This window comes from Puma concolor, chromosome B2, assembly GCF_028749965.1.
Source record: "Puma concolor isolate L17-30 chromosome B2, mPumCon1.1.hap2, whole genome shotgun sequence".
Taxonomy (NCBI): Eukaryota; Metazoa; Chordata; class Mammalia; order Carnivora; family Felidae; genus Puma; species Puma concolor.
In genome coordinates this window covers 11,383,172-11,525,773 of record NC_141671.1, presented here as the reverse complement: position 1 = coordinate 11,525,773, position 142,602 = coordinate 11,383,172, and the positions used below count along the sequence as shown (strand labels likewise).

The window sequence follows — 142,602 nt, the reverse complement described above, 5'->3', positions numbered from 1 at the left end:
GACAGTGCTTTAGCAAATTTAGTAAATTCATAGAAAGTATTTCTTGAATGTTTATTTATTTATTTTGAGAGAGAGAGAGCAGGGGAGGGGCAGAGAGAGAGAGGGTGAGAGAGAATTCCAAACAGGCTCTGCACTGTCAGCACAGAGCCTGACTCAAGGCTCCAACTCACGAGCAGTAAAACCATGACCTGAGCCAAACTCAAGAGTCAGAGGCTTAACTGACCGAGCCACCTAGGTGCCCCCATATAAAATATTTCTTACTGATGTACCAGAAAATAAAAGGTGCCGACTTTAAGATTTATACTTTAGTGTCCTCCAGGGGTGATAGAACCTTGTGGAAATTAACTCCAAAATGTAATGGAGTTGGCCCCTTGTATCATCAGTTTCACGGTTAGTCCAGATACATCCATCAGTGGTTTGAAAATGGAAATGAATTGCAGGGAGTCGTACATCTGGGGAGAAAGGTCATTTGGCTGAAGCCTATTTTGGAACACTTTGCTCATCAGAGGGCAAAAATGGCTAAAGAAATTGGAACCAGAAGTCCCTCTGATTCTACCACGTGTCACCACACAGCTCACAGCCCTGCTAATGTTGATTTCACATACTAATAGCAGCTCTTCTCGCCTGTTAAGCAGTGGGGCCAAACTGCCCTCATGATTGGCAGAAAAATGTACCCCGAAAACGTATGCTAACCTGAACTTTCCTGGTGCTAATGCAAACTTTGATATGACTGAAAACACTAGGTGCTGAATCAGAACCCACCTAAATTTTACTCTATCAAATCTAAGTGCAGTCTTTTAACTCTGCAAATGACAATACTTTCGTTATGAAACCTGAGACCTCTGCTTTACCTCAGTGTACCTGTATCCTTATTTTTCCTTTGTTCTCAGCTCACAGAGAGTGAACTGCTTGCTCCTGGGTTCTGCTCACAGCTAGAGCTAGTCAGTCACGTGGTCATACTGAACCGCACAGGCTGGGAAACATGGAGGGTCCATGGAATATTTGGTGAGTACCCTTCTTTCTCCCTCTACCATGTAGTTTTGCTTCTCATGTTTTGGGATCTCCAAAATGGAACTTCACTTGAATGCCACTACAATTTACTTTGCAGAAGGGCTTGCAATTTACGTGATACATTCCCTGTTTTGCAAAATCAGGGTCTCTGAAGTGATTTCCGGGAATACTGATTCCATAGTGATGAGTCAGCTCAATTCAAACATGCTAATAGTAGTTTTCTCTAATTAAAAGTGATTAAATATCTTTTTAAAAAATGTTTTTTATCATTTTTGAAAAAGACGGCACAAGCAGGGGAGGGGCAGAGAGAGGGAGACAGAGGATCCCAAGCCGGCTCTGTGCTAATAGCACAGAACCCGATGCAGGGCTCAAACTCATGAACCACGAGCTCATGACCTGAGCTGAAGTCGGACGCTTAACCGACTGAGCCACCCAGGTGTCCCAAAAGTGATGAAATATCTGCATACTTGTTTGTATTTTTGAATTCTACTATGAATGTCATGTTACTTGTACGATTGGTGGGCCTAGTGGGGAGTGACAACAGCTACAAAAGAGGCACATGGCAGGAGGGAGAAATGAAAGAGAACATTGGGCCTCAGTGTTTGGAAGGTGTGGTCTTTGATAGGCCACGCCTCTGCCACCCACACTTGGCTTTGGAAGTTCCTCCCCCACTTAACAGTGAAGGTCTACATGGCACTCCACGTCGGAGCAGAGAGCTCCTGGCACGGTGGGCAGGTGGCTAAAGAATTATATCCTCCAACTTCTAAAACTAATGAGCACATTCATTTTTCTCTAACAAATAAGTCTAAGGGAAACACTGAACTTGACTTCCTTCACTCAGGAGTCCTCCTAGGACCCAATCAGAACTCTTGCTCTTGTCGTGTAGAGGCCTCTCTCCACAGCACTTCAGAGAGGTCACCACCATGTGGATCGTGGGGCCCTCGGAATCAACAGGACCCATTTGCATTAGAGGCTGGAGGTCTGAAACTCAGGAGGGTGGCAATGTTTCCCCCCAAAGAACTTGACCTAGTGCTGATACAAGTTGATGTGAACGGTAGATGTGAGCCCACCAAGGGACGGCTGGGCTTTGTTAGTTCTCTAGAGCAGTGGGACCCAACCCTGGCTGCACAGAGAGTCACCTGAGGGAGATTTAGAGGAAACACTTGTTCTTGCCCAACCCCAAAAACAACAGGCTTTGGTGATGGAATCATGGTGTGACTTCATCTCTGTTAGTCTCTGCTTCTTTACTAGTAAAGTCTCCCTAACAATACCTGCCCTGTCTACCTCAGAGACACGGGGCGGGTCATGTAAATGAACAGCTTTGTGAAGCAATTTTCAAGTATTATGAAAATGTTAGTTATGTTTCAGTTTTTTAATCATGCTCCCTTGCAACCAAAGACTCCTTTTTATAACAAAGACCATGAAATATTTGGTGACCATGAAATACAGTGAAGCTACTTGGCCCCTTTGGGGCAGAGTCTCATGACTGTGGACTTATTAGGGCCTACTTAGGCAATGATAAAGAGACTGGCCTCATAGTTATGGTCTCATAGGTAATTTGGAATTACCGTGCTGTTTTCTTGGGCCAGCACGCACACAAACCTGGGCGCTATTTGAGAAAGAAACAGTTTGAAATCCCAGTAGATACAGTGAAACAATAAAATACAAGCTGAGTTTATTTATTTATTTATTTATTTTAAAAAAATTTTTTTTACGTTTATTTATTTTTGAGACAGAGAGAGAGCATGAACAGGGGAGGGTCAGAGAGAGAGGGGGACACAGAATCCGAAACAGGCTCCAGGCTCTGAGCTGTCAGCACAGAGCCCGATGCGGGGCTCGAACTCACAGAGTGCGAGATCATGACCTGAGCCGAAGTCGGTCGCCCAACCGACTGAGCCACCCAGGTGCCCCAAGCTGAGTTTAAAAAATACAATCTGACTTAAAGAAAGTTGGGGTAAAAAGGCCTATTTGTAAAGAACATAGGAACTTTGCCAGGAAAAGACGTAGCACGGCACGTAGATGCATGTGTGTATGCATGTGTGTGTAGCCCCAACCCTTGACCTTCCCATCTTTTCCTACAAGAAGGGTGGAGATGGAATATGGAAGGTCCCATTTCCGTCCCAGATGTACCATTAATCACCCGTGTGACCTAAAGCAGCCCATTTTCAACTCCTTAGGCCTCCGGTGTTATTTGAGTCACTTTGAACTTTTTTCCCAGTCTTAAAACTCTATGGCTGGAAGCAGATTTCCTACAGTCATCCTGTAAGTGATTTTAGATTTTTGTTGTGGCTACCTTTAAGACATGGGTAGGCAAACCATTGACCAATTTGACCAGAGTCCTTTCTTAGGAAATCAGCCCCCTCTCATATCATTATTTCTGCGGGAAAATATGAGCTGTTCTCCAGCTACCGTAATGGATATACCATATGTTAAAATCTTCAGCCAGTCAGTCAACAAAAGTCAGTGGTTGGGCCGCCCATGCTGTGTGAGTGGTTCTTGGAAGTTAGATTCATTATTAGCCGCATTAACCCCGAGATGACTTCAACAGTGTCTCAAGCCCACCATGAGGTGAGGCGAAGAGGGGCATTTTTAGTTCCTTCACTCTGGGAGTTGATAGCATTGTTGGATATTGGAGAACCAGCACAGTGGGGTTGTCTCTGCTCCTCATGATCTGACAAGAGATGTGAATCAGGCAACTCCATACCTCAAAGTCCCGTGTGCTTGATGAAATTGGAAATATGACTGAGAACACCAAGTTCTTCACCCAATCGTAACCAAGGCTACCGCAATGGCACCATAAGGCTTTGTGACTCTCTACAAGTTACTCGGCAAACTCACCCCAAGTTGTTGTAATTCTAGACCAACTTCCCCAAACTACCCAGCTACTAATAGCACTTCCCTTTTATGGTGAAAGGAATACAGGGTCTAGAAAAATCCTTTTGGAAAAACATATATTAATTTGACAAATATTTTTGAGTGTTTACAATGTGTCAGGCAGTGTTCTGGGCACGAGGGATACAGCTATGAACACAAACAACTTTGCTTCCTGGAGTTTATATTCTAGCTGTTAGAGGCTGACAAAAAAACATGCTGTTTAGATTCTTCTTCAGAACTTTAATTTTTGTTTTAAGTTTATTTATCTTTTGTAATCGCTACACCCAATATGAGGCTTGAACTCATGACCCCGCGATCAAGAATCACATGCTCAGGGCACCTGGGTGGCTCAGTCGGGTAAGTGTCCGACTTTGGCTCAGGTCATGATATCGAGATTTGCGAGTTAAAGCCCTGCATCTGGCTCCGAGCTGTCAACACAGAGCCCACTTCAGATCATCTTTCCCCCTCTCTCTCTCTCTGCCCCTCCCCTTTTGTGTTATCTCTCTTTCTCTCAAAAATAAGCATGAAAAGGGGCACCTAGGTGGCTCAGTCGGTTAAGCATCCAACTTCAACTCAGGTCATGATGTGACATCCGTGAGTCCGAGCCCTGCACCAGGCTCTGTGCTGACAGCTCAGAGCCTGGAGCCTGCTTCCGATTTGGGTCTCCCTCGCTCTCAGCTCCTCCTCCACTCACAGTCTATCTCTCAAAAATGAGTAAGTGTTAAAAAAATTTTTAAAAAGAAACATTAAAAAAAAGAGAGAGTCACATGTTCTTCCAATGGAGCCACCCAGGCACCCCTTCAGATCTTTTAAATATCCTCTTATCACGATCTTTCTTTAAAATGTGGCACCCCAAAATTGAGCATAAACTTCAAGTATTCTAAAATGGAAGCTGGCTTTCCAGAGTGTAATGAAAGTGCATTTAAAAATGTTTTTCTTAATGTTTATTCATTTTTGAGAGAGAGAAAGATATAGAACATGAGCGGAGGAGGGGCAGAGAGAGAGGGAAACACAGAATCTGAAGCAGGCTCCAGGCTCTGAGCTGTCAGCACAGGGCCCGACGCGGGGCTCAAACCCACAAACCACAAGATCATCTGAGCCAAATTGGACGCTTAACTGACTGAGCCACCCAGATACCCCTGAAAGTTTATTTTAAACATTTATATTTACCTTTTGTCAAAGGAGGAGGATCAGATCTACTTTATTTAACAGTTTTTGGCTCGATTTGTAACTCAAATATTTAGGCCTGTGGCCCATGGGGCTCCACTTGAACTATGGTCTCAGGACCCACCAGTGTCAGAGGTGGGGGTGCTGATGAGAGTGTGGCCCCCTCACAAATCATTCCCTAGTCTTGGCATCAATATTAGTAGGTTCAAGTTGTTTTTTCCAAACAAATCAACCACGCGGTATAATTTTTGTTAGGTGTTTTCTGTTGCAGAAAACGAACCCGCACACGTCAGCTTCTCTGGGTGCCTTTTCCCCCTCAACTGCTACCTGGATTCCTCACCCTTGTGTCTTTTCTCTCCTCCCCCACCCCCGCTGCCCCCAGCTGCTTCTCACTTGGGATTCCGGCTTGCTCAATGCTGCTCTGTGTTTGTCTCCCAAGGAGTACGTGCTTAGTATCCCCCAAGGCTTCCACCTGCCTGATTTGGTCCATACTTCTCAATTTACAACTTCAAGGACAAACTTCTAATCAGATCTTCTTGCCCCATTTTGGGAAAACTTGTTCATCCCAGGCCAGTTCACAGGCCAGTTTCCTGGTCCAGTCAATACACTTGGTGGGACATTGATAGATAGGCTGTGCTTTGTTGAGATGTGCAGCCTATCCAACCAGCTATTGTGGGAGAGGGTCATGCAGTGAACGCACAGTGGCCAAGGGCTGGCTCATCAGCAGGGCAGTGGGAGGGGGCACAGCAGACGCCAGGACAGTTCAGTGTGGTAGTTGTGGTGAGTCTCGGCAGCCTCCCTATCATATTTTCTTTTTTTTCATTATTATTTTTCTTAATGGTTTATTTTTGAGAGAGAGAGGGACAGAGCATGAGTGGGGGAGGGGCAGAGAGAGAGGGAGACACAGAATCCAAAGCAGGCTCCAGGCTCTGAGATGTCACCACAGAGCCTGACACGGGGCTCGAACTCACAGATCACGAGATCAGGACCTGAGCCAAAGTTAGACTCTTAACCAACTGAGTCACCCAGGTGCCCCCTGCCTATCATATTTTCTACATATTCTTTTTTTTTAAGTTTCTTTATTTTGAGAGAGATAGACACAGCACAAGATGGGGAGGGGCAGAGAGAGAGGGAGAAAGAGAATCCCAAGCAGGTTTTGCACGGTCAGTACAGAGCCCGACGTGGGGCTAGAACCCATGAACGATGAGATCATGACCTGAGCCGAAACCAAGAGTCAGATGCTTAACTGACTGAGCCCAGGTGCCCCCCCCCCTTTTTCCCCCCTACATATTCTTCGAGAAAAGAGTTCATGTCCCTTGTAACCATGCTTCACCACCATAGTGGCTCAGTATTAGTGGAGCACCGACCACCAGTATGCATTTCTTCTTCTCCCTGTGGCTGGTGGTGTAAGGATGATTAAATCTTCATTCACCAGGGGTTTTCCTCGCTTTTCTGAGATATACGGAGTACTGGTTCTTCCACAAAAGAGGCATCACTCACTAAGCGGGGTGCAGACCCCAGTGAGGAGCTGGGAAAGGGCTACGTAAGGCACTAGCAAATGGGTGATGGCTTAGGGTTCTGGGGTCCAGAGTGAGACCCGCTAGGGAGGAGGTTTATACATCTGAACTCAAGTTCTTAGAAAATGCCAAGGAAAAAGACTGAGAAAGCAAGTCCAGGCGGTTAAGTCAGAGCAAGGTCAAAAACAGGAGACAATTCAAGGATCAGGAACTGGGCAAAACTAGAACAGATGGAAGATGATGTCACAACCGCCGAGACCAGAGCCAAAGTGTCTGTGCTTGCTTTTAGGGACTCACCAGGTGGCACAGAGGGCGTGGGGCTGGCCTAAAGGCACACGGCGGAGGGGGACATTCAGGAAGAGACTGTTAGCTCCTACATTTACTCCTGGTCACATTCTTTTGTCTCCGGTCTCTGGAGGGTCATTCCAGTTCTCCTCCTTCACCTCTGAACCTTTTACTTCTTGCTGCAACCATATCTTCCTGCCGGTCTCAGAGGCTCCAATCTCTTTAATAGCCTGGAGTTGGGTGGGGCAATATGGCGAGCCTTTTAACCAGCTTGCTTTAAGGAATGCAGTCCTGAAGATGAATACAGCTGCTGCGTTGCAGGTCACGGAGGCTGTTCCCTTAGCAGGTGCAGCCTGGAGACCCAAGAACAGCAAGCTTTGTGTCTCCCCCAGGGAAACCCTGCTCCCCCATGATGCCACTCCTGGGAAGAGCGCCTTTGTCTTTAAGATTACTTGGTAATCGGGGCGCCTGTGTGGCTCAGTCGGTTGAGCGTCCGACTTCGGCTCAGGTCACGGTCTCGCGGTCCGTGAGTTTGAGCCCCGCGTCGGGCTCTGGGCTGACAGCTCAGAGCCTGGAGCCTGCTTCGGATTCTGCGTCTCCCTCTCTCTCTGCCCCTCCCCCGTTCATGCTCTGTCTCTCTCTGTCTCAAAAATAAATAAACGTTAAAAAAAAATTAAAAAAAAAAGATTACTTGGTAATCTACCAAGTAGAGGTATTACCAAGGTCATTCACTATCACCTTGTGGTGTGATTCGCTCCCACACCATCTCAAGCACTCACACCCCATACTTCCGGTAGCGTAATGGCAAGGTAACAAGTAATACCTTGACCACATACCTCCACACCTGCTGCACATCCTACACCTGTCCTACCAGTGCTGTCTAAACCAGACATAAGCACAGCTCTCTAGTCAAAGATGATGCCACCAATAATTCCAAATAGGAGAAAATCCCTTGAATTGTCTCCACTGACCCTGAAGTCATTAAAATGTCATTGTTCCTGGGGTGCCTGGATGGCTCAGTCGGTTGAGGGTCTAACTCTTGATTTCAGCTCAGGGCATGATCTCACAGTTTGTGGGTTCGAGCCTCACATTGGACTCTGTGCTGACAGGGCAGAGCTTGCTTGGAATTCTCGGTCTCCCTCTCTCTCTCTGCCTCTCTCCTTCTTCCTCTCTCTTTCTCTTTCAAAAATGGATAACTACACCTTAACAAAAATCATCGTTCCTGAGGAAAGCTTTTTAAAGGTCAATCCACGGTTGTCCCACTTGCAAATGATCAAGCCTGAACATTTATCTCTGCCTGAGACAGCTTTTCCTGCTACACAACTGAGGGTATCAGTGAGGTCACTGACCTAAAGATGACTTCCAAATGTGGGGGGAAGGGGTTATGAGAATCCCTGCTTGGAATGCACTTCCAAACGGTGGTCCAGTGTGCCTGAAATCTTAGTGTGGTGCATCAGAAGCAGTGAAAACACAATGGGCTTTTGTGGACTGGCACGGACCAGGCTCTCTCTTTTAGCTCCAACGGACAAATTGAACCTTCTGGAACAATTTAGGAGCTATCTCCGGTATCTACATTGTATCTATTAAAACTATAATAAGGGCACCTGGGTGGATCAGTCGTTTAAGCGTCCGACTCTTGATTTGGGGTCAGGTCATGACCTCAGAGTCCTGAGACCCAGCCCTGCACTGCGCTCCGTGCTGAATGTGGAGCCTGCTTAGGATTCTCTCTCTCTCTCTTTTTCTCTCTCTCTTCCCCTCTGTTCCTCCCCTACTCTCTCTCTCTCAAAAACAAAACAAAACCAACACTGTTTGTATAATAGAAACCTACTGTTGATAACATCAGCTATAACCTGAAGCAAATCCTGACCTTTCAGAACCAATACTTCCTCCCCGTGAAAAAATGTATTTTGCTGCTGCTTCTAAGATGCCACTGATTTGGTACTATTCCAGCAGCCCTAAACCCTGAAATGTTTATACTAGCTTAAAACACATGGCTTATAATGAACCGGCTGCCTCACCTGAAATTTCCTCCTGTGTGCTCAATCAATTGTGCCACGGAAGCAGGTGTTATCTTGGGCAAAGCTAATTCAAGAAGTATTTAAGCGTTGACCAGTGGCCTGAAGGCTGTTGGAGCCTCAAGGGAGCTGGTTCCTGAGTATACAGTGTGTGCAATGGGACAAATTTAAATGGCACAGATAAAATCTCTATCACAAAAGTGACCAGGTTACCACTGATTAGGAAAAGGAAGGCAAATTCATTTCTGCCACCAACGGGCTGTGGTGACTTATCTCTTCATTAACACAAACAGGTAGCAAGACTGCGCTTTAGCCTTCCAACCACTGGTATGAATGTAGAGTGTTCTGTGGTCCTTTAGAACTTATGCCCAGGGGTGCCTGTGTGGCTATCGGTAAGCATCTGACTTCAACTCAGGTCATGGATTTAAGAGTTCGAGCCCTGCATCGGGTTCTCTGCTGTCAGCACAGAGCCTGCTTCAGATCCCTCTGTCTCCCTCTCTCTCTGCCCTTCCCCCACTTACACTCTCTCTTTCAAAAAAACAAAAAACAAACAAACAAAAAAAAAACCCACAAAACTTAGGCCCACACAGGCTTTTCTCCACCAGCCAACTGGTATTTCCTGAGTGCCTGTGGTGGGGGAGACACAGATATTAACAGACATGCTTGCCTTTTAAACAGGCAATTCAACTGTTCTTCTTGCTCAAGTAACTCAGGATCTATAGTTATCCCATCTAACGTGCCATCAAAGAAGCTGCATGTTGAACGACACCAATGCACATCACACAGTCCTTTTTCTCTTGAACTCTCTAAAAAAAGTCTCCTTTCTCTGCACATCCAACCAAAAGAAATAGCTACCTGTAAATAGAGTACACATAGTGACAGTATACATTCACATATTCCCCCCCCCCCCATCTGTTATCTTATTTAGGAGCAAGGGATTTGGGAGTCAGAACTCAGTTCCCATTGTGACTATCACAGTAAGTAAATGTGACCTTGGGAAAGTCTTTAAACTCTCTGGGTCTCAGTTTTCTCATCTCTAAAATGGGATTAATAATAGACATTACCTCCCCAGGTAGAGCTGTAAGGATAAAATGAGCTAATATTTGCAAATTTCTTAGCACAGGGAGTACAAACTCGATAAATGGTAGATTTAACTTTTATTCTTTAATAATTACCTCAACCTTTATAAGTTTGCCAGGCAGTTATAATTATCCCTGCTGGATAGATGAGATTAACTTATCCAGGGTTCAGCAATTCATTAGCGGAAGTTCCAGGCCTTCAGATTTCAGGTCCCAGAGCGCCCCCCTCCCCCCCCATACCCTATTACCCCCAGTCAGCCTTGTAGACTTTTATAGAATGGGCTGCACTGTCCAGCACAAGAAGAGAGTTCTCCTTGGTGAAGGTCAGTGCCACAGGATGGGAAAGACCATGGGTGATCATGGGCTTCAGGATTGGAAACTCCTCAGGTTTTCCTAAGCATAGGACAGCCTGACTAGAAGTATCTGCAACAATCACATTCCCCTGGTGATCAAAGGTCACCGCAGAGGCAGTTATTCTCGAGGGGAAAAAGAGGCTCAGCCCAAAGGTATCCACCTGGCCCACGAGCTGCATGCTTGGGCTGAACACCTTCACCGTGGTGCCGCAGGCTCCGGTCCCCAGGCCGGGAGGGTGCTCTAGGACTGCAATGGCCCCGGTGAGCCACGACACGGCCACCCCTCTGGGATTGCTCAGATGAACTTGTAACTTCTCGGTCCTCCTGAGGACCCCTTCTGGAAAGTCGACTTCCAGCAGGTGCAGGGACCCTGCCTCCGCATCAGTTACCACGACCCCATTCTGAGGGGTGGTCTCCACACCCCAAGGTAAGGAGAACTGGCCTCCAATGACAAGCTTGACCTGGCCAAAAAAATCAAACACTTTGATGGAGCGGTCGCCGGCGTCGGTGACAACCACATGACAGTCGTTGGTGACGGTGACATCAAGTGGGTACCTAATGTCCTGAGCACCCTCCCCCTTCTCTCCAAACTGATGAGCACATCCTCCCCCGGAATCAAAGATCTTGACCCGCCTCCTGCCGTCGTGCGCCACCACGACCCGCCCGGTCTTGGGACACAGCGCCAGCCCCGTGGGGTTCACCAGGGTCCCCCAACCTCCGAAAACGTGGTGGCAGGTGAAGGCCCCGGGGGCGCTGGGGGCGGCGCGGTGGGCGGCGGGGGCTGGGCGGAGCGCCGAGCCCAGGAGCTCCAGGAGGTGAAGCACCGGCAGGCAGTCGCTGGTGTCGCAGCCCCGGCAGGCTCGGCGGCAGAAGGGGCACTCGAGGGCCAGCGTCCGCGGGTGCGCCAGCGCAGCCACGCAGGCCAGGCACACCACGTGGCCGCAGGGCAGGTTGCGCGGGCGCCGCTGCTGGCGGTGGCCGAACCTCTCAAAGCACACCTTGCACTCGAGCAGGCTGATCTCGGCCTCGCGCACGAGCTCCTGCAGCGCCGGCCCGCTCCCCGACGCCTCGGTCCCCATCGCGTTCCGGCTGCGCGGCCAGCGGGGACCGACGCTGCCGCGGCGCCGCGCTCGGTCACGGTCACGGGGCGGGGCGCTGGTCCTGACGTCGCCGGTCCAGCGCGCAGCCGCTGGGCCGCCGCCTGCTGTTCCCCCTGGTGGGCGCGCGCGGCACTGACTCGGGAGGGCCCTATCGTGGACGCTTAACAAGCTGTAACCACCGCGCGTGGGCCGACCTGTCGCCTTCACGACAGTCTTGGGTGGGTCATCCCCACTTTACGCACGAGGAAGCACACCTATTGAAGAGGCACGAGAGGGTTGCTCCCGATCACCCAGGCTGTAGGTGGCAGAGCAAGTGGAACATAGCCTTCCATCCCTGGCACCCTGCACTTTCCAATCCGCAGCGCGGGGCGCTGGATCCCGGGGCTGGCCAGGCATGACGCGTGGTCCCACAGCTCCGGGCGCTTGAGATCTGACTGGGAAACACGCATGAGGGCATTTAAACTTCAAGGGGGTGAGGCCGGTGTGCCTGTTTCTTCCATCACACCTGTAGTGAAGTAGATGCTTAGTGAACACTTGTAAAAGTGAATTCCTGTATGAACAAAGGAATGTTATAGGAAAATACAAGAAACCCGATCGGCGAGTTTCAGATCAGGGAACGATGGCTGGGAATGTCTTCCAGAGGAATATGAAATAAGAAAGCTGCTAATGAGGGGCGCCTGGGTGGTTCAGTTGGTAAGCAAGGGACTTTGATTTTGGTTCAGGTGGTGATCTGCCAGGTGGGTGAGTTCGAGCCCTGGGTAGGGTCTGCACTGACAGCGCAGCCTGCTTGGGATTCACTCTCTGCCCCCACCTTTGCTTGCCTGTGCGCGTGCGCTCTCGCTTTAAAAATAAGTCAGGGGCGCCTGGGTGGCTCAGTGGGTTAAGCGTCGGACTTAGACGCAAGTCATGATCTCACACTCTGTGAGTTTGAGCCCCGCGTCGGGCTCTGTGCTGACAGCTCAGAGCCTGGAGCCTGTTTCAGATTCTGTGTCTCCCTCTCTCTCTGTCCCTCCCCTGTTCACGCTCTGTCTCTGTCTCAAGAATAAATAAACATTAAAAAAATTTTTTTTTTTTAAAATAAGTAGGCAAGGGGCGCCTGGGTGGCGCAGTCGGTTAAGCGTCCGACTTCAGCCAGGTCACGATCTCGCGGTCCGGGAGTTCGAGCCCCGCGTCAGGCTCTGGGCTGATGGCTCAGAGCCTGGAGCCTGTTTCCGATTCTGTGTCTCCCTCTCTCTCTGCCCCTCCCCCGTTCATGCTCTGTCTCTCTCTGTCCCAAAAATAAATAAACGTTTGAAAAAAAAATTAAAAAAAAAATAAATAAAAATAAAATAAGTAGGCAAACTGAAAAAAAAGAAAGAAAAAGAAAATAGCTGTTAGTCATAATCATTAGAGAACCTGATCAACGCCTACCTTCTTTTAAGTGGTTTACATAGATTACCTTATTTAAACCACATGACAATCCCATAAGGGCATGTTTTCCAGCCCCCCTCCCCCCTTTTCTGCAATAGAGTTCATAAAGGCTAAGTATCTTGCCCAGGGACACATGGCTAGCTAATGTCTGGGCTGGGATTTGAAGCCAGTTTGCACAGCCCACGCTCTTAACTATCCCAGAAATTCTCAAACTTGATAAATTTGGCACATGGTAAACACCTGAGTCTCATCTGGAGGTTTCTTTCATTCAGAGTGTGGTCTGGGCAGCTGGATTTTTTTTTTTTTTTAATGCTCCAGGTGATTATAATGTACAGTCAAGTTTGAAAACCACTGCATTACAATCCCTTCACATCATCACCAGGTTCAATTCTTCCAACTTCAGTCAAAACTGAAAACAAAGACCATGTACCATATGTTTGAAATTTTTCAAACAGGAGATAACACCACCTCTCTCAGGAATCCATTGTGCTACTACAGGTCCTCATTTTTAGGAGTCCTCCTCCCCCCTCCCCCCCCCATGTCTTACATGGACATTGTCTTCGTAAGACCATATATCAGATCACTTCCCTTCACTTAAATCATCAGTTTTTTGCCATTTAGATCATTATTATGGTCATTCATCCTCTTATTTGCTAGACTTTTGCAAAAATGGGATTTTTATCCCCTGTTAAAACTCCTGAAGGGAGCTTTAATGTAACTGAAGTCATATCAAATAGAAATTATTTCCTGAAGTAATCTTTGAGTTAAGAAATACATTCAGGGGGTTCCTGGCTGGCTCACTCCGTACAGCATGTGACTCTACATTTCAGGGTGGTGAGTTGTAGCCCCATGTTGGGCATGGAGCCCACTAAAAAAGGGAAAAAGAAACAAAAAAAGGAAGAAATACACTCTGGACACCAAAAATGGAATATTTTTAGAACTAATATTGTCTAATAGAAATACAAGAGCCACATATATAATAGAATTATTAATTATTAATTAAAATTTCTAGGAACCACATTTTTAAAAAGTAAAAAGAAATGACTGAAAATTATTTAATACATATGTTGTTTAACCCCAAATACCATTTTGACATGAAATCACTATAAAAATTACTGAAATATTTTACAGCCATTATCTTCAGTACTACATAAAATCTAGTGTATATTTTACACTCACAGCACATCCTAATTCAGACTAACCCCAAGATGGGGGGCACCTGGGTGGCTCAGTCAGTTAAGCCTCTGACTGTGACTCAGGTCATGATCATACATTCGTGAATTTGAGCCCCACATCGGGCTCTCTGTTGTCAGCACAGAGCCCGCTTCGGATCCTCTGTCTCCCTCTCTCTTACAAAACAGAACAAAACATAAAACAAAGACAAAAACAGACAATGTCAAATGCTCAGGATCCACGTGTGACTGGCGGCTACTTCATGGAACAGTACAGATGTAGAGGAAGTCTATGCTGCAATAGATTGCCTTCCCAAGATGCTTTCCGGACTGATTTCATTGATCTGTGACTTTCTTCTAACTTGTCTCTACTCCAACGTTGTTTTAAGATGGACCCAAAGACCCCAACTCATTTCAAAGCTTCGACGGACCCTTCAGTAGTATTCTGCCAGACTGTGCGGGACTCTCAGGCTGCCTTATAATCCTACTTTCTTATCTTTTTATCCTTTGCTGCCCCTGCGGGGCAACCAGTCAAACTGCACCAAGAGGCCGAGGTGTTCGGTGAGGTAAACCAGAGAAAGCTTCAACACCATGTGACATATTTAAGAATGTGAACAGTAGTCGCTCTTCACTTGGTGGTTAGGCAGCGTGGCGGTTCTGGAAAACACCGGGGCGCACACACAGACCATCCATCCCAGCGACTCATACCGTCAAGTCTTTAATGGTAAATTTAAAGTATGGAAACCTAAGTTTGTGGCGTTTGATCGAGAGGGTTTTCTCAATGATACAAGGCTTCTGAACTAAGAATTGAGGCTCTCCCCATTCTAGCTGGGCATCCCTAGACATTGTTTTCTTCATTGTTCTCTGGCTCTCCATGGAAAGAATCACAAACTATTCCAGCATCCCTACCGACCTAACCCAGGCATCCTTCCCTCCCCACCTGTCCCTTTTCTGCTTCACCAAGTACATGGAGTCCAATTTTGCTTTTTGTACGGTCTCAGAGTTACTCTTTATCTTCATCCCCTCTTTCTTCTGCTCTTATCTCTGGAAAAGAAAAACTATAAGCTCCAGGAGGGCGGGAAGCACATCATTTTTTTTTTTTTTTTTTTTTTGGCTAGACTCTATTATCCCCCCATGTGCAGCATACAGCTGACACACAGGAGGAGCCCAACAAATGTTTTTTTCGGATGGATGATTGGATGAATACTTAAAAGGATACAACTTACAGGGATTCAACCCAGATGTTCTATTCGTTCATAATTCTCTAGTATTACAGGAAGTGTTGTTTAAAAGGTAGCATTTATCCAGGACCCAGGCTGAGCATTTTGCTTATCTCTAGAGGCAATGCTGATAGGTTTCTCAAATACCTTATCGGGTATATTCGTCGTACATACATACACAGGTTGATTAATGAAAGAAATGCCCTGAGTCCGGCTCTGACATTTTGAGCTTGCTCTGATGGATGTGGCCTCTCCTGTGGCTGAGTCTCCGTGGATTTCCTCTGTGCTTCTCTCTGACACTCCTCATTTACAAGGTCCTGGAATAGCCTGCCGGCACCTTCCTGCTTCCACCTAGAGCAAGCCTTGAGGGTTGTGGGGGCAAACGATTTGAAGAGAAGAACTTGTGGTCAGTAGGTGACCTACGTGCAAAGTACCACATGGCAGAGGAGGGGAAACAGAGACCCAGCTCTGTCCGGGTGGTTACTGCAGAGGCGGGGCTGAGGAACCTGAGGAGGGGGAGTTAGTGCCCAGGCATGTAGACTCCTGGACACTTCCACGCGGTTTTGAAGGAATCCCAGAATGACTCCAATGACACTGCTACATCCCAGAATGTACTGACAGTCATTCGAGAGACAGGAAGAGAGGAAAGCCCATTGAAAAGAAGCATCTCTGGGCACCTGAATGGCTCAGTCGGTTGAGTGTCTGACTTCAGCTCAGGTCATGATCCTGCGGTTCGTGGGTTCAAGCCCCGCATCGGGCTCTGTGCTGACAGCTCAGAGCCCGGAGCCTCCTTCAGATTCCGTGTCTCTCTCTTTCTCTGCCTCTCCCCTCTTCATGCTCTGTCTCTCTCTCTCTCTCTCTCTCTCAAAAATAAATAAATTTAAAAAAATTAAAAAATAAAAGAGGAGCAGACAATGGGACCTTTTAGCAAGGGCTCGTGAGCCCACAAGAGCGAAAACATGCTCCCTTTGCCAACCCTGAATCTCTTCTGCGCTGGTCAGGTTTGAGTTTCAGGCCAGCCTGTGATTCCTTGGACTCTATCCTGGGTTGTGGTGAAGGGCTCTGGCTTTGCCCTTCCCCAGGGCATCTTGTCTTCGAGCACCCACTCTGAGCACCTGTCTAATTTTGCAACTCATGTCCCATGTGCGTGGCTTCCCAGGGGTGAGGGATTTGGCAAAGAGGGGAAAGGGTTGGGTATCTTGAGCGGCTGCAGAGAAATGAGCTGGGGGATGTATGCTTGGAAATGAAAATCTGGAGATTTTAATTCTCAATTTGAAAATGTGTTTCTCAGGGTGAAAATGTGTTTCTCGTCTCCTCCCACCTGCTTTCCCTGAGCAGTGTCATCCTTGCTCTTGGTGTGAGTGGCCATTTCACAGCCCTAATGCAGCCTTACCACACTCTGTAGTATCATTCAATGTGCTGTCTCTTCACCTGGAGTCTATGATTCCTCAGAACAGGACTGCCTTCAATCATCAGTGGATTTCATCTCCTAGCACTTTCAAGAGTTTTCAAGGGTACTTACATTTGCTGACTAAATCTAATAATGGAAAAGATTACAAAACCATGGTACCACCATACGGGAGAACATTTATGTAGCTATGAAAACATCTTGTTTTTGAAGAATACTTAGTGACATGAGAAACGGCTGATGAAATACCAGAGAAGATAGTAAAGATACAAGAATGTCTCCTTAATCGATCTCAATTTGCAGGAACATACACATATATGTTTCGTACGTGACTAGTAGAGAAAACACATTACTGTCGTAGCACTCTCTCTAGAGATAGGATTTGGTTGTTCTGGTTTTTCTCTTTAGACTCTCTTATGCTTTCTGAGTTTGCAGTGTGAAAGTATTATTTTATTATTATTTCAATATAAATAAGTGTTAATATTTTATGGTGTATTTTATTTCTAAATACTTCCCTTGACTATTTTTCTGCTATCTCCTAGAGTTAACACCAGTATTGAAACAAGTTTCTGTTAATATTCAGTGGTTAAGGATCATGGGTTTTAAGATACGTATTTTCAATTCACGCATTAAAGCTACACCCAATAAACAAATCTGGGATTGATTATTTGCTGCAAACCAGCAGGATAACTGCCTTAAGGCACATATGGCATTCTATCCTGTTCCCATCAACTTAGCCACTCTGGTGAATTTGTAATGTAATGTTTGATAAGAAATAAATCACATTGGCTAAGAAGTGAGGGAAAGTCCAGAGGTGTAAGGATGAAAGACAATTAAAACAATTTTTTTAAGCGGTTGTTTTTTTAAAAAGACCTTTTTTTTTTTTAATTTTTTTTTTCAACATTTATTTATTTTTGGGACAGAGAGAGACAGAGCATGAACGGGGGAGGGGCAGAGAGAGAGGGAGACACAGAATCGGAAACAGGCTCCAGGCTCTGAGCCATCAGCCCAGAGCCTGACGCGGGGCTCGAACTCACGGACCGCAAGATTGTGACCTGGCTGAAGTCGGACGCTCAACCGACTGCGCCACCCAGGCGCCCCTAAAAAGACCTTTAAAAGGTGTGTGCCATATACATAATACATGTTTGCATAAACATACTTTTAAATTCTCCTTCTTATTAAAATAAGTGACAGGTATACACTACAATGGAGTAGGAGGAAAATTATTTGGATTACTTTTCTATGGGTCATTTTTTTTTTATTTGTCCCTTCATTCCTTTGTCCAGAAATCCCCCTTATGTGATAGTATCTCTCACAACATACATCTTTCAGGCAACCTTCTGTGGTCCCTGTACCATTAACCCTTTAGAGAACCAGATCTCCAGCTGGCCACAGGAGTGTAAAAGCTTTGGTTATATGCCTTTGTGTTTTTTTTTTCCACATCCACCCAAATGGACTATTACACACTTTTCTTGTTTCGGCCTGCCTGCCACTGAGAACATGGAGCATGTATACTCCTGCATTCATGCCTGCTACTTAGGCAGGGCAGGGCATTTCATAAATCACCGTTTTATAGAGGTTCAGGAAATCTATTATTTAAAACACAAAATTATGGGGCACCTGGGTGGCTCAGTCAGTTAAGTGTCCGACTTTGGCTCAGGTCATGATCTTGCGGTTGGTGAGTTTGAGCCCTGCATCCGGCTCTGTGCTGACAGCTCGGAGCCAGGAGCCTGCTTCCGATTCTGTGTCCCCCTCTCTCTCTGCCCTTCCCCTGCTTGCAATCTTTCTCTCATAAGAAAAATTTTTTAAATACAAAATTAAAGGCATTTTTAGAAAACTCTGAGAACAATTCAATAGCTCTAAAATAATCTATATGTAATTTATCTCCCATCTCGAGACTTTTTATTTATTTAAAAAAATATTTTATTTTTTTTTTTAAATTTTTTTTTTTCAACGTTTATTTATTTTTGGGACAGAGAGAGACAGAGCATGAACGGGGGAGGGGCAGAGAGAGAGGGAGACACAGAATCGGAAACAGGCTCCAGGCTCTGAGCCATCAGCCCAGAGCCCGACGTGGGGCTCGAACTCACGGACCGCAAGATCGTGACCTGGCTGAAGTCGGACGCTTAACCGACTGCGCCACCCAGGCGCCCCTAAAAAAATATTTTATTTTTGAAAGAGAGAGAGAGCGTGTGAGTAGGGGAGGGGCAGAGAGAGGAGAGACACAGAATCCGAAGCAGGCTCCAGGCTTCGAGCTGTCAGGGCAGAGCCCCACTCAGGGCTTGAACCCACGAACCATGAGATCACGATCTGAGCCAAAGTCAGACACTTAACCGACTGAGCCACCCAGGTGTCCCTTGAGACTTTTTAAAAAGTCAGTACAGGGGCGCCTGGGTGGCGCAGTCGGTTAAGCGTCCGACTTCAACCAGGTCACAATCTCACGGTCCGTGAGTTCGAGCCCCGCGTCGGGCTCTGGGCTGATGGCTCGGAGCCTGGAGCCTGTTTCCGATTCTGTGTCTCCCTCTCTCTCTGCCCCTCCCCCGTTCATGCTCTGTCTCTCTCTGTCCCAAAAATAAATAATAACGTTGAAAAAAAAAATTAAAAAAAAAAAAATAAAAAGTCAGTACAGAATATGTAAGAAAATCAACTACCTGAGGATATCTCAATTTTACTGTTTAAGATTCTTTGTGTGCGAGTTATAGAAATCAACCCTAGCCAGAGACAAGAGGTATCACAGGGACACAGGCATTCTCCGCCCGCGTGCAGCTGGGTTTCAGGACACCCAGAACACCTGGGGCCTCTCTCCAGCTCCCATCTCTGCTTCGCTTTTGCAGATCAGCAGTCTCTGGTTCTCATACCTGCATGATGGAATGTGGCCGCTCCACAGTTCTTGGGGTCACAGTTCACTTAGATACTCTAAGTATCTAACTTGCTTTTCTTGCCACAGTCCTAAAAATCCCCGAAGAGAACCGGACTGGCCCCATTCAGGTCAGTTGTCCATCCTTGGTTCATTCCACCAGCTACAGGGGTGGAGTCAGGTAGGCATGGCCTCTGGAAGCCCACACTCGGGACTGGGGCAGGTCTCAGAGAAGCAAGGACCACTGTGAGCCAGCAGACTCCAAATCAATAGCCTGATAAGTACTAGAATAAGACCAGTGCCCGAGAGCATCTAGGGTAGCAGTTGCTACATGGAGCAAAACATGTGGGGAGGTCAATTCTGAAGTCCAAGTAAGTTTTCAGTGTTCTGCCTATGACATATTTCAGGGGAGAGTATCTATAGATTTCATCAATACTGAAGGGGTTTATAAACTTCTGCATTAACACCCTTTAATCCTGCATATACACACGTACTGTCACACACAGAATCACACAATTTACTTTTTATAATATACACTACCCTATTAGCATGAGCTGACCACTCCAAATCATTTAGGTATTAGGTTGTATGGTCAGGGAGGAAAGTCTGACTTAACAAAGTGCGGTTGCATATGAAAAACTGAGAGGCTTTGAATCATAATGAACAGCCAGGAATCCAGCCCTAAAATACACTGTGTTCGTAAGAGTTATCACTTAAATAAGATTAAATTAAGAGAGACAAAAAACTGCCAAACTCAGAGAAAAATCTTCTTAAATTTATTTTCACAGTTTGAGAAAAATGTCCTTTTCCATGTAAGTTGGCTTATTTAATAAATTTTAAAATATGCTTAATTTTTTTTTATTAAAAAAAGTTTTTTTTTTTAACGTTTATTTTTGAGACAGAGAGAGACAGAGCGAGACAGAGCATGAATGGGGAAGGGTCAGAGAGAGAGGGAGACACAGAATCTGAAACAGGCTATAGGCTCTAAGCGGTAGCACAGAGCCCAATGCGGGGCTCGAACTCATGGACCGTGAGATCATGACCTGAGCCGAAGTCGGACGCTTAACCGACTGAGCCACCCAGGCGCCCCAAAATATGCTTAATTTTTTTTTAATGTTTATTTATTTTTGACAGAGAGAGAGAGCAGGAGTTGGGGAGGGGCAGAGAGAGAGCGAGACACAGAATCTGAAGGAGGCTCCAGGCTCCTAGCTGTCAACACAGAGCCCGACGCGGGGCTCGAACCCACAGACTACGAGATCATGACCTGAGCCAAGTCGGACATTCAACCGACAGCCATCCAGGCGCCCCATAAACTATGCTTCTTGATTCTGTTATATATATAAAATTGTAGAAGGAGAAAAAAAATGTGAAAAGGGCTGCTAGGATTGAGGATAATATGAGGGCTTCCAGTAAAGCTACATTTCATATAATTTCTTGGGCCACTATTTTTTACCTTGAACCCTATTAAAGTGTTACATGGCCTCAATGGTTCTAAATTTTCATAAAGAGGGTCAATTTTTAGAAAACTCTGGAAACAATTCAATTGCTCTAAAATAATCTATATATCCTTATTCTATTTAAGCTAACATGCATTGCATTTATTTTATTTAAAAATTACTTGTTATTTTTAATTTTTCGTTTATAGAATTATTTTTTAATTTTAATTATTTTTTTAAAGATTTTATTTTTAAGTAATCTCCATGCCCAACGTGGGGCTCAAATTTACAACCCCAAGATCAAGAGTCGTGTGCTCCACTGACTGGGCAGCAGGTACCCCTTTAAAACTTTTAACTTTTAAAATTATATAAGACATGCCGATTGTAAAAAATTCTTGTAATTTCTAAGCAAAACAGGTATATTCTTTCACCATCCCATCACACTCCTGTATAGCTACTTTACCAGCTTATTTATGACTTTTTTCTATAAAGTTATACATATTTCTGAGCAAAGCTCTGTTATGTGATTTGTGAACAACTTTTTCTCAAGAGTCATCCAGTATATTTTCGTGCCTTAGCATAACTATCAGTTGCCCAAAAACATGTTGATATTACTTGTTTTTACTGGTCTCATTTACTTTTCCGTAAGTAGATACAACTTTTCAACAATGTAGTCAATTCCCCAACTTTTATGTCGTTCTTCAAAAACATCAACCTTCTCAAGGCAATGAATGTTGCATGTTGAACCTGAAACAAGAAAGGGGAATGAGTTTCTAAGTTGATGAAGAATGCGATAGGGAATCTTCTAAAAACACATCAAATGATTTAAAAGAAGTACTGAAGATGTTTCTTTGCCTTTGAATGACAATGGGGAAATGCTAAGAGCAAACTCTGGACTCCGAATCACCATCACTACTTACAACTCCTAAGACCTAAATTAAACATACCATCTCTCTGAAAGAATTTAATGCCTTTAACATAACACGCCGCTTAGCTAAAAAGGCATATCACAGAGATCTGTCCCTTTTCTAGGATAAAATAGTCTTCAATAAAATGGTTTGACTTTGATTTTATACACTTCTAGACACTAATTTGGGGCGCCTGGGTGGCTCAGTGGGTGAAGCGTCTGACTCTTAATTTTGGCTCAGGTTATGATCACACAGTTGTGAGATGGAGCCCCACATCGGGCTCTGTGCTGACCACCCAGAGCCTGCTTGGGATTCTCTCTTTGCCTGTCGCTCTCTGCCCCTCCCTCTGCTCGCATGCTCTCACAAAATAAATAAATAAATATTTAAAAAATTGCTAGACACTCATAGTTACCAGGTCAAAACAGAGAATTGATTTTATTTAAAATATAAGTAACTTACCAAACAAGTTTTTAATTTCAGCATCTGGAACATAAAACGGTGGGCCTAGGTGAAAGAGAAACATGGTGAAGAATAATTTCCATAGATCTAATTCTAAAGAGAAATTCTCAGGGCCCGCTTCTCCGTCTGCTTCCAGTGACCTAGGTACACTCCTTCTATACACAACATAATTTCCCTTACATATTAACACCCAGTGCTCATCACTACGAGTGTACTCCTTACTCCCTATCTATCTGAGAGTGGGACTTACTCCCTACCACCAATTAAACCCATTCCCCCACCCACCCCCCATCCAACAACCCTCAGTTTGTTCTCTATAGTTAAGAGTCTGTTTCCTGGCTTGCCTCTCTCTTTTTTTTGCCCCATATGTTCATCTGTTTTGTTTCTTAAATTCATATGTAAGTGAAATCATATGGTATTTATCTTTCTCTTACTGACTTATTTCACTTAGCATAATACTCTCTGGCTCCATCCATGTTGATGCAAATGGCAAGATTTCATTCTTTTTCACGGCTGATTAATGCTCCGTGTGTGTGCGTATGCCACATCTTCTTTATCCGTTCATTAGTCAATGAACATTTGGGCTATTTCTGTAATTTGGCTGTTGTTGATAATGCTGCTATAAACAACACCGTGCACGTATCCCTTCGAATCTGTATTTTTGTATCCTTTGGGTAAATACCTAGTTGTGCAATTGCTGGATGACAGGGCTATTTTTAGTTTTTTAAGGAACTTCCATACTCTTTTCCAGAGTGGCTGCACCACTCTCATCAACAGTGCAAGAGGGTTCCCCTTCCTCTGCATCCTCGCTGACACCGGTTGTTTCTTTTTATTAATTTTAGCCATTTCTGACAGGTGTGAGGTGATATCGCATCGTGGTTTTGACTTGTATTTCTCTGATGAAGAGTGATGTTGAGCACCTTTTCATGTGTCTGTTGGCCATCTGGATGTCTTTGGCAAAGTGTCTATTCATGTCTTCTGCCCATTTCTTTATTGGATTATACGTATTTTGGGTGTTAAGTTGTATCAGTTCTTTATATATCTTGTATACTAACGTTTTATCCAGTAGGTCATTTGCAAATATTTTCTCCCATTCCATAAGCCGCTTTTGGTTTTGTTGATTGTTTCCTTCTCTGTGGTCCAGTTTCATTCTTTTGCATCCTGTCATCCAGTTTTTGGGACTTGGGAACTTTTAAATCGGAATGAAGCTGATGAACAAATTCCTTAGTGTTTCCTTCATCTTCTGAGTATTGATTTTCCTTGACTCCAACACTCACTCACATTGTACACATCCCTTCCACTTTGCTGCAGGCCATTTACTTGTAAGGAAATTGAGCTGCTGCCCCTTTCATGAGGTGTTGTGAGTCCCACTCTCAGATAGAGCCTGTGGTGTTCTGTCCCCAGAGGCCTGGCCTTAAGCCTCCTATTCAGGAATGGAATTTAAATCAGATTAGTAGCGCTGAGGTCTGTCTCCAATAATTTCTATTTCTATCTGATTGTTCCAGACTTAATTATGGACCCTAGGTCTCATTTTTTATATTATTATAATTTTTTTACATTTATTTATTTTTGCAAGACAGAGCACAAGTGGGGGAGGGGCAGAGAGAGAAGGAGACACAGAATCCGAAGCAGGCTCCAGGCTCTGAGCTGTCAGCACAGAGCCTGATGCGGGGCTTGAACTTACAAACCGTGAGATCATGACCTGAGCCAAAGTCGGATGCTTAACTGACTGAGCCACCCAGGCGCCCCCCAGGTCTCATTTTTTAAATGAGGTTTTAAGATCTGATTTACTCAAATAGAAAAAATACTAGCATATGTAAATATTTATAAAACGTCACACTTAAAACATCACTTTTCTAAGTTTAAAACAAAGATTGTTATTCAAGAGTGCAATAAATTATAAAATTTTAGAAATTAAAAAATATAGTTTAGAGATTTTTCTGCACACCTCCGACCCCCACCCCGTATCCTCATCCTGCCCATCTTCCTGTGAGGATGTGTCTGGGCCCCTAACCCATCCCTACCACCAGGGATGACCCACATATGCTCCACCCAAAGCAGGGCAACCAATCTCTCTTCCTTCTACTCCAGAGCTCATGAGATTTCTTTTATATTAGGGCCATCCATTCCTCCTCTGCTCTATAGTCTGAGCTGTGAATGGCAAACAAAATGGAATATGAGCGAGAAAACTTGTGGGAAGTGGAAAAAAACATTTACTGTTTCCATTAGCCCAAAGCAGACTTTTCTTCATGTATAAAAGGCAGTATTCTTCCTTTGCTCTAAATCAAGAGTATATAATGCTATCCATGTCATAGAATTAAATCAGGAAAAGAGGCAACATCTTTGAAAAAAAGAAAAACAAAAAACTTTACCTGGATGTTTAGTGGGATCATAAGAAAGAACAGCCAAGAGGTAGCGAAACCCTTTCCTCGTTAGGGACAGCATTATATCTGTATAGCTAAAAAGAACACAGCAGAGTAAGGTGTTACATTTCTCTTGGTTTTTTTTCAAGTTTATTTATTTATTTTGAGAGAGAGAGAGAGAGAATGAATCAGCAGGCAAGAGGCAGAGAGAGAGAGAGGGAGAGAGAATCCCAAGCAGGCTCTGAACTGTCAGCACAGAGCCCAATGCGGGGCTCGATCCCATGAACCGTGAGATCATGACCTGAGCCAAAATCCAGAGTCAGACACTCAACTGACTGAGCCACATTTCTCTACAAAGGCAAAGCCTGCAGGGGGGTGAGAGGCAGGCAGGGAAATCAGGTTCACTTTCACCTACATTACTGAGTTAAATTCTTGTAAGGACTATCTGCAGTCGATTCGCATTCTAAATGTCAGAAACCGGGTCTGCAAATTACGTCACCCACCTAAGCTGGGAAACAGTGAAGCTAGGAATCAAAAGGAGGCCGGCTTCCAGGGCTCACCTGATCAGAAGATGTCACATAGAAGTGAGCAGAGGCTCTTTCTGGCCTGATGGGGTACTCGGAGGCCTATCGACTTGGAACACATACTACGGAAGTGCTGTCAGCTCTGGGGCAGGGCCTCCCAGACCAGCTGGGTGTCAGTCACCTGAGCACTTGCTGAAAAAAAGGATGCTTGCACTCCATCCTTGGAGCCTGATCCGGTAGGGGTGGGGCTAGTGGGGGCCGAGAAGGCTGTAGGTTAACAATATTCCAGGTGACTGGGTCCTCTCCAGGGGCATATATGTAAGACTGTGTACAAGACAAGACAATCCCTTTCCTCTACTGAGTGGGAGAGGGAGAAGACTCACAAAGAGGCAAAAATTCAAGGGAGGGTGAAATCAGAGCCCTGCAGGTACAGCATGAATGATGGGTGCTATGGGCACAGTCCTTGCCATACGTGTCCCGCCCGGGGAGCAAGGGATGCCACTACCCAGCTGTGTCTGGTCGGTTCAGAAAGGGGGCCTGACTCGGACGGGCCCCATCGGCAGAGTGACCCCAGTACAGCATGCTGAGTTGGGCCATCACGTGACTGCACTGGGGACCGGAATCGAGACACCCAAAAAGCAGGTGCTGGTTAGCTGTCGTCATTGTACGGAAAGCTGGAGCTTTGGGGGGCTGTGCTGGGGTGCTGGTGCTGGGGGTTGTGGGAAGTCAGACATGTGGGAGCAGAAATGGAGGAAGCAGAGGAAGCTGAGGTCAGGTTAGGAGCACAGAGGAGACGGGCACAAGGAGGTAGAGACACTGTGAGGGACAGGCAGACAGAGACAGACAGACTGTGCAGCTCTAAGAGAGGCCCCCTAAATCTTGGTACAGCAGTTTCTACTGGGCTTGCATATACTGTAATCCCTGTGCACAGTTCTGGGAGTATCTGGGGAGGGGATCAGCATGGGGATTAGGAGCATGCACTTTGCCAGGTGTGTGAGCATGAAGCCCAGTTCCTGCACTTAGTGGCTAGGAAAGCTTGACAAGCTCTCAATCTCCCTATGCCTCAGTTTTGTCCTCAGTAAAATGGGGATAAGACTAGTAACTGACTCAGGGTTTTCTGAGTAGTCAGTGAGTTTATACACATGAAATACTTGGAACATTGCCTGGGGTGTGGGTAAGCACCCAGGTTAGCTTCCGTTATTCTCTTTAGTAGACTCCCCCAGTTAGGGCTGGCTTGAGTGGGTTGTATGTCCTTGTAAGGAAAGCATGGGACCAAAGCAAACTTTTTTCTTTTAAAATTTTTTAAGGTTTTTATTTATTTTTGAGACAGAGAGAGAGAGAGAGCAAACGAGCGAGCAGGGCAGAGAGAGGGAGACACAGAATCCAAAGCAGGCTCCAGGCTCCTAGCTGTCAGCACAGAGCCCGACGTGGGGCTCAAACTCACAAACTGAGATCATGACCTGAGCCCAAGTCAGACACTTAACTGAGCCACCCATGTGCCCCACTAATAGATCTTTACTTAACTTTCTGATTCTTGGTCTTAAGAAGGAAGAATTAACTTGTCATCCCCAAGAAGGGGATCAGTCAGACTGGTTTGGCAGGGTTTCTTAGGACTGACATACTTCATTCCGTTTGGAATGTGGACTCTCTCAGCTACTTTCAAGAAATTCAGAAAAATGAGAGAGAGGTACACCCCGCTGATTCATGTTAGGCAGGAGACCTGGGATCAGCCAACATCTCAGGACTTGCCTGTATGCGGTCAAAGCAGAAAGATGCCCAGTGTTAATGACAAGAATGAGATAAGGTATTAACATGTTAAGTACCAGGACCAAGATAAAGAAAAAGATCTTTCTATTGGCTTAAAGTAAGTTGTTATTCTGGTAAGAGAGGCCAACATGTTCTCAGGTGTACTTGGAGCTGTGATCTCTCTCTCTCTCTCTCTCTCTCTCTCTCTCTCTCTCTCACACACACACACACACACACACACACACACACACACACACACACACACACACACGGCTGGGCTCGGAGGAAAGACAGCGGGGGAATCAGGGAACCCAAGCTAGGACTGGATTCCCTACTCAAGACTTCTAGATGGGGATCTCACTACTCTTTATTAACCATGAAATAACAGTCCAGAGGCCACTTAGATGGTCTTTATATCTAGCACGGAGGAGGTGATAGTCGCTGGTAGGAAATGGTGTATTTTCTTTGCTCTGCATCTAGTTTGCTTTCATTTGTTTATCTTACAAGTATTTATTAAGCTCTGACTATGTGCTAAATATATACTCTGCCAGCCAGCGGGAAAACAACACAGTGTGCATCATCTGTGCCCTCATAGTGAGCTCTGTGACTCCCAGTTCGCTCCCCACGGCCTTATGGATTTTCACCACACAAACCAAAGCCCCGAGAAGGACTAACCTCAGAGACGATGAACATCCTCAGGGCACAGGAAACACCTACAAAGGCAGATGCTTAGCAGAATCGGGGTCAGTATACATATGTGGTGTATTATAAACAAAGAGGCTTCATGTGGTACTTGAAGTTGATAAAGCACACTGATGTCCCACAAGAAATGCAATGCAAACACTGGAATGTGATGCAGATGTTTGAGAGAAAGAGCAGAGCTAGGAATATAAAAACGGTGAGGGCAAATACCATGTATGATTTTTTCCGTGATTTCCCCATATATATTTATTTTTTTTTTATTTTTTTTTTAAAAAATTTTTTTTTTCAACGTTTATTTATTTTTGGGACAGAGAGAGACAGAGCATGAACGGGGGAGGGGCAGAGAGAGAGGGAGACACAGAATCGGAAACAGGCTCCAGGCTCTGAGCCATCAGCCCAGAGCCTGACGCGGGGCTCGAACTCACGGACCGCGAGATCGTGACCTGGCTGAAGTCGGACGCCTAACCGACTGCGCCACCCAGGCGCCCCTCCCCATATATATTTAGAACACAGTAGGAACTCTGCGCATTTGTTGAATAACTGAATGACAGTAAAAGAATTGATGTGATCAGTAAAGACCAAGGGTAAGAGATAGGCAGCCACAAGCAAACGCTAACGATGGTCCCTTAGGGAATGACAACTTTTAGGTACATGAGGAAGGGGAAGGTTCCAGAAAAGAGGTGAAGGAGAAGGAGTGGCAAAGAAAGAGAGAGGAGAACAGAAGTGAGAATTATCGCCTAATGGGGCGCCTGGGTGGCTCAATTGGTTCAGGCCATGATTTCGCAGTGCGTGAGTTCAAGCCCTGCATCGGGCTCTGTGCTGACAGCTCAGAGCCTCAAGCCTGCTTCAGATTCTGTGTTTCCCTCTCTCTCTGCCCCTCCCTCAGTCATGCTCTGTCTCTGTAAATAAACATTATCACTGAAGGAAAATATATATTAAGAAAATGTGGCATGGTGGGGGGCTGGCTGGCTCAGTCAGTGGAGCATGTGACTCTTGATCTCGAGATTGTGAGTTTGAACCCCATGATGGGTGTAGAGATTACTTGAAAATAAAATCTTTGCAGTTACGTACATGGAACTGGAGGGTATTATGCTAAGTGAAATTAGTCAGAGAAAGACAAATATCATATGACCTCACTCATATGAGGACTTTAAGAGACAAAACAGAGGCACATAAGGGAAGGGAAGCAAAAATAATATAAAAACAGGGAGGGGGACAAAACACAAGAGACTCATAAATATGGAGAACAAACTGAAGGTTACTGGAGGGGTTGTGGGAGGGGGAATGGGCTAAATGGGTAAGGGGCACTAAGGAATCTACTCCTGAAATCATTGTTGCACAATACGCTAACTAATTTGGATGTAAATTTAAAAAAAAATTAATAAAAAAATAAATAATTAAAAAAAAAATGTGGCATGGTCTACTTAAAGAAGATTAGGTTTGGCAATAAGCCTTACTCCTGAAACAATTTCTTTAAAATAAATTATTTTGGGGCGCCTGGGTGGCTCAGTCAGTTAAGCAGCTGACTTCGGCTCAGGTCATGATCTTGCGGTCAGTGAGTTCAAGCCCCGCGTCGGGCTCTGTGCTGACAGCTCAGAGCCTGGAGCCTGTTTCAGATTCTGTGTCTCCTTCTCTCTGACCCTCCCCCGTTCATGCTCTGTCTCTCTCTGTCTCAAAAATAAATAAACGTTAAAAAAAATTTTTTTTAATAAATTATTTTATTTCACTGATGTGCATGCAATCCTAGTCTGCCTCTAGGGGCACCTGGGGGGCTCAGTCGGTTGGGTGTTCGACTCTTGATTTCAGCTAGGGTTGTGATCTCGTGGCTCCTGGAACCCAGCCCTGGCACGGGGCTTCCTGTTGACAGAGCCTGCTTGGGATTCTCTCTCTCCTTCTCTCTCTGCCCCTCCTCTCTTTACGCTCTGTCTCTCTCAAAATAAATAAACTTAAAAAAAAAAAAAGAGTCTGCCTCTATAGGACTAAATAATTCAACATTTATATGCTATCTCCAAGTAAGCATGTGAATGATATTTGAATTGGAAAGTACATAGGAGAGGCCATTACATAGTGTGCTTTCTCATATTTTATTTTCTAATAAGACGAGGTGCGATAAGAATGGTCAATAACAAAATCTCTGACATAATAGCAGCTAATATTTAGCAGTTATGGAGAGCAGACAGGCACTTCCCACATATGTCTTTCCTTTTAATCCCACAAGCACCCTTGCAGATAGAATAACGTAGGGATCACGAGCGTGGGCTTTGACCAAACTCCCTCAGTCAGAATTTCAATTCTGTTGTGTTTTAGCTGCCCAACTTTGCCCAAGCAACTTAATCTCTTTGTTTTTTTAATTTTTTGTAATGTTTATTTTTTCCATTTTTGAGAGACAGAGAGGGAGAGAGAGCGAGCAAGCGAGCATGAGTGGGGGAGGGGCAGAGAGAGGGAGACACAGAATCCGAAGCAGGCTCCGGGCTCCGAGCTGTCAGCACAGAGCCTGATGTGGGGTTTGAACCCACAAACTGTGAGATCATGACCTGAGCTGAAGTCGGTTGCTTAACCGACGGAGCCACCCAGGCGCCCCAAGCAAGTTAATCTCTTTGACCATAATCTCATCTGTAAAATGGGAATAATGGTAGCATATACCCCACAGGGTTGTTTGGTAGATTCCAAGTGTTGATAGAACGTTTCCAGCAATGGCTGGCGCAGCAAGTGCCAGACAGCGGCCACCTGGTGATGTCAGTGGAGGCGGACGGGGTGGTGTCAGCAGGTGAGCTGCTGTTGTGCAGAGTAAACTGAAACCTGGTGAAGGTGAATCCTTTGATCAAGGCAACACAGCTCAGAAGGGACGGTGCCACAAGCCTTGTCCCAGGTCCGCATGGCCAAATCCTACCCTTTCACCCAAAGGGGGTTTTGGACGTAGGTCTTCTGATGCCGGACACAGTAAGCTATTTCAAAATAGTAAAAGTCTAATTTTCTGGAGCTCAGAAAAAGTACAGCGTATTAAATTAAGAAGGCCAAAAAGGAAACGCCAACATAATTAAAGAAACCAAATTACTAACCATTTACGATCGCCTGGGTTAACAGCAACTAATGCTCCTCTATCCCAGATCCTGTCGAATTTGCCAATGTTCACTCTGTCAGGAAGAAAAAGAAAGAATACAACAGCTTAAATAAGAAAAATCAAATCTTGAACAAGATGAACAGCGCCCCCCGTGGTGCATGCTGGTATTTCGCCGGCTGTTAAGGATCTCCTGTCTGCTTTTTCAGAGCCTCCAGGGACGTGTTGATGCGGGTATGGGGAGCTCCTTCCAGTCGTAGGGGCCGGTGGCAGGAGCCTCCCCCTTCCACTCTGACCTGGGAGCACGAAGGAGGCCCCGAGAACTATGTGTCACAACAAATATCCGGGACTTTCCGGAGATGGGATGTCACCACCTTCTGCACTTCGAAATTCCTTTCTGTTACAGACTAGGTGTGAAGCGGAGACATTGTCTTGCTCTCCCTTCCTTTTCCCCTACCTGCCTAGAGTTGTTAGACTGTTTTCCATGTTCTGGAAGCTATCCAGGGACAAAGATAATCAAGTGTGCAGACACGTAGGCTGTAGCAAAAAGAACGGCAGAGCACAGATTCAAATCAATGCTACCGCAAGTAAACGGGAGGAATACAAAGACCTTCCCCACTCAGTGCTGCCTGGCAAACACTCAAGTTACTAAAGGTGCAGAGGTGCTGGGGCGCCTGGGTGGCTCAGTGGGTTGAGCGTCTGACTTCGGCTCAGGTCATGATCTCACGGTTCACAAGTTCAAGCCCCGCATCAGGCTCTGTGCTGACAGCTCGGAGCCTGGAGTGTGTGCTTCAGATTCTGTGTCTCCCTCTCTCTCTGACCCTCCCCTGTTCATGCTCTCCCAAAAGTAAATAAACATTAAAAAAGAAATTTAGAAAAAAAAGTGCAGAGGTGGTATTCGGTCCTACCTGGGAAGATCAAAAAGGTTGCAACAGTACAGTGAAATGTTCCCTGAAGAACTCTGTAATGAAAGTCAAGGAAAAAAAAAATCGGTTTAGTTAGGAGATAACTGAATGGTGAAGGAAGACAAGAGGGGCAAAGTAAAAGTGGTAGGGAGAGAATATGTAGTTAAACAAGAATGTGGGGAGCCTGGGTGGCTCAGTCAGTTGGATGTCTGTCTGCCTTTGGCTTGGGAGCCTGGGTGGCTCAGTCAGTTGGATGTCTGTCTGCCTTTGGCTTGGGCCATGATCTCACGGTTCATGAGTATTAAGCCCTGTATCAGGCTCACTGCTGTCAGTATAGAGCCTGCTTCAGATCCGCTGTCCCCTTCTCTCTCTCTGCCCCTCCCCCACTCTCCCTCTCCCCCTTTCCCTCTGTCCCCCCCACCAAAGTAAATAAACATTAAAAAAAAACATGAAGAATGTGGGGCTCCTGGGGGGCTCCGTGAGTTAAGCATCCAACTCTTGATTTCAGCTCAGGTCATGATCTCAGGGTTTGTGGGATTGAGCCCCTCATTGGGCTCTGCACTTATAGCGCAAAGCCTGCTTGGGACTGTCTCCCCCCACCCTTCCCCTGCTTGTGCTCAAGCTCTCTCAATAAATAAATAAATAAACATTAAAAAAATAAACATGAGGGGCGCCTGGGTGGCTCAGTTGGTTAAGTGACCGACTTCAGCTCAGGTCATGATCTCATAGCTCATGAGTTCGAGCCCTGTGTTGGGCTCTGTGCCAACAGCTCAGAGCCTGGAACCTGCTTTGGATTCTGGGTCTCCCCCTCTCTCTGCCCCTCCCCAACTCACACTCTGTGTCTCTTTCTCTGTCTCTCTCTCAGAAATAAACATTAAAAAATAATAAACATGAAGAATGGAATTGTACTGCAAATAATTTTTTTAATGGTGCTTTTGTTTTTTTTAAAGACCGATATGGGTTCTTTTGGATCAACTCTAAGAGAAAAATCAGAGAGAAGTTAACCCTGAAGAATTAGTTACCTATTATACTTTTCAGAGCTTGTTCAATCTAAACAGTATTTACTTTAGCAGACCCCTGATATTTTGACACTGTTAAAGATAAGTAAACAGGCCAACCAACTACCAGGCAGGCAGATACAGAAAGGCCAGATTAAAAAAAAATTTTTTTAATGTTTATTTATTTTTGAGGGAGACAGAGGGAGAGACAGAGTATGAGCAGGGGAGGGGCAGAGAGAGAGAGAGAGAGAGAGGGAGACACAGAATCCAAAGCAGGCTCCAGGCTCCGAGCTGCCAGCACAGAGCCCAACGCGGGGCTCGAACTCGCGGCCTGTGAGATCACGACCTGAGCCGAAGTTGGACGCTTCACCGACTGAGCCACCCAGGTGCCCAGGTCAGGTATTTTTAACATCATTTCATGCAAAGTGCAGTTGTGTGGACTGACCTCTCCTTCCTCGCCCTTCACCCTCACCCCCACCCCCCAGGCTTCTCACATCCCTGGACAGCGGAGTCCATGTCACGTTACTCCCCCCTGGGCCACGCCCCCAGCCCGCTCCCCTGTAATGTTAGCAGAGACATCCAGACACCGTTTCAGAGGCTGCCTCTCATTGGCCTTTCCCCGGGGCTGTCAGGCAGCTCCCTGTTGTGTCTTCTGGGTTCTCACGTTCTCAGGCACACAACCAGAACAGTACAGGCCATCCTGTATTCAGGGTTTATACCCGCGCGGCTCTGCTCCACCAGCCTGTCCTCACTGCGGTCAGAGTCTGTGCCAAATTCACACCCGCTCTCTAGAACCCAGGATAGTTCTGTCCACAAGGTGCTCAGGCAATGAGCTGATGAATGAAAGAGAGCAAAACCAGGGGTCCACAGGCAACTGTCGGATTTTATTCTGAAATGACGCACCAACGGAGGCTTACAAATAGACAAGGGTCTCTAAAGACCAGTCTGGAAGCACCGTGGGGGGGCAACCCAGAGGGGTGGGAGTGTCAGCAGGGAGGACAGCCAGTGAGTCTCAACTTTGGGAAGCTTTGAATAGTACTGATCCCCAGCCCCACCCTTAGAGTTTCGGATTTAACTGAGCTGGGCTGAACCCTCAGATGGGGAATTTTGAAAGATCCACAGACCTTTGCAAATGTGCCCCCGGGGCTGAGAACCATTGCTTGCTCCAAGACTAGTCTCTGAACTGAGTAAACCCTGGGATTCTTAGATGATTTGAGAATGGGGGTGGGGGGCAGGGAGTGGGGAGGAAGCTGTAAAATGAAGTACTATCAAGCCTCCTACTAACCCACAATTAGTTTCAGATATTTAGAAAAGAGAGTACTTTGTGAGAGACTGAATGCACCAGTGGACAATGGCCAGACCATGTAGGACTAGAGAACTTGGACCCGTGACTTCTGTGGCCGCTAGCCTGGGAAACCAAAGCACAGCCTTTGCTGCGACGATGTGTCATTGGGTTCTAGGGGTGCCTGGGTGGCTCAGTCAGTTAAGTGTCTGACTCTTGATTTTGGCTCAGGTCGTGATCTCAGGGTCGTGGGATGGAGCCCTGTGTCAGGCTCTGTGCTGAAAGCATGGAGCCTGCTCGGGATTCTGTGTGTCTCTCTTTTTCTCCCTCAGCCCTTCCTTGCTTACATGTTTCTCTCTCTCTCTCTAAAAAAGTAAAACAGGGGTGCCTGGGTGCCTCAGTTGCTTAAGCGTCCGACTTCAGCTCAGGTCATGATCTTATGGTCCGTGGGTTCAAGCCCCGCATTGGGCTCTGTACTGACAGCTCAGAGCCTGGAGCCTGCTGCAGATTCTGTGTCTTCCTCTCTCTCTGCCCCTCCCCACTTGCACTCTGTCTCTCTCTCTCTCAAGAATAAACATTAAAAAATTAAAAAAACAAAAAACAAAAAAACAAAAAACAGCCTCACTCATTCCCATTTGGGTGGTGTTTTATTCCCACATTATTATCCCAAGCAGACAAAGCTGTCTACCTGGCTCACTGTGGTCAAAGGACGAAGACCACTCCCAAATCCGTCATTTCCAGCCCAAACGTCGCCCGGAGACATAGAGCCATTTGCCAGCTACACCTTCACCATCGCGCAGGCCTCTTAAACTCACTTTTTTAAACAAGTAATCTCTAACAACCGGGATATTAAGAGTCGAACATTCTACCAACTGAGCCAGGCAGGGGCCCCAAACTCATCATCCCGAGAGGAAAACTCATTTGCTCTGCCCTTTGAGCTTGTTTCTCGTTTATTCTCTGCCATCCATTCCAGTCATCTGGGCTGAAAGGGCAAACTCAGCTCCCCCCTGATTCCCACTCAGTTAATCTTAAATCCTGCCAGTGTAACATCCTAAACACTGCTTTGAGCTGCCTGTTCCTCTATACGCCCTGTGGCTTTCCCGGCGCCAGCCTTCAGGAGCTCTTCCCTGGCCCTCCGCACGCGGCCTCCCAGCTGGTCTCTCTGCCGGGAGGCCGCTTCCCTGACGCCACAAGGGTGGTTCGTCTCAAAAGAAAATCTGGCCGCATCAGGCTCCAACTTAAAACCCTTCCTGCACAGGATGAAGGACCAGCGTCACGGGGCATCTGAGAATGTGTGCTAGACTGCCTGACCGTCACCACGCTTCAGCGAGCCCTGCGAGGCTGGGTTAGGGGACTCTCCTGTCTGTTCCCTTTATACCCTGTGTCGTTACACTTAGCTCTGTGTGTGACAAACAGCTTCCTCTGTGTTTCTCTTCTCAGCTAACAGATTCTTTAGGGCAGGGAATATGTTTTGATCTCTTCAATGTCCTTTGCAGGGAGTGGCACAAGAAATTCTCAGGAATGCCTGTTTATAAATAAAACTAACAAACCCAAATCAAAATCATGATTATAGATAGGCTTTGACATCAGCTATTAAAAAAAAAATTTTTTTTTGTGTGTTGGTTTTCTTGAAAGAGAGAAACAGAGCACAAGTGGGGAGGGGCAGAGAGAGAGGGAGACAGAATGTGAAGCAGGCTCCAGGCTCTGAGCTGTCAGCACAGAGCCTGATGTGGGGCTTGAACTCAAACTGTGAGGTCACGACCTGAGCCAAAGTTGGTCACTTAACCAACTGAGCCACCGAGGCACCCCAACCTCAGCTCTTTAATACATTTGTGCACATCTAGCTATCACCTTTCAAGCCCTAGTTCTTTAAACGCTATAGTGTCCTGGTGAATCTGATAAAGTGGGGTCACATGACATCTGTACAGTAACTTAACTTTCTCTAAGAGAAACCTTTTCCTGGGGGTGGGGCGGTACGGAAATACTTATTTACCAAAAACAAAATATACCTTGAATACTTTGGCTCCAGGAATTTCCATGATGGGCTCTTCCGAGTAAGAAAGATTCTGCTCTGTAAAAAATTCCCGAATCCCAAGCTCACTGATTTCCACACCCACTACACAGTGTCCTCGGTCCGCAAACCTGCATGAAATCATGTTATTCACACTTAAAATTTTTATTTCGGATACATTACTAAATAAAAGAGCATACCCCAATAAACATTCAGTTCCCTTAATTTTAAGGGATTAGCATAAACTCAGGTTCACAGGGTTTCACAGAACTTGTAGGGAAGTGCATCTATGTATTCTCAAGCTTAGTGGTACCTGGAATTCTGAAAAATTGATTTACATGACCTTAGGAAAAAATTAAAAATTTGAAAACCTATACCTTAAAACATTGGTCTGTTACAAATGGATCTGATTAGAAGAGTTTCTCATTTAAAAGCATTCTGTGGATTAGAAATGCTTTTTAATTTCTCTAAATTAGCCCTGTCCATTAAAACTTTCTGTGATGACAGAGGGGTCTGTACCTGTATTGTCCAATCCACTGGCCACTAAGCACATTGGCTACTGGGCATTGGAGATGTGGCTAGTGTGATTTAAATTCAAATCGTCACACGTGGCTAGGAGCCATGGTACTGGGCACAGGGCTCTATGACGTTAGCGTCCATTTCTATAATCTTACAACTTCCATTTACTTACCATCAACACTATCCAGAAACGTATCGAATTGCCATATACAAATAACTAGTGTTTTCCTTCTAAGTTGTGTAATTACAGAATTCACAGCTGTGGGATCTTGACTCCGGGGGAAACAGCCCTAGTAGCACAAATATCTAGGCACAGTACTGATTCATGTCAAATTAAACAAACACATACAGTCAGTTCTGCTATAATGCAACATAGGCATCCCTAAAAATCACTGTGCAATGCAAAATTATGCAATAAAAATCGAAAGGCTTATGGGGAAAGTGGGGGTTGGGGCACAAATAAAAAAACTTTGTCACAGTGGAACATTATTCAGCCATTTGGCACAGAGCCTGCTTGGGATTCTCTCTCTGCCCTTCCCCTGCTCATGCTGTCTCTGCCTCTCTTAAAAATAAATAAATAAACTTAAAAAAAAAATGAAATCTTGCCATTTGTGACTACATGAATGGACCTTAAGGGCATTGTGTTAAATGAATTAAGTTTAACAGAGAAAAACAAATACAGTATGGCCTCATTTATATGTAGAATCTAAAAAAAAAGAGAAAGAAAAAAAGGCTCATAGATTCAGGGAACAGACAGGTGGTTGCCAGAGGCAGGGGCAGAATGTAGTCGAAATGAGTGAAAGGGTCAAAATTCCCAGTTAGAAAATAAGTAAGCCATGGGGATGTAATGGACAGCATGTTATACAGTATTATAGTTAATGCCATACTGAATATTTGAAAGTTACTGAAAGAGTGGATCTTAAAAGTCCTCATCACAAGAAAAAAAAATTCTCCCACTATGTATGGTGAGGGATGTTAACTAGACTTATTGTGGAGATCATTTTGCAATATATACAAATATCAAATCATTATACACCTAAAACTAATGCCATGTTATATGTCAATCAGACCTTAATTTTTTTTTTTTTTGAAAAGCTGTTACACATTTGCCATAACTTAACTCTGTGACTCCAGATTTCCTCAAAAATATACAGTGAAAATTTAGAAACAAACTGCATAAATAATACATAAGAAAAAAAACAACAATTCTCATCGGTGCCACATTATTAAAAAGAAGACAAACAGAGGGTGCCTGGCCGTCTCAGTCAGTAGAGCATGTGACTCTTGACCGTGGGGTTGTGAGTTTGAGCCCCACGTTGGGTGTAGAGATTTCCTAAAAAATAAATAACATCTTACCAAAAAAGAGAAAAAAAGAAGAAAGACAGGAACCTCATAGAAACGGTGGCACAGTTTTACGCCTGTTATATGGTTACAAAATATATAAATACTAGCGTGTGGCAAGGTGACATTGAGAAAGACCTGAAGCTTACTCATAGAAGTGAATGTTGGAAGGGAGGCAACTTGTAAGTTATTGTGCACTGATAGAATGGGGGTGACTGGAAAGTTCTAACAACAGCTGTGGATAGGAGTGGCTCACAGCACACAGGTGAACTGAGGTGTCGGGGAACTGTGTGGGGTGTGTGCATGGGTGTGTTTTGTCCCTTCACACACAGCTGCCTGTAGTTTTCTGCTCTTCCTTCATGTTTCTTGTAGATGAAATTGCATGTAAGTGAAGGTGAAATTCACGTCACGCTCAAATCGTCCCCTGATTTATCAGTGGAGTTAGAGTGAAAACAGCATTTTTGAAACGAGGTATAGCAGAACGGATTGTACCTATTGTCCACACAAGACTACCACTTTCAATGAGGTCAGAGCGTGAACTGTTTTACAGCTCTAAAATAAACATATGAATAACTGGTCTTTCATATTTCCTCCTAAATTCATAAGTTAATATACAGGGAATATTTTATTTTATTATTTATTTATATATTAAACAACTGAAAAAAAAAAGTTTTTTTACTTTTATTAAGTAGGTTCCATGACCAATGTGGGGCTTGGACTCACCACCCTGAGATCAAGAGGTGCATGCTCTACTAACTGAGCCAGAGAATTCCCAGGTGTCTCCAGGGAATTTTTTTTTTTTTTTTTAATTCTTCCTACAAAGTTATCCAAACTGGCTGTGAAGATTTTTATTTATATTTGACATATGGAAAACAAAATATAGCCTATTACAGACTGGCATAGGCTGGATTATATTGGAATATACCATCCTGAAAAAAACCTAAGAAAATGTCTTAAACATTTTATTTTAACACTTTTGGGCCTCATCTCATAGTTATCTATTCACATCTGGTATCTGTACAGACCCTAATACGCAAATTAGATACATAAATGAAAAATCTTCTAATACAGTAACTTACTCGCAATTCTAACAGCTTAGTTGTGGTATTTTTTTTAATGTTTATTTATTTATTTTGGGGGGGGTGTGTGCTAACATGAGTGGGGGGAGGGGCAGAGAGAGAAGAGGACGGAATCCCAAGCAGGCTCCGCGTGGTCAGTGCAGAGCCCCACATGGGGCTTGAACTCACGGACCGTGAGATCATGACCTGAGCCAAGATCAAGAGTCAGATGCTTAACCGACTGAGCCACCCAGGCGCCCCAGTTCTGGTATTTTTGTTACACATGACTTTGGATCCAAATATCTGACAATCACATTTAATTGTCTATTTACTCATTCCATTTCCTAATCTTGTCTCAAAACCTCTGCTAGTGCTAGATGGTTAGTACTTAACCACAGGGCAATAAGACCGTCTGTTTCTAGAGTTAATGCTTTTCTTGTAAGGAGTTTCCAAAGCAACTCTTCTGGTTTAGTGAGTTGGTTGGGGATATGTCTAGTAATACAGTTTAAATATTCTCAATGTCATGGCCACACTAGAATCTTAAGCCACGTCAGCCATGTCACAGGTGCTCAGCTACTACAAGTTGAGCCTGTGGGTGTGCTGGCTGCAAGAATGCCACATCTGTACTTGAAAATCAGCTCCAAACGCATTCATGTTTTGTGGGTCAGCCACCTACATTTTTATAGGAAATGGAGCATCTTCAAGTCGCTAAATTTTTCATTTACTAACCTTTTTAATACTTTAAAATTTTCTTTCCTGCCTAATGATCAAAATTCTCAACATTCAAGGTTATAAATTAAAAAAAAATTTTTTTTAAATGTTTATTTATTTTTGAGAGAGAGAGAGCAGAGTGTAAGCAGGGGAGGGGCAGAGAGAGAGGGAGACATAGAATCTGAAGTAGGCTCCAGGCTCTGAGCTGTCAGCACAGAACCCGACCTGGGGCTCGAACCCACAAACTGTGAGACCATGACCTGAGCTGAAGTCAGACACTCAACCGACTTAGCCACCCAGGCACCCCTCAAGGTAATAAATTAGTGGTACTTCTAAGCAGGTCTGTGCATGATTACCACAACTGAGTCATATATAGAAGACGATTGCCAGGTTTGTGATTTTAGGATAATCTACGGTAATAGCGGCTTGCTAATTAAAGTGAGTTCTCTCCACAGAGAATTACTTACAAGAAATACTTTCCTCATCAACAGTTTTGTAACAATGATTCTTGAAAACAATTGCCTATGTGCTTGTAGTGGGAGGGGAGAGCTGAGTTGAACCGTGGACTACATGCTTTATTGCCCAAGAGTTGTAATTTGTTTTGAATTTTTCTGACCACCTCTAATCAAACTATCTAAAATTAACTCATCCAAATTCCTAAACCACCTACAAAAATGAAACTGCACAAAGATGTCGCAGACCTAAGAGAAAAGGCTAGCCGCCTGCATGCCTTGAGACCCCACCACTAGTTCCAAATTATATTTATAGGATTATAAATAAATGATAATTTTTCTTAGAGACCCAATAAAGAAAGGCCACACTGTGTCTTACTGAGAATATTATCTCTATGAACCCAGCAGTAATAATCTACCAAAAATAAAGGATCCCTGTATATTTCCTGAGAGTGGAGCTTTTAAACCTGTATCTTTTAAAATATTCACCTAAAGTATTTGTCATCAAGTCAAGAAAGTGTGTTAATGCTCATCTGCTCTTACCATTTCATCTCAACTGCTTTTCCACAAAGAGGAAAAAATACTCTCAGAACATTCTCGCCTTTAAGGAAAGTATCCAAATGCTTCTTTAATAATCTGGGGAGAAAAAAAAAAGATTTGTTTTCTTTAGCCTAATGCACAGAGGAAAGGATTACAATCACATGATGCTAAGTACTTTTCATGCACTATCTCACTTAATATCCCCTACAACTTTACAAAATAGGTAACATTCATTATTACACTCTCCAGTTTACATAAGAAGAAAAAGAAGGTTAAATAACTTGCTTAGTCAACAGATAGTAAGTCATCTGACATCTGACTTAACCCTGGAACTTTCCTCATTTGTAATTAAAAGTTATTTTTCTTGGTTGATAGGTTTTAAAAATTCTTTATTAATTCCCCAATGTATGCATGTGTGTGTGTGTGTGTGTGTGTGTGTGTGTGTGAGAGTGAGAGAGTGAGAGTGAGAGAGAGAGAGAGATGGGGAGCCGCTGGACCCACTGAATTTTTCAACATTCATTTTATGAGAAGCTATCTAAATGTGTACTCACGTCTTAGACTCTGGAAAGTTTAATTCTGTAGTTAATTCCCTCTGTAGAGATGTGGCTCTTCTAAGGCCACCCACATGACAAAGATAACCCATATAATGGCTCTGGGAAGATGCCCCAACTACCACTCAGTGTGCAAATACAGTGATAGTGATGATGATGATGATGTCGTCATCCCCTGGGAAGTAAGAGTAGCTGCCTAGAACAAGTCTGACCACTTTACTTAGCACTGGCCCATGATACATTGCTACTGCTTCAAAGCTTACCACTACTAACACATTGCTCAGCATCCTATTTCATGTATTAATTTTTCTCAGCTTCTTTTCCTACATACAGGAAGAAAAAGTATTATATAGATAACACTTTACATTTGAACACACGCTATTGGAAAGCAAAGTCAGAACATCGCCACCTTTCAGTATAAAGAGATATACGCGTTAATGTGGGCATCTGCCATATATATAAATGTGTATGACCAACATGCGGATGCTACAGGGGCTTAAAAAAAGACATATTTCATAAATCTCAGATGCCTTCAATTGTAAGACACCATTATCTATACCCCCTGGGAAGAGCTAACATTGCTGATAAATCTAAGACATGCCAGAGATGCGCTGTATTTCAGAGACGATAAAAGGTGAAAAACTAAAAACGTACACTTTATAATCAGTCATATATTGTGTACCTATATTATTATTTCTATTTCCAAAGTCAGTTTCTGATGGAGCATTTCTCTCTTATATATACCAAACATTTCTTACTGATGTCCTTGTTCTTGATGAAATCCAATTTTGCCGTCCACCCACTTTTCTCGCCATTCTTCCAGAGTTAGTACTCGGTTTTTCTGTACCTCGGTATCGGGGTACTCTTTAACATCAATTAAAGTGCTTGTATCATCCATAGTTTCATGCACACCTTTGCCTTACAAACAGATGCCTTAAATGCCTGCAAGGAAAATATTCACAATGTTGTCATTTAAGGGCATCGCAATTCTATCGATAAATGAAATAAAAACCCATTATCCTTATTCTGTCTCTCTCTCTCTCTGCCCCTCCCCTACTCACAAGCACATGGCAGTGTTCTCTCTCTCAAAATAAACTTAAAGAAAACCTATTATCGTTAGCAATATGGCTTTTAAAAATATTTCAACATCTAAGGAAAAGCCATCCAAAAGATTACTTCTCAGTGAGCCTAATTGTAGAAGCATACCTCATATTGCTTATTAGGAAGGATCTTTAAATTTTTTTTTTTTCAACGTTTATTTATTTTTGGGACAGAGAGAGACAGAGCATGAACGGGGGAGGGGCAGAGAGAGAGGGAGACACAGAATCGGAAACAGGCTCCAGGCTCTGAGCCATCAGCCCAGAGCCTGACGCGGGGCTCGAACTCACGGACCGCGAGATCGTGACCTGGCTGAAGTCGGACGCTTAACCGACTGCGCCACCCAGGCGCCCCAGGAAGGATCTTTAAATAAACTGAATTACAGCTTTAAAAAAATGCTTATTTATTTTTGAGAGAGAGAGAGAGAGAGAGAGAGCATGCATGCAACCACACGCATGCAGGGGAGGGACAGAGGTAGAGAGAGAGAGAATCCCAAGTAGGCTCTGCACTGTCAGCACAGAGCCAGATGCAGGGCTCAAACCCACGAAACATGAGATCATGACCTAAGCCCAAACTGGGAGCTGGATGCTTAATCGACTAAGCTACCCAGATGCCCCAATAGACATGGCCTATTTTTGATCAAACATTTGGAGTACACATTATTATGACCAGTTAAATACTATTCACAGCTGAACCACATAGTATTCTATGATTACTTTTCTGTACAACTTTTTATTTTCTAGTTAATAGCTGTCTTACTTTTTCATTTATATAAAATCCCTATGTACCTGTTACTAGTTCAACTCTAAGCTCTACCAATTGTCCCAATCTCCTATCAGTACACTCTCAATCTCTTATCAGATATTCTACCAATAGCATCATCTTGGAGGGGACTCTCTGGGAGCCTTCTGGCCTGGATGTTCCCTGTTCCCACTGCATAGCTAGCATTCTGGGATCACTCTTGTTCATCACCCTGAAGATCTCCTTCTCTTTTAATGATTCCCTTTCTTTTACTCTTTTTTTGGTTATTCACCCAAAAGGGTGAAGCACAACTTTCAACAGCTTTCTAAGAAAGGGTGCACAGGAGAAAAGGTTTTTGTGATTCTGCATGTACGACATGTCTTCATACTATTCCAGATCCTTGATGTATAGTTTTGCTGGGTATAGAATTCTTGGTTAGAAATCTTTTCCTCTCACAATTTTGAAAAAAGTAGTTCCATTGTCTTCTAGCTTCCAGGGGTATTGCTTAAGTTCAAAGACATTCTGATCCTGATATTTTCCAGAAGGTCAATGTTTTGCTCTCTCTCAAGGCTCTTCTTTGACCCTAGTTTTTCCGATTTCATAATTCTGTGCCTTCTTTTGAATCTGCTTTCAACAATTTGGCTGAGTTTTTTAATCTGGAAATGTCATATCCCTCAATGCTGGAAACATTCTGGAATTATTCAGATAATAATTTATGTCCCTCTTTTGTTTCTCTTTCTCAGACCTCTTTTATTTGGCCGTAGAGCCTCCTGACCTAGTATTGTAAATTTCTAGTATTTTTGTTCCCATTTTCCAGCTGTTCATCTTTTTGCTCTATTTTCTGAGAGACTGCCTTAATTTTTATCCTTCTACCTTTCTATTTAGTTTTTAAACAAAATTTTTTATTTGGTTTTTCTTTCCTGCTATCAAGTCTTTAATTTTCAAGAGCTCAATTTTTGCTTCTGATGTTCTTTTTATATTACTTTGTTATTTCATATATAGATGTAATATTTTCTCTTATTTATCTGCATAGTCTGCTGCTTATGAGTCACTTTTTCTGTTTTTTTTGTCTTCTGTCTTTCCAACTAGTGACTTTCCTTAAATGCCTAGCAATTCTTTTTATCTGCTCATATTTAAGAGCAGTACCAAAAAGCTGATTAGATGTTTAAGTATGTGGGTGGGTTCACTGACTGTAAGCTGCACCTTAAGGATGATGTGAGTGGATTTCATCTGGAAACCTAGATGTCACTATCTTTGTCTTCTTTTGACTGGGCAGACTTTCCATAGATGGATCTCTCAGTCCCTGTGATAAGGATCAAGTTCTTGGAAGCCATGGTTCTATACTCACATAAGAAAAGGACAGAAGTGAGAGGGCCCCAGCATTCAGTTTGCTTGTGTTCAATTAATCTCCATTCTCAATATGGCACTCAAATTCCCAACTGTGTATTTGTATCTCCCTAGTCCAGAGACTCCTTACCTTCTGCAGGGAATAAACTCCCCAAGTCTGCTGGTGTGGCAAGAGACAGACACCTTGTTGCAGGGAGTTGGTAAAGGGACCTGGGGATTTAGCACTTTCTGAACCAGAATTTCAAGCAATGCTCCTAGTTTCAACCACACCCTTCCACGTCCCAGAGGAACCTGGTGCTAATTCCTGAGCATTTGGGGGATTCTATAATGCGAATGGGGTTGCTTATTGGCTTTCCCCAACACTGGTTTATAGCTTAGCTTTCTTGAGGGGTGCATGGCTGGCTCAGCTGGTAGAACATGTGACTCTTGATCTTAGGGTCATGAGATCAAGGGTCATGAGTTCAAGCCCCATGTTGGGCATGGAGCTTACTTTAAAAAAAAAAAAAAAAAGAATTTAGTTTTCCTCAGTCTGCAGAATCCTTTACCACTTGTCCATCTGCAGTTTTATGGTTTTTTTGTCTCACCTATCCTCCCTACCCTATTGCTGTTTTGGTGGGGTTTTAGGAAGGCGCAAAATTAGATATGTGGGTTTGATATCCCATCTCTATTCCATAAGTTGGTGTTTTCAAATAATTTTTCTTGCAGTTTCTTTTTTGCATGGGAAAAGGCACACAATGGAACTGGGGGAAAAAAAGACACTTAAATATAACTGCAATCCCTCTGAACATATGAGGAAAATGCCTGTCCTTTCAATGTGAACGTTGTTATACTAAGGACAATGTAACACCAATAATTCTAACATTCTAACATAATTATTTGAATCATTAGTGAAACTATTTTAGTTTGGAGTATACTCACATGCTACTATTGGCGGGTTTAATTTAATGATTTATCAATGAGAATAGTAAACATCACATAAGAGCAGGTGTTTCTGGAAAAGTTCCCTTTACTGCAAAGTTTGGTTCTAGTGTGCTTAGGATTTAAGGAGAAGGCACCTCCCTTGCAACTGGGAACATAAATTCACTTCTCAGCCAACATTTGTTAACAAATGCTTTTGCAAGGTCCTGCTGATGTCAGGAGGTGACTTTCAGTTTTCTGAGAGGTCGGGGGAAGTATCTGATTACATTGGGTACAGAAAAGCAAAAAAGAGGAGCAGTGTTGCAATGTACATTTTCAGCAAGAAACTCTGGAACCTCAGCTTGAGCTCTCATAAAGCAGTTCTCTATTTAAAACAAAAAGGAAACAGAATTTTATCATAAAACCAGGACAATCTGGAATTGCACACTTCTATTCCTTTCACACAAACTTGAAACAAAAGTTAACGTCATGTATATAACTTAACCACCTCTTAGCTGTTCTAAGAGCATCTCAGTGGATACTTGCCCACGTGCTTTTTTAGAGAAATAAAACGTTTCTTTTTATAACAAGATAAAAGTGTGAATTATAGGGTTGCCTGGGTGACTCAGTCAGTTAAGCATCCAGAGTCTTGATTTTGGGTCAGGTCTTGATCTCTCTGTCGTGAGAGCCCCTGGGCGGGGGGGGGGGGGGGGGGGCGGTCTGTATGCTGGGTGTGGAGCCTGCTTAAGATTCTCTCCCTCTACCCCTCCCCCACGTGCCCAGGTACGCTCTCTCAAAAAATTAAAAAAAAAAAAAAATTTTTTTTTTTAACGTTTATTTATTTTTGAGACAGAGACAGAGCACGAACGGGGGAGGGTCAGAGAGAGAGGGAGACCCAGAATCTGAAACAGGCCCCAGGCTCTGAGTGGTCAGCACAGCGCCGGACGCGGGTCTCGAACTCATGGACCGCAAGATCATGACCTGAGCCGAAGTCGGCTGCTCAACCAACTGAGCCACCCAGGCGCCCCTCAAAAATTTTTTTTAAGAAACGTGCAAATTATAACAGTCAGGAAAGGCAAAATTCACAATTACTCCTACCCATACACAGAAACAGATGTGCTAGTTTGGCCCCCAAGTCCTCCGTGGGTGGACTCTCAAGTCTGGTTTCCTCTCTAACCTCTTCAAAAAAAAACGTTTCTACTTTCGATTTATTTTTATTTATTATTTTTACAGAGAGAGCTCGCATATGAGCAGGGGAGAGGGGGCAGAGGCGGAGAGAACCTTAAGCAGGCTCCAGGCTCCTGAGCCGGATGCCAGGTTTCATCTCACAACCCTGGGATCATGACCTGAGGGCTAATCAAAAGTGGGCCACTCAACCCAATGAACCACACGGGCGCCCCCTAGATTTATTTTCAAATGTTGCTAAGTTGAAGAATAACTTCTCTAAGGTGCAAAATTTCAAGAGGATGGCTCTTAAAACATGCATACAACTGTATAACAGCTTTGGAGCAAGACAAAATCTTTACGGCACCCCAGTTCCCACCCCCCCTACCCCTATCCTCACCCCTGCCCTCGCCCCCAGAGCATCACTGATCATTAAACGAGTATTTCTCTTTTCTTAAAAACTACTAATAGAGGACGATGCTTTAGGGGCACTTTAAATCCTGGACTCAGGTCATTCACAGCGCGACCTCGTTATTCCCAGATCCCACTCTGCTTCCTGATCCCGTTTCAGGGCGTACATTGCTGGGCTGCCCACGGTCGTCAGGATGCCCCATTCCGGAATCCGACCACAGGCTCGCACCCAGCAAGGCTAGCCATTTCTCCCGCACCCTCTCCGCGCGCAACAGAGCCTACCTCGCGCGCAGCTCGCCGCCGGGACCCCGCAGCTGGCTCCCGCGCCGCCTGGCGCCCGAAGGGCCGGGACTCCGCGCCCCGCCCCCGGGCCCGCCCCCTCCCCGGAGTCCAGACCCCGCCCCACGCCCCAGGCGCCCCGGCTTGCGCAGCGGCGGAAATGGCCAGGGCGGGGCCAGCGCCGCGGCAAAGGCGAAGGCGGGGACCCTACTCCTCCCTGGTCCCGCCGGCTCCTCCCACTCCGGGTCACGCCGTGACAGGGGCGGAAGCGGCGGCGGCGGCGGCGGCCGAGCGGGGGCTGCGGCTCGCGGCGCGGATCGTGCTGTCCTGTGCGCGCAGCGCGCGGCTCCGGAGAGGCGCCGGCAGCCCGGGCCGGCGTGCGGCGTCTCGCCTGCGCTCCCAGGTGTGGGGCACGCGGCTCCGGGGGCGGGCGCGGGGGCGGCGGCGGATTTCGGGTGACAGCTCCGCACAAAGCGTTTTGGCTGGGGTGCAAGCTGCCTTTCTCCCCTCGTGCAGCGCCCCTCGCCCCGGTGGGAGGTGGACGGGTGCGCCGGGGGCTGCCCGCGCCCTCCCCGGATTGGAAAGGGCGTGCGGGGTCCGAGGACCGGGTGGGGGGGGGGGGATTCCCGGGCTGGAGTGTTGCAGCGACCGGGTTCCCGGATCCGTCGCGGGGTTGAGGGTCTCACCTAATCCCCCCCTACAACGCTTCCTTTCTGTGCAGCGGTGCCTTCTCCCCGCCGACTCCTTGCACCTTTCCGGCGCAAAGGTGAGCCCCGGAGGCTGTTGCTTCTCCGACTTTGGAGAAGAGACGAGAAAGCTTTTCGGAAAGCGAGGCGGCTGCAGCTGGCGCCGGGAACGTTGGGGGTCTCTCCTGGGGACTGTCAGAGCCCTGTCACCTGGGGAGCGTCTGCCGCCGGTGGCGAGCCCACACTCCGGGGGTAGGAACTCCCTGGCTCGTCCTTCCCAGCCGAGGTGTGGCGGCGGGGCGCCCTCACAGCCCTGCAGGTGTTGTAGGAATCTTCCCGGCGCAGCCACCACGCGTTCAGACACGAGCGGCATTGCCAGGTTGCTGGGGTAACTGCTCCGGGCCCGGGGACCCGGTGGGGGCGGCCGGGGTTGGGGTAGCTGTTAGTCAACAGCCTGGCAGCTGGCAGGTGAAAGAGGAAGGAAGAGAGGCAGGCCCAGCTGTAGAAAGTTAGGGTTCCGTACTATGGAATCTAGCCAGCTGGAGGCCCAGCCCTCCCCGGGGTGGGGTGCGGGAGTCCCCAGACCACTCCATTTGGGGAGCTCCGTCACTCCACAGGTATGCACACGACCCAGGGCTTCTGCGTTTTGTTTGGTTGCTTTAAAAAAAAAACAAAAACCAAAACTCTATTGTAGTGGAAGAAAGGGGGCGGGAAGAAGGTATCTTCAGGAGGTACACGAGAAAATGACTACCAGTAATTAAATGGTCTTTCAGGCGGTGAAAGTAGTCCCTAAAGCATTCAGGGAAGTGGACTGGATCCATATTTCGGAAAATTTGATTGGCGTGGGTGCAGTAAGGTGCTAGGCCTACCTTGTTTTTTTTTTTTAAATTTTTTTTTTTTTCAACGTTTATTTATTTTTGGGACAGAGAGAGACAGAGCATGAACGGGGGAGGGGCAGAGAGAGAGGGAGACACAGAATCGGAAACAGGCTCCAGGCTCTGAGCCATCAGCCCAGAGCCCGACGCGGGGCTCGAACTCACGGACCGCGAGATCGTGACCTGGCTGCAGTCGGATGCTTAACCCACTGCGCCACCCAGGCGCCCCAGGCCTACCTTGTTTTAAATGACCCTGAGGGGTGTTCTTGTTTCTGTTGCCTCTGAAGAAGTTTCTGGTAGTTTATCTTATTTTTAGAAATTGTGCTGATGCCGGTGTAAATTTTTATTTCAATCAGAAGTCTTTTGGATTCAGATTTTTGTGAATTCTGTGGGGTTTTTTTTAAATATTCAATAGACTACTTCAGAAAAAAACCTTGGGAATTATTAAAATAGAAATCTAGACACTGATAGATATATCCATTTATTTATCCCCGCAAAAGCCCCTCACTTTTTTCATCCTTTTGTCATGTTAAAAGAAAACCAAAGCGATAAATTTAAATTTAGAAATATATGCTTATGTAATTATATTGAACATGAAACAAATTGATAAAATTAGATGTGTTTATCAGTTTGAAAAAACAGGTGAGAGCACTTTCAGCATACTAATTTGTTAGCACTTGCGATCAGTATTTCTAACATTATATTAAAAGCACAAAAGCTGTAGCCTTTCTAACTTAAAAAATTTTCCCTTCATCTTAAGCCTCAAGAATCCAGTAACAGTGAAGACACAGAGCTGACAATGTCAGAAAAGGACGAGGGTGTATCACTGTTAATTCTGTAATTAAAGTTGAAAATGTAGTAACACTAAAAAATCATCACTTATGTTTTTTTCTCGACAACAGACTTAACAATGGCTTTTATAGCCAGTGTTTTCATTTCCTCTTAACCATTTCTTGAATTGTATAATTTTTCATTGCAACTAAATACATATTTTCCAGTACACAGTTGGATTAAAATGTTTGTTGAAGTTTCCAGAAACTATACTTACTTTGGAGAATGCTGGTATTTCTGGGTGATAGAGCCAAATGTTGCATGGAACTAGGCTGATGATACTGATGTTCCTAAACCCGACATTAGACTCCAATATTTTTGCTGTAATCCTTACATGTACCATACATTTATATATTCTATATACATATTTACAAGTGCTTTATCTGTGGCTTTTTTAATGAATAACATAGGTTGTACGTATTACATAAAGAGATTTATTAGAGTGGACAGCCTTTTGAAAATATAAACGTGATCCAGAAAGCTTTTGGGTATAAGAATTACAGGTAGACAGTAGTTCTTCTAACATTATTAGGGCATTATCCAGTGGTATAACGAGTGGTGTAGAACCAAAAGGCAACTTATTTGATGCTTAACTGTACTGCATTTCAGAATATGTATAGAGATTATGTGTTCATAACTAACATAATGGTTTTGAGAAAGTGAAGACTGAGTCAGAGGAAAGTCATCTGTAACACTGATGTCAAGATTCCTGAGAGTTGGTATAGATCGCAGATGAAGTTGTCCCACATGATGTCAGTAATCTGTGAAAAATGCTCTTATGAATGTTAGTATAATTCATGGATACAAAACAGTAGGATTACAAGGCCCTCAAAGCTTTTATCCAAGATGAAGATTATGTTTGAGGAATTTGTATCTTATGATAACACTTTTCCACTTTCAAATTTCTTACCCATAGATATGTCCTATTTTTCATACTATTATTTGTGTGTGTGTGTGTGTGTGTGTGTGTAGTAATATGGATCAGGGAAGGAATTGTGTGTTAATTGTAGAATATGTTATTGAGTACTTTAAGCATTTTTCATTATTTAATTTAATTAAAAAATACTAATTTGATAATTCTTAATCTTTCATGATGACTATGCATTGTGTTTCTTAGAGACTTTTGTTCTTAGTGCTTGTTTAACCATGCTGTTATTAGACTAGTTTGAGAGCTTCATAAATTTTTCTAGAAGATACCAGTGACTGTCTAACCCAGATTCCTAAATGCAGTAATGACTGGACAGCGTGCCTGAGATTTTACTGAGAGGGAACCAGTGAGTTTTCTTTGTGAAGTATAAGATCAAAATTCAGGAACTACTAAGAAGATATAGTAAGGGAGAGAGGAATGGAACAGACAAAATTCAGGTGGTTTTACTCACTGAATTTTACAAACAGTAGTGTAATTGGTTTATTGGTCATTGGTGTGTTTCTTATTTTTATACTTTGAAATGTATGTGTTAGTAACGGACAACATTTATTGAGTACAGTACTTACAATATGCCAGGTCAGGTGCTTTAATAGATTATCTTAACTGCTCGCACCACTTCTGTGGGGTACACTCTTGCTGTGCCCATTTTATATACGGGAACACCGAGGCTAGGTCTTAGATTAAGTAGCTTGAAAGCAGTGGCTTCACACCAGGGCAGTCTAACTGCGGAGCGTATGCTCTTACCTAGTACACTGGATAATAAATTTGCTCCGGAGGGTCAAAAGCGTTACTATTTACTCATTTAATTTTTTTTTTTTTTTTTGAAGATTTTCTGAAACAATGGCGACCCCTCGGAGGAGGACAAAGAAAAAGGCATCTTTTGATCATTCTCCAGATAGCCTGCCTTTGAGGAGCTCCGGTAGGCAGGTACCGCTCACTTGTTCACTCAGTGCACCTGTTTTGTTGTAAGTACTCTCCACACCCGGCGTGGGGCTTAAAGTCACAGCTGCACGCTCCGCCAACTGAGCCATCCTGGCACCCCACGATGCACCTGTTTTGAGCACACGAGATTGTGACGATTTGGGCTGAAGTATTAGAGATGAAAAGATATCTTTTCAGTCCTCAAGGAACTTGAAGCCTAGTGGAGAAATTCCCCTCGGAACGATCACAGCACAGTGTGATAAAGGGCTAGCGTGTAGAAAAACGGTACATCTGGCGGAGGAACTGCAAAGACAAAGGGGTAGAGTGTGAATCAGCATGGGCTGTTCAGAGAATCACAGCTGTGTGGTTGCTCCCAGGATATGAGCTGCGGCCAGATCATGCTTGGCGTGGTGTCGTTCACAGGAACTTGGACTTCAGCTTGGAGCTGGTTGGGTGCCGTTGGCGGTTCCTTGCAGCCATCTCTTTTCTACAGTTTTGTTTTGTCTTTAAAGAAAAATATTGAATGATGCAATTCTTTTTCTAAAATTACTCAATTTTGGGGGGCTGGCTCAGTTGGAAGAGCATGTGACTCTTGATCTCGGGGTTGTGAGTTCGAGCCCTATGTTAGGTGTAGAGATTACTTAAATACAAAAACTTAAAAAAGATAATACAGTTATTCAATTTTTTTTTTATTGGCAGTGCTGAGAGTATATAACTGCTCTAATTAAAGAAAGCCTGAGAGTGACTTTTATTTTGACCAGTACAGCTTTTCCTGAGAAAGGCTCATGTGTTTTATTTATTGTCTTATTTTCTTAAAATATTTATTTATCTTGAGAAAGAAAAAGAGCAGGGGAGGGGCAGATAGAGGGAGAGTGAGAATCCCAAGCAGGCTCTGCCCAACACGGGGCTCAATCTCATGAACCTCAAGATCATGACCTGAGCCCAAATCAAGAGTCGGCCGCTTAACCCACTGAGCCACCCAGGTGCTTCGGCTCGCGTGTGTTTTAGTTTTCTCCTCAGAGACCTGTTGTTCAAGTGCTCCTTGTGTATTTCTAGCCTGTCAGTGAATTACTTGCACTCTGGTGTCTCAGGGAAGTTGTTGTCTTATCAGCCCTTCCCCTGCTGCCAGGACGTTGTTGATTTTCATAAGGTGGAAGTTATTTCAGTAATAAAAACCTTCTACCTCCTTCACTCCTCGCCCTTCTGGGGAAATTGTAACCTCACAGCTGGTTCTTCTTCAGGCCAAGAAGAAAGCAACAGAGACAACAGACGAGGATGAAGACGGCAGTTCAGAGAAGAAATACAGGAGATGTGAAAAGTCAGGCTGCACAGTAGCGTGTCCCGTGTGCTTTGCAAGTGCTTCTGAAAGGTCGGTGTGGATGGGGTGTGTCAGCCTCCCATTCCTGCTCAGAATTCCTGCATTCTTGGTGGGAACATCATCTTCCAAGATGGTTTTCCTAAAGATAGAGATAGGTAGCATAAGTCCTTTAAGAATAGAGACAGTCCTCCTGTACGCTTCCTCTGCTCGACCTAGATGTAGAAGCTCTACGCAGTGGCCAGTGTCCTCAGGTCCCTTGCACCATGGCCGTATTGCTCCTGGGGGTTGAGGGTGGGGTGGGGACACTGGAGGGCAGACCATGGGCTCCCCTGGGAGCCCAGCACATGGTTACTTTCCCTGTGCTTCCTCTCCTCCTCAGATAACCTGTCTCCTCTTCCAGCGGACATATACGGGTCTCACTGAAACCATGAAGCCACCAGCACTCTTGCCATTTTTATTGGGATGACCCAAACATGACCTTTTACTTCCAGAGAAGAGTCTTCAGATAAGGCTTCAGATTCCATAAAACCTGGCAAACAAATTCCCATTTTTATTTTCTAGTCACACAGAGGTGCTGGTGTTAGCGTTCACTGCAGCATTGTATTTCATTCTTTGGTGACATTATTGGCTGTTTGACAGGTTACGTTTGCCAGATACGTTTGCTTGATGGTCAGATTCCAGCTGGCCGGATTTGTTCACTACTCAGTATTGGGGCCATATGTTATTGCCAGAGACTGCACTTGTCCCCTTCATACACGTGAAGCTTGCAGGAAGCACAGTGACACCCCTTGTATCATGTCATAAAACTCTATCATTGCTCCGGGGAGTCTTGGTAAAACTTCGAAGCCCCGGGTCCTTCTGGGGTCTCGGTTAGGTACTGTGAATCTGAGCCCCCTATGCCCTCACCGTGTATCATTATGGATCAAACATCCTTTCAGTTTCCCCTGTCATCAACTCTTGGTTGTTAGGATTCTAAGTGGAGATCTCACAAAATGGGCTTGTAGAATGTGCTTAATACATGTGTTTAAAAAGGGAGAAGAAATGCTTACTCATCACCAAAGCTGCGCGTCTTTGCTATTTTCAGATGTGCCAAAAATGGCTACACGTCCCGATGGTATCACCTCTCCTGTGGGGAGCATTTCTGTAACGAATGCTTTGACCATTACTACAGAAGGTTTGTTCACTAATTGTTGGAGGTTTCCATGGTGGAGGGCACGGTGGTGGGAGTGGTGGGGGAGGCGGAAGGGGTCAGGCAGTTAAGACGGAGCCCACAGGCTTACTGAGTTACTCCCCCGTTCCAACCATGCCAACTACAGCCGTGCCAGAATTTCGATGCAGTAGTTTGCTGTGTGCGTGCTTATGTGCGTGCACACTCAGGACTCAGAAAGTATCTGCTGTGAGATAGTCATTGTTTTTACTCTGCAAGTTGTGAAAAATGTGGGCACTGCTTTGCTATTCTGTGACCGGGCATGGGTGCAGAGATTTTGGGGAGGATGCTGACGACTACAGGGTGCTGGACAGTCATCCCTTCTTAATAGTTTTCGATACTAAACTGGAAGGACCTCACCCTTCCCGACAGCCTGTTTGAAGGGCACCAAGGTAACTTTCCCCCTTCGTAGTGACAGGGCTAGTTAAATCCTTTACGTAAGACTTCCTAACCTGCTTCCTGTTTTTGAAAACCTGGTGAACTTCTAGCTTGATATATTTATATTTATTTATTTTTTCAGCCATAAGGATGGATATGACAAATATACTACCTGGAAAAAAATATGGACTAGCAACGGGAAAACCGAACCTAGCCCCAAAGCTTTCATGGCAGACCAGCAGCTCCCATACTGGGTAAAAAAAATATAATGCTTTATTGTGCTGGAAAACGTTTGTGGAGCCAAAGGCAAGAATGGATGAAAATACTGATTTTTTAGGGAATCTTTCTATTATTACACTTACTCTTCTTTCTGTGTCTTAAAGCATATCACATTTTTTGTTTTTGTAGAAAACTTGGACAATTCACTTACTATAAAGAAGAAACTAAACTAAAACTGCCACCAGTTGATACACATCTCTCAAATCTTTTTTTCTGTTCATATTTTTATGTGTGTGTTGAAGCACAGTTGCATGCTTTTATACACAAATCCTAATTAGGTTGAAAATCATACTTTGTGTATAATTTTTTGTAGTATTTAGTTTATTAACTTAACTTTATATTACTTTTCCCTGTAGCCATGCTTGAAGATATATTTTAATGATTGTGTATATTATTAGGTAAATACACCATCATTTAATAAATGGCTAATTTTTAAAATATAGGTAATTCTGAGTTTCTCTTGTACACTTAAAATTTATTAATTACTTTTTTACGTTTATTTATTTATTTTGAGAGAGAGGGAGAGAGAGAGAATCCCAAGCAGGCTCTGTCAGCACAGAGCCTGATGTGGGGCTCCAACCCACAAGCCATGAGATGATGACCTGAACCAAGATCAAGAGCTGGATGCTCAACTGACTCAGCCACCCCTAAAAGTTTTTTTATTGATGCAAAGCTCACATAACAAACTTAACTATTCTTTCATTAAGTTTTATATAAGTAATCTCTATACCCAACATGCGGCTCGAACTCACAACCCTGGAACCGGGAGTCGCATGCTGTTCCACTGAGCCAAGCAGGCATCCCAAAACTATTTTAAAGTGCACAGTGTAGAGGCATCTGTTACACTGACAGTGTTGTGCAACCAAATACTAATTGCAAAGCCTCTTCATCGTTCACAGAAGAAACCTGTGCCCATCAAGCAGTCCCCTTCCATTTCCGCTCCCCCAGCTCCTGACAGCCCCTGATCTTTATGGATTACCTCTTTAGGATGTTTTACGTAAAGGAATCATGCAGCATGTGACCTTTCGTGACTGGCTTCTTTCTCAGAGCATAACGTTTTTGAGGTTTATCTCTATTGTACTTCATTCCTTTTCATGGGTAATGTTCCATAGTGTGGGGTGGTCAGATTCTATTTATCCGTTTATCTGATGACATTTGGGTTGTTGTCACCTTTTTGTTATTGCAAGTAGTTGCTGCTGTGGACATTTGTGTGTGAATATTTGAATTATCTGCTTTCAGTTCTGTTTGGTACATATATACCTTGGAATAAAATTGCTGGGTCATATGGTAATTCTATGTTTTACTCTTAGAGGGACTTGTAGACTGTTCTCCATAGCAGATTGCTGTACTGTCTTCATTCCCAGCGGTAGTGCATGAGGCTTCAGATTTCACCATATCCTCACTAACTCTCATTTTCCATTAATTTGATTCTATGTATCGTAGTGGGTGTGAGTGACAGATACCACTCGCGGGGTGTCTTGCTGTGGTTTTGATTTCTGTAACGACTAATGCATTTTGTGTGTGTGTGCTTGTTGGTCATTTGTTTATCATCTTTGGAGAAATAACTGTAAGTCTTCTGTCCATTTTGAAATATTATTGATTCCCTATGCTGTATTTCGTTTCTGTGACTTAACTAATAATTGGAAGTTTGTAGGTCTTAGTTGCCTTCACCTATTTCGCCCATCCCTCTACCCACCTCCCTCTGGCGACCAGCAGTTCTCTGTATTTGGGTCTCTTTTTGTTGTTGTTGTGATTCATTTATTTTTTAGGTTCCACATATAAGCAAGATCATACGGTATTTGTCTTTCTCTGACTTATTTCACTTAGCACAACACTGAGTTCATCCATGTTGTTACAAACAGCAGAGACTCATTGCTTTCTATGGCTGTGTTCTATTGTATATATATATCCCACATCATCATCTTTTTTATTTTGAGAGTGTGCAAGCATGTGAGAGTGGGGGAGGGGCAGAGAGAGAGAGAGAGAGAGAGAGAGAGAGAGAGAGAATCCCAAGCAGGCTTCATGCTGCCACTGCAAAGCCTGATGTGGGGCTTGATCTCACGAACCGTGAGATCATGACCTAAGCTGAAATTAAGAGTCAGACGCTTAACCAACTGAGCCACCCAAGCACCCCCTACACCACATCTTCTTTCTCCATTCATCTATTGATTGACGCTTGCTGTCATAATTTGGTTATTGTAAACAAGGCTGCAGTAAACATAGGGGTGCATGTATCTTTTCAAATTAATGTTTTCATTTTCTTTGGGTAAATACCTAGTAGTGGAATTATTGGATCATATGGTATTTTGATTTTTTATTTTTTGAGGAAACTTCATATATTTTCCACAGTGGTTGCCCCAATTTACATTCCTACCAACAGTGCATGAGTGTTCCCTTTTCTCCACATCCTCACCAACACTTACTATTTACATTATTTTTGATGTTTTTTTTTTTTTTAATTTCTTTTGAGGGAGTGGGAGTGGAAGGGACAGAGAGAGAATCCCAGGCAGGCTCCACACTGTCAGCATAGAGCCTGATGTGGGGCTCGAACTCACAAACCATGAGATCATGACCTGAGCCCAGATCAAGAGCCAGATGCTTAATTGACTGAGCCACCCAGGTGCCCCTATTTCTTGACTTTTTAATACTAGTCCTCCTTATAGACTTAAGGTGATATCATTGTGGTTTGGATTTGTATTTCCCTGATGATGAGTGATGTTGAGCATCATTTCATGGGTCTGTTGGTCATCTGTATGTCATCTGTGAAAAAATGTCTATTCAGGTTCTCTGCCCATTTTTTAAAAAAATTTTTTTTTTTAACTTTTATTTATTTTTGAGACAGTGGGAGACAGAGCATGAACAGGGGAGGGGCAGAGAGAGAGGGAGACACAGAATCTGAAACAGGCTCCAGGCTCTGAGCTGTCAGCACAGAGCCCAACGCGGGGCTTGAACTCACAGACTGTGAGATCATGACCTGAGCCGAAGTCGGACGCTTAACCGACCGAGCCACCCAGGCTCTCCTATCTCTGCCCATTTTTAATCAGGTTATTTGTTTTCTTGGTGTTGAGTCGTAAAAGTTCTTTATATATAGTTTGGATATTAACTCTTTATCAGACGTATCACTTGCATGTCTTCTCCTATTCACTGGATTGCCTTTGGGTTTTGTTGATGGTTTCTTCACTGTGCAAACTTTTTATTTTGATGTGTTCCCAGTAGTTTATTTTTGCTTTTGTTTCCCTTGCCTTAGGAGACCTATCCATAAATAATGTTACTAAGGCCAATGTCCATGAAATTACTGCCTGTGTTTTCTTTTAGTAGTTTTATGGTTTCAGGTCTCACATTTAGATCTCTAACCCATTTTGAGTTTATTTTTGTGTATGGTGAGAGAAAGTGGTCTGGTTTCATTCTTTTGTAGGTAGCTGTCCAGTTTTCTCAGCAAATTTATTGAAGAGACTGTGTTTCCCCCATTGTATATTCTTCTCTATTGTAGATTAATTGATCACATAAACATGGGTTTATTTCTGGGCTCTCTCTCTTGTTCCATTGACCTGTGTGTCTGTTTTTGTGCCAGTACCGTAGTGTTTTGATTACTACAGCTTTGTGGTATATCTTGAAATCTGGGATTGTGATACCTCCAGTTCTTTTCTTTCTCAAGATTGCTTTGGATTCAAGGTCTTTTGTGGCTTCATACAAATTTTAGGATTATTCTAGTTCTGTGAAAAATGCTGTTGGTATTTTGGTAGAGATTCCACTAAATCTGTAGATTGCTTTGGGTAGTATGGACATTTTGACAATATTCTTTCAATCCGTGAGCATGATATATCTTTCCATTTGTGTCGTCTTCAGTTTTTTCCATTATTATCTTAGTTTTCAGAGTACAGATGTTTCGCTTCCTTGGTTAACTTTATTCCTAGGTATTTTTATTTTTGGTGTAATTGTAAATTGGGATTGTTTTTTTTTTTTAATTTCTCTTTCTGCTACTTCGTTAATTAGCATATAGAAAGGCAACAGATTTTTGTATGTTAATCTTATATTTTGCAACTTTACTGAATTTATTCTAATAGTTTTTTGGTGGAGTCTTTAGAGTTTTCTATATATGGTATCATGTCATCTGCCGGTAGTAACAGTGTTACTTCTCCCTTACCAATTTGGATGCCTTTTATTTCTTCTTTTAAATGCTTATTTACTTTTTTGAGAGAGAGAGCAAGAGTGAGAGAGAGCGAGAGCGAGCACAAGCGGGGTAGGGGCAGAGAGAGATGGAGACATAGGATCCAAAGCAGGCTCCAGGCTCTATGCTGCCAGCACAGAACCCAACACAGGACTTGACCTCTCAAATTGCAAGATCATGACCTGAGCTGAAGGCAGACACTTAACCGACTGAGCCACTTAGTCTCCCCCATGCTTTTTATTTCTTTATGCAGCAATCAGACAAAAAAAAAAAATGAAAGGCATCTTTTTCCCATTTTTAATTGGGTTGTTTATCTTTTGTTGTTGAATTGTAAGAGTTCTTTATATATTTTGGATCCTAAGCCTTCATGATATACAACTTGCAGATATTTTCTCCTATAGGTTGCCTTTTCACTTCTTGATAGTGTCTTTTGATGCATAAAAATTTTTAATTTTGAAGTTCAGTTTATCCATTTTTTCTTTTGTTGCTTGTGTTTCTGGTGTCATATCCAAGAATCCATTGCCAAATCTGAGGTCATTAAGATTAACTTCTGTGTTTTCTTCTAAGAGTTTTATCACTTTAGCTCTTCATTTAGGTATTTGATCCATTTTGAATTAATTTTTGTATGTATGTGAAGGAGGTGTTCGACTTTATGGATAGCTGCACACTCAAAAAATAAACCTTTTACTTTGGAATAATTTTAAATTTATGGAAAAGTTGCAAGGATAGTAACAGAATTCCAATGTGTCCTTTATCCAGTTTCTCCTGATGTTATCACCCAACAGCCATGATACTGAGCTCAGAAAATAACATCGGTATAGTACTAATAACTATATTACAGAATTTATTTGGATTTCATTGTTTTTTTTTCACTAGTGTCTTTTTTTTCTTTTTTTCTTTTTAAAGCTGTTCCAGGATCCAGTTCTGTTTAATGTCCATGCTTTTTGACTAAATTTAGCTCTGATTATTTCTTTGGGTTAAAGCTGTAAAGCCTTTATTACAACAGTACTTAGGTCTCCTTTGTGCTTTCTTCGTGCCTGAGATGGTATTGAATCAGTATTTACTTTATGCGGTAAAAGCGGATTATATGGGTGCTGGTCATGCAAGGAGGAGAAAAAGTACTTAGTGCAAAAAGGTTGGTCAGATCGGGTGGAAAAGATGGCAGACTGAGTGGTAGAGGATGGAAATGCTAGCATAAGATTAGCCAACTCATTGACCTTGACATGTTACTTTCCATGTAGGTTCAATGTACAAAACCTGAGTGTAGAAAATGGAGACAACTTACCAAGGAAATCCATCTTACTCCACAGATAGCAAGGACCTACCGATGTGGTATGAAATTGAATTCTACTACTGTTAAGGTATGATCTCTGTTGGTTTTCCTTTTGAATTAATGGATGGGTTAATTTAGTTGTAAGTAGTGATGGTGTGTGTTTTTCATTTACTGTATTTTTTTCTTCATCTTTTTTGAAAGTTTATTTTGAGAGAGAAAGAGTGAGTGGGGGCGGGGCAGAGAGAGAGAATCCCAAACAGGGCTCGATCCCATGACCTGATCATGACCTGAGCCGAAGTCAGACGCTTAACTGAGTGAGCCACCCCGGCGCCCCAGTTTTTAATTTATTGTATTGATGATCGTATTGGTCCATGAATAACAGAACCCTAGCTACAATGGCTTAACTGAGGATTTTATTTTTTTCTCATTATAATCAGTTTGGAAACAGTGTGCCCAGGCTTGGTGTGGCTGTCCAGGTTCGGTCTCCCTTCTAGTTTCTAGTCCCATCAGGAGATGGTTGTGGTACCATCAGCCATTGTATCCAAATTCTAAGCAGAGAAGATGAGGAAGGCAAAGAGCAAGAGGGGTGTGCCAGCTGAGCTTCACCCTTTTTTACTGGTGTAATAGTGGCTTTCCGGAAAGTTCCAACAGTAGATTTCTCTTTACATTTCATTGGCTGGAACAGGATCATGCAGCTACTCTGAACAACAGTAGAGATAAAAGAAGAAAGTATTTTAAAACTGAGCATGTTGAAATAGCAAACAAAAGCAGGATCCTTTTAGCAAGGTAGAAGGGATGGATGGATAGGTTTGGGCAATTAGGAATCTGATATAGTTGGTACAGGGTCTTTTTGTTTGTTTTTGTTTTTTGACAAGTGGCAATTAGTGTTTAAAAGTGTTATTCTTATTAGTGTTTTATTTATTTTCTATGTTAGTTTCAGGTATATAATATAGTGATTCAGTAATTCTATACAGTACTCAGTGTTCATCATGATAAATGTACTCTTAATCCCCATCCCCCCACTTACCTCCCCTTTGGTGATCATCTATTTGTTCTTTACATTTAAGAGTCTGTCTCTTGGTTTGTGTCTTTTTTTCCTTTCCTTGATTGTTAAATTTCACATATGTGTGGCATCATATGGTATCTGTCTTTCTCTTATTTTGCTTAGCGTTTGTTATATGCTAAAGCTCCATCTGTGTTGTGCACATGGCAAGAGTTCATTTTTTAATGGCTGAGTACTAATCCATTGTGTGTGTGTGTGTGTGTGTGTGTGTGTGTATACATATACATACCACTGCTTCTTTATCCATTCATCTATTGATGGACACTGGGCTGCTTCCATTCTTTGGCTGTTGTAAATAATACTGCAATAAACATATGGGTGCATGTATCCCTCTGCATTAGTGTTATGGTATTTTTTTGGGTGAATACCCAGTAGTGCAATTACTGGATGATAGGGCACTTCTATTTTTAACTTTTTGAGGAACCTCCATACTGTTTTCCACAGTGGTTGCACCAGTTTGCATTCCCACCAACAGTACAAGAGGGTCCTTTTTCTCCACATCATTGCCAACACTTGTTTCTTGTGTTGTTGATTTTAGCCATTCTGGCAGGAGTACCTCATTGTAGTTTTGAATTGCATTTCCCTGAGGATGAGTGATGTTGGGCATCTTGTCATGTGCCTGTTGGCCATGTGTATGTCGTCTTTAGAAAAACGTCTATTCGCGTCTTCCCCATTTTTGATTGGATTATTCATTTTTTGGGTGTTGAGTTATATCAGTTATTTATGTATTTTGGGATCTAGCTGTTTATCAGATATGTCATTTGCAAATATGATCTCCCATTCATTAGGTGGCTTTGTAGTTTTGTTGATTGTTTCCTTCATCATGCAGAAGCTTTTTATTTTGATGTAGTCCCAATAGTTTATTTTTGCTTTTGTTTCTCTTGCCTCTGGAGACCTATCTAGAAAAATGTTGCTTTTGCCAGTGTCAAAGAAGTTACTGCCTGTGTTCTCTTCAAGGATTTTTATGGCTTGCAGTGTTACATTTAGGTTTTTAATGCACTTTGAAGTGTGTGTGTGTGTGTGTGTGTGTGTGTGTGTGTGTGTGTGTGTGTGTGATGTAAGAAAGTGGTCTAGTTTCTTTCTTTTGCATGTAGCTGTCCACTTTTTTTTTAAGCACCATTTGTTGAAGAGATTGTCTTTTTCCCATTGGATATTCTTAACTGCTTTGTCAAAGATTAATTGACCATATAATTGTGGGTTCATTTCTGGTTTTATATCCTGTTCTGTTGATCCATGTGTCTGTTTTTGTGCCAGTACCATACTGCCTGGATCACTACTGCTTTGTAGTGTAATTTGAAGTCTGGAATTACGATGCCTCCAGCTTTGCTTTACTTTTTCAAGATCGCTTTGGCTGTTTGGGGTCTTTTGTGGTTGCATGCAAATTTAGGGTTGTTTGTTCTAGCTCTGTAAAAAATGCTGCTGGTATTTTCGTAGAGATTGCATTAAATCTGTAGATTGCTTTTGGTGGTATGGACATTTTAACAATTTTGTTTTTCTTTTTAATATATTTTTTTTTTTATTTTTGAGAGACAGAATGTGAGTGGGGGAGGGGCAGAGAGAAAGGGAGTCACAGAATCCGAAGCAGGTTCCAGGCTTTGAGCTGTCAGCACAGAGCCTGACACAGGGCTGGAACTCCTGAGCCATGAGATCATGACCTGAGCTGAAGTTGGACATTCAACCAACTGAGCCTCCCAGGGTGCCCCCAATATTTGGTTTTCTAATCCATGGGCATGGGATGTCTTTCCATTTCTTTATGTCATCTTCAATTTCTTTCATCAGTAGTTTATATTTTCAGAGTACAGGTCTTTTTCTTCTTAGGTTTATTCCTAGGCATCTTATTGTTTTTTGGTGCAGTTGTAAATGGGATTGTTTTCTTAATTTTTCTTTCTGCTGCTTCATTGTTGATACATAGAAATGTAACAGGTTTCTGTAGATTGATTTTGTATCCTGTGATTCTAATGAATTTATCAGTTATAGCAGTTTTTTGGTAGAGTATTTTGAGTTTCCTGTGTATAGTATCATGTCGTCTGCCAGTAGTGAAAGTTTTACTTCTTCCTTACTGATTTGGATGCCATTTCTTTTTGTTGTCTGATTGCTGAGGCTAGGACTTTGAGTACTATGTTGAACAAAAGTGGTGAGAGTGGACATCCTTGTCTTGTTTCTGACGTTAGGGGAAAAGCTCTGTTTTTTCCCGTTGAGGATGATGTTAGCTGTGGGTTTTTCATACATGGCCTTTGTTATGTTGTGATATGTTCCCTCTAAACCAGCTTTGTTATGGGTTTTTATCATGAGTTGATGTTGTACTTTGTCAAATGATTTTTCTGCATCTGTTGAAATGATAATATAGTTCTTACTCTTTTTCTTACTGGTGTGATTTATTGTGTTGATTAGTTTACACATACTGAACCACCCTTGCAACCCAGGAATAGATCCCACTTAATCAAGGTGAATGGTTTGGTTTTTTTTTTTAATGTTTTATTTTTGAGAGAGAGAAAGACCGAGCATGAGCGGGGGAGGGGCAGAGAGAGAGGGAGACACAGAATCTGAAGTAGGCTCCAAGCTCTGAGCTGTCAGCACAGAGCCCGATGCAGGGCTTGAACCCACAAGCTGTGAGATCATGACCTGAACCAAATTCGGATGCTTAACTGACTGAGCCACCCAGGTGCACTGAATGATTTTTTAAATGTATTGTTGTATTTGGTTTGCTAGCATTTTGTTGAGGATTTTTGCATCTTTGTTCATCACAGGTACTGGTCTGTAGTTGCCTTTTTTTGTAGCGTCTTTATCTGGTTTTGGAATCCAGGTAAAGCTGGCCTCATAGAATGAATTTGGAAGCTTTCCTTCCTCTTCTATTTTTTGGAATAATTTGAGAAGAATAGGTGTTAACTTTTCTTTAAATGTTGGTAGAATTCCTCTGTGAAGCCATCTAGTCCTAGACTTTTATTTATTGGGAGTTTTGTGATTACTGATTAAATTTCTTTGCTTGATTAATGATTCAACCAGTCTGTTCAAATTTTGTATTTCTTCCTGGTTTCTGTTTTGGTAGGTTATATGTCTCTAGGAATTTATCCATTTCTTTGAGGTTGTCCAATTTGTTGGCATGTAGTTTTCCATAATATATTTTGCAATTGTTTATATTTCTAAGATGTTGGTTGTTTCCCCTCTCTCATTTATGATTTATTTCTTCGAGTCCTTTCTCTTTTTTTCTTGATGAGTTTGGCTGGAGGTTTATCAATTGTATTGTTTTTTGTTTTTTTCAAAGAACCAGCTCCTGGTTTCGTTGATCTGTTATAGTGTTTTTTAGTTTCTGTACGTTTATTTCTGCTCTGATCTTTTTTTTTTTTTTTTTTCCTTCCTTTTGCTGTCTTTGGGCTTCATTTGTTGTTCCTTTTCTAGCTCTCTTAGGTGCAAGGTTAGGTTGTTGAGATTTTTCTTGCTTTTTGAAGTAAGTCTGCATTGCTATAAACTTCCCTTTTAGAACTGCTTTTGTTGTGTCCCAAAGGTTTTGAACCATTGTATGTTCATTTTCATTTGTTTCCATGTACTTTTTCATTGTGTAATAGCATGTTATTTAACCTTCATGTATTTGTGCTCTTTCCAGATTTTTTCTTGTGGTTGACTTCAAGGTTCATAGTGTTCTGGTCCGAAAAGATGCATGGTATAGGACTTTGATCATTTTAAATTTGTTGAGGCTTGTTTTGTGGCCCAATATGTGATCTCTTGTGGGGAGAGCTCAATGTGTACTTGAACATGTATTCGGCTTTTATTTAAAAAGTTTTTTTTTTTTAATGTTTATTTCTTTTAGAGAAAGCGCGCAAGTGTGTGCGTGAGTGGGAGAGGGGCAGAGAGAGGAAGACAGAGAATCTGAAGCTGTCAGCACAGACCCCAACGTGGGGCTTCTACCCACCAATGATGAGATCATGACCTGAGCCAAAGTCAGACACTTAACTGACTGAGCCACCCCAGCACCCTGAATGTGTATTCTGTTTTAGGATGGAATGTTCTGAATATATCTCTCAAACCCATCTGTTCAGTGTGTCATTCAAAGCCATTGTTTCCTTGTTGATTTTCTGTTTAGATAATCTGTCCTTTGGTGTAAGTCAGGTGTTAAAGTCCCCTATTATTTTTGTATAATCGATCAGTTCCTTTCTATTTGTTAAGTATTTTATGTATTTGGGTGCTTCTATGTTGAGTGCATAAATATTTATAATTGTTAGATTTTCTTGTTGGATTATTTGCTTTGCTATCGTGTCCTTGTCTGTCTCTTTTCTGTTAAAGTCTATTTCGTCTAAGTATCGCTACTCTGGCTTTCTTTTGACATCCATTTGCGTGATGTTTCTTCATCCCCTCGCTTTAAATCTGCAGGTGTTTTTAGGTCTAAAATGAGTATCTTGTGGGCAGCATATACATGGGTCTCGTTTTTTAATCCATTTTGTAAACTCGTGTCTTTTTTTTTTTTAATTTATTTATTTTTGAGAGAGCATGCATGCGTGTGTGAGAGGGGCAGAGAGAGAGAGGGAGAGAGAATCCCAAGCAGGCTCCATGCTTTCAGCATAGAGCCGGATGCGGGGCTTGATCTCTTGAACTAGGAGATCATGATCTGAGCCCCAGTCAACTGCTTGGCTGACGTAGCCACCCAGGCGCCCCAACCTATGTCTTTTGCTTAGAGCGTTTAGTTCATTTACATTCAATGTTGTTATTGATGGCCATATATTTATTGTCATTTTATTACTTGTTTTGTGACTGTTGCTGAAGATTTTCTCTGATCCTTTCTTGTCTTTCTTTCATGGTTTGCTGGTTTTCTTTAGCTCTCTATTTGGATTTCTTTTTATCCTTGGCGTATTTGTTAGTGATTTTTGAATTGTGGTTACTATCAGGTTTGTGTATAACCTCTTCTGCATATAGCAGTCTGTATTAAGCTGATGGTCATTTAGGTTTGAACCATTCTTTTTTCCTATCTTCCCCATGTTTTAGGTATAGTGTGTTACATCCTTTTGTGTGTTTCTTGGCTGTTCGTTTTTTTTTTAAATAGAAATACTCATTTTAACTGCATTTCTGTTTTCTACAGTCATTTTTGGTCTCTCCTTTCCACTCAAAGAGTCCCCTTTAATATTATTTGCAGGACTGGATTAGTGGTCATGTACTATTTTGGTTTTTGTCTGGGAAGCTTTCTATCTTTCCTTCCATTCTTGATGATAGTCTTTCTGGATAGAGGATTCTTGGCTACAGGTGTTTCCCATTCAGCACTTTGAATATAATGTGCCACTCCTTTCTGCCTTGGAAAGTTTCAGCTGATAGCCTTATGGAGTTTCTTTTTTTCTTTCTTTCTTTTTTTTTTTTTTAATTAAAAAAAATTTCTAGATAGTGCAAGTTAGGGAGGGGGCAGAGGAAGGAAGAGAGAGAATCCCAAGCAGACTCTATGCCTAGTGCAGAGCTGGACACCTGGCTATATCCCATGACCCTGGGATCATGAACCTGAGCTGAAATCAAGTCAGATGCTCAGTGGACTAAGCCACCAAGGCACCTCTGGGATTTCTTTTGTATGTAACAGTCTTCTTTTGTATTGCTACTTTTAATATTTTTTCCTTATCACTATATTTTGCTATGTTAATTACAGTGTGTTTTAGTGTGGATCTGCTTTTGTTGATTTTATTGGAGGTTCTCTGTGTCTCCTGGATCTGAATATCTGCTTCCTTGCCTAGATAAGGGAAGTTTTCAGCTATCATTTCTTCAAGTAAATGCTCTTCCCCCTTTTCTCTCACTCCTTCTTCTGGGACTCCTATAATAAAATTTTACTATGTTTGATGGAATCACTGAGTTCCTTAAATCTCTTCTCGCTTTGCATAATTCCTTTTTGTCTCTTTTGTTCAGCTTGATTACTTTCCATCACTCTGTTAATTCGTTCCTCTGCCTCTTCCACAGTGCTGTTCATTCCATCAAGTGTGTTTCTCATTTTATTTATTGAGCCCTTTATCTCTGCTATGTTATTCCTTTTCTTAGTGTTAAGGATCTCACTGTTGTTCTCTACTCTTTCTCAAGTCCGTTGAGTATCCTTATGATCATTGCTTTAAATTCTCCATCAGAGGGGTGCCTGGGTGGCTCAGTCAGTTAAGCGTCCGACTTCAGCTCAGGTCACGATCTCACAGTCCGTGAGTTTGAGCCCCGTGTTGGGCTCTGGGCTGATGGCTCAGAGCCTGGAGCCTGCTTCCAATTCTGTGTCTCCCTCTCTCTCTGCCCCTCCCCCATTCATGCTCTGTCTCTCTCTGTCTCAAAAATAAATAAACGTTAAAATTTTTTTTTTTTAAATAAAAAAAATAAAAAAAATAAATTCTCCATCAGACATGTTGCTTGTATCTGTTTTGCTTAGATCTCTGACTGTGGCATTGTCCTGTTCTTTCATTTGGGGCAAATTCCTCTGTCTTCTCATCTTATGTAAGTCTGTATTCCTGTTTCTGTGTATTAGGAAAGCCGGCTACATCTGTTCTTGAGGGTAATGGTCTTATGAAGAGGAGGTCCCGTAGTGCCCTGCCTTGTAGCTCCTCCTGTACCCCAGGGCCTGGAACTTCTGGGAATATCTCCAATGTGTGTTGTGAGTGCTCTGCTGTTGTGTCCTGGCCATTTTATCCTTTAGGCTAGTCATCTGCAGAGGCTCTCTTTGCCTTTTGTGGGCTGTGTTTGGTTCATGGCCTGTGTGTGCTCTAGTTTGCTTGTGAAATGGGACCTGTCACCACTGCCACTGAAACTGAGGCTTTGCAAAACTCCCAGGTGGGGAGACGTGATATGGATAAAGGTTTGCACCCGTCTTCTGGGAGACAGGGCCTGCCATGCTGGGATCGAGGCAAGCGTGACTGCGGAGGGCAAGCATGAACATGGGTGGGGGAGGCTTGGCGTAAGCAAGTTAGGTAGCAGGTGTTGGCGCTGGGTTGGTTCCTGAGGTGGCTCTGTGTTTGTTCCCAGAGGGGTCTCTCTGTGATGGCTGTCTCTCTGGGACGGCTGTCTCTCTGGGACGTGCTCTGAGATGAGCAACTAACCTCCCCACTTTGTGCCCTGGGTGCTCTTCAGATTGCAGTTTTCATGCTGTATGTCCGAGGGCTGTTTGCCCTGCCTTCTCTCCAAGAGTAGCCCCGATGCCCTCTGGGCTCTATCCCTGCCAAGCCCACTGACCTTTCGAACTCTATGCTTTAACTCTTATTGGTTGCAAGAACTCACAGAATTTGTCCCTTCTTACTTTCCAAGCCATTTACTGTGGGGATATGTTTTCCCCGTGCACTCCCGTGTGCCAGTCTGTCTTTTTCCTTCCCCACTATAGTTTCTCCCTCCCTACCACAGCGGCCATGATCCATTTCTTTCCCAAGCTTCATCTCAGCACTCATACCTTCTTTAATGTGGCCTTTTCTCCATCTTTAGTTGTGGAGTTTCTTCTGCCAGTCTTCAGATCAATTTCTCAGGTAGTTAGGGTGATTTGATAGTTCACCTAGTTTTATTCGTGGGACAAGGCAAGCCTAGGGTCCTTTTTTTTTTTTTTTAACGTTTTATTTCTTTTTGAGACAGAGACAGAGCATGAATGGGGGAGGGGCAGAGAGAGAGGGAGACACAGAATCGGAAGCAGGCTCCAGGCTCTGAGCCATCAGCCCAGAGCCTGACGCGGGGCTCGAACTCACGGACCGCGAGATCGTGACCTGAGCCGAAGTCGGACGCTTAACCAACTGAGCCACCCAGGTGCCCCAGCCTAGGGTCCTTCTACTCCACCTCCATCTTCCCCTCTGAAAATAAAGTTTTATTGGACACAGCCATGCTCATTCATTATTGGCTATGGTTGCTTTCATGCTACAATGGCAGAGGGGTTGTGATGTAGAAAATACGATACACAGAATTTAAAATATTTACTATCTGGCCCTTTACAGAAAATGTTTCCTGATCTCTGTTCTGACCCATGAGCATGGTATATCTCTCCGTCTCTTCAGGGTCTTTAATTTCTCTCAAGAAATCGTTGAGAAATTTGTTGAGAAACAAAAAATTGTTGAGAAAAAAAATATTTTTCTCATTTCCACGGAGGGTGTCTTTTGTTAAATTTATTTCTAGATACTCTGCTTTTTCTAATTATATGTAGGATTTATTTTTAATTTCATTGTCAAGTTGTTTGTTAAAATTATATAGAAATGCTGTTTACTTCACATGTTGATTTTATACCTAGAGACTTTCTTGAATTCACTTCTTAAATTTCAAAGATCGTTTATAGGTTCCTTTGGGTTTTCTACAATCACATCAACTGTGAATAAAGACTGTTTTACTCTTTTTTTTTAATGTTTATTATTGAGAGAACGAGACAGAGCATGAGTGTGGGAGGGGCAGAGAGAGGAGGAGACACAGAATTTGAAGCAGGCTTCAGGCTCTGAGCTGTCTCAGCACAGATCCCGACATGGGGCTCGAACCCACCAACTGTGAGATCATGACCTGAGCGGAAGTCGGACGCCCAACCGACTGAGCCACCCAGGAGCCCGTTTTACTGTTTTTTAAAAACTCAATGTTTGGGGCGCCTGGGTGGCTCAGTCGGCTAAGCGTCCGACTTCAGCTCAGGTCACGATCTCGCAGTTCATGCGTTCGAGCCCCGCGTTGGGCTCTGTGCTGACAGTTCAGAGCCTGGAACCTGTTTCAGATTCTGTGTCTCCCTCTCTCTCTGACCCATCCTGTTCACGCTCTCTCTCTGTCTCAAAAATAAATAAACGTTAAAAAAAAAAAATTAAAAACTCAGTGTTTGGGGCACCTGGGTGGCTCAGTCGATTAAGCGTCCAACTCTTGGTTTTGGCTCAGGTCATGATCTCACACATGGGCTGGAGCCACTCGTTGGGCTCTGCATTGCTGGCGGTGTGGAGCCTGCTTGGGATCCTGTCTCTCCCTCTCTCTCTGCTCCTCCCTCACTTGCTCTGTCTCTCTCTCAAAATAAATAAATTAAAAAAAAATTAAAAATACAATGTTTTGGGACACCTGGGGGGCTCAGTCAATTACGTGTCTGACTCTTGATTTTGGCTCAGGTCATGATCTCACCATCATGAGATCGAGCCCCTCCTCACACTCCATGCAGGGTGTGGACCCTGCTTGAGATTCTCCCTCCCTCCACCCCTTCCCTGCTTATGCACGCATGCTCTCTCTCTCTCAAAAAAACAAACATATATATATAAAATCTCGGTTGTTTGCTCTTTCTTCTTGTCTTATTACATTGGTCAGGACCACCAGTACAGGGTTGAGTAGAAGTTGGAAAACAGACATCTTTGTCTTGTTACTGACCTGAGAAGGAATGTGTTCAGTATTTTTTTCATTATGTATAGCGTTGGGTGTAGTTTTTCTTGGACGTCTTTTATCAGACTGAGAAGGTTCCTTTCTATTCCTAGGTTTCCGAGAACTTTTTATTATGAACAGATGTTGGATTTGTTTTTAATTTTTTAAAAATGTTTATTAATTTTTGAGAGATAGAGAAGCACGAGCATGGAAGGGGCAGAGAGAGAGAGAGACACAGAATCCAAAACGGGCTCCAGACTCTGAGCTGTCAGCACGGAGCCCGATGTGGGGCTTGAACCCAAGAACTGGGAGATCATGACCGGAGCTAAAGTCAGACACTTAGCCGACTGAGCCACCCAGGAGCCCCACAGATGTTGGATTTTGTGAAAAACTTTCTCTGCATTTTTTATGATGATCATATTGGTTTTTCACCTTCAATCTGTTAATGTAGTGAATCACACAGATTCTGGCATGTTGAAACAGCCTTGCGTTCCTGGGGGAAAGAATCCCACTTGTGCTTAATATGTTATCCTTTTAATGTATTGTTGGATTCGGTTTGCTGATGCCTTGTTTTGGAATTCTGCACCTGTGTTCATGATGAATACTATCTGTCATTTTCTTATAATATCCTTGTCAAGTTAGTTCTGGTATCCAAGTTATGCTGGTTCCATAAGACAATTGAGAAGTATATCCTCCTCCTCTAAAGAGTTTGTGTAAGATTGATATGATTTCTTTCTTACTGTTTGGTGTGATTGGTTGTGAGGACATTAGGCCAGTTTTCTTTGTGAGAAGTTTTGAAATTACAAATTCAATGTTTTTAACAGATGCATGGTTTATTCTACATGTTTTACACAGTTGCATTTATTTATTTTTATTTTTAAGTAATCTCTACACCCAATGTAGGGCTCAGTCTCACAACCCTGAGATCAAGAGTCGCACGCTCCACTGCCTGAGCCTGCCAGATGCCCCTAGGTGGTTGTGGTTTTGAAGAAATTTGTTTATTTCATCTACATTGTCAAATTTGTTAGAGTTGTTTGTACTGTTCCCTCGTTCCCCTTTTAATGTCAGTGGGATCTGTGGTGGTATCCCTGTTTTATTCATGTTGGTATGTGGGAGTGAAGGGTGGAAAGTACACATGTAAGCCTGGGATCAGGGTCCTGGAAGTAGCCAGTCTTGTTCTGAAACCTTTCGATTTATCCCTAAATTGGTGCACAAGCTGAACCTTCAGACTAGAAAGTCTCTTGGTAGGATAGGAGAGAAAAATATGGGAGGGGGCTGATGTTCATTTTTTAGGCTGAGTGGGGACACGGACAGGAATTGGGGTTTGAGTAGTGAAGGCATGAGGAGCTTGTATGGCAAAGGGGAGCCTGTCCAGCCAGCAAAACAGTAACATGGCTGCACTGAACTTAACTAGCACCTGTGCCCCAGATGACTTCTCAAGTGAAAAGTCGCCTCAGTCACGTTTCATTATAATATTTAAAGTAGAGCTCAAGCCAGAGATCAGTCAAAAATAGACTATTTTTTTAGGCTTCGTGCCCAGTGCAGAGCCTAATGTGGGGCTTGAACTCTCAACCCTGAGAACAAGACCTGAGCTGAGATCAGAGTCAGATGCTTAACTGATTGAGCCACCCAGGCACGCCCCAGCTATTTTAATAGACGCTAGCCTTTGGACCATTTTCACCCAGCCTATTTTTGTGAAGTTTCTAAACAGTTGTTCTAAACGATTAAAAAAAATATTTTGTTGTATGGAAACCAATTTGACAATAAATTTTGTATTTAAATAAATAAAAATCTTAAAAATATATATATTTTGGATAACTTGCATAATAATGTTACTTACTAAATGCTAGGTGTGTTTTACACGCAAAATTTATGTGAAAATCACTTCGTCCTGTCCTTCAACTGGCTGTTGTTTGGCTGTGGTTTAACTGTGGTTTGGAGTTACCCATGACCCCTCTTATCTTTTACACGTGACGATGGAAAATACAATTTTGACTTCATTTCTACTGATGGTTCAGGTCGTTTGTGTCCCTTTTCTCATTGAACTTGATTTTTCTTCGGGTGGTCCGTGTCATTTTCACTTTCTTAAATTTAAGCCACTTTGAAAAGTCTAAGGTTTTCTTTAGAATGAGCTTGTTTTTAGAAAAATAGTATATTTGTCATTGAAAAATTGAAGCAGTATAGAAGAGAACAAAGATGATAGCAAAAAACAAATTCATTGAGTCACCATCATGAAATAACCATTGTTAGATGAGGTTTATTCAAGAGTGTTCCCACATCTGTGCGAGGAGAAGGCCTTGTTGACAGATACCTTCATACTGAGGAAAAGTACTCTTGCTGGTTTTATGTTAAATGATTGCACTTATTTATTCTTTAGTCTTTATTTTTTTAGTTTTTGAAAAAAATTTTATTTTTAGATAATCTCTACACCCAGTGTGGGGCTCAGACTCAACACCCCAAGATCAAGAGTTAGACGTTTCACTGACTGAGCCAGCCAGGCACCCCTAAGTGATTGCGTTTAATACAACAAAACTTAAAACAAGAACAAGCCAAAGTGAAGGAAATTGCTGAACATGGGATGATTATTTCTTCATCACAAGGGATAGTAGTTTCTAGAAACCCCCTAAAAGGTTGAGATAACATACAATGAGAATGTTAGGAGGTTGGAATCGCTGTTTGTTTGTTTATTTTTGAGAAAGAGAGAGCACCCATGAGCATGAGTGGGGGAGGGACAGAGAGAGAGAGAGAGAGAGAGAGACAGAATCCCAAGCAGGCTCCAGGCTCTGAGCTGTCAGCACATAACCCAGTGTGGGGCTTGAACTCACAAACTGTGAGCTCATGGCCTGAGCCGAAGTCAGACACTTAACCAACTGAGCCACCCAGGCACCCCTCTTCTTAACCACCTGAGCCACCCAGGCTCGCCATTTTAATCATAAATGTCATAAAATGGCATATTTTAATCTTAGATGTTACAAGTTGACACCTGGCCATGAAAGGGGAGAAAAGCAAGTTACATCACACTTCAGTCCACCTCACCTTTTCCTTGCTTCTAATTCTTGTTAGTGTTTTCTTGTTTGGTTTTATTTTCTAGTTTGCCTTGCTGGAGTAGCTGTTGTGTTATTTTCTGTAACCGTGATTCCTCTGCTGTTTACTCTTGCTCCTGTGTTTCTGTGGCTTTACTGCTCTCCATGATTTCTTTTAGCACGGTTCCTTCTCTCCCCACATCTTTATTTTGATTCATCACATGGTTGGAAATATTTTAACAACAAGTCCTTTTTCTCAGTGGAGCTCAGAGGTGTCAGATTCCTTACGTTTTTGAAAATGTAATTGTCTTTCTCTCCTCCTGCTTCCCACCGTCTTTAAGTTCAAGGTTTTATGGTCTTCTTAAATTCCAGCTTCTAACTATGGTATCGCATTTTCCCAATCTCCTTTTTCTCTCCAGAGATCTTCCTTTGAGACCCATTGCTGTAGTCTCAATTGATTGCCATCCATAGCCTGATCTTTTGAAATATTTATTTAAATGGTGTTTATTGACCCAGAGTCACTTTGGTCTTCAGCTCAGTATTTTGTCAAGGACAAAGTCTGGAAGGGTTTATTTGTAAAACAACATTAAACAGAATGGTAGCGAGCACCACATGCTGTTTTGGAGCTTGCTTTTGTCGGTTTATATCTCTTAAAGATGCTTCTGTATCAGTGGATAAAGATCTCTTTTTTCTTAAAGACGGCACAATACAGTCCACTGAATGGATGGATCCTGATGAATTTAGTCTGATTAAAGGGTATGTGGGTGACTTTTAAATGTTTACTGTTACTGACATGCTACAGTGAATAGCTTTGTATCTATGCTGTTTTCAGTATATTTGTAGAATCATTTCCCAGAAATGAAGTTTTTTTTTTTTTTTTTTTTTAATGTTTATTTATTTGAGAGAGAGAGAGTGTGAGGAAGGGTCAGAGAGAGAGAGGGAGACACAGAATCCTCAGCAGGCTCCAGGCTCCGAGCTGTCAGCAGCACAGAGTCCGACGCGGGGCTGGAACCCACAAACTGCGAGATCATGACCGGAGCTGAAGTTGGACGCTCAACTGACTGAGCCACCCAAGCGTCCCAAGTTCTGTGTGTGTGTGTGTGTTTTTTTTAATGTTTATTTTTGAGAGAGACAGAGCATGGGGGTCTGGGGGGGGGGGGCGGCCAGAGAGAGAGGGAGACACAGAATCTGAAGCAGGTTCCAGACTCTGAGCTGTCAGCACAGAGCCCAACTTGGGGCTTGAACTCGAGAACTGTGAGATCATGACCTGAGCCGAAGTCAGAAGCTTAACCGACTGAGCCAAGTGTCTCTAGAAGTGAAATTTCTATGTCAAAGTATATACGGTCATTTTATTGTGAGCTAATGCATAGATATGAAAGAGGATTTATAATGTTATGTAAGGAACAAAGAAGTAAAGCAAGCACTCAGGTACCCAGCATCCAGTTTTAGAAACAGAGCCCTACCAAGGCCTCTGTAACTCCCTGGGTGCCCCTCGGTAGTTACCTTTCTCTTCTTCCCCTGCAGGTATCCTGCAGTATTCTGAATTCTGCATTTATTATTCCTCTGCTTTTTGTTGCAGAGTTAATTCGTATTTATGAAACTAAAACAACATGTAAAGTGTTCTCTGTTTCTGTACTGGTTATAAATTATGTCGTATGGTTTGTATTCCTCTGCAGCTTGCTTTTTCACATGCATCCATGTTGATGCTTAAGCTCTGGTTCATTAATTTTCCCTGCTGTGCAGTCTTGCCTTGCATAAATCTACCTACCACAGTGGATCTGTTCTCCTGTTTGTGGATGTGAGGATCGTTTCTCATTTGGGGTCTGTTAGATACAGTGAGTATTCTTGCACATGTGCAAGAGTTTCTCTGGACTATATTCCAGGGGCCAGATTTGCCGGGCCATATGGGATGCCAGTCTTCAGTTTATTTGGGTAACTTTCTTATTGAAGTATACCATGCAAACAGGCAATGCCCAAATCCAAATGCATAGCTCACTGAACTTTCTCAGAGTCCCCCTTTAGCCAGCTCCCAGTGAAGAAATCCAACACTTCTCAACCCCTCAGAAGCCCCCCTGCACCCCTCTTTCGCTCATACCCTCCATCCCAACTCACAGTCCTGGCTTAGAACACTGGACCTGTTTTGCTGGCTTCTGAGCCTTATGTAGATGGACTCCTACGGTATGTGCTCTTCTGGGCCTGGCTTCTTGGTCCCTGTTACGTGTGGGAGCGCGTCCATGTTGTAGCGTGTGCTTTGTGGCTCGTTCCTTCTGATCGCCGTGTAGTGGTCTGCTCTTTGAACGTAACAGTAACACACTTTATTTATTCTACTCTCTATGGACTTCTGCGTTGTGTTTAGCTTTTTTCTATTACAGACAGTGCTCCTTTGAACATTTCTGCTACGTCTGTTGGTGCACATGTGTGAAGGTGCCTCTCGAAAATCTGGCGGAGTTTGAATCGCTGGGCATGCAGCTTGTATGTCTTAAGCTGTGAGAGAGGGTGCCCAGTTGTCACGCATTTAAGTGTTGCCTATTTTGTCAAATCACTCTCTAGATCATTCTCTTCTCTTTACCTTTCCACCTGGGGCATCTTTACGGGAGTGGCTGGGTCTCCCGCACTCTCACTCCTGCGGTGTTTTATCACACTTTTTGCTTTGGCTAATGGAGTAGGTGAAAAGGGGTGTCTTATGGAGGGCACATTGACACACCTGTATTTTGTAAGCAAATCTAGTTAACACTTGGTTTTCTCTTTTGCAGCCTGAGACCTCAGATCATTGTTGCCTTCCAGAGGATCTAGTGAGTATCTGTGCACGTCCTAGACTACAGTTCAGTGTGCCTTCGATGATAAGTACTGAATAAGTCAGTGACAGTAACGGTTTTATGAGTTTCTCTTTGGGTGCCGATCAAAGGCTTTTGATCTGACATGACACCTGTATGATGGACATGTCAGCAGTAGTGGTATCATGGGTGACCCCCCCACCACCTTAAAGAGAAGTAATTCTCTTGCTCCGAGTTAAAAGGGAAGGAGCTGAAGGCTTGCCTTAATACAAGCATCAGCCTTGTTATACTGGTTTCTTGTGGGTGACTTTGTGACCTTATCTCCATGTGACTCCTTCCAGGGGAAGAACAAGAGGCCCGTAATTTGATGGTCTTGGCCCACATTCAGCCACGAGAGTATTCTTGTGTGTTCTGACCTCTGTGTAACTGCTCTGTCCTGTCCCTGCCCACATAGGGGAGGGAAGCAGCATTTCCTGCAGGCGAAGCCTCCTCATGTTTCAATTATGGATCCTTGCTACCCGAGCTGGCAGTCTCCGTGGCCCATACAGCCCGGTCCTATGGCTGTTTCAGAAAATGACTTTTTACATTTCTGAGTTCCTAAAATTCTGAGATTCTGAGTTATTCTGCATTTCAGTAATACAGGGGTGTTAATTTGCAGTTCTTCTACATGTCTGAAACTCAGGAACTGTGACTGATTTTTACACCAAGGGAGGATTGACACCTCTTAAATCTACTTGAAATCCATTCTGTTATATAAAGGGGTGTGTGAAACACACGCCTATTTTTAATAATTAATTTTACCCTCAAGCATTTCCATAGGAAAGCAGTGGCCCAAATATTTTCTGGATTCAAGGTAGGATGAGATTATAGATAGAAAGGAAAAAATGACTATAAATATAGTTGCAGTACCTTATGGATCTGTCTCCTGACATCAGACCCTTTTGCATGCAGAACAATCTGAAACTTTAGAACAGAGGCCATATTCTTGGGATGTAAGAACTTTAAAAAGTTTGGAAGAGATCGGGCCACCTGGGTGGCTCAGTTAAACATCTGCCTCTTCAGCTCAGGTCATGATCTCAGGGTTTGTGAGTTTGAGCCCCACTTTAGGCTCTGTGCTGAGTGTGGAGCCTGCTTGGGATTCTCGCTCCCTGCCTCTCTCCCTCTCTCCCTCCCCCTTTCCCTCTCCCTGTCTCTTCCTCCCCTCTCTCCCTCCCCCTCCCCTGCTTGCTCTCTGTCTCTTTCTCAAAATAAATAAAAATAAATTTAAAAATAAAAGTTGGGAAGAGTTCCCAGATTTGACCTGCCAGTTACTTGTGTTTGGCTAAGAGAGAGTCAGGAGCAGCTGCTTGACCCTGGTTCTATTCCTGTGGCTTTTAGGGTCACTTTGAAAGCAGGCTGTGAACTTTGAGTGCTGTATAAGCTTCTGAGAGCTGCTGTAACAAATGATCATAACCTGAGTGGCTGATGGCCACAGAAGCCTCTTGTCTCCTAGTTTCAGAGGCTATGAGTCTGAGATGAAGGCCGCTGTCCCCCTGAAGGCTCCAGGGGAGCGTTCATCCTGCATCTTCCAGCTTCCAGTGTTACGAGCCACCCTGGGCGTTCCTTGGCTTGTCCAAGTATCACTGCAGTCTCTGCCTTGTGACCCTCTTCCTGTGTGTCTCCCCATCCTTGTGTCTCTTTTCCTTCCCCCTTTTTTTTTAAACTTTTTTTTTTTAAGTTTATTTATTTTGAGAGAGAGAGAGAACAGGACAGGCAGAGAGAGGAGGTGAGAGAAAGAATCCCAAGCAGGCTCTGCACCATCAGCACAGAGCCCAGTGCAGGGCTCTAACTCACGAACCGGGAGATCAAGACCTGAGCCAAAATTAAGAGTCGGAAGCTTAACTGAGCAACCCAGGCGCCCCTCTTCTCCTCCTCTTATGTGGCCGTTAGTTGCAGTGAGTTTAGGGCTCACTCTCCTCTAGTGTGACTGATTACGCTTGTCAAGACCCTGTTTCCAAATAAGGTCACATCCTGAGGTTCTGGGTGGACACAGACTTTGGGGGAGCACCATTTAACCCAGTGTAGTGGCTACTTCATTAACTGTGCTAATCGATTGACTATATCAAGTATGATTTCTTCTATGGCATGTGTAGTGAAGGTGAGAGCTGGGTACTTGATGGTGCATCAGCCGAATTCTTGCTGCATGTCCAGGAGTGGCCACTGTGCCGAGTGGATGCTCTCAGAACGGCAGGATGGAGTGCTGGTGCATCAGTTGCTGTTGGAGCTGCTCACATCCCAGGGCAGAGGCTGGTTGGAGCACCTTCAAGTCAGCTTCAGGGGGAAGAAGGATTGGGAGCAGGTATCAGGGTGGCAGGGCCTCTCTTGGGTCCTCAGTTCACCAACAGCTGCAAGACCCAGGAAGCAGAAGAGATTGGGAAGAGCTTGGGTTCATGTTTGCTGGGGCACTTCCATTCTGACCTCTGCGCGGTCCATGTGGATGGACTGTCAGGGTCTGAACGCTCCGTGTCCTTTCTCCTTGGGGTTATGCTGGGAAGGAGTCCCCAGAGGCAGCCCTGGTGTGTCGGGGAAGGAACTGAAGTTTCTGTGCTTTTTCAGTGTAGCGCACAGGCAGGCCGCAAGGGTAGCCTTGAGAACAGATTGCAAATTGAAATGCCTGCAGGGGCTGAGCTGGTACAGCGAATGTGTGAAGCAGCTGGGAATAATTTATAGGGGGTGTTGGGGCCCTTAGTAAACTGAAAAATGGTTGTCCCACGCTTGGACCCTGTGAAAGGTGAGGGGCAAGCAAAAGGCATCCGCGGACCGCGTTCGCCCTCTGGACCTCGAGTTCACAAACCCCCACTTGATGGCAGGTTGCATCTGCTCAGAGCCTGGAGAGCTGATAGCAGAGGGTCCCTGAGCTCAAGGTTCTCCTGTGTCAGATTCTTAGAATTCTTGGAACATGCATTCAAGATCATGTTTAGAAAAGGCCGTCTGACACAGGATTGGAGGCAGTGTCTCTTTAGAAGCCAAGTAAATGTGATTTTTAGTGCAATAGTCATCCTGCAGATGCTTCGATCCGATGACTCCATATGTTAAATCAGCTCTGGAATGCGATCACATATTTTAAGGCCAAAAATAGCTGCTTTTTTCATTTCTACATTTAGCATCTTATTTTGATAGTTGTAGTGTACTCCTCCCTCTGAAAGTTTTTAGTACCTTCTAGCAAAAAGGAGTAATGCTTGGCTGCTTCTCAGGAGAGCTGTTTTTTTCTGCCTAGTTTCGTAATTTCCATTATCTTCCAATCCTAAGTAAAAGGGGGGCGGGGGGCGGGATAGACCATGAACGATTACTGACCAGAGAGAAGTTTCTTGTGTCAGACTGAAACCTGAGCTTTCAGCATAGTGGACTATACTGACTTTTACATTACGTGTAATTATGCTGCACAGATAATAACGTTGTACTGGACGCAGCTTTATTTGGTGTTGGAGGTTGGGGGTGTTGGTGTTTGAGGGGCACAGGAGGAGGCTGTTGCTGTGCTTCTGAAAGATTTCTGTTAGGAAACGCTGTCTCCGCGGACCCTTGGCTATTTTTTCTTTTTTTATTAATGTTTGTTTTTGAGAGAGAGTGTGAGCCGGGGAGGGGCAGAGAGAGAGAGGGGACTGAGGATCCAAAGCAGGCTCTGTGCCGACAGCAGCCAGCTGATGTGGGGCTCGAACTCACAAGCTGTGAGGTCATGACCTGAGCCGAAGTCGGATGCCCAAGTGACTAAGCCACCCAGGCGCCCCGACCCTCGGCTCTTTTTGTTTCTAAATCGGAGTGTGCGGAACTCTGGTGTAGGGTGGTTGAGTGTGAGAGGGCCGTGGGTGAGTGACGCACAGCGTCCTCTGTCCTTGGCTGGGTCTGCACGTACGGTTCTTGTCTGCCATTGCGCCTCTCTGTCTTGTCTGCCCCGTTTCAGAGGGTGTCGGAAGTTTCCAACCACTGGTGGTACTCCATGCTCATCCTCCCTCCTCTGCTGAAAGACAGCGTGGCAGCACCCCTGCTCTCTGCCTACTACCCCGACTGCGTGGGCATGAGCCCCTCCTGCGCCAGCACGCACCGCGCGGCCGGCAGCACCAGCCCCGGGAAGCTGGAGCCCTCCAAGGCGGCCCCCTCTGCGCCGGGTGAGAGCCGGTCGTGGCCCTCCCTGCTTCCCCTCCCCCTCTTTCCCCGGGCACGTGTGGGCGAGCAGAACGCAAAAGACATTTTCTTAATGTGTGTGGCCTGATAGAAGGCCCCTCATTATTTCATGCATTTAGTTATGTCGTGGCTCAGTTGTATCATTTGTGTAGATCGTGCAGTTAATTTCCCCTCCATAGTGTGAAGTCCGTAACACCCATCCAGGAATTGTGTCTACGGAGTTGAAGGAGTAATTTTTATTTATTTTTTTAACAACATTTTCTTTTTATTTCTTTTTTTTTTTCCTTTTTTACATTTATTTGTTTTTGAGAAACAGAGTGAGACAAAGTGTGAGCGGGGGAGGGGCAGAGAGAGAAGGAGGCACAGAATCTGAAGCAGGCTCCAGGCTCTGAGCTGTCAGCACAGAGCCTGATGAGGGGCTCGAACCCACAAACTGTGAGATCATGACCTGAGCCTTAGTCGGACGCTTAACTGACTGAGCCACCCAGGCGCCCCATCTTTTTTTTTTTTTTTAACGTTTATTTATTTTTGACAGAGAGAGAACGAGTGGGGGAGAGACAGAGAATCCCAAGCAGTCTCTGTGCTGTCAGCGCAGAGCCCGATGTGGGGCCCAACCTCATGAACTGTGAGATCGTGACCTGTGCTAAAGTCAGCTGCTTAACTGACTGAGCCACCCAGTCACTCCAAGGAGTTTTTTATTTGAAATTTAGGTGGCTACATAATTTGAAGATAATGTAAACTCGGACATACTGGAAGATAGTTTTGACTGTATGAGTCGCCCTTTTTTTTTTTTTTTTTTTTCTGTCTCCCCAGTCTCTCTGCTTCTAATGAAGCCGTTGAAAATCTCAGCTAAGTGATCCACTCTTGAAAATAATCCAAAACATCAGGTCAGGCCAGACCTGCTGTTGACTGTTTACTTTAAATGGATCTTTAAAATTCTCTCTACTGGAATTCTTAGTGTACAAGGAACAATTTTAGACCTTCCTCTGTCTGGACACTAACAAACTTCATGTTTGGTGGTGCAAATAGATTTTGACCTGGAAGCATTTTTTTCAGGTTTTTAACCAAATAACACTGGGCCCTCTAAAAATGTGGAGGTGGTCAGAATCAAAGCTGAAGTGATAAATCCCAGGGTTAATGAAGGTACAATGAAACAGGCTTGCAAATGCTATATGTGGGTATGGGCATTTGTGAGGGACAGTTTGTGAATTGAAAACCTTAAAGTAGATAGACACCCTTTATTCTAGGAATTTATCCTAAATTAATTATCGAAGTAAATTATCAAATGTGAGTCCAAAGATTTATATTGCATTGTTGATAATAGTGAAATAATTAGATGAAAATTCAATGTGCAGCAATGGGGGAGTGGTTAAATCATGGGAAAATACTCTCTGTCCATTGAAGTCATGTTTAATGACATAGGGACAATGTTCTTGAAAGGCAGGTTAGGAAAAAGCATTTTTTTCTGGCTTTAGAAAAAATTAAGTACCTGTTATATTAATAGTCTCTGTTCATAGAAACAGCACTGAGGATAGATTATCCCGTTAAATGTTACCCCACTGTTCAAGGATTCTCAGAGGAGTCAGGGATTGATACGTACCTCTATGAACCTATTCATTGTTTTAAAATTTTTTAATGTTTTATTTATTTTTCAGAGAGAGAGAGAGTGGGGGAGGGTCAGAGAGAGACAGGGGGAGACAGAAGCCAAAGCAGTTTCAGGCTCTGAGCCATCAGCACAATACCTGACGTGGGGCTCGAACTTACAAGCCGTGAGATCATGACCTGAGCCGTTCAACCGCCTGAGGCACCCAGGCGCCCCATTTTTTAATCAGAAAAATTCCAATGAGTTAACATCTATTTCCATGGGGAGTTCATGTTCACAGAGTTTCAGTCTTACAACATACAGAATTTCGGGGGATTTGTTGCACAGCAATGTGGACGTGCTCAACCTGGCTGCACGCAACACCTGAACTCGGTGAAGGTGGTCGATTTTATGGCAGGTGTCGTTACCCCAGTTAAAACTTAAAAAAAAATTTTCCATGCCATGGAAGTTTGTGAGGAAAGAATGGGGAAAGTAGTTCGTGTGTATTTCATCGGCTGGACAGAGGAAGCAGGAAATTTATTGTAGGACAGACCATGGCGCTTGCGGTTTGGTCTTGCCCTGGCGTTTCCCTGGTTTGGGTTTGGAAGTTACGGCCGTGGGATTTGCCCGTCTGTGTCTTCTGTCAGCTCCAGGCATGAACCGGTACTTCCAGCCTTTCTATCAGCCCAACGAGTGCGGTAAAGCCCTGTGCGTGAGGCCAGACGTGATGGAGCTGGACGAGCTCTATGAGTTCCCGGAGTATTCCCGAGACCCCACCATGTACCTGGCTCTGAGGAACCTCATCCTCGCGCTGTGGTACACTAACTGCAAAGTAAGTGAAGGGACGTGAGCTGACGCGTGTGGGCGGAGCCCGCCCTGGGAAGAGAGGGGCTGTGATAGCTGTGGGGCGGGGCGGGGGGGGGGCCCTCTAGATCGGGGATTCTCCACCTGCACACTGCGGACATTTGGGTGGATAGTCTTTGTGTGGGGGGCTGTCCTGGGCACCGTAGGATGTTGTGCGGCATCCCTGGCCTCTGCCTTCTAGATGCCACTAGCTCAGCCCTGGTCGTGACCATCAGAGGTGTCTCCAAGTATTACCCAAGGGGTGCGAAGTCTCTGTATCCTGAGAACCACCACTTCAGATCATATCAGAATTCTTGACTCTAGTGAGTGCGTGTATGGCACAGAGTTGGTTCCGAGCGCGTTCTGCTGTGAATGCCAAGAGGAAGAGAAGTAAAACGTTAAAGATTGTATCATAAACCCCTGGAGGCAGAGAGTCTTAACATCGTATTATCCTCCAATGTGGAGACTAGTGAGTTCTTTGCTGTTTGCTGGGACTGAAGAGATGTCAGGGGCCTCACGCAGCACTTACCTGGAAAGGGGCGAGGCTAAATGAGAAGGGAATATGAGCTTCAAAACAGCAACAACAACAAAGGATTTCCTAACCCTAATATTTTTCTGATTAATTTCTTCAATTGTTTGAGGAACTGCTGAATCCAGAGCCTTTGGCAAGACTGCCAAATTAATCTTGATTAAAGAAAGATATTCCAGGGGTGCCTGGGTGGCTCAGTTGGTTAAGTGTCCGACTTCGGCTCAGGTCATGATCTCACTGTTGGTGAATTCGAGTCCCACGTCCAACTCTGTGCTGACAGCTCAGAGCTTGCTTTGGATCCTCTGTCTCCCTCTCTCTCTGCCCCTCCTCCGCTCATTCACCCTCCCTCCCTGTCTGTCTCTCTCTCTCTCGCAAATAAATATTTAAAAGAATAGATACTCCAGTTCCACCCTGGTATCTCACTGGGATGAATCCAGTATGAGGTGGCCTGATTAGGTTATGGCTGTTACTACAACTTATATGAATTATGTAAGTGGGTTAGACAAGGCAGACTTGTTCATTTCCTCACCAGCAGGCCTGAGGTAGATGCTCAATAAACATTTGCTGAACTGAACAAAATTGTGGTCAGAATTTCCTGTAAATAAGTTGCAAAGATACACTTTTCAGAAAAACAGTCTTGGATTCATTTTTCTTCACGTTTCTTTTCATTTGACTTTGAAAATCGATTGATACAGGTGAAGAAGCTTACAGAAAAAAATCCTGAACTTATCAGCCTGGATCTATTTTAATATTTAATAAAATAGTATGTATTACCTATGTTTAATATTTTAGTGGGAAAACACATATATAGAGGCTATGAGTCAAAGATTTTGAAATTATTTTTATTTTCATGAAAACAAATTTCTTTACCTTCTGCAGCATTGCAAGCCAATGTTATTTCTTGATTACTTTGAGCATGTACTTGACCCTTGAACAATCTGAGGGTTAGAGGCATTGACTCCATCCCCTACCCAGTCAAAAATCCACATACAACTTTTGGGTCCCCTAAAACTTCTAATAGCCTACTGTTGACTGGAAGCCTTACCAGTAACGTAAGCAGTTGATTTACACATGTTTTGTATGTTGTGTGTATTGCATAGTATATTCTTAAAGTCAGCTATAGAAAATATTATTAAGAAAATCGTAAGGGGACGCCTGGGTGGCTCAGTCCATTAAGTGTCTGACTCTTTTAAAATTCTTTTTTTTTTTTTCAACGTTTATTTATTTTTGGGACAGAGAGAGACAGAGCATGAACGGGGGAGGGTCAGAGAGAGAGGGAGACACAGAATCGGAAACAGGCTCCAGGCTCTGAGCCATCAGCCCAGAGCCCGACGCGGGGCTCGAACTCACGGACCGCGAGATCGTGACCTGGCTGAAGTCGGACGCTTAACCGACTGCGCCACCCAGGCGCCCCTAAGTGTCTGACTCTTGATTTCAGCTCAAGTCACGATCTCGTGGTTTGTGAGGTTGAGCCCCGAATCTGGCTTTGTGCTGACAGTGTGGCGCCTGCTTGGGATTCTCGCTCTCTCAGCCCCTTCCCCCACTCGCTCTCTCTGTGTGTTATGACACTGGGTCAAGGCTACGTTAATCTTGAATCTGTGAAATGTTCCGAGACCTTTCCAAAGTTGGGATGAGTAGGGAAAGGCAGTGTCTTTTGTTCTTGTTTATTTATTTTGAGGGAGAGAAAGGGGGCATGTGTGCGGGGGAGGGGCAGAGGGGGAGAGAGAAAGAATCCCAAGCAGGCTCCAGGCCGTCAGCACAGAGCCTGACATAAGGCTCGATCTTACGAACCTTGAGATCATGATCTGAGCCAAGATCATGAGTCAGACGCTCAACCTACTGAGTCATCCAGGCGCCACTCTCCCCTTTTTAAACAAGTTCCTAAATCTGTCTCCTCATATCAGTGATGAGAATCCAGCTTTTCTGCCAGTACCAGTGGCAGTGTGGGCTTCAGCAGTGGCCCTTGCTGTGTGGTTTATTGAGTCAAGAATGTATTTACGATGTGGTCAGCCCACGCTCCCTCTAGCTGTCCTTCTCTGGGACGGGAGAGGATTAGGAGAGAAAATGCAAATTGCTGTATCTTCCTTTTGTCCCTTTCTTCTTTTTGTCCTTCACAAGGCAAACCTCCCTCTGATCTTACTGTATCTTAGTGATACCTGATGGACTCATATACCCTGAAAGGTGGTTTTTTTTTTAATTGTAAAATGCAATGTAAAATTTACCATTTTTACCTTTGTAAAATGTACAGTTCAGTGGCATTAAGTAAATAGTGTTATATGATTGTCTCCATATCTAGTTCTAGAACTTTTTTGTTACCCCAAGAGGAAACCCCACACCCATTAAGCAGTGACTCTCCATTCCTCCCTTCCCCCAGTACTAGTCTGGCAACCACTAGTCTACTTCCTGTCTCTGTAGACTTGCCCAGTGCGGTAGTTTGTATAAATGGAATCATGCAACATGTGGTCTTCTGTCAGTTGCTTCTTCATTTAACATCACGTTTTCAGGGTTCATCCATGTGGTAGCAGTCATCAGAACTCCATATCATTTTTTTTAATGTTTTATTTATTTTTGAGAGAGGGTGCATGAGAGGGGGAGGGGCAGAAAGCGAGGAAGACAGAGGATCCGAAGCAGGCTCGTTGCTGACAGCGGTGAGCCCAACATGAGACTTGAACTGACAAACTATAAGATTATGACCTGAGCCGAGATCAGAGGTTTAACCGACTGAGCCACTCAGGCACCCCAGAACTTTCATTTCTTTTTATGGCCAGATAATATTCCATGTGTGGGTATACCCCTTTGGCTTATCCATTCATCCGTTGATGGACACTTGGATAGTTTCCAACGTTTTGGCAGTTTGAATAGTGCTGCTGTGAGTTTTGTTGGAACCTACGTTGTCAGTTCTTTTCAGTGTATATGAGTGGAATTGCTGGGTCATATAGTCATTCTGTTTAACTTTTGGAGGAACCAAGAGTTATGTGTTGTATTTGTTTTAACAGTTTGGTTTTGTTTTCAAACACAGGAAGCTCTTACACCTCAGAAATGTATTCCTCACATCATCGTTCGGGGTCTCGTGCGCATCCGATGCGTTCAGGAAGTGGAGAGGATACTTTATTTTATGACGAGAAAAGGTCTCATCAACACAGGGGTTCTTAACGTCGGCACCGACCAGCATCTTCTTCCTAAAGATTACCACAATGTAGGTGACTGTTGCTTTAACGGGGACACCACTATGATCAGTGCTAGCATGCAGATACTAGTGAATACTAGTTAATGATACTAGTGACAGCCACATTATCACCACAGAAATTATAAAGCAAGACGTTTGTAGAACGTGTGTTGCTCTGGGGAAGAGTGTCAGGAACTGTAAGGCAGAGGGGACTCCTTAAGACCAGTACTTCCGTGTTCTTTAGGAAAATAGCTTTCTGGGAACATTAAAGAAATGTAGATGAGCTAACATGGCTTGGTGGTTAGTACCTTCTAGAACAACTAACACAGTATATTGTTTTATCATTTTCATTTCTCTAATTGGATCCTTCCCCCTCCCTCCATTTTTTAAATTTTTTTTATTTTTTTTATTTTTAAAGAAATCAGTCATCATTATCGGGGCTGGTCCAGCAGGATTAGCAGCTGCTAGGCAACTGCATAACTTTGGAATTAAGGTAAGATTTTGGGACATGAAGTTGGTAACAGATGGTTAACCATTCCTTTGGTCCAGATTTTCTAAGATTTAGAAACCAGGTTCTGATTTTAGTGGGCAGTTCTAAATGCACTGTATCTTTGTATCTTTAAAATCTTTGCAATTGGTTCTAGAAAAGATAAAAAATTTTTTAGAATTGGTTTAATAAAAAGAGTTTAGACAGCTTTACACAGGGTTTTAGACTCCTAATGAGCGAGTCAGAAGAGATTCTGTGCAGGTATGAAAGCAGAAATTTTTCCCAGGTGTTATTGACACTATAGAGGGGACATTGGGAAAAAGTCTTTGTTTTTGCAATAGCTTGAGACAGCTAATAGCAGCTTAGAAGTTCACCATTTCTTGTATAAAAGTTTCTGAAACACACAGTGAAATTTGCATATATTTTTTTTTTTCGAGTAACCTCTGTGCTCTGTGCCCAACATGGGGCTTGAACCCACAACCCTGAGAATGGAGAGTTGCATGCTCTACCAACAGCCAGCCAGGTGCCCCTCAAAGGCACACTTTGACTCTCACTCTGAGAAACAAAAATCTCTGCTTTTGGAAGCAAGATTGAATTAATCTGTTGTTGAGACAGAACTGCATGACTTTAAAGTGTGCTCCACCTGTTTGAGGCAGCTTGCTTCTCCAAGGTAGGGTAGTTTTTACCTAGTATGTGGCCATATTCCAGTTCAAAATTAGCCAAAATAGAGACTGTTAGAAAAAAAATTGTGCAATTTAGAATCTAATTTCTATTGGGTTCATTCAAATTAGCCATCCCCTTGATTTCTGTGACTTTTTAGGTCTGACACATTTCCCCTTTTTAACACTTATTTTTCGAGGACTTTGGTTTTCAGTAAACCAGATGTGAAAATCATCTTGGTAGAATTGAATTAATCTTCACTTTTCTCTGGCTGAAAGAAATGACAGCTTTTTTTTTTTTAATTTTTTTTAATGTTTATTTATTTTTGAGAGACAGAGACAGAGTGTCGGAGGGGGAGGAGCAGAGAGAGAGGGAGACACAGAATCCAAAGCAAGCTCTAGGCTCTGAGCCGTCAGCACAGAGCCCGACATGGGGCTCGAACTCACGAACCGTGAGGTCATAACCTGAGCTGAAGTCAGATGCTCAACCAACTGAGCTACCCAGGCGCCCCAAGAAATGACAGCTTCTTTTCCATGGTGTCTCTTCTGCTGGAAGAGTTTCTGAGATGAGAAAAGGTTTCAGTAGCCATGTCTAGGAGCCGTTTCCCTCAGTTGAATGGAAGACGTTAAGTCTTGGATTACATTATGTTGCTAACGAAACAGAAGAACCTGAGTTGGATTTATAGGAAGTGTGTTTGCATTTCAAAATCTTTTTTTTTTAAATGGTTTATTTAGTTTTGAGAGAGACGGAACATGAACTGGGGAGGTTTAGAGAGTAGGGGCAACAGAGGATCCAAAGCAAGCTCTGAGCTGAGAGCAGACAGCCGGATGCAGGGCTTGAACTCACAAACTGTGATATCATTACCTGAGCCGAAGTTGGACGGTCAACAGACTGAGCCACCCAGACGCCCCTCAAAATATTTTCTTAATGGCGTTAAGCTAGGAAGTGTTTTAATTGATCATTTATTCCAGCATCAGATATTAGGGCCAAGATTTCTTGTTTTTACTTAGAAAACTTACTAAGTTTTCTTTAATAAAGAAATTTAATAAAGAAAACTTTACTAAGTTACAGGGGAGACTATTAACATCAAAAGTCTAGGGTGCCGTCTTTAATGTCCTGCCTTCCTCTTATACTGAAAAAGAATCTAGAAATGGGTGGGTCTGTGTTAATCTGAATGAAATCCAAGAAAGAGGGTGGGGAAGGTAGAAATTTGGCTATAGCCTTGCTTGTTGAAGAAAATGAGGAATAAAATATTCAGAGGACTCCACCTGTTCTCTCCTTTCTTTTGCCGGGTTATAAGACAGACTCTACAGAGACCACCCATCCTTCTCATGGTCAGGAAATAGAGTCTCTTGAGTAACCTAGGAGATGGCTAACTTGGGGAACCTCCTTGAGCAATTTGAAAGAGTGCTTTCCGGGATCCAGAAGTGGAATGGGTGGCCTTGAACTGCATAGGATTCCCATTTGCCCTGGGTCACTGCAGCCCAGAGAAGTGTAGCACTTATAGCCACAGGGCTGTCTGTCACCCACAGCCCCTCCTGACCTCAGAAATTTGGGGGAAGTAGAGGCACCTGGCTGGCTCAGTCAGTAGAGCACTCGACTCTTAATCTCAGAGTTGTAAGTTCAAGCCCACATTGGGTCTAAAGATTACTTAAAAATAATTTTTAAAAAAATGTTAAAAAACGCAGATTCATCTAAGCCCTTAAAAAGAAGAAAAAAAGAAAGAAATCTGGGGGGAGGTAAAATCGTCTGGGTATGGGGCCAGCCTGCTTAGATCAAGCCCACGAGGTCATCGTTGGGTAGAATGACATATGATAAAAAAAAATAATAATAATAATGTTTATATTTTGAGAGAGAGCACAAGGAGGGAAGGGCAGAGAGAGAGAGAGAGGGAGACACAGAATCTGAAGCAGGCTTAACCTACTGAGCCACCCTGGTGCCCTTGTTTTTTTTTTTTTAATAGTCACATCTTAGGGACATTAAAGCCCATTTGCAATGCTAAAGGAATTTTGCTACACACATAGATGTTTCATAGGACAAAATCACTGCATTAACCTAGTTTCTTTTAGTGTTTTTTAATTTGTGGGATAGTATTTCATAAAAGCTCTTAGTGCATCTCACATGCTGGCTCATCAAATCTTCTTATTGTGGGATTGGAGGAGGGACAGTTTAAGGCATTCCTCCAGCAGGCTACTCCTTGCTAAAAGCAGGATTGTGTGGTTTTTTTTGTTTTTTTTTTTTTTTAATTTTTTTCAACGTTTATTTATTTTTGGGACAGAGAGAGACAGAGCATGAACGGGGGAGGGGAAGAGAGAGAGGGAGACACAGAATCGGAAACAGGCTCCAGGCTCTGAGCCATCAGCCCAGAGCCCGACGCGGGGCTCGAACCCACGGACCGCGAGATCGTGACCTGGCTGAAGTCGGACGCATAACCGACTGCGCCACCCAGGCGCCCCCCCTTTTTTTTGTGTGTGTGTGTGTGTTTTAACATCTACTTTGGCTTCTGTTCACACCACCCTCTTTTTAAACTTTTGTTCACAAGAGAGCTAATAATTAACTACGTATGGAACTTACCTGTGTCATTTTGCGTTTGTAGTACTGTATTTAAATGGCTACTCTATTCCTGTGTAGCTTCCCTGATTGCCTATCTTTTTAGGTGACTGTCCTGGAAGCCAAAGACAGAATCGGAGGCCGAGTATGGGATGATAAATCTTTCAAAGGCGTCACAGTGGGAAGAGGGGCACAGATTGTCAATGGCTGTATCAACAACCCGGTAGCACTCATGTGTGAACAAGTGGGTTTCTTGATGATTCGTCTCGTAGATAAGCAGAAGAAAAAACTGTCTCATTTTGTTTTCGTATAGTATGAATATGCTTCTGGATGATAAATAACAACCCCCAAATGGTTTCTTGCCCCTCATCCCCGATAAAAACAGTTACAATTCTTCCTTTCTGAGAAAGTGGAGCGAGAGCACAGAGAAGATTTTTTCCTGAGATCTATAATTCTATTTGTGTGTTTTTTGCAGGCCACTTGATAAGCTTGTCATTTTAAGGTTTGCTGGGTGAAGCAAATAAAAATACAGCATGCCCAGCTAAATTTGACCTTTTGGATAAATAAGTAAATTTTTTTAGGATAAGTATATCCCAAGTACCACGTGGGCTATTTTGCATGCGATGTTTGGGATATACTTATACTAAAAAACAATAACAAAAAACAACCCCCCACCCCCCCAAAACCCAAACCACTCGTTATTTATCTGAGAGTCCAGTTTTAAGAGGGCATGCTTTTATCGGGCAACCCTACATAGTTTCTTTGAAGACCTGGTAGGCCCAAGGTTTTTCTCTGAACTACTTATTTGCCATAAATTCGGCATCAGCTTCTGTGAGTGTTGGTGTGGTTGCGTGCTCATTCCTGTGAGGGTCCACGCAGGGGACAGGACGTCAGAGCGAGGGGAGGCCATGTGCAGCTGTAGCACCTGAAGCATTAACAGACCCTGGCCACAGAGCTGTAGGGTGCGTGGCATAGAAGCTGCCTGCTGTTACCTCACGTTTTCCTGAGAGAAGCGCTCGATTTCCTGCTCTTTCCTCACTGCCTGACTTGGCTGCCACTCCCCAGGAGGCATGTGTAGCTTTACTCTCGGGATCTGTTAGACCATTTTCTCCATGAGAGAGCTCTGTCTGATTTCAGCTTAGAACCTGTAAGTGTTTTTTCCAGGGAAAATTTTCACCTTCTTATTCTTATTATTTTGAAGCTTGGCATCAGCATGCATAAATTTGGAGAGAGATGTGACTTAATTCAGGAAGGTGGAAGAATAACTGACCCCACTATTGACAAGCGCATGGATTTTCATTTTAATGCTCTCTTGGATGTTGTCTCTGAGTGGAGAAAGGATAAGACTCAGCTCCAAGATGTTCCCTTAGGAGGTATGGGAGAATGGGGTTCTGACTGTTCCTTGGGAGTCTCTCTGTAACCCAAAGCTGGATTAGCAGGAGCAGAGGAGTCCTCTGAAGGGGTGCCCGGCTACCTCGGTCAGTGAAACATGTGACTCTTGATCTCGGAGTCGTGAGTTCAGGCCCCCACATTGGGCATAGAGTCTACTTTAAAAAAAAAAAAAAAAAAAAAATGGAGTCCTTTGAACCTTCGTTTTGGAGTGGTGAATTCTCCAGACTGTCCCACTCTGGAAAGCAGATCTTCCTCAGGGACCTTTAGATGCCCGTGTCCATGAGCACTCATGGATCTTATGTTGCATAAAATAGCTGGTGTTTAAAATGATCATTTAAATGTTTAATTTGCAGTTGCCCCTAGGAGCTTACTTTTAAGGAAACTGTGGTAAGCCCCTTGTGAATGGTCAATGCCATAACGCCCTTTCTAGATAAGAGAGTTTCTGTATGCAAGGATTTCCTTTCCCTGTTTTGGGCAGTAGGTTGAGATTTTTTTTTTTTTTTCAGTACGTTTTAAGAATTCAAGAATGTGTATTACAGTTTAAAATTTTAAATTCAGAATCGTTAGGCTTTGGTACTAAATGGACCAAAACGTACTAAATGTACTCTTTTCGAAAACTTGACTGTCTGTAAGAACTCATTTCCGTGAGGGTGCCAGCGGAGATTTTACCATCCTGCTTCTTAAATTGATATTTATTTAACCTACAATTTTTATGCCCTGAATGTATTGACTTGTAGTTCTCGGCAAATGTCTGGGTTTCTTAAAGTATGATTCCGTTCACAAGATGTTAATTTGTTTCAAGTGTGTGTTCCCTTATAAGGGTTTTTACTTCTTCATCTTGATAGATGCTGCATCACTGTTTGGAGTAAACGTCTCCGTGGCAGGGACCGTCCCTTCTCTTTACTCTCCTTTTCCTCTCCTGCCCTGAGACCCGCCATGTTGAGCCGCCCTAACTAGTTAAGTGTTCACTGGCAGAGTCTAGCAGAACATTTTCAGAAATTTCCTGGGATGCACAGGGATCATTTAATCAAATGTAGGTAGTGTCCAGACCCAGTAGTGGGCCGTTGAATTTTCTGAAACTGGGGACAGTTACTAAGCTGACATTGTGCGGAATGTTCTCAGAGTTTGGTTAGCATTCTGCACGTGTGTGGTAGTCACTGGACGGGGTTTTCTTCACCCTCCTTTCAGGACTACCACATAAAAACATTAATAGTACTGCTTTGTCTTGGCCTTACTTAAGAAAAGTTATCAGGGCAGGATCAGCAACGCTGTGTGAGTTGGTGTTTCGTCTTGTAAATATTTTTTTGAAAAGCTTGAATAATGGCGCACACATCTCCACTTGGGGAAGGTTGCGGTTACATCCTGCCTGGTAGTATCTGAGCTGAGATTTCACCTAATTAGCACTTAGCCCAAAACACCCAAATATAAATAGTGAGAAGCTAGAGTTAACTTCACAAAGCATATGTACAAAGCTTTTAAATGTAATTTACATAAAAATCACATTAAGCCTTCTCCCAATCTGTTCATACTTAATTTCACATACTGTTCCAGCAGTCTCGGTTCTTCCCGAACCTCTACAAAACCTAAAGGAAAATAGGAAGTACACGGCAGGATGCAGGAATGGGAGTGCAGGATGGTAGCGAAAGTGGCAGGAAAGCCCTGTGGTCTGGGCGGGGAAAGGCGGCACAGATCCAGAGCAGCTGCGGGCATCCCCGGATTAACCATCTAGCACGAGGGTGGAAAATTTTAATGCGAACCCGGAGTTGCCAAAACAAATTTTTTTTAAATTCCCTCTCAGTTCGTGTCTAGCTAAGCCAGTGCACAGGACTTGATAGAAGCCTGGAGTCTGTGCTGTACATGTAGGGTGGTGGTCCTCACTGGAAAGGTGATGAAGAAGGGCCCGTGCTAAGGTTCTTACCATGTGTCGGGCGTGAGCCTCCCTCGCCCCCACATCCCCACAATAAAGGGAGTCGAAGACCAGAATTGGAACGATTCCACAGGGCTGTGTATGTGTAGTTAAAGTTCCGGTTGTGTGACGTGGCTGAATGCTGGGGTTGCTAGCGAGCAGGATTCCCGAGGTGCGTGGCGGCCGGGTGACGCTGGCCCGCAGGGGCGATGGGCCGGGCTGGGGGCTGCTGGCAGGGAGGCCAGTGGGGGCAGCTGCCTCCCGGGCTCGGAATTTACCGGGAAGAGACCAGGCTGCAACTTAGCAGAGCGTGAGAGCGGGCGGGTAGTAGTTGCTGTCTTTGGAAAGGCTGGAAAGGTGGTAGCAAGCGTCTGGCTGTGGGTTTTGGAATTTATTACGTAGGCGGTGAAACACCGGTAATTGGAAGGTATCAAGGCAGCAGACTGAGGTGATGAAAGGCCATAACGGAGTATTCTTGTTTCGGAGAGAATACAGCCGATAGTCTGTGGTAGGTCTCTTAGTTAAGGTGGGAGGTCCTCAGAACGTGACTTCAGGTGATTCGCACTAGGACCAGAAAGGGAAGAGGATGTTTCTCTGGGTGTGTGTCTTTATATATGCGGGGGGCGGACGGGGTGGGGGGGGGGGCGCGGGGGTACTTTTTTCTCCATCTTGAGCCAAAAAGGAAAGTTTTTTCAACTGGGCAGAAATGAAACCTGGTTGAAGGTAGCCTCCTGACCTTGTTTCCAGTTGAGATAAGCTTTTCCTTTGTGAGCGAAACCAACCTTCTCAACATATCCTCCCTCATGCCCCGAGTTGGCTTGGGAAGGGACCTGAGTTTAGCAGATTTTGCAGGTAGCGGGAGTTTGGGAGCATAGGATAAGGAATTAGACAATAATGTGACAGCCGTTCTTTTTCTGCTTTGCTCCCTTCCCCTTACAGAAAAGATCGAGGAGATCTACAAAGCCTTTATTCAGGAGTCGGGGATCCAGTTCAGTGAACTTGAACAACAGGTGCTTCACTTCCACCTGAGTAACCTGGAGTACGCCTGCGGGAGCAGCCTCCATCAGGTGTGGTTGGCTTCTGTGAAGCGCGTGCGTGCATGCGTGTGTGTGTGCGCGCGTGTGTGTGTATGCTTACCCGCACCGCGCATCTAAGCACTGAACTCCTGACCGGTTTGGGTAAACAGGAAACAATGGTTCTGCTATTGAAAAGGTCAAAAACCATGACTTCAGAGCATGTTAACCCCACAGTGGTTTAGACTTTTTTTTTTTTTTTTAAGTGAGAGAAACCTTCCTTCCGATAATGGGTGTGAAGACTCAGTATGTGAACCAAGTGCAGGACGGCCACGGGGCTGGACCCGGGAGGGGCCCAGAGCCTTGTCTGTTCACTGCCGGTCTTCCCTTGTGCTCCACGGAGTCCCTGAAGGCATTTCTGTGGAACCGTCGTGGTCTGAGAACACTGCTCTCAGGAGACCAAAATAGAGTACCCTTGCAGTTACGGTCTGCCTGTCTCGCTGGAATAAATTTAAACTTGCCTCCGTCAGTCACTTGACCACTGTGGTCTTGATACTCAGACCCTCTGTATTTTGAACAGAGTCTCCACGGCTGACCCCGACCTCTTGTCCAACTCCGCACCTCCCTGCATTTGACTCCATTGTGGTTGGAGTAACCCTGTTTTCCAAAACTGTGCCGGGTTTCAGCCTCTGCACAGATGCCACGTTGAAGACACGTGGATGGCATATTTATAGCTGGAGTTGCTCAAACGCAGTTTTACTCATAGAGTTCTCCTTTTCCAGAATTACTGATATGTAATACACCGAGTGTGTTTATCAAGGAGTGGTGCCCGTGCCCAAATCACGTCTACCTTTTGTTCTAAGATCCGCTTTCCTGGGGCACGTGGCCGGCTCAGTCGGTGGAGTGTGCCACTCTTGATCTTGGGGTCATGAGTTCAAGCCCTATGTTGGGAGTAGAGTTGACGTAAAAAAAAAAAAAAAAGAATAACATAAGCTTTCCTGCACATTATCATTTCCCAGGTGTCTGCTCGCTCCTGGGACCACAACGAATTCTTTGCTCAGTTTGCTGGTGACCACACTCTGCTAACGCCTGGCTACTCTGTAATCATTGAAAAACTGGCAGAAGGACTAGACATTCGGCTGGAGTCTCCAGTGAGTCTCCACAGCGGCCGGGAGGGGCGGCTCTGGTTTGGCCTTGGGTTTGGAGGATGTCAAGTGCGGGACACGTGGATTACACAGGAGACAGGTGCTTGCTGTGAGCCTGTTCGTCAGGCAGCTCCACCGTCTGGAAGCAACAGTGGCTCGGATGCATTTTCATTGCTAATGAAGTGTTCAAGTGTCTCATGACCTCCCTGACACAATGCAGCCATTTTCACTCTCGAGTGTTCCCTTCGAGTCTTTGTCCTGCTGCATTTGTATTGTGCATTGCTCTAATCATAGAGGCCCCCGTTTACCTGTATACTTCACTCTAGACTGTGTTGTAAAAATTTTCCACTTTCTGACGAAGTGTTTATAAGTTGTAATGACTGAGCGATAGTTCCCTGAAGTCAGCTGTAAATGTCACTTAGATCTCTGAATGCCGGGAAGTGATTCTCTGGAGTCTTGGAGGTCTAAACTCACGTGATAGAATCGGGGAGGATCCTGGATCGTATGGGTCCGTCCCTCGTGGTTTTCATGGTTGTTTTTCTTGCGCAGGTGCAGAGCATTGATTATTCTGGAGATGAGGTGCAGGTTACCATGACGGATGGGACAGGATGTACAGCACAGAAGGTAGGTGCTAGCATTTCACGAGGTGCAGCCAGGGGCCTGGGGGTGTGGGAAAACAGTGTTTTCCACCTGGAAGTTGGCCTTTGGCAGTCTGCCCGAAGCCTTGTTTGATTCCTGAAGAGTTCCCTGTCTCCACTCAGTTCTGTGTGGATGTGCAAGTCTGATTGACCTGATCTAACGCTGTATGCATTCATGGAAGACAGAATTCTGAATAGTGCTTATTTATTTACTTTTAATGGTTATTTTTGACAGAGACAGAGCCGGGGTGAGGGAGGGGCAGAGGGAGGGGGAGACACAGAATCCGAAGCAGGCTCCAGGCTCTGAGCTATGAGCACAGAGCCCAATGCGGGGCTTGAACCCATGAACCATGAGATCATGATCTGAGCCGAAGTCGGACCCTTAACCAACTGGGCCACCCAGGTGCCCCGAGTAGTGTTTCTTAAAGTAGGTTCTGTGGTACATCAGTCCTGAGAGTTGTACAAGAAAAGAAATTCTTTGGGCAAATGAGTTTGAAAGTGTTGTATATTGCAGTCTACTTTTTGAGTTAAATAAGAGTGTATTAAAGGCTCTGAGAAGTCACGCATTCCAGAAAACTTAGTTTGCTTAATTCAGTACATACAAAGGTGGTGGGTTGGTTTGTTTGTTTAGTAGGTTTCTTTTGCCATGGAATCATTTTTCAGTCCAAGACAGCTCCATGTTTTCATTTTGAAACTGGCAGAAGTACTTTTATGTTACTGGAAGTGTTTGTAAACCACGTTAGTAGGTGGCCACTGGAAGAGTGCTGTAATATGCAAAGTCACACAGAGATTTCTGAGGTGTTGGAGAGCAAAGATGCTTACTTGGGGTGGAGGGGAAGTAATAAATCCTGTAAGTTTATTTCAGTTTAGTTATTTCTGACATGACCAGAATGTATAAATGACAGACCATCACTGGATTCCTAGATTAGCTGTGCTCTGCCCGTTTCAGTTACCTAGAAGTATTTCAGAGTGCATGATAATCCTACTGAGCTAAAGGATCTCATGTCAAATGAAGAGACAGGGTCTGGTGTATGAGCCCAGGGGGTGGGTCCTCATATCATTCCTGCCATTGGCTAGCGGGGTAGTTAGGAATGGTAGTGTAGCCTTGGGACTCAGAGTGGGTCTTTAAAAATTTCTTTTTTAGGTTTTATTTATTTTTGAGAGCAAGAGAGAGCATGAGTGGGGGACGGGCAGAGAGAGAGGGAAACACAGAATCCAAAACAGATCCCAGGCTCTGAGCTGTCAGCACAGAGCCCGATGCAGGGCTCAAACTCACAGACCATGACCTGAGCCGAAGTCAGACACTTAACCGAATGAGCCACCCAGGGACCCCATGGACTGGTAGTGGTTCTCAATCCTGGCTCATGTTAGAATCACCTGGGAGGGGCCTAAAAAGAAAGGCTGCAGCACCCCCACCCCGAGATTCTCCGGGATTCAGTCTGGTCATGTTTGTGAAACTGCTCAGGTGAGTCCGATGTGTGGCCAGTGTCAGACCACTGAGCAGCCCTGCCCTTATGTGGGAGCCCCAAGCTGAGAATTTAAATTTAAAGCTCCTTGTGGTGGTAAAAATTGTTTTTAAATACCTCTCTTTAAAACTGTAAGTCAGCCGGAACGCCTGGGTGGCTCAGTTGGTTGGGTGGCCAACTTGGGCTCAGGTCATGATCTCGCGGTGCGTGAGTTCGAGCCCCGCGTCAGGTTCTGCACTGACAGCTTGGAGCCTGGAGCCTGCTTCGGATCCTCTTTCTCTGCCCCTCCCTCGCTCCCACATTGTCTCTCTCTCTCTGTCTCTCCCTCTGTAATACACATAAACATTTGAAAAAATTTTTAAATTGCCAGTCAGCTGATGGCTCAAGCGCTGGTATTTTGTGACTCTGCCTGTCGACAGCTCTCGCTGGGTCCCCCTTTGCCTGACCCTAACCAAGCATCTTTGCTCTTCTCTCTTTATGTCCAGCTCTCCGGGGTTATTAGGGCATAACTGCAGGCTGTGTTCTCAAGTCTCTTCTGGAATGTTTACAGGAAGTATTTTTATAGTAGTCTGCAAAGATGGCATGGTTTGAGTTGGAAGTTTCCCGGACTTAGAAGTGAAAGATTTGCACCCCAGCGTGATCCACCAGTAAACATCTGACACACTGTAATGCAGTTTAGGCTGGTTCCACCCGGGTCTGGCCTCAGTCCCTGACCAGAGCGGGTTCGTCCCTTTGGCCTGTTTGTTTACCTAAGTTCGTGTGCTTTTTTTTTTTTACTTTTTGCTTTTTTTTTTTTTTTTAATGTTTATTTTTGAGGGAGAGAGGAGAGTGAGCCGGAGAGGGGCAGAGAGAGAGAGAGAGGATCAGAGGATCCGAAGCAGGCTCCATGCTGACAGCAGAGAGCCTGATGCAGGGCTTGAACCCACGAGCCTCAAGATCATGATCTGAGCTGAAGTCAGACCCTTAACCGACTGAACCACCCAGGCGCCCAGCTTCATGGGCTTTTGAGAGCGTTTTTGTTGTTAAGAAGATATCTAGATCTTATTTCCTTGAAGTTCTTCTGCATCCAAGAGAATAATTCTCTTTTTTTTTTTTTTTTTGGCTTGCTTGATGATGACCGAGAAAATGTTTTATATTTTATAAAAAGTTCCATGTGGCAGAAAATAGCGACAAAATCACAAGAACAACTCTGGCCTTTCTGTGCTCCTGGAGTTGGGGTTCAAGCCACATACGCTACATCTTTGCTGAGGGCTGTGGTGGATGTGGTGCTTGGCATCCAGTTCCATGGGACGCTCCTCCGTCCACGCTGCCTGCAGTGTGGACGGAAATGGACACACACACACACACACACACGCTTCCTAGACTCCCTTGAAGCTGAGGTTCTAAATAGGAAATGTTGCAGCCACTCAGATGCACTGGCGTGAGATTTGGAAGGTACGGCATGGCTTTTCCTTCACTTCTGACCAGCATCGTGGTCAAGGTGTTAGGTTTTTCCGCAGAGGGGCCAGTAGAGGGTCCAGGGTCCGCTCATTAACTACAAGGGAGTCGTGAGGCAAGCACGAGGAACCCATTTCACAGTTTGTTCTAGAAGTGGCGTGCTTCTGGAGCTGGTAGCAGTGGTAATGGCTCCTCATTGTGACTGTGGTAACAGGGTTCTGGAGCCAGAAGTTTTCTGATTGTGTGGAGAGACAGCAGCTGTCTTTGATGGCAGGGTTTTGTGATGGGACCTCGAGAGTCGTTCTTGAAGGCTCTTAGCATCGGCACCTTCAACTCTCTAAAGGATTGTGTAAGCCGTTGGGAGACCCTGCAATAAGTTGCTTCCTTCTTGGGGCTCCTGGGTGGCTCAGTCGGTTAAGTGCCTGACTTCGGCTCAGGTCATGATCTCACGGTCCATGAGTTTGAGCCCTGCGTCAGGCTCTGTGCTGACAGCTCAGAGCTTGGAGCCTGCTTCAGATTTTGTGTCTCCCTCTCTCTCTGCCCTTCCCCTGCTAGTGCTGTCTCTCTCCCTCCCTCTTGCTCACTCAAAAATAAATAAAACATTAAAAAAATAAAAATAATAAACTAATTAAAAAAAAAGTTGCTTCCTTCTTAATAGCCCATAATGTTTTGAAGAAAATGTTTTTAAGTTTATTTTGAGAGAGAGCATGAGCAGGGGAGGATCAGAGAGAGGGGGAGAGAGAGAATCAGAAGCAGGCCCCAAGCTGTCTCACGGTTTGTGAGATCATGACCTGAGCCAAAATCAAGAGTCAGACACTCAACCAACTGAGCCACCCGGGCACTCCAGTAATCCATAATATTTTTGATGGACTTGACCATTTATGAAGCATATTGTATGAGTTTTTTTTTTCAACGTTTTTTTTTTTTTTTTTTTTTTTTTTTTTATTTATTTATGGGACAGACAGAGACAGAGCATGAACGGGGGAGGGGCAGAGAGAGAGGGAGACACAGAATCGGAAACAGGCTCCAGGCTCCGAGCCATCAGCCCAGAGCCCGACGCGGGGCTCGAACTCACAGACCGTGAGATCGTGACCTGGCTGAAGTCGGACGCTTAACCAACTGCGCCACCCAGGCGCCCCTGACTTTTAAGCATTATCCCGATTCTTTGGGGTTTGTAGGGCAGGTTTTGCCTTGGCCACGTATTAGAAAGTGTTAGTAACAATACACAAATGTAGTTCTTCTGATTCCATATTTAGGGCCATTTCCTCTTACAGTACTGCTTTCCATAATTGGCATCTACTGACTCTTCTCACCCAGGGTTATTGTAAACCATCTAGACTTTTCTGCAAGTTCTTCCACGTGGATGCCGCTTCTGCTCAGCCAGGCGCCCTTGTGCACCGAACCGACATGGCGGCTCTGGCTCTTCGCAGTAGAACATGGGACGTTGACAGTCTCGTGATTGGCGATAGAGAGGAACGTCCTTTGGGCGCTGAGATTTTCCTGGTCATGAACCCACTGGGTAGTTTTGCTTTTGTGTGTGAACTGTTCGTTTTCCCCCCAGGTGTTGGTCACTGTACCTCTGGCCTTACTGCAGAAAGGTGCCATTCACTTCAACCCACCGCTGTCGGACAAGAAGATGAAGGCTATCAACAGCTTAGGCGCGGGCATCATTGAAAAGGTGACCAAGTTACTGTAGCCTCAAAACCAAAGAGATGAATGTTGGGTGCCAAGGGTTCCTTACCTTCTGGTACTGGCTGAGTAGTGGATCATTTTTTCATCCAAATAAAATTCAAAGATTTTCTTTTCATTTGAGTAATTGTTGATGAAGAATACAAAAGGCTATTATCGGAACAGAAGGAGGAGAGCTGGCTGAGATCTCAGTTTTTCTTGACGTTTGGAAAATGAGTGTTGTTATTCAAGTTTTGAACTTGGCATATAAATATATAAATAAAGTGGGGTTTTTTTTTTTTTTTTTTGGCTGCCTTCCAAGCCTACCCTCCATTAATTAATTGGTCCCAGTGAGGAGAATGTTTCACTTCCTCTGCCTTTAAATAAAATCTTCTCTAAGCAGAACGTGCCAGTGCTGTTGGCCCTAGGGGTAGGTGAGACTTTATCTTCAGAACATCTGCTTCAAGACCGGGTGTCGGGACTGCTTGGCATCTTCGGATTAGCCCAGGGTTTGTCAGTGGGTCCCGCCCACCCCACCCACGCTATCGGTGGGGGGATGGGACTGAATGGCCCCCAAAGCCAGATGCTCATGAGAGAACAGACGAGACAGGAGCACGGAAGGGGAGCATTTTAGGATTTTTTTGTGTATCGCTTTAGTTAAGAACCGTAGGTTGCGTCTTAGAGATTACTTCTGATTCTAGAAACTCTTAACCATCTTTCTCTTGCTCGTTTTCCAGATTGCCTTGCAGTTTCCATACAGATTTTGGGACAGTAAAGTTCAAGGGGCTGACTTTTTCGGTCACGTTCCGCCTAGTGCCGGCAAGCGGGGGCTTTTTGCTGTGTTCTATGACATGGATCCCCAGGTAAAATCAGTGGTGCCATGCGGTTTGAACTCCCTTACTGCAGTTTAGAATTTGGATTGGTGGTATGACTCCTGCGTCAAGCTCAGGAGCTAATGGACGTGGCGGATGCTGTAGATACGTACTTATATGCTGGCAGGGTACTTGTACTGGGATATTTTCCTACCGGAAAAGCCCGACATCTGCCATGTTCTCTTCAGGTACTAATGTTGCTCCCTGGGAAGGGGATTCGTTCTTTGTGGAAACAGATATTTCGGGCTGACGGGGAGTCCTCTTAGGGAGAGTCAGCTCAGCACAGCACAGTAATGACTGGTGCCTGAACACTGCTCTCCTGGGTCCTGTGAGCACGGACGAAGGGCAGGGTATGGTTGGCCCTGAGGAGGACGAGGGCAGGCTCCGTGCTGGCAGATGTGACTGGTCGGGGAGCAGAGGGAGGGAGGGGCGTCCCTGGGACTTGGTAATACTAATGTCACGCAAAAGAATCACCTTTGGTGTTTTGTTCCCCCTTCTTCTCCCTTCCAAGAAACTTTCTTAATTTTTTTGTAATGTATGTTTGTTTATTTTGAGAGAGAGTGAGCAGCACAGGGGCAGAGAGAGACAGAGGAAGAATCCCGAGCAGGCTCCGCGCTGTCAGCGCAGAGCCCGATGTGAGGCTTCTCACGAACCATGAGATCATGACCTGAGCTGAAATCAAGCGTCAGATACTTAACTGACTGAGCCATCCAGGCCCCTTAATTTTTTTTTTTAATGTTTATTTTTTAGAGAGAGAGAGAACAAGTAGGGGAGGGGCAGAGAAAGAAGGGTCAGACAGAGGATCTGAAGCTGGCTCCATGCTGTCAGCACAGAGCCCAATGTGGGCCTTGAACTCACGAACTGAGATCATGACCTGAGCCAAAGTCAGAGGCTTAACTGACTGAGCCACCCTGGCACCCCATCCCAAGAAACTTTGTTAAAAGGTTGCACTTGGGCAAAATTTCTTTACTGTTTGAGAAAGATTTTTTTCCCCTTATTTTATCTGCTGATCTCCCTTCTCCACCTTCTATTTCTTCTAGAACAAGTAAGGGAAAAAGCCAAGAGAACCCTGAATTTGATATTTACACTTCTTCCAGAGTTGTTCAGCCACGAACAACAAAATGTAGAGATGAATATGGAGTTTTGTGAGGGAAACAGACTGGTGGTTGAAATGGGGCTGAGGGGCAGGGGGAAATCCTGAGATGTGTAGGACGAGGGCCTTCCCCAGTCGGGGCCGTGCATTCAGGGACCTCTGTACTGGAAGCAGGAAGTGTGAACTGTCCCTTCCGCTTCTGCAGAAGAAGCAGAGCGTGCTGATGTCGGTGGTCGCCGGGGAGGCCGTGGCGTCCGTCAGGACCCTGGATGACAAGCAGGTGCTCCAGCAGTGCATGGCTGCCCTCCGGGAGCTGTTCAAGGAGCAGGTCAGAGCCGCCTCCGGGACGGGGGAGAAGGCGGACGTCCTCGTCGGTCCCTCTCCCATTGTCCGGCTGCCCGCTAAGTCCCCGGGCTGGCCTGCCAGGGCTCCCGTAACAAAATACCCCAATCTGGGTGGTTTCAACGATGGACATTTCCGTTCTCGCAGTTCTGAGGCTGGAAGGTCCGAGATCAAGGTGCAGGCAGGTTTGGCTTCTTCCCAGGCCTCTCTCCTTGGTCTGCAGATGACCGCCTTCCCCCGTGACCTCACGTGGTCTTCCCGTTGTGCTTGGCTGTGTCCTAATTGCCTCTTCTTAGAAGGACACCAGTCAGACTGGATTAAAGCCCACCTTCGGGACCTCATGGGAACCAAATTACCTTGTGAGAGGCCCTTTCTCAGATATGGTGACATTATGAGGTTCGGGGGGTTTAGGGTTCTGACACACGAATTTGAGGGGGCCGCAATTGAGTCTATAGTAATATTCCATACCGCCTTTCACGCCATTGTCTTCCTTTTGCTCACATCATCCACACACCTCTTTCTTTTCCTTTTCCTTTCCCATTCCCCTTCCCTTCTTCCTTCTTTTCCTCCCTCCACCCCCTTCCTTTCGTGCTAATCTGCAAAGGGTGGCAGTGCGCTGGGGCACAGACAGGCTTCAGGAATCTGCATGTCACGCTTGCTCAGGGGCGACGTGGAGCTTCCGTGTACCGTTCCTATTTTAGTACACGTGCTGCTGAAGCGAGCACCACATCCCCTTCCTTTCCTAAGGGTGTAACAGGCTCAGCATTTTCCCTACATCCTGTATTAACCCAAACCCTAGCGAGCTTTGAGAGCAACCTTCCTTTCAAAGGGATGTTGTCCAGAATATTCTCGTACCCTACAGATGCAGCTAGTCTCATTTCTGTCTTTTTCCAGAGGGGCTCAGGGTACTTCATATTTGCCAGTTGAGTACGTCTCACAGTCTCTGCAGATTGGGAAATGGCGTAGCTGTCATCTTTTTCAAATAAAGGAACGGAAATAGAAATGAAATGAGAGAAAAGTTACATAAAGTAGAGAAAGAGACACCCGGGAGTGTTATTTTACGTGATGTGATTACATCTTACAGTAGTCCCTAGTTTGTGGGTTTTTGTCCAAAAACTCATTTTCACATTCGTTGTTTGGAATTTAGTGGGTAGTTTCCATAGAACTATTTTTGTTTCTTTTTGAGAGAGGAGAGCACACGAGCAGGAAGGGGCGGAGAGGGGGATAGAGGATCCGAAGCGGGCTCTGCACTGACAGCAGGGAACCTGTCTTGGGGCTCGAACTCACAAACCGTGAGATCGTGACCTGAGCCCAAGTCGGACACTGAACCAACTGAGCCACCCAGGCGCCCTCCGTGGAACTGTTTTTCATGGTGGTGCTCGTCAGGGCTCACCTGACTCAAAACTTAGTGAACGTGAAACATGGCCTCGTCTGGCTGTTCCTTTGGAGCAGCCTGCTGAGAATCGCAAGTTGAGGTCCCAGCACCGCCCCTTCCACTCTGGCCCAGACACCCCTCCGCCACCGTCCCCCGGGCACACGCCAGTCTCTGGCGACGATAAAGTCTCCTGCAGGATGAAGGGTGGAAGTGAGCCGTGGGGGAGGCTGCAGGGTTGGGGCGGGAGATGGAGGAAGCTGCACAAATGGGGGTGGGGGGGGCCCGGGGGGAGCTGCAGGGGGCAGAGGGGCCACAGCAGAGTCTAAGAGGATTAACTCTGTCTCCAGAGGAGGCGGGAGTGTAGATTTGTGCTCTGGCTGCGCACGTCTAGGCCCCTCTTTGATCCCGGCTCCTGGTTCCCTCCGCCCCACACAGGAGGTCCCCGACCCCACGAAGTATTTTGTCACTCGGTGGAGCACGGACCCCTGGATCCAGATGGCGTACAGCTTCGTGAAGACGGGAGGGAGCGGAGAAGCCTACGATATCCTCGCTGAGGAGATACAGGGAATGGTCTTCTTTGCTGGTGAGGTGCGTGTGGCCATCCTGAACCCGCTCACTGTTGTTTTCGTGACTTTTAATGAAAGTGACGTACGTCCGGTGTTTAAAAGCAGAGTCAGATACGGTCAAAAGTATTAGGACCCCAAGACAGCAGACAGATGCCCCCTCAGCATCCTCCTCCCACCCCCAGGGTGGCCATTCTTAACGCTTTCTGTTGTTTCTTCAGGAATTTACTTCATGTTTTCAAATATTTGTATTGTTGACTTCTGGTTCAACAAAGTAGACATTGGAGCACCTGGGTTGCTCAGTCGGTTAAGCGTCTCTTGGTTTTAGCTCAGGTCACGATCTCACGGTTTGTGGGTTCGAGCCCCACGTCGGGTTCTGTGCTGTGGGCGAGGAGACTGCCTGGGATTCTCTCACTATCTCTCTCTGCCTCTTCCTCTCTCTCTCTCTTTCTCAAAATAAAGCAATTAAAAAAAAAGTAGACATTGCTGACTTATCAGGTGAAAGATTTAGCCTATTTAGTGTGGTTATTTCACACTTGAAATGGTGCTCCTGTGATGTGGCTTCCTGCTGAGCCACGAAGCTCTTCATTGACTTCGTTTTTACATAGCTTCCTGTTTTCTTGACAGTCTCACTGGCCCCTTTTTTCATTAGCTTAATTCTTTCTGTGCTTCTCCTTGGGCCCCTCCACCCTTCAGGCTTCCCTCAGTCACAGCTGAATCCCTGTGAGCTGGTGTGTTAGCTCCATTTTTGAAACCCCCTTCCTGGGGTCCTCTTGCCTATGTTCTGGTCTATACTGGCTGATCTCTGGGACTCCTCCTCACCATTTTCCAGGTTTTTGTTTTCTAGATACCTTTCTCCTTTTTTTTTTAATGTGTATTTTTTTAAATTGTGGTAAACTATACATATCATTTACCACCTTAACTATTTTTTTAAGTTTTTAAATATTTAAGGAATTTCACATGTGATTCCTTCCACTGCCAATCGATCACCGGAGTTCCTCCAAAGTCAGAATCATAATCTTCAAAATAGCTTTTATTTTTTTAATTTTTAAAATTATTTTTAAAATGTTTGTTTTGAGAGAGAGAGTGTGTACGGGTGGGGGAGGGACAGAGAGAGAATGGGGGAGAGAAAATCCCAAGCAGGCTCTGCATTCTCAACAAAGAGCCTGACCTGGGGCTTGAACTCGTGAACCTGTGAGATCATGACCTGAGCCGAAAGCAAGAGTCAGATGTTCAACCGACTGAGCCACCCAGGCGCCCCACAAAGGTTCCAGTTTCTGCACATCCTCACCAGCAGTGTGCTGTTTTCTGGCTTTTGGTAATAGCCATCCTAATGGGTAGGAAGTAGCCTGGCTCCTTTCTTGGTTTACTTCTGTTGAGAAATGTTTTGCTGTTTTGATTACTGATTTTTTTCGGTGCCTGTTTTTCGCTGGCTTGTAATCTGGAAGCTCATATCCTTCCGTCCTTGATTTCTTACTTCTGACCATTTTCTCCTCACGTTTTTTATTTCTCTTATTTCTACATCTTCCATTATATAAATTGGAACTTCTAAACTGATTTTCTTTTCTTTGCTGTTACTCGTGTGTCTTACCCTGTTTCTGTTTCTCTCCTTGAATTGACTTTGGGAATTTTGGCTCTTTTATGAGCACTTTCTTGCCCTCAGGTTCTTCTTTTGGTAGCATCCTCTTCTTGCTTAGTGACTCCTCAGAGTTCTACTTTGTTTCCGTCAGCCTCCGCTTCCCACACATCCAGATATCCCATCGTTGACTGCTCAGACTGGAGGGAGGCATTTTTACAAAAGCCTGTTGAGAACGCCCACGAGCTTGCCAAGGGGTGGTTGGATCCCCAAACAGTCTATCTACAGCTCTTTGGGAACATTCTGGGTGCCGGCAGCCTTGCTCTTAGTTATGAAGACCTGACTTAATCCCCGTGTTCTTTGGTGCCTCACCCCCACCTCTGCCTCTGGTCTCCAGGGGGTTGTGGCCATGGGGGTGGGGAAGCTGGTGAGGAACCAGATTGCTTGCTCTTCCAGGCCTGTTTTCACCGGTGCCCCGCCTCTGCCTCCGCCCTTCCCGATGCCTCCAGTGGCCGAGATGGTTAAAAGGTTCTTTGGGGTGAATCGGCTTGCTTTGGATCACCTCCCTGCCACCCTCCCCAAACTTCACCCAGTGAAGAGAATCCTCAGAGCGCTTTCATCTGCTTTCATCCTTTGTGGATTATAGTTTGGGACCGCCCAAGTCTTCTAGTGCCATCTAAAATAGAGTTATCTTTTCTCTCTCTGATTTTTGGATGATTACAAAAGAACGTCATTTAAAAACTGGCTGTGTGGTTTGTCCTTGGCCTGCAAAGCTTTGTGGGAACAGAGCGTGACTGCACGCCAGGCAGCAACTGTCCGCTGCTTCCAAGAGAAGCTGCATTAGGCTCATGTGATACAGTTGTTACTTCACACTGAAAACATTAAAGAAAACATTTTTTATTAAAAAAAATTTTTTTTAATGTTTATTTTTGAGACCGAGACCACGTGAGTGGGGGAGGGGCAGAGAGAGAGGGAGACACAGAATCTGAAGCCGGCTCTAGGCCCTGAGCTGTCAGCCCAGAGCCCGACATGGGGCTCGAACCCATGAAGTGTGAGTCGAAGTCAGACGCTTAACTGACTGAGCCACCCAGGCGCCCCTAAAAAATTTTTAAAGCCGTTTCTCTGAGGTTTCTGCCATTTTTTACCCCCTACTAGTAATTATATTTTTTCTAATGTTATGTATTTATTTTTTAAGTTTATTTTGAGAGAGAGCCAGGGGGAGGGACAGAGAGAGGGAGACAGAATCCCAAGCAGGCTCTGTGCCATCAGCACAGACCCCAGCACGGGGCTTGAACCCACGAACCATGAGATTGTAACCTGAGCCAAGACCAAGAGTCAGACGCTTAACCGACTGGAACCACTCCGGCACCCCAGTAATTGTATTCTTACCTCCTGACCATTCCTCTCCATTTACTGAAGTGTTTGGCACTGGCTGTTGTCCCTTGCATCCAGCCGTAAATCTAGGTGACGTGGAACATACTTCAGTTCACGTGGAACTTCCTGCGTTTCCTATCCTCCTCCATCTTCTGAGATCGACTCACCCCCGCTTCAGTGACTCTTTCCCATAGCTACATCCCAGACCTTGTCGCCGTCCCCACCAACCCCCAAGCCACAGATCAATCTGCTGCTTGCCCTGGTTTGCGGATTCTGTTCCCACTCCAACCTCCTGGAGAGCGGTCTTCTCCCACGGACAGTCCCCACCTTTCTGTCCCCTCCCCGTTGACGGACTCCTCTGTGTCCTGTGGCAGTCCTCTAGCAAAACTCCAGCCATGGGTGAATTGGTTCGCTTTCTGTGCTCATCACTGATTCCGACCGCGAGACTACTTGTCTGGGGGGCAGCGGTGGGGGCGGGCAGGGATTGTATCGTCTTCGTTATTCTTAATTCCGGGACACGGTGTGTATGTGAGTAATATCCTAAGGAGTGCCACTCAGTCCTTCACGGGAGTGGTGAAGCAGGGTGGCACAGCCAGAGAACAGCAGGTGCAGGGTGGGGGTGGGGGGAGGTAGAGTGTTAACATGAGCACAGAGGAGCGCCTGCCGGCAGTCTTGATTCGAGGATCAGAGAGTGTATGCTTGTATTATGTTTCGGTGATCGCCTGAGTTCTTTCTATGTGATTTCAAATTATGCAATTTTTTTCTTACAGGCAACAAACAGGCATTTCCCACAAACTGTTACAGGGGCATATTTGAGTGGTGTTCGAGAAGCAAGTAAGATTGCAGCATTCTGAATAGAATTTGTCTGGACCCAGCTTTCTTCTGTGCTCCAAATGGTAAAGTTTGAAACACATGTTAAACCTCACTTTCATAAAATCAAGACAAAAAAAACCTCCTCCTGAGAGCATTAGCCCCAAGAATCCTTTTGTAAGCACTTATATTTAATTGCATTTTCCACAGGTGTGACTAGGGCTGTCTTCTGTATTTCAGAACAAAGCAGAATATAACCTTACATTAAGACAGGATTTCTTCCACGGTTGGAGATTCCCTTTGAATTTTGACATCTTGTTTGGCTCATCAGTTTTCAAGCATTGAGAAACCATTGTTTTCAAACATCAAGAAACCAAGCAGCAATCATTAAAAAGGCAGATAAAGCCATGTGTTTTTCTTCTGTCACAGTTCATCAGTATCTTTGCCAATGAGCCTTAAGATTTTTATATAGCTCCAAAATTGAGCTTTTACTTAAAATTTAGATAGAAATCTTTCCCTTTCAGATACAGCACAAACTCTTCAGTTAAAAGTAAATGAAGCTGCTAGACTATTTTATATTGTACATATTTCTTTCCATTGGGTATTCAAAAGAAATTTAAATTTGGGTCTCTTTTGTGATAAAACATTTCAGATTTGTGCACTCATTGGCAAACAGCAAAATTTTCAGTTCCTCAAACAGTATAGGCATTCTGTGGTTTTCGATGGGGTAGAGATAGTAGTCTTCATACTTGAGACCATTTAGAATAGGGCTATTTTTCTTAGAGCCAAGTTTGGTCCGATGGCACACTTTAGCCTTAATTTTGGCAACTGCTGGCAAAAAGATCTTGTCAGAATACTTTAATAAAACTCCCTCCACTGCCTCTTTTTAAAATAACTGATCCAGTCTGTTTTTTGCAGCATGATGTTTTCAGTATTCCATAGGCAGGTCCACCGGAAAACTGCAGAAAATGTGAGATTTCCTGGTAAATATTTCACATTTAAAGCCATATCTTAAAAGCCGGAGAGCATGGCCCATATTCACTTTTTCCTTTTTTCTCTTCCTGACAAAAGAATTCAATTAAACTCTGGTTTCAGGGACTTCAGGATGCTTATCTTGCCAAGAAGTTAGAAAAGCGGATGGTAACTTAAATGCTTTTGTTTTAAAAAGTCTGAACAGTTCTTTCAATTATGTTAGTCTGCACTGAAAAAAGGACTCAAAAGGACATTTTTCAGAATATTAGGTATTTTTAAAATTTAAAGTCAGCTTGTAAGTAGAAATAGAATTTTATGGAAACGTTAGACGGTTTAGACACCTCCCTCCTCAGCAAAGTATGATACAAACACAAGAAGGCAAACAGCAGTAAATTGGTTTCAAAGTTGGGTTAACATAGGAAAATGTTGATAGACTATCTGATGAGACTCATTGGTACTGACTGGGAAGTATTCTGCTTTAAAAATGTTATGTGTTAAACTGTTTAAAGAATAGCATGTATTTAGTGATAAATGCAAAATATTTTAAGTTTGAAATGGTTCACGGTTAGTCTCTGGGCTCTTAAACTTGTACTGTGCCACAAGCAAACTAAGGAAAACCCTAGTTAGCTCAAGCGCAGTACATGTGTATTTAAAAAGTTTCCTGTCCCAAGTGACATCATTTGACATTTTGTTAAGGAACCACGGTACTTTTGAGTTTTTGACTGTTTTTCACAGTTTGAAGATTTTGTAATTGAAGAGCAGTGACTACACAATGTTTTAACTGCAGATTGTGAACAGCTGGTTGTGTAAAACTGCTTAATAAAAACTAGACTTGTTTTTCAAATACCGTGCACTGTAGTGGTGAGCACTGGGTACACCTTCCCCACGACCTTTCATGCACGCCACCCGTCTCCTCTCCTCTCCTGCAAGCCGCCTTCAGACTTGTTTAGCTCCTGGGTCTTACACCCTTTCAAGTAAATGGTCATAAAATAAAGTTGTGAACCGTAATCACTTAGTTTTGTGAGGTCACTTTCAAGTTTTCCTTCAGGATTTCTTCAGTTTGTGTTCAGCAATCACTGAACGACTCCAAATTAAATGGGTCATGGGGCTAAATCCATTAAAATCCCCATCCAGGGGCGCCTGGGTGGCTCAGTCGCTTAAGAGTCTGACTCTTGGTTTCGCTCAGGTCATGATCTATCTCATGGGTTCGTGAGTTTGAGCCCCGCGTCAGGCTCTGCGCTGACAGTGCAGAACCTGCCTGGGATTCTCTCTCTTCCTGCCCCGCCACTGTGTGCTTTTTCTCTCTCAAAATCAACAAAAATCCCTGTTCTGAAATCCTCAGCTAGGGGGGAAATGCTACAGAAACGGAAGACATTAATACAAGAGACAAGAGCATGGATTTATTAGTTTTATTGACAAGGTTTATAGGAACAAATTAAATATTTAAAATCAACGGCCAATTTTTAGGTCTCAGTTGTTTATTCATTTGTATTTATCAAGAAACACGTCAGACCTGTGAAAGTACCTGCTAACGGCCAACATTTATCATTTTTATGTATTTCATGTTCTCCGTTTAAACGCTCAACTGGTTTATCAAAGGCCTAATTCTCTCATAAGCAGTTATGTTTTTAAAATTCAGAAATTATTTAATAAACTGATTACGACAATGTAAAAGATGAAACAATCTAATTCAGGAGTGGTCTGTGTGTTGATCACCCAGAATCCTGATTGGCCAAAATTTAAAACCTAAAAGTCCTGATTCCACGAATACATTAAACTTCTTTAATGTTAAAAATAAGTCTTTTTATCACTTTTGAGAAATACTTTGTCGGAGATACCCACTGTTGCCTACACGTTATCTTCTAGCATTATACTTGGTACGTTTACCATAATTATAAAGGCCAGGTTTCCTGTAAATATCCGCATTTTACATGGGTAAAAGCAGTTAATAAAAGTTCATTAGAAGCCAAATGTGCTTGTACTTAATCCCCTTCCCCCAATTTTGAAGTTCTGATGTGTTGATTTGGTCTACCCTTAACATAAAATGTTATCTACAGACACTTCCAGAGTTCACACTAAAACTACAAATTGACACTTCTGAGGCAAAGCAGAGAACGACCTGTTCCTTCAGTGTTTTCTCCACTGAATTCTGATTTCGCTGCTCCGTCACATACCATCTGGCCGAACACTGACATTTCATAGTTTATAACTGTAAAGATACCTACCTATAGGAGTTTAAAAATTGATCTGCACAAAAGAAATAAAAAAACTTTATATACAACAAAGTTGTTTTTAAAAATACAAAAATAACATCTGTCACTTTTGTCATGCTGACGATTTGACATATATACACATGCAGCAGAAATTTTCCAATTTAATCATCTGGATAGCTGAAGCCTGTATATTTTTAATATGATGAACACACTGCCACTGTCAGATGTGTATTCAAAATATTTCATCTACTAAATACTGCCATAGTCTCTGCATGTATAAATGTCAATAATAGTTTCTTCTACTTCGTTAAAAGTATGTCTGAAACAAGCGAATACTAAGCACGCTAAAACTACGATCTCATATAAAGAAATCCAAAATGTACAAAATACAGCTATAAAAGCAAGGAACAATTACTGCCATGCAAAATTTTAAACTAAAAACTGCATAGAAATGCAATTTAAAACAACAAACGCAAATTTACTTAAAAAGATCAGCGACAGGTTCTACTAACACAACGCTTGCAAGGGGTAGAAAAGGAAATACATTCTCTTTGCTGGTATAACGGTATAAATCAGATCCTGACGTCCACGGGACAAGTTATCTCCTCTGCCTCAAGAAATCAGCTGCAACGAGAGAGAAACGTCATTTTCCTCTACCCAAAATACAGTATTAAGAACACAAAAATCATACCCCACCTTCCCTTTAAAACTTCTGTTTTACTACTGTGACCTTGGGAAATCTGTTGGGACCGATACAAAAATATAGCTACTGCTGATCTTCTGACTTCGGTGGAAAGGAATTACGCTCCAGTAGTTGTGTGAGCACCTGTGTTGAGCCTCGCTGCCCATGTATGTTGTGAGCTGGAGGTCAAGTTTTGTCACTAATATTCAGACTTTATTTTTTTAAACTCTATAATGAGAATGAAAAATATTTTGCCCATCTATTTTGAGAAAATCTGAGGGTCAAATGTGATATAGTGACATGAACATTTTGAAAAACATACAGTATTTGATATATAATTTGTCTTATACATTCAAAATGACCAAAATCAGAAAAGGTGGATGTATTTACCTCTTTAACAGTTGTTTTTATGAAATCTTTTCTTTCAGTTAAATCATAAGCAGGATAATTTTCATACACCTATAGTGAAAATTAAAAGTAGATTTAAAAATACAGTAGTAACACAGTTTACCTTTGGATACAGAAGAAATGTAGGCCGTGTACAAATAGCGGCACGTCTGTTCTAAGAATTCTGGTTCACCATATACAACTACTGCAAACGAGCAGAAACTAAACTAGGACGCAGCCATTCTCAGTGTCATCTCTACTACTGGGAGTATCAGCTGAATTAACACACACAGGCGAGGAAAACACCTACACAGAGATGGTAGGTAAGTGGACTGAATTCATTATACCGGCAGGCTGTCGGCCAGATGTTCCGTGGAGGTATCCTTACGTTCTTCCTTCCATCATCCAACACTGACAGTTCCTCGACCTGAACTCGAATGAACTTCAGCCTCCGCTGCACTGCTCCACCCCGTCCCCTAAGTTAAATAACTGAGATCCAGGTGGTCTCAGGGGTCCTCTACCCCTACAGCTTTACTCTCTAAACGGCCCCTCTCTTTGGTCAACTTGCCACCTGCTTGACTTCACAATCACTCCCCGGCCTGACTCCACACAAGCCTGCCTGCTTCGCTCCTAAGGACTAGTTAAGGTAAGCAAACTTTTTCAGTCAAGGGCCAGACAGTAAGTGGTTTCAGCTTTTCCAGGAACACAGTTTGTCACAACTACTCAACTGTGCCACTGTAGCATGAAAGCTGCCACAGACAACACTTGAATGAATGGATGTGGCTGTTGTCACATTAAACTATTTACAAAACCAGATGGTAAGAGGGATTTGGCCCACAGGCTGCGGTCTGCCAAGTCCTGCAAACAGAGTCGATCATTTACATCACTCCTGTCATTCACCCCTTGTTACTTCCCTGCAAAACTCTGTCCCTCAACTGGTCTAACACCACTTTTTCTATGATTGATCCAGAGGAAAGACTGCTGTGGGAACAGAGAACTTTTAAAAGACTGGTCCCATGCCAAGTTCATGGTATCCAATGTCCGAGCCTTCCCGGGGTTAACCCGACTCTCTCTCAGCAGGTCCTCCTGTGCTATCAATGGCATTTTCATCCCTCCCTCCCTCTTGCTCTTGGCCAAGGATTCCTTCAATGTTGACCTATCTTCCCCTCCAGTTTACTGAATGTGGATCCATCAATATTCCCATTTCCGTTACCTCTGCAGGGGCCCTTTCTGGAACTCTCCTGTACATCAGCTTCTCCTCCTTCCCCAGCACTAGTCCCTCAGCCTAACATAAGCATGTGCTTTCTCTCCCTGACCTTATTTTATCAACTTGTATCCTCACCCCCCATTTAACTGCGATTTCCCTTCTACAGCAAGATGTTTAAAACAGCTTTATTCACTTTCCTCACTATTAATTCTTGATCCAAGGGTAATTAATCCCTGCATTTATCATCCGTGGAACTGCTCTTATTACGTGAACAATCATCTTCTAATTGCGGAGTCCAAAAAACCACGCAAGTCTTTCTCACTGGACCTCTCCCTGTTAAATAATCCCCTTAAAAAATTATGTAAGTGTATTCACGAAAATCAAACGCATAGGACTCATCTCCCTTTACTCTTCCCTCGTCTCTCCCCTCAGAGGAAGCCAGTTATCAGTTTGCTGTGCATTCTTCCAGACCTTTAAAAATGAGTTTCTACACAAACTCATAGATACATCAATGGCAATATGGTTTTCCCGTATTTACTTAGATAGGATAATATTCTAGATTTTTCAAAAAGTTGACAATACCTGGAACGTTTTTCCGTGTTCTTTTGAACTGCTACATAGCATTCCAAAAATACAGACGTACCATGTTAAACATTTCCCTATCGATGGCCATTTAGGTTGTTTCTGATTTTTCAATATTACAGACATGCTGAACATTATTGTAATCATTTTGTGCAGATGTGACTATGTCTTTAGCATAGAGACCTAGAAATGGAATTTGCTAGGTTAAAGGGCATTTGCAATTTAAATTTTAAGCTACTACTTAATTGTTCTCCAAAGCTGTTACAACTTCATGCATGAGTATGTCTCCCTATACCTTTGCCAAGCATGAAGACTCGCTTAATCTTTATAAAGATTCTGTCAAGCTAAGAAGCACAAATATTTCCTTTCAATTTCTATCTTCCTCATTAGTAGGGAAAGCGTGTCTTCATGTTTACAGGGCATTTTATGTTATTCCCCCTGTGAGCTGCTTTCCATAACCATTGCCCATTGTCTCAGGTAAAGTCATGACCTTTTCTTAACTGGCACTACCCCCTCCCGACCATTCTGGAAACTGTCTCGTCTCTTGGCTTTGACAGCACCTTTCTCTCTACGATTTTTTATATTTTGTAGAAATTACTTCTCAACTCAGAGTCTCCAGGACTCTCTGTCCTTTGCTTTTCTCACCCTTTTTCTTCTTCCCTGGGCCACCTTATCTAGACTTTTGGTTTTAACTCCCAGCAGTAGCCCAGTTTGGCTCTCTCTCCAAACTTGGGAGAATTACAATGATCACAGTTTCTCCCACTGGGATGTTCTAAGTACCTCATCTCACGATGTCTAGAACGAAACTCCTCTTTTCCTCAGAGGGTACCCTCTGTTGTTTTCCATCGGAAGGTTAATGCTGCCGCGCCCGAACACCCACACTGAGCAACCTCTGACCAAGCTCTCCCGGCTCGCCTTGGATTACGGCCATCCTGCAACTTAGATTATGACAAACTTGGCTTTCTTGCCTCGCATCCCATTCTTCATCCCGTCTTCTCAGTGTGTCCATGAGGGCTCTTGAAAATTGGGACTGCGTATGCCCCTATCAATCAGCTCCCAATATCCTACCCAGCTTCCCAATTCTCCCATCAGTTTCAGGGAAAAAACTAAACTCTGCAACAAGGCATATACAAGATCTGCAAAAGTTCTCCTTTTCTTACCTAACATCTATGAAGACTTCCTTCCAACTCTAGTCTTCACCCAAATGAAATTACTATTCCTCGCAGTCACTGTCCCATCTGACAGGCATGTGTCAGTACCGCTCCCCTGTATGGAGCAGCTGAAGCTCCAGGACGTCTTCCCTCCTCCCAGGCTCCTTCCCTGGTGGTGCGGCGCCCTCCGCACTTCCAGCCCAACCCCCACCGACTGTCCCCAACTCACTACAATAGCCATCTCCTCCCATCTCACTGATCAGTAAGCCCCCAACAGCCAAGTTAACAGATCCCCAGCTCTACCCCCAAATCTATCCCGGTGTCCGGTACACAGGAGAGGCTCAGTGAATGCTGAATGAATAAACAAAACAATAATCAAGGTCTTAACAAAAGTACAGAGCATGTCACCTTAGGTACATTTGAAATTTTAATTTGGTTTTACCATCAGAAACCAGATTGTAAAATCTCCCAATTTTGATTTTGGGTATAGAATCTCTAAGGAATCCTCTTCAAGACTAGGTCATTTTATTTTCTGAGTATCAGGAAAACTTCACAGAAGTCTGAACTAAGTACCTGATAACAGCATCTTAGTACAACAGTAATGCTGAAAATACGGTGGTCCATGAGACTCTGCTTTTTACAACTAACGCAATCTAAGGATCCATCAATAAAAAGTGTCCCGATCAGGAAGAGAGTGTTCTCCCTCAAGTCTGGAATCTATCGCCTTCACTGTATTCACTGGATACATCCCACTGTTGTTTACGAAGCAGGTCCAACAGGGCAGAGACTGACTCATTTAAAGCAGTATCCCAGCACCCGCAGGAATGCCGGGCACAGAACAGTTCCACAGACATTTGTTCGCTAATGAATGCACATACAAATCTCGCACTGAACTGAGGGAAGAGTGAAAGAATTTTTCAAATAAAAGCAAAATGATCCAAGTATTTGTCCAATTACCTCCTTGCAAATCTGCTTCATTGTGACTTCCTCCAAGTTGGCACTGGCCAGTAATTTCTTCACTGTTTCCTTTAACTCTTCATCTGTAGGAGGTTTCTTCAATTTTTTAATTAAAGGTTCATCATCTGAACTGTCTTCAGATTCACTTTCTGAAAGTAAGACAAGCATTCATTAGATTTTCAAAGGAGTATTACATAAAATTATAAATCACTACTCAATAAATTACTTATAAAACATGCATTGAAATTTGTCAATTCTGAAAAACTGTAACCATAAAAAACTGGTATACCACTTTCTCCAAATTTTCTTTGCAGTTTATCTAATTTCCAAACATACTTCAAAACGCTTATATCATATGAATTAGATCTTTAGAGCTGTTGAAAAGGTGTCATTTCTAACCTACCTTTTTTGGAACTGTTTTGATTCTTCTTGGTGGTGCTGCTATCTGCCTTCTTAACATTAGCGCTTTTTACAGTTTTCTTACTTTTGGAAGTGGCTTTCTGTTTAGGTTTTTCTCTTTTAGAGGTCTTTTTTGGTGGCTGTTAGAAAGGAAAGCAAAGAACATATATTGATGCCATCTCTCTAAATCCTCTGTACCCAGCAAAATTAGAGAAAATTAATGTACTCAACATCTCCAATGAAAAATTACTAATTATCAATTTTTTAGATAACCAATACACTCAACAAACTTCACTGTATCCCAACATGAAACCAGTCACGAGAAGAATCAAACACCAAATGTAAGATGCCCTGATTTATCGCACAGTATAGATAGGAAACTTTATATGCATTGCCTTAATCTTAAAAAACAAAACAAAAAACCTTTAGAATATAAATGTTATTATTTTATTGTCTCTCCCAGCTAGAATGGAAGTTCCACAAGGACAGAACTTTTTTTTTGACACTCTTAAGTGCACTGTTAATATCCCTAACCCCTAAATATCACTGTGCACAGTTGTTGCTCAGTTAACTATTTCATGAATATATGAGGAAACTAAGGCTCAAGAGGTATTCTGTTCACAGCCACATAACAAAATAGTGAGATTCAAATAGATCTAACTCCAGAACCTGTTTTCTTATACACTAACTCACAGCTGATAAAACAAAAGCAAAGTATATACACATGGATAGATTAAAATGACACAATTATAATTTATACTTTGTCTCAAACAGGGTCTTTGAAATTAGGGAACATTAAGTCATTTAATTAACTTTCCCAAAGTAAAAGCAACTTATATAAAGCAAATGCCTCAAGATAACCTAAAATCTCATCTTTACATACCCAAAATACCGCAAATCACTTTTGACAGAATGTCTCTCCAAATGTTTTACAATTTGATTATCATAATTCCTTTTAAAAAAAACGATAAAGTGTATAGACCAATCTAAGATTAAAGTGGGCTCAAGCTATTTCTAAGTGCAGTTTGGATTTGAGTATTTGTCTTTCCTCTTGCCACACTGCCATTACTACATATTCGTATCGGCCCACCATCATTATCGCCCTGTCCCACCTCAATAACATACTATTGGCTGGGGCTGGGACCTTGCCAATCTGTCTGGTTTAAGTACTACTTAAAAAATGCATCTGAGAGGTGACAAGGGGCTAAAATGCTTTTTTTTTCTTTTTTAAAGCTCATTATTTTCAGAGAGAACAAGTAGGGGAGGGACAGAGAGGGGGAGAAAGAAGTCCAAGAAGGCTCTGTGCGGTCAGCACAGAGCTTGACACAGGGTTCAATCTCATGAGCTGGGAGATCATGACCTGAGCCAAAATCAAGAGTCTGATGCTTAACTGACTGAATCACCTAGGCGCCCCTGAAATGCTTTATGTAAGTAAAGTATATAAGTTCTACCTATGGATGTTTGCTACTTAAGGCCATTTTTGTTTACTTCCTAATTCTTCGAGGAATTAAGAATTAGTGGAGGTTGCGGGAAAGGTATCACTAGGTCATCAATTCTCTAACTTAAACTAAGTTTTATTCAGCGTCTACCCAATTCATAAGAACCACACTAGGCTCTGAAAGGGAATACTAAAACTTTGTAAGATCTGGTGATACACTTAATACACAGAATAAAAGAATCATCACTGTGATGTATCACTCTTTAGTCAAAATTTAATAAAATCTGGATCTGTAGGTGATTAAAAGATTTTATAAGAAAGTTATTACAGAAAGGGTTGAGGAAAATGAGCAAGGGATAACCACGTTAGAAGCATTATTACTTCATCCTCATCCAAATCAGATAATTAGAAGCAGGTACTTAAAATACTTCCAGAGCGGGGCGCCTGGGTGGCTCAGTCGGTTAAGCGTCCGACTTCAGCTCAGGTCACGATCTCGCGGTCCGTGAGTTCGAGCCCCGCGTCGGGCTCTGGGCTGATGGCCCAGAGCCTGGAGCCAGCTTCCGATTCTGTGTCTCCCTCTCTCTCTGCCCCTCCCCCGTTCATGCTCTGTCTCTCTCTGTCTCAAAAGTAAATAAACGTTAAAAAAAAAAAAAAAAAAATACTTCCAGAGCCTTTTCAGGCCAGGATTTACAGCTATCATTACAACTTCAAATACTTTTAGATAATATGGCACCATTTTAAAACCTGCAACCTTGGGGGCGCCTGGGTGGCGCAGTCGGTTAAGCGTCCGACTTCAGCCAGGTCACGATCTCGCGGCGCGAGTTCGAGCCCCGCGTCGGGCTCTGGGCTGATGGCTCAGAGCCTGGAGCCTGTTTCCGATTCTGTGTCTCCCTCTCTCTCTCTGCCCCTCCCCCGTTCATGCTCTGTCTCTCTCTGTCCCAAAAATAAATAAATGTTGAAAAAAAAAAAATTAAAAAAAAAAAAAAACCAAACCTGCAACCTTGGAGTAGTGACAGTTTGAAAAGCATGAGAATTTAGAGTGATAAATAAAGGGTAATCAAGCCATCTCCACAAGATGTTACCACTGGACAAACATGATTAAAACAATGCTTCTTTCTATATTTAACATCATCATCTAGCAGGGATGGTGTCCACAGTTTTTTAAGTGGACAACTAGCCTATTAAGTTAAGAGAAAAACTGCAAACATACTGTCACAAGCACTACAGAAACCTAACAGAGGAGAGTGTGGGCTCTGAGGGAGAGCATCCTGATTTCAAATTCTGGCCCCAATGTATCTTTGGGCCCTAGTTTCCTCATTTACAAAATAAGGGAAATATCATTACTTCATGTCTTTGGGGAGTAAATGTATTAATACATGTAGAACACTTTTAATGTACCAGGCTCACAGGAAATGGATAATAAATATTAGCTATTATGAGAGCTTCCTTTTGTAAGGAAATTCTTTCATTAAGTAAATGCAGTAACTTGGAAGTTTTAAAGTTTTCTTTAAAAGGTCAATACAAAGAATAGATAAATAGAACAAAAGCAGTAAGACAGTCTCAATGACACCCGTGTTAACTAACCATGATGCATCATGCTTATTTCATTGCATTCTGGTAGACATGACTGGACCCCACAAACACCCATCCCTGTAATAACAAACTATGTTATTTACAACGGATTTCACTTATCTTTAGTAACCAGTTACAAGTTTTTCTGTGGCGAACTGAAGGTAGGAATTCAGTAAAACATCTTCCTAAGACCAGTAAATGTTGACATGGGGAAACAGCGGAGGCAGAGAAACTCACATGTGTATGTTAGCCTTGCAGATGTTAACAATCATTCACCTCAGCTGCTCTGGTAAGTTTTAGGTATGAATAGGAGGAAGTTAACTTTTAAAAATGGGGCATCTTAGGGGGCGCCTGGGTGGCTCAGTCGGTTAAGCATCCGACTTCGGCTCAGGTCATGATTTCACGGTCCGTGGGTTCGAGCCCTGCGTCGGGCTCTGTGCTGACAGCTCGGAGCCTGGAGCCTGTTTCGGATTCTGTGCCTCCCTCTCTCTCTGCCCCTCCCCCGCTTGCACTCTGTCTCTCTCTCTCTCAAAAATAAAATTAAAAAAAAAAAAAATTTTTTTTTTTTAAATGGGGTATCTCAGAGGACCTGGGTACGGGGACACAATGGGCGATTTTTGGCAGGTAAGGTTAACTGTGGATAACCTGGTATTTTAGAGGTAAAGGAAAGAGGCCCTGGGTGAGCTGAGAGGAAAGGAGAGTGAGAGCGTGCCCATTTACACCTTACAGGAAGCTTCAAGTCCTCATTACTTTCACCCCCTCCTCTCCATAGGAAACTCTCACCTATGAGTCTAAATCCAGCTTAACAGTCCCCTCTGAATCTCTCACTGCACCACCACCAATTGATTCATCTGTGGTCCCACACTACTTGGCCTATAGTTCATGTATCCCTACTTCATGCGAAGCAGTACACAGGTTTCAGAGCCAAGCTTCCTGGTTCAAATCCGGACTCCACTACTGACCAATTTTGTATTCTCAAACAAATCACTTACCTTCCTTCCCTGTGCCTGTTTCCTCATCTGTAAAATGGAGGTAATAATACCAGACTTTGCTGAATTTACCACTTTTTTTTTTTTCACGTTTTCTCATCTCAGATATTGGGGTGCATTTTGTAATTTACATTAAAATGATGCCTTATAGGCATCGGGGATTTGATGAACTGTGGCTATATCTGTAGAATTGTTCTAAAGATCAAGTAAGTAAACAAATATAAGGTAGCAGAGAAAACATTTAATATACAGATTTATTAACCTAGTTACTTACAGTCTTTTCCCACCACATCACAAGTTTCTTAAAGTTGTATTTGACAATTTCCATGAGAAAAGACACCTGGCTACCTTAAAAATGTTTGGTGCAGGGGCGCTCAGTCATTTAAGCATCCGACTCTTAATTTTGGCTCAGGTCACTATCTCATGGTTCACGGGATCAAGCCCCACATGGAGCTCTGTGCTGATAGCACAGAGCCTGTTTGGGATTTTTTCTCCCTCTCTCAAAATAAATAAATAAACTTAAAAAAAAGTTTGACATAAAGCAGCCATTTAAGTATTTGTCACATTCATCTCTGTATTGTTTACAGGATCTAGTTTACTACTTCTACTCTGAACCCAGGATGTGGTTAAAACATAATTAAAAGGAAAAAGAAAAAGAAAAATTTGTATAGTATTGCTCCATATACACGGTCTTATATGAGCTTAAAAAAAAAAGCAAAAAAAAATTCAAATACAAAACAGTTTATTTTATTACAAATGAGGAAAATGTATCTGAGCAATTAAGAGAGCCAGTGCCTTATAACTAGTTAAGGAGCAAGAGGCACATTAAGCCCAGTGTGCCTCCTACTAGATTACCTGCTTACAGAAACGGGTAATGTACCTATGCATCTAAGCCAGAGTTGATATGACAAAAATAAGCCGGCGAGATCATAACCTATTTATACTGTTAAATTTAACTTTTTCCATTACATACAAATGTTACCAATGAGAACAAAGAGTAAGAAATGTTGGCAGAAAATGCAAAATGACAACAAAGGCTCACCGAATCTGTACTAGGGCTTTCTCTGGCCTTTACCCTCCAAACTTAGTGGGGGCTCCAGGATCATTTCTTTAGATTGTTTCAAAGCTAAGATGGGTCTTGGTATAATCCAATGTTGTGTAAATAGTTTCTACCAAATCTTTCTTTAACTCTGCCAACCTCTCTTGTTCATCCTTTAAAGGGTCAGATCAAATTGTTACCTCCTGTGAAGCTTTCCTGTCTGGATCTTTGCTCCCCACATGTCCCTACAAAGAGGTAAATACTCTTTTAAAATCTTCTGAGCTTCCACATGATCTTGTCCATCTCTCTTTTCTGGCTCTTAAGTTATACTCTATGGACTTCTTTCCTCCTCATCTTTGACCTCTCCCTTTCTACCAGCTGATGAACAGAGACCCTGTCTTATTTGTTTCTTGATCTCCAGCGCGGGGCTTAGGACTGGCACTTAGTAGGTACTACACAATTTACTTGGAAGATTAAGATGGGAAAAGGTCTCTGGAAATTAGGTAACTGTTAAAGATCTATTCCAGCCCTGAGACTGTTTCACTAGCATTGCTATGCCTGCCACACGCTGCTACTAATAGCAGTTAGCCAAACTTCTTGATTTTTTTAATATAACGGTCTTCTGGCACTATTTACATATACAGGTTGTATATGAAAGAGAGGAAAAGAGACCAATAGATAAACTCATCAAGGGTGAGGCCTATGCACCTATGTTTTCTGAAAGCCTCTCAGCAGACTCACCTAGTGATGTTTATTTTTTTAGTTTTTTTTTAAATGTTTATTTTTGAGAGAAAAAGAGAGAGCTAGAACATGAGTAGAGGAGGGGCAGAGAGAAAGGGAGGGACACAAAATCTGCAGCAGGCTCCAGTCTGTCTGCACAGAGCCTGGTGTGGGACTCGAACTCACAAACTGCAAGATCTGACTTGAGCCAAAGTCGGGTACTTGACCAACTGAGCCACCCAGGCGCCCCTAGTTATAAACTTCTACGATAAAAGATACATTTATAGTCTGAATCCACCAAGCTTTCTCTATAAAGTGCCAGAGAATAAGTAATTTAGGCTTTGCTGGCTAAATGTGCTTACTGTTCCAACTTTCATTTTTTGTTTTAACAAATTTCAAAAATGGAAAAAACCATCCTCAGTTTCTAGGCTGTACAAAACCAGACCACAGGCTGGATCTGGTGTATAGGCCATACATAGTTTGCCATTCCTAGTCTAGATTATATGACTGGAGATACGTAGGGAAAAGGCAGGAACTACATAAATTAATCAACAGGATAATTTCTCAAGTTCTATATTTATGTCAATAGTTTTTAGTTCAGTTTTTATAAGCAGAAGTGGATATATACTTATCTAAAGCTATTGCTTAAATTCAAATTTGAATCTAAATCAGTAGTTCTTTACAGACAACTCTGAAGACAGACGCATATAAACTAGCAGCCCTGGAAAGAGTAATATGGACAATACATTAAAAAACCTTAAGAGTACACCTGAAACGAACGTAATACTGTGTGTCAGGAGTACCTGAATACTAACAAAATACATATGGACATGTTTATTCTAACCCTGAGGTATACAAAAATGAGGATATATCATCCTCTCTCTTGGAGTCAAGACTCACGTAGATGCACGACGTGAAGTACACGGCACGCACACAGCTGACTCTCAGTAAGTTTCCTTATATTTGCCAATAAACATTTATTGAACAAGGGGTACCTCTCCTCAGGCAGACTGTTCTGGAAGACAGAGGCCAGGTCTCTTTCTTCCCCCCTACTCAGCCAAACACTTGGCAAAATTCAGGTAGAATAAGGCAATCATTTTGAATGAGCGAGAATGATTCATCAATTACTCATACGAAAACGCCCAAGCTCACAGGCTCTCCACAGTCTGGCTTCTGTGTGCCCTGCTCTGGCTTCTGCTCTCATCGCTCTACTTCTGAACACACCACCCAACCACAAACAAGTGTGTATGTCACAGGTACCCTGGACTTTCTTGCTCCCCATCTTTGTTCACAACTTTCCTTTCTTATTCCCAAAGGTCAATTTCAACAGGTATTTCTGCCATTTCTCTCCAAAGCTTTCCCCCGGCAATAGACAGGGACACTTTCTTTTGGAATCCTATATCATGTACCATTCAAATGGCATCTGGGTAGAAAATATTTTCTGGAACCTCAACAGCACTTAGTGCACTCCCAATTTATTAAATTGAATAATATAAGTGATAACATGAGAAACCCTTACTTTGAAATCTCTCTTAAAATATTTTGAAAGTAAGGGGCACCTGGGTGGCTCAGTCGGTTGAGTGTCCGACTTTGGCTCAGGTCACCATCTCACAGTTTATGAGTTCGAGTCCCGCATAGGGCTCTGTGCTGACAGCTCAGAGCCTGGAGCCTGCTTCAGATTCTATGTCCCCCTCTCTCTCCACCCCACCCCTGCTTGGGCTCTGTCTCTGTCTTCCAAAAATGAATAAACAAAGTTTTTTTGAAAATTTTAGTAATTATAACAAAACACATTATATGTCATTACAAAGGAAAAATGTTGGAGGTACTCAGAGTTAACATTTAGTTATTTAATCAAATAGGAGCCAAAACTTGAATTTTTTATTCAAAATATATGGGAAAAAATTAGGTGGCTAAATTTTTAAAAAAATGAAGGCTAGTGTCCAAGTTGTCACGGGATTTATTAAGATTCTGGCTTGCTATTTTGAATCTGCTGTGAGTAGTTCAATCAGAGCCATCTAGCATTGTAGGAAGTTTCGATGTGCTAATGGGAAACATAAAAATTGACAGCTGCCATTAATTTCAGATAGTACCATTTACTATAATCTAAATTTGTAAAAGATTAATAATATAAATTTTTAAAAATCTGAAGAGGATTTTCCATGATCTCTGGTAACCATGAAGGTATAGAATCAGAGGAATGACACAAGCACTTTTTGAAGGAAGGCAAAAAAAAAAAAAATCTTGGGAGAAAAGGCTTACCTATCTTTTATAGGCAGCAGGGCTCTTGAAGGAGGGTCTCCAAAAAAGACGCCTGTCACAGAGCCAGAATCCTGTCCTCACAGCAGAAAGGTTGTACTGGGTGAACAGATGAACAAAATAAAAATTAGCTTAAAATACACTATTCTTTTAACAACTTGGCTGAGAAAACTCAAGAGTGCCAAGAGTAAAGAATGTGCAAGCCTTAATATAGTTCACAAAAGATTATGAAAGCAAGTTCAAGATTTTATTATGATGATTATTAACTTTGCCTTCCAATGAAAGATTTTAATAGTTTATATGGTTTTGTAATTCCTCTGATCAAATTATTATGGGGAGGGGGTTCTTATATTTTAGAACATAATTAAGGACTAACAAAACTTTTGCATTCACCCTCCCACTACCACCAAATAATTCCCTGAATGGTACAAATATAGAAATTTACCAAACGCTAGAATTCAAAGTGTCTCTGATCTGGCTGACACTGCAGGATGCCTCCTTCCCCCCCAGACTCAGGAAAGCTAACACATGGATCTCACAGCTTCCCCTGCAGTTAGAGGTAGAGAAGTAACAAAGTTCTGGCCAAGGCAATGTACACGGAGATGTCTGATAAAAGGAATCCCTTCTGGGGCAAAAAACAACAAAGTGAAACATTACTGGAAGAAAGCTCTTTGCTCTTCTCTCTGCCACAGGGATTCAGTGCCTTAAGGTAAAAGCACCATCTTGTGATCATGAGGTTAAGTGCCCCTTATGAAGATGGTGGCTCAGGAATAAAGAGGATACTCAAATTCTTGACAACCTTTCTTGAGCTGTTGTACTGGCCCCAAATTGCCCGTCTGTGGATTTCTTGTCATGGAAGAAAAAGGAATTCCTGTTTTGGACATTACTAGTAAGGTTTTTAAGTGTTCGCAACTGGAGACATTCCTGATACGTATGGGAAGGTTCAGATAAATTCTAAATACTAAGTAATAATTCAGTTTGTTGTATACATTTCTAGTGATAAGAAGGTGTTATAAAAACACTAATAAGCCAAAACTGAAGATGTATTACAATAAAACTTTAAAAAATCCAGTATGCTTTTAAGGGTCTAAGAGATCATGAGAACTGTTTTCTCCAATGGGAAGCATTGCTTCTTTTTCTGTACTCTCCAATAACTTCTCTGTGCCTAAGGTCTAACGCTTATGGTAAACGGCATACCTAAGCATGGTTTAAGCTCACTGGCTCATTTTAGCAATCTTCCCTGAAAGTAGCTAATCCAGTATGGGAGCCACATGATTTTCAGAGTAAGTTTATAGAAAATAACTAAACCTGTCATTTTTCTTATTCCCTCATTTTTAAGAAACTTCATCTACAAATTTCCTAATTCTAGAATTAAGCAATTCTACTGACCTAATTAAGCAAATTTCCAAGAACCAAAATGATAAAGAAGTTTAAAGTGGCCCTTTTATAAACGAATTACTACCCAAGTCACTCTTGGAAAGAAAGAGCAACTTATTTGAATTACTTCTCAAGAAAAGGAGGATTAAAAACCGTTGTGAACCATGAACTACCTATCACAAAAATAGAGCTACAGGTAGGTACAGAGAACTTCCAACAAAATTTTTTAGCAATTATTGGCTAACATGATTAAGTGTGACACGTTTTCCTATAGAAGACTTTTTTAAAAACCTGCCAATTCTGTTTCAACCATGTGGTTTTCAGTGACTTCAATCCTACAGTGAAGAAATAATAAATTTACTTTTAAATATCCTAGTCTTCCACACAGCTAACTATGAGTCACGAGCAGGTGACTAACACTCAACCTCACATAACTGGTCAATAGACAACTGTAACTTGAACTGGATTTCTGCTTGAGTAAGAGTTCTGACTTTAGCAATATGATCTAGATTATAAATAGTCCAAAGCCCTCAATTTACAGAGGAAACAAAAGATTAATCTACCCACATTCATAGTTACTTATTCCAAGAATCTAATGTTAATGGGGGAGAAATCTTTTATTTATAAAAAAAAAATCTGTCTCAAAAAATAAGAATAAGTAATATTAATTTAGTAATCTTCTATGAAAAGAATCTGCAAAATAATTCTATCTACAGGTAGTCCACAACTTTTCCAATCAACCTATCAATCTTCTTTATGACCTCTTAAAAAAAGAGGTCCTTGCATCATAATAATCAAAAATACTGCCACTTATGAAGTCCCTAACAAGGTTGCCACTTATCTCAGTCCTCGAAAAAATGAAAGAGTAAAGGGAAAACACAGTTACCAGAGAAATACTGCTCCTGTTGCTAGTACTTACCTTTCAAAGGCAATCAGAGCCTTTCGCAGGAACAGAATCAGTAATAAAGTTTTTGAGGAGTATAGTCCTAAATTTGAAATATCCTTTAGAGCAATGAATAATTGTATGGTTGTTGGAGGGAGACTTATCAGAAAAAGAAAAAAATTTTAAAAAAAGCAATTCTCAGTCCAGATTCTATTGGATTGTATTTTATGAAGTTTGTTAGTTTTCTTTTTCTCCTACATGGCTTTTCACCATTTAACCTGGGTTTCTAGCACAAAATCCTTTTTTAATGACACTGTAGAAAGGCTTTGATTTAAAATTAGGACAAGTTCCACTTGTGATCATTATCCAGGAACCAATATGATTACAAATCAATCAGGGGTCATTTATATTCACAAGATTCAAAGAATTCTATTTGGAACAATGGGACAGTAATCTGGAAAACAAGTGAAAATGAGTATAAAATACCCTCACTTTTTAACCTACACCTTAGTCATTAAATGGCAGGAAAATTAAATTTAGGAATATTACATATGACAAAAGTAATAGTAGCAGCTAATACTTACATACAGTACCTTTGCCAAGCACTGCTCTTAAGTGCTTTAAATAAAGTCATTTAATACAGCCCTTTAAGACTGGTACTGCCATAAACCCCGTATTATAAATGAGAAGCTGAGGTATAGACTTTATAAGTAATCTGCCCAAAATCATTCTTGAAGGTAGAGCTGGAATTTGTACATAGATTGTTTCCAAAGCTCATGCTCATGCTGACCGCTCAGAGCCTGGAGCCTGCTTTGGAGTCTGTGTCTCCCTCTCTCTCTGCCCCTCTGCCACTTGTGCTCTGTCTCTCTCAAAAACTAAATAAACATAAAAAAAACTAAAAAAAAATTTTTTTAAAGGTTTTAGGAAGCATAGTGAATACATGTAGTCGTAACCCAAAATTTATTGAAGAATATTATTGCAAAATTGCTATTATTATACATCCACATATAAACAAACATGCTTCCCTCCTAATGTCCTTAAAATCTATTCCATAAAAACCTTAGGGCTAAGATTATTCATCTTCCTTCACACCAAAAATATATTATGAAACACCTGCTAGATTTGTAATATTCTTTTTTAAGTTATGAAGCACTTTAATACTTAGCTTTATAGAAATCTTTAAAAATTTGACATTAAAATAATCATGGATTTAAGTACCTAAAAACAAATACACACTCAGTTCATCACATCTTTATTCCTTCTAATCCAGTAGTTATCAACTGGAGGTTGTCCCGCCCCACCGGGACATTTGGCAATGTCTACAGATATTTCTGATTTTCATAACTAGAAGTTGGGGGGGGGTGCTACTGTCCTCTAGTGGGCAAACATACTATAATGCACCAGATAGCCCTCCACAAAAAAGAATCATCTTGGTCCAAAAAGTCAAGCCAATTAATCAAGTCCCTAAATAAGACAAAGGAGATGACCCAACTTACAGAGCAAATTCTGACCACTGAAGGGGACACCAAAACAAAGTAAAAAAGAGTCTCTATCAAAACATTATTAGCAATAATAAGTCACTTCCTTGACTGAAGCTACATATCAAGGAAAGGGTATAAGCTAACTCTTTAAATGGTTCAGAGCTCTCCTTTTCCTAAAGTTTCACTTGGGAAACTTAATGCTCTCAAAATTTTACTGATATTCCCAAATAAAAGAAAATGGCAGGGATTCCTAAGTGGTACAAAACTTGCCCACCCACCAAATAAAACTCAAATGCTATTATGATCATTAAATCATCCCCAATGAGTTGAGAAAAACTGGTGGTTCTTAAACCCCTTGCTTTCTACATAAAACAGAATAAAATGGCTCCGTGCACACACTCTTCCACTTCCCACTGATCTACTCTAATCTTCAAGGTCCAGTTCAAGTCCAGCCCACACCAACCTCACTCTTCCAACTCCCAAGCTCTCACATGGCCATAAAACCAAAAGCTCCATAAGGGAAAGAATTTATACTTAACTATTTCTCTGTCTTTGTAACTAAAAACAACCAATACGGTAGATAGTTTCTAGAATCTGTTTTCTGGCTATACCTATCATAAGACAGGAATATTTAACTCTCCCACGGAAAGAAATGAGAAAACCCACAAACACCCAACGTTTTACCTCTTCTTCGCTTTCTTTATCTTCTTCATCTGAAGACTCTTCCTTGTTTTTCTTTTCATCTTCATCGCTGCTGGATTCATCTGACAGAATTTCAGGACATTTGGTTCGCTTAGCTTTCCTTGCCATTCCAGAACTGTTCCGTTCCTTTTTGTTGCCTTTGCTAGAAGTTTTCTTAGATTTTGGCAATGGCTGTGTACAATAAAGATAACAACAATGGGCTATTATATTTCCAAGTGAATCATTTTTGGTAACTACTTCTCAACTCAATTATTCTTCTTGTTCCATCTCAGGGGATATTGCCAAACTTAGCAGCTTTACAGACAACAATTCATCTTTAATGTATCAAGTAAATCTTTCTGTCTGAACTACCAATACCCCTTCATTTGTGTTATCACACCTAGGCAAGACTCTTTCCAAATGCTGAAACACATACTCTGTGTTCTGACTAGGATTAGATGCCCAAGTACACACTAGATTAAGCTCAGAGAGTTACTTACATGTGGTCAAGGGCAATATCTTGAGTTAGACTTACAATTCATTTCATTCCTTGTAAGCATTAATGGCCTTGCCAGAGGAGCTTCTTGCTTTAGGGGATGCTCTAATCAAAGACTAGAACCATCCATAAAGGAAATAAAACCTCACTTTACACATCCTGAATTTATGAACTATATAGTTTGTATTCATATTACCTCTGGGCTCTACTTTTGCTAATGTCAGGTTTATATTCTCATTGACTCTAAATATGCAATTAGTGTTGGGTATGTTAATTATGAAACTAATTAAGAAACACAAAATACATGTACTGCTATTACTTTGATATTCAATTAAAGCATGCATATTTAAAAAGCAGAGACCATGTGAAGAAACAATTTGATCATATTAACCAGCAAATTTAATTCTTAAATGCTTTCTTAGGGGAGTATTTGCTAACTTCTGAAATTGAAAACCATAAAATCTTGCATAAAAGATCTGAAAATATATACACTGAGGAATTAAAATTATTTCCGAAATTATAGGTATCTACTATTTTTATTTTTTCCTGTTATTTTCTGCAATAAGCAGAAATTGTAAGGAAAATCCCACAACATAACCTTATGATATACAGTTATATAAATGTTAGTGGTAACTGTAGGCACTATCTTTCATGAAGTTGGCAGAACCGCAGGTTCTTTCTCTCCTAGAAACTTCCAGTCTAGGGGTCACTGTCACCTACACAAAAATTAAGAATAAGGTGGCTGTTTTGTGTATGTTCTGTTCTCGGGTTATGTACAATCCATAAGATAGCCTCTAGCTGCCCAAACAACCTATTCTTCCTAAAGGCTGACTGGCCTACAGCCAATCTACGTCAGTTCAGAAATTTTAAGTTAGTATGGGGTGATTATGTGTCTCAGTTGGTTAAGCATCTGACTTCGGCTCAGGTGCTGACAGCTCAGAGCCTAGAGCCTGCTTCAGATTCTGTGTCTCACTCTCTCTCTGCCTCTCCCCTAAATCACACACTCTCTCTCTCTCAAAAATAAATACACATTAAAAAAAATTAAAAAAAAAAATTAAGTTAGTAGACCATTGATATTTCTCAGAGGGGTTCTCTGTAAGTTTCTATAAAAAAACTTCCTTGGGGCGCCTGGGTGGCGCAGTCGGTTAAGCGTCCGACTTCAGCCAGGTCACGATCTCGCGGTCCGGGAGTTCGAGCCCCGCATCGGGCTCTGGGCTGATGGCTCAGAGCCTGGAGCCTGTTTCCGATTCTGTGTCTCCCTCTCTCTGCCCCTCGCCCGTTCATGCTCTGTCTCTCTCTGTCCCAAAAATAAATAAACGTTGAAAAAAAAAAATTTTTTTTAAAAAACTTCCTTGAACATATATGGATATCCTTGTTATGCAACCTGTTACAATTACCAGCTAGTACCAGGAACCAAATCCATTTGGATAAATTCTGGAGAAAAGGTGACTCTGATTGTCCAAACTCCCTATTCAATCAATATATGAAATCCAGGACTCAAATATATTAGAAAAGTGTGGTATCCCTTACTATCTCAGTTCAGGAACCGGATACAGGCAGTAAGAATATAATCTATATGAGGAATTAGTAAAGGAGAAGACTGGATGGGTGCAGGATAATCTACACAGGAAAGTGAAAGAATGTTAAACCGTTCAAGTAACCAATCAAGAAAATGCAACTTCCAAAGATAAATAAAGAAGCAGCAATATATAAATATTTTAGAGCCTTCCTGTACTGGTCCTAAAAACAGTTAAACCTTAACCAGAACCCAGTGTCAACAGCATCATCACTTGTTGGAAACAAAATCTGAAAAATAATCAAACTAGAAGTATAACAAAAAAAAGATAGTAAAACAATGTTAATTCAATAATTTTATTACTATGGGGACAAAAATTAGTTACTAATGAGTTTGTAGTGTTTTTCTTAAATGACAAAAACGTAGGTAGTACAGAAAATAACTTGAGATTGATATCAATAGATTAAGAAGTAATCATCACAGAAGCAGATATGAAAAGTGGATACAAGAGTTAGATTCCATAAGAAAGACTGAAAGAGTGGTTCTCAAAATACGGTTCATGGATCGTAGGGTTTCCTGAGACCCTTTTAGAAGCCCACAGTATCAAAATTATTTTCATGATAACATTAAGACATTATTTTCTCTCTTCACTGTGTTTTGTACTGACTGATATTTGTACTGACTGCAAAAGCAAAGATGGTTGTAAAATTGCTGGCACTTTAGTACGAATCAAGGCAGAGGCAGCAAACTGCTAGGAGTCATTATATTCCTCATAACCACACACTAGAAGTGAAAAGAAAAAGGTGTTTTAGAATGTCCTTGATGAATCAATAAATACTAGTGATGTTAACTCTCAACCTCTAAGTACGTGACTTTATGACATCTGGGTAACAAAATGGGAGGTACACCTCAAACACGTTTGCCACATACTGAACTTCACTGGTTTTCTCAAGAAAAAGCACTTGCACAATTGAGCTGGGAGCTGAGCCAGCCACCTTTTTCATGAAACACCATTTGTAAAAGAACCGTCAAAGTATGCCTTTTCAGACTTAGGTATTTAAAAGACATGTTCTCAAAATGAACGTGAGCCTGTCACTTTAAAGAAAATAACTGATGGTATTTATTGCCAATAATAAATTTCAAAACTTCATATGGAAAATTCACGTCCATAACCATGAACTTAACAGCCTCCTAATACCTAAAGGTTTTTCTGATGAGACAGTGATTTTATTAATTAATGACTTTTTGACAGTGTTTAATGGAAACGCGCCAACATTTGGAAGATCTGCACAATTGAAAAAATCAGTAATTTCCACCTGGTGAATGCAGGTTTCAGAGACCACATTACAACTAACCTTTAATAAACTACCACTGTGGAGTTCTGGTGGTCTATCAGAGAATATCCATAATTATGTAAAAGTTTTTAAAGACACTCTTTTTTTCTAACTACATACTGGGTAAGGCTGGATTTTCTTTACATACTTCAAGCAAAACAATGTGCGATAGATTGAAATCCAGAGCAAATAACAATATAGCGGTCTTTTAAGACAGACATGAAAAGACTTGGAAAAATATAAAACAATGCCATTCTTCTAGTTTTGTTGAAAGTATATTTTTCATATAATACATTACTTTTGTTAACATGTAGTGGGCTTACTGGTATTTAAAATTTTTTCAAAAAAATATGGGGCGCCTGGGTGGCGCAGTCGGTTAAGCGTCCGACTTCAGCCAGGTCACGATCTTGCGGTCCGTGAGTTCGAGCCCCGCGTCAGGCTCTGGGCTGATGGCTCAGAGCCTGGAGCCTGTTTCCGATTCTGTGTCTCCCTCTCTCTCTGCCCCTCCCCCATTCATGCTCTGTCTCTCTCTCTGTCCCAAAAATAAATAAATGTTGAAAAAAAAAAAATAAAATAAAATTTTTTCAAAAAAATAAATAAAATTTTTTCAGTTTTACTTTATAACATAGTAAATATCAAAATAACCCACATAAGCAAAAGCTTCTGGAGTCCTCATTAATTTTTAAGAGGGTAATTGGGTCTTAAAACCAACACATTCAAAATCACTGATTAAAAGAATGTAAACATATCCCTCAAAACCTAAACAACTTCTGAATGGCTTCTGGGAAAATGGTATTCAATTTGTCACATGAAATTCTTAAGAAGTACAGTTCTGTCCATAGTAAAAGTTTAAAAAATAGGGAATCTCTCATTTTTAAGCAAACTCAAAACACATAAAAAAACCCCAAAACCAAATCAAAAAACCCCCATAGCCCTTGGATTTATAGCTATATGACAAAAATATTCTTTATCTGTCTTTCTCCAGCTAATGGTAAATCATACCAAGAGCAAATAAAACCAAAGTTCCAGAGCTATTTTCTGGTTCCTAATCCTTATGCCCTCTCCCCTCCCTCACCGATGGTTTTCCCCTGAACTCCTAGGTCCTCTAGAATTTTCCGCAATTTCTTTGCTAACAAAATGAGGAAGATTATGAAAATATTTACTGACAGACTTAAACTGAAAGTGCAAAGTCAGGTAAGGAATACTTTAATAGACATTTGAAGTCAGTAACGAGTCCTATGTTAAACAATTAAGGCAAACCTAATCTGAATTTTAGGAAGAGTGGGGGAAAGTATAAGGCCATTTTACTTCCAACCATTATTCCAGTGTCTAGAAAATACCCAGTTCTATATGCCCATCTTATCTTTCCTCATCTGGTTGAAGGTTGCATACGTTCCCCATCCAGCCTAACACCTCACCCTCAATTCAACCTGTTTCTGTTCTTCCAGTTCCTTCTAGATATAAAACCCTGAATACTTAGTTTGCATTTCTGTCCATTTGACATTAACTTAGTTAATAATTATTTTTCTTAATCTTCTATCTTCTGTATCTGATAAGAAGACAAATCTGTATGCCTCCTATGCTATTTCTATCATGAAACTGGTGCATGTTCTTTGAAAGCAGAAGACACTACTGAATGTTGAGAAGCAATGCTGCTAACAAACTAAACTCTTCCATAAAAAGAGAAAGGAAGGACAGACTATAACTGATTCATTACTGAAATAGTAAAAATTGGTCCTCACTTTGCCAGAAGGCTTTGGATGCATTAAGAAATTCAAGATCCTCTTCACCAGTTCGCTATTTACACCTGATCTCTCCAAATCAAGAACCTCGCAGATGCTCTTTAACATGGCATTTCTAAACCTAAAACAGAAAATGAAAGAAACCAAGTTTGTTATGTAGCAAAGTTTATAAACATTCTCCACAACATAAAGGCAATAGCTAACCACAATCACTCAGGTACAAACATTAAAAAAAGCATGGGGGCAGGGGGTAGGCGCCTGGGTGGCTCAGTCAGTCAAGTCAGACTTCAGCTCCCGTCATGATCTTATGGTTGTGGGTTCAAGACCCACCATCGGGCCCTGTGCTGACAGCTCAGAGCGTGGAGCCTGCTTCAGATTCTGTCTCCCTCTCTCTCTGTCTCTCACCCACTTATGCTCTCTCTCAAACACTAAAAAAAAAAACAAACAAACAAACAAAAAACAAAAAAAAAGGGCATCCAACCCAGGGGCACCCGGGTGGCTCAGTTGGTTAAGCATCTGACTCTTGACTTCAGCTCAGGTCATGATCTCACGGTCCTGATATCTGCACTGACAGTACGGAGACTGCTTGGGATTCTCTCTCATTCTGTCTGCCCCTCCCATGCTCTCTATCAAAATAAATAAGTTAAAAATAAGTCCTTCCTTTAAAAAAAAAAAAGCATCTAATGTTTCTCTGAATATGGGAAGTACTTTCCAGAAAACAATAAAAAGAACTTTCCTAATAATCTTGATTAATGTATAAAATACAACCAGATAGGATTATTAATAAATTGAAAATACTATTTACCAGTTAAGCTTTTTAAATTAAAAAATAATTTTTTTTTAAACATTTCTATTTATTTTTGAGAAACAGAGAGAGACAGGGCACGAGCGGGGGGAGGGGCAGAGAGAGGAGACACAGAATCTGAAGCAGGTTCCAGGCTCCGAGCTGTCAGCACAGAGCCTGACATGGGGCTTGAACGACAAACTGTGAGATCATGACCTGAGCTGAAGTTAGATGCTTAACTGGCTGAGCCACCCAGGCACCCCTTTAAAGTTTATTTATTAAGAGACAGAGAGAATGAGCATGTGCTTGCAAGCAGGGGAGGGGCAGAGACAGAGAGAGGGAGAGGAGAGAGCCTCAAGTAGGCTCCAAGATACCAGTGCAGAACCCAACTCAGGGCTCAAACCCATGAACCAGGAGTTCATGACCTGAGATGAAATCAAGAGTTGGGACACTTAACCAAATGAGCCACCCAGGTGCCCCTACTAATTAAGTTTTAAAGGTAGTAAAGGAATAAACTAAGTCAATTCACTAGAAAATAACGTAAGAAGTTTTCAATACTATAAAATTCATGGACTTAATTTTTCTGGTTGGTGATTATAAGACCAGTGCTCTAACCCCTGAGCTATGGAGCCAAACATAGTTAGTGATTAAATACTAGATTTTCCCCTCAGCACTCCTACTGTGATGAAGGAACAATCATCTCTATTATTTACTATTTTTAAACTATAAAGGATTTAATAAACAAAAGCTCTTAAGAATATATCATCTTGGGGCGCCTGGGTGGCGCAGTCGGTTAAGCATCCGACTTCAGCCAGGTCACGATCTCGCGGTCCGTGAGTTCGAGCCCCGCGTCGGGCTCTGGGCTGATGGCTCAGAGCCTGGAGCCTGTTTCCGCTTCTGTGTCTCCCTCTCTCTCTGCCCCTCCCCCGTTCACGCTCTGTCTCTCTCTGTCCCAAAAATAAATAAACGTTTGAAAAAAAAAAAAAAAATTAAAAAAAAAAAAAGAATATATCATCTTGCTTGCATTGTGGTAAAGAACACGTTTTCATCAAATTGATTATTTTCAAAATAGTTTAAATGGTACCTACAAGTTGGGGGAACAGAAAGGCTGGCAGGAGATAAAGAAGGGTGGTGGATTTTTCACTCTATTCCCAAGGCTTGAATTTTGAACTGTCTGAATGACATATTTGCATATGCTTCTAAGAAACAGAAGCATTTTTTAATGTGAGTTTTCAATAATCTTAACAGTAACTACTTATGGGAAACTAATGAATATCCCAAGTTAACAAAGATCCCAAGATCTTAACAAAGAATGTTAAGATCTTGGCATTAAAAGCAAAAAATTAGCAGTCCACTAAAAATGTTTGGATGGTCTTATTTAAATGTTCAAAAATTAACTCAAAATACATTGATCAAAACACAACACATTGAAAAATAACTTACTTTTTCAACATTTCTTCCTTCTTTTTATATTGGACACTTCCTTTTTCAAATGGAAAGCCACTGAACTGACCCACATTCTTCTTTAATGAGGACACCTGAAAATGTTTCCTTTATTATTAATGCTATTTATTACCCAGTAATGTACATAAGAAAAATTCAAAGCCAACATTTGTATTTTCAAATCTGTTTCCCAGTTACAGTATTGGTTTATTCAACATTTCTTAACTCACAACGGAAAATAGTATTTGTCACTCAAATATTAACGTTATAAAAGGCTTAAAAATTTAATTCTTTAAAAATAACAATTTGAATTGAACAAATTTCCATCTGGGAATTTTTACTGACAATTAGAGAACTACAACTAAATGTTATCTGACAGTATTAGGGGATGTGGAAAGTCACTTCTTAAAAAAAGATCCTTTCCCCAAGTAATACACATTACTAGTAATATTTATTTCTTATATGAGAGAGTCATGGATTTTATTTTTTGAAAAGAACAGAAGACCTCCAATATCCAAAAGTTATACGATTTAACAGTAATGAGACTTGTGTAAATTAGATTGTAGTGAGATCAAATGAGATAACACACAAGATTCTAACATCAAACTTCATTTTGTCCTTGCAAAACCCAAAGTTTCCTCAATTATATGAAATAGATTTGTTTTAACAAATCCCCAAAGAATTACCACCCAATTTATCAGATATTTGCTCAAAATGAGATACAATTATACTTTATCATTTTTTCTGAATAGCTGGAAACCTTCCCAAAATAAATTTCTTCTAATACATTTAAAGATCACTAAAATCACCACAATTAAAAAAATTCAGTTTGGCATAAAAACTATACTACAAAGCCTGGATATTACAATCCTAACTGCTAATATCCAACTATGTATTCTGTGATAAATCATTTAATAAATGTGTGTTTCAGTTTGTTCATTTGTATGGTACAGAAACTGAACTAGTTGATTGCTGAAGTCCTTTCCAGAACTAAAATTATATGCTTCTATTGCACAAATACATAAATATGTTACTAGATTAAAGACATAAAAAAGGTCTTAACTGTGCCAGGTCTGTTGTAAAGTAGTTTATGTAGATTTCTAAGTTCATCCGTTTTCTTTTTACTCAGGAAGAAATGTATCCTTTCAATTTCACAAAGTTTCTGTCCTTTTCCTAGGAAAAAACACACCGTAATAATTAAAGTTAAGCACTATTATGTGTTAATAGATTTACAGTTATTTTAATGATGGTTATTTTTACAGCATAATTTATTTATAGCTTTTGCTCAATAGGGCAAACTAAATGAAATTATACCATTAATATATAACTACTTAGTAAACACTAAAAACTGAGCACTGCTGACCATAAGTTTGATGATATTTAAACATTTTTAGTGTCAAGTGAAAAGAACAGAATAAACTTACCTTGTGCAATTGTAAATGGCTCTCTCTGTAAGGAAGAGACTTGCATGGTCAATCTCTCCACTTTTTTCTTTTCCCTCTTGCCTTCCACGATCAGACTCTTTTCTAGAAATTAATTTAATACTTCTTAAATAACCAGAAGCTTAAAGAACATATTAATTTTATTGGATAAACATATAAGGAAAAACTGCAGAAATCTCTAATACTTTACTCTTCTCCTGAGCATGGTTTTGAGAAGCAAATGAGAGATGAAAAATAGTAAGTTAACATCACTGAAATCTTTTTTTTAGAGTAACATTTTATTGGCCTGGCAAGTCACAAAGGGATCCAGTTTAAAAAAAAAAAAAAAATCAGAAAGCAAAAAACTTTTATTCAACTACAATTATTGCTAATGAAAGTCCAGTCACTTTGTGAACTATCACCAAGGCCGACTCTTTAATTAGACCTAATTCTGTTGATTGCAATTTAGTTTATGGTACATCATCAAATAGCTAGCTTGGGCTGAGATTATAAGAACTTCAAAAAACATACAAAGAAAGCAATAATTCAGCAAGCTGACGAAAGAAAAACAAGGACCTTAGCTAAGGCAGAGCAGCCTAATGTTGCTATAAATAGGGCAAAATCCTACAAGTTCACATTTACTGCAACTGACTGGGAGGACATTATTTTGTAGTTCAGTAAATGTTTATACCAGTAGTCATAAATCATTCTAAAAAAAGTTAAACTGTTTATGGTGTGGACTGCTTTAAAAAAAAAAAAAGGCTAGAGGGGCACTTAGGTGGCTCAGTTGGTTAAGCGTCTGACTCTTGATTTTGGCTCAGGTCATAATCTCATGGTTCCTGGGATCGAACCCCAAGTAGGGCTCATCAGCAGAGGGCCTGCTTGCGATTCTCTCGCACCCTTTCTCTTTGTGCATGCATTCTCTCTCTCAAAATAAACATTAAAAAAAATGCATAAACATTTAAAAACATTAAAAAAGACATATAGACTTAAAAACTTAAACCTTTAAACTTAAATTTCTAAAATGATTTATACCCACTGACACAAATTCAGATAAAAAAGAGAACACTCTATCACTGAACGTCCTTTCATTCATTCAGCTGAATGCTTGTTTTGTGCAAAGCCTCACTAGATACTAAGGGGGGCGGGGGGAGATGAACAGATGATGAAGATACTGAATATCCTGAAAGACATCACGTCTACTGGTGGTGTTTAGTCACAAATATACTCCAAGGAGAAGGTGATACACACCTTAGGAAAGATACAAATAAAAGTTCTCCGAGTTGAACACAGTAATTATTTTTGGATTAAGGAAAAACGATCAAAACACTTGGAGGTGGCTTTGAAAGATCTGGAGACAGAAGGATTTGCACAGAAAAAATGAGTAAGGATAAAGGGATTCCGGCAGGTATATTCTGGCAATGGTGTGCAGAGGGAAGAAAACATACTCTAAAGCAATCCTGTTATCCTGCTGCTGAAACCCTGACTGACTTAAACCATTTTGCTTGCCTCTGATTACCATCTATGAGCTAATGGCTCTCCAGATCTGCATCCAGTCAAGAGCTTTCTAAGCTTCACATCAACTGTCAGAGCCGCCAGCGGACAGCTCCACTTCGTGTCCTCCAGGCACCTAACTTCAGTGAGCTCAAACAGAACTCCGAATCCTCTCCACACTTGCTCACCTTTGTGAATTAGGTTTTCCAGAAAATGGTAATATTGTCAGCTCAGCTGCCAAAGACACAAACCTCAGAGTCATCTTTTATACTAGCCCCTCCCCACCCAAGTCAAGTCCACCCTTCTTTGGCAGACTTCGCTGTCCTGTTTCTGAGATGCCCCAGGAGTACAATAAAATTTTCAGGGCTAACTGGGATAAAAACCTTCACAATTTTAGTTGCTCCACAAACACGTCAAAGGAAGGAAACAGAATAATCAATTAGAACAACTACAGAATTCCTTGGGGGTAATTCTGGAGAAAAAAAAATCGCACTCTGAACGATCATCTGGCCCCTAAGCATTACTGTATCAACCACAGGTAGTATTTTTACATGATTTCTATAATTTTTTTCCTGACAGAGGAATCCATCATCCCTGTGGTATAGAAACTTGGTCTTTAAAAAGAGACTAAACAACAAACAAAAAATCGGAGGTAAAAACACTCAGAAAATTTTGGACTAATAGTTGAGATACTGCAGCCAATTTTTAGTTATTGTATTGTGAATAACTTAAAAATAATTTATAATTTTCTCCAACCGCTTCAGTACTTAAATGTGGAAATGCTCCGATCTCAGAGCACCTACCACTTCTAACAAACAAAAAGGCATGCCGTGTAATATCAACCCAGATCGTAGATATAAAATGCTGACCTGGGGCTGGTGGAGGCTTAAAAGAAATGGGACACTTAAACCCGGGTTTGGAAAGAACACTTCAAACTTCTTCCCAAGTTTGGCTGGAGCCACATATTAAACAAACCTGGATTGGCCTAATATCATCAAAGGACGCTAAGAGAACTGTGATACAGATTTTTTTAAGTGACTGGAAAACCTTTTAGGAACCTGGCATACCCGGAAGTGGTAGTGCCCCGTGCATGATGGAGAAAGTGATGCTCTATCAGTCCCGCATCCGGTAAGGTCCTCCTGCTTCAGGCCTCCAGGCAAATAATGGTTAATAGTGCACTCCTGCAACTCCAAAACTGAGACCAGTTTCGGAGCTCTTTCACAGTTCACCGCTTTCCTATTTAACTACTTTCTCGAGCAGCAACAGCTTTCACTGGTGTTTCCCCGTGAGAGTGAACTCCCCCAAGCCTCTGCAAAGGGCCTCTGCTGAAGTTCAGCAGATGCATGAAAAGTTGTCAAAATATCTCCAGGACTAGCATGAATAACGTCTTCACTTCTGCATGTGTGGTTTCAGGAAAGACCTCGCAAGAACTTCAAAAGGCAAAACACCTGTACTTAAATTAGAAGATGAAATTAAAAACAGCAACCCTAGCGACTTCAAAAGCCAACAAACAAGTCTTAAAAACAGATCTGAAACTTAGAAACGTCCTGTCAAATGACGAAAACGTTACGAACGCAGATTGCTGGCCACAAGTCAACCGCAACTCCCAAATGCGTAAATAACAACGCTAACAGCTATTTTCCACCAACCGGAATTCACCAATTCTCTGCCACTGCTCAACACCAAAAAGGGATAAATCTCGCCAACATTCTCGCCAGAGATCCCTCCGATTCAGCGTCTCCAGGCGCAAAAAAAGGAGGCAAGAAAACGGTTTTCTGTGAAATCCATCACCAGAGACGCGACTTTCTCCCACCTTTTTCTTCCTCCTCCTCCTCTTCCTCCTCCTCGTCGTCCTCGTCCTCCTCTTCACTTTCCTCTCTCGGGCCGGGCATTTCGGGCTCTTTCTCGGACGCGGGCTGGGCGGGGGTTCCCTCTCCCTCTGCAGCTGGGCCCGAGGAGGACATGCTGTCGACCTGCGGGCGGGGCAGAAAGCCACACGTCTCGGTCCCCTCGGCCCCGGCGGCAGGGACGGGGCGGCCACCGAGACCTGCCCGACCCTTCACGGCCCCAGGACGCCGGGGGCCGCGGGAAACCCGACCTCAAAGTTGCCTCCTCCCGCGGCCGGGACAGCAGCGCTTACTCCCCGGGGACGGCTTCCCTCCGGGTGCGGGCATTCCCGAGGCGGGAAACCGCGGGCGCCGAGCCGCCCCTCCCTCCGCCGGGCCCGCGCCGCCCCCCGCCCGCTCGCGCCGGCCCGCGCCGCCGCCGCCGGCCGCCCCGCGTCCCCTCCCCCCGCCCCAGGCCGCCGTCCAAATGGCCGCGGCGGTGCGGGCGGGCCCGCGGCGCCCTCTCGGCCTCCTCTGCCCCGACGCAGCCCTCACCGCCGGTGCCGGCCGCCGCGGGCCTGGCGCGCGAATGCACGAAGAGGCTCCGGGAGGCGGCGGCGAGCGCCGAGGAGGAGGCGCGCGGGCCGCTCTCTGGCGTGACGCTCGCGCCGCGCTCTCGGCTCCCCCGAATCAACAAGATTTTCAAAATGGCGGTTCGGGAAGGAAAGCGGGAATGCGGCGGCCAATCAGGGCCGCGAGCTGGGAGTTGGCGCGCGCGGGTGGGGGAGGCGGGGCAGCCGGGCGCCTCCGCGGGGAGCCCGGGCCGGGGTGGGGCGGGGCCGCGAGGGGTCGCCCCGGTGGCGGGCGGAGGGACGGCGCGCTCCCGGGCCGCGCGGGCCGGCGCTTGGGCTCTCTGCCGGGGAGGCGTGCGGGCCGCGTCCCGGCC

At 43.1% G+C, this 142,602-nt stretch overlaps 4 protein-coding genes across 14 annotated transcripts; 1 reads left to right on the top strand and 3 right to left on the bottom strand.

The window, feature by feature from the left end:
* Positions 1-10,009: 10,009 nt before the first annotated feature.
* NHLRC1 (NHL repeat containing E3 ubiquitin protein ligase 1) lies at positions 10,010-11,453 on the bottom strand. Its single transcript, XM_025917298.2, has one exon. The coding sequence runs from the start codon at positions 11,378-11,380 to the stop codon at positions 10,193-10,195; it is 1,188 nt and encodes a 395-aa protein (XP_025773083.1). The 5' UTR covers positions 11,381-11,453; the 3' UTR covers positions 10,010-10,192.
* A 9,831-nt stretch (positions 11,454-21,284) lies between these two features.
* Positions 21,285-47,068, bottom strand: TPMT (thiopurine S-methyltransferase). Of its 5 annotated transcripts, none has more exons than XM_086706168.1 (10): positions 46,973-47,055; positions 45,137-45,500; positions 41,791-41,974; positions 40,485-40,577; positions 35,859-35,991; positions 31,573-31,625; positions 30,666-30,740; positions 24,644-24,729; positions 22,272-22,316; positions 21,285-21,651 (listed from the first exon to the last, which is right to left on the bottom strand). In XM_086706168.1, the coding sequence occupies exons 3-10, from the start codon at positions 41,928-41,930 to the stop codon at positions 21,539-21,541; spliced, it is 738 nt and encodes a 245-aa protein (XP_086562294.1). In that variant the 5' UTR covers positions 41,931-41,974; positions 45,137-45,500; positions 46,973-47,055; the 3' UTR covers positions 21,285-21,538. The 5 variants fall into 5 exon arrangements, 2 of the variants coding, with proteins under 2 accessions (XP_086562294.1, XP_086562293.1); XR_015251039.1 differs by lacking the exon at positions 45,137-45,500 and adding an exon at positions 24,313-24,422 and having other exon boundaries at positions 21,510-21,651; positions 46,973-47,068; XR_015251038.1 differs by lacking the exon at positions 45,137-45,500 and adding an exon at positions 24,324-24,422 and having other exon boundaries at positions 21,510-21,651; positions 46,973-47,068.
* A 144-nt stretch (positions 47,069-47,212) lies between these two features.
* Positions 47,213-110,430, top strand: KDM1B (lysine demethylase 1B). 5 transcript variants are annotated; one of them, XM_086706159.1, is made up of 22 exons: positions 47,213-47,372; positions 47,691-47,735; positions 51,117-51,216; positions 52,452-52,579; positions 53,613-53,702; positions 54,256-54,367; positions 59,802-59,921; positions 75,949-75,987; positions 79,907-80,111; positions 82,357-82,541; positions 86,101-86,277; positions 86,666-86,740; positions 90,051-90,188; positions 91,146-91,317; positions 94,182-94,309; positions 95,275-95,406; positions 95,950-96,024; positions 100,503-100,619; positions 101,347-101,472; positions 102,780-102,902; positions 104,727-104,879; positions 108,575-110,430. In XM_086706159.1, exons 3-22 carry the CDS (start codon positions 51,130-51,132, stop codon positions 108,656-108,658), a joined length of 2,466 nt encoding a protein of 821 aa, XP_086562285.1. In that variant the 5' UTR covers positions 47,213-47,372; positions 47,691-47,735; positions 51,117-51,129; the 3' UTR covers positions 108,659-110,430. The 5 variants fall into 5 exon arrangements, with proteins under 5 accessions (XP_086562285.1, XP_086562284.1, XP_086562288.1 ...); XM_086706158.1 differs by lacking the exon at positions 47,691-47,735; XM_086706161.1 differs by lacking the exons at positions 47,213-47,372; positions 47,691-47,735 and adding an exon at positions 47,915-48,034.
* A 551-nt stretch (positions 110,431-110,981) lies between these two features.
* Positions 110,982-142,371, bottom strand: DEK (DEK proto-oncogene). Of its 3 annotated transcripts, none has more exons than XM_086706164.1 (11): positions 142,212-142,370; positions 141,644-141,803; positions 138,340-138,441; positions 137,979-138,088; positions 136,916-137,010; positions 134,689-134,809; positions 129,604-129,792; positions 117,169-117,304; positions 116,766-116,914; positions 112,872-112,940; positions 110,982-112,423 (listed from the first exon to the last, which is right to left on the bottom strand). In XM_086706164.1, exons 2-11 carry the CDS (start codon positions 141,792-141,794, stop codon positions 112,412-112,414), a joined length of 1,134 nt encoding a protein of 377 aa, XP_086562290.1. In that variant the 5' UTR covers positions 141,795-141,803; positions 142,212-142,370; the 3' UTR covers positions 110,982-112,411. The 3 variants fall into 3 exon arrangements, with proteins under 3 accessions (XP_086562290.1, XP_086562291.1, XP_086562292.1); XM_086706165.1 differs by lacking the exon at positions 142,212-142,370 and adding an exon at positions 141,929-142,070; XM_086706166.1 differs by lacking the exon at positions 110,982-112,423 and having other exon boundaries at positions 112,882-114,840; positions 142,212-142,371.
* Positions 142,372-142,602: the final 231 nt, after the last annotated feature.

Coding starts and splice junctions, on each gene's coding strand:
- NHLRC1 (XM_025917298.2), bottom strand. CDS start 11,380: ATGGGGACCGAGGCGTCGGGGAGCGGGCCGGCGCTGCAGGAGCTCGTG.
- TPMT (XM_086706167.1), bottom strand. CDS start 41,930: ATGGATGATACAAGCACTTTAATTGATGTTAAAGAGTACCCCGATACC. Junction 40,578..41,790: donor CATCAAGAACAAGGACATCA/GTAAGAAATGTT, acceptor TTTTCTCCCCAG/ATTATTAAAGAAGCATTTGG. Junction 31,626..35,858: donor CTGGAGCCAAAGTATTCAAG/GTATATTTTGTT, acceptor CTTTCATTACAG/AGTTCTTCAGGGAACATTTC.
- KDM1B (XM_086706158.1), top strand. CDS start 51,130: ATGGCGACCCCTCGGAGGAGGACAAAGAAAAAGGCATCTTTTGATCAT. Junction 59,922..75,948: donor TGAATTCTACTACTGTTAAG/GTATGATCTCTG, acceptor TCTCTTTTGCAG/CCTGAGACCTCAGATCATTG. Junction 82,542..86,100: donor TGTGGTACACTAACTGCAAA/GTAAGTGAAGGG, acceptor TTTCAAACACAG/GAAGCTCTTACACCTCAGAA.
- DEK (XM_086706164.1), bottom strand. CDS start 141,794: ATGTCCTCCTCGGGCCCAGCTGCAGAGGGAGAGGGAACCCCCGCCCAG. Junction 137,011..137,978: donor TTTACAACAGACCTGGCACA/GTTAAGACCTTT, acceptor AAACATTTTCAG/GTGTCCTCATTAAAGAAGAA. Junction 134,810..136,915: donor AAGGAAGAAATGTTGAAAAA/GTAAGTTATTTT, acceptor TTTCTGTTTTAG/GTTTAGAAATGCCATGTTAA.